Source organism: Nelumbo nucifera, chromosome 1 (assembly GCF_055504915.1).
Source record: "Nelumbo nucifera cultivar China Antique chromosome 1, China Antique-T2T, whole genome shotgun sequence".
Classification (NCBI taxonomy): Eukaryota; Viridiplantae; Streptophyta; class Magnoliopsida; order Proteales; family Nelumbonaceae; genus Nelumbo; species Nelumbo nucifera.
In genome coordinates, this window is record NC_142649.1 from 179916583 (window position 1) to 180060761 (window position 144179).

General features: G+C 36.7%; 4 protein-coding genes and 1 long non-coding RNA gene across 11 annotated transcripts; 2 read left to right on the forward strand and 3 right to left on the reverse strand.

Annotated features, from left to right (window-relative positions):
* The first annotated feature begins 20163 nt into the window (after positions 1–20163).
* Positions 20164–50386, forward strand: LOC104600309 (tubulin gamma-1 chain-like). Of its 2 annotated transcripts, XR_016080731.1 has the most exons (12): positions 20164–20675; positions 21448–21648; positions 23379–23490; positions 30333–30733; positions 37311–37364; positions 37474–37578; positions 47841–47896; positions 48178–48252; positions 48463–48507; positions 48777–48905; positions 49681–49785; positions 49866–50386. XR_016080731.1 is itself a non-coding variant. In XM_010263185.3 (11 exons), exons 1-11 carry the CDS (start codon positions 20547–20549, stop codon positions 49932–49934), a joined length of 1425 nt encoding a protein of 474 aa, XP_010261487.1. In that variant the 5' UTR covers positions 20168–20546; the 3' UTR covers positions 49935–50386. The 2 variants fall into 2 exon arrangements, 1 of the variants encoding a protein (XP_010261487.1); XM_010263185.3 differs by lacking the exon at positions 47841–47896 and having other exon boundaries at positions 20168–20675.
* Positions 50387–57073: 6687 nt separating this feature from the next.
* On the forward strand, positions 57074–58934 carry LOC104600308 (arabinogalactan protein 41-like). Its single transcript, XM_010263184.3, has 2 exons — positions 57074–57575; positions 58482–58934. Exons 1-2 carry the CDS (start codon positions 57458–57460, stop codon positions 58583–58585), a joined length of 222 nt encoding a protein of 73 aa, XP_010261486.1. The 5' UTR covers positions 57074–57457; the 3' UTR covers positions 58586–58934.
* Positions 58935–62067: 3133 nt separating this feature from the next.
* LOC104600307 (mitochondrial carrier protein MTM1-like) lies at positions 62068–80137 on the reverse strand. Of its 5 annotated transcripts, XR_016080732.1 has the most exons (12): positions 79193–80119; positions 78378–78467; positions 77525–77653; positions 71628–71687; positions 71274–71444; positions 69811–69913; positions 67839–67930; positions 66366–66515; positions 64886–64944; positions 64239–64379; positions 63998–64147; positions 62822–62957 (listed from the first exon to the last, which is right to left on the reverse strand). XR_016080732.1 is itself a non-coding variant. In XM_010263183.3 (10 exons), exons 1-10 carry the CDS (start codon positions 79436–79438, stop codon positions 62825–62827), a joined length of 1233 nt encoding a protein of 410 aa, XP_010261485.1. In that variant the 5' UTR covers positions 79439–80137; the 3' UTR covers positions 62068–62824. The 5 variants fall into 5 exon arrangements, 3 of the variants coding, with proteins under 3 accessions (XP_010261485.1, XP_088751579.1, XP_088751578.1); XR_735653.3 differs by lacking the exon at positions 64239–64379 and having other exon boundaries at positions 62830–62957; positions 79193–80116; XM_010263183.3 differs by lacking the exons at positions 63998–64147; positions 64239–64379 and having other exon boundaries at positions 62068–62957; positions 79193–80137.
* Positions 80138–86306: 6169 nt separating this feature from the next.
* On the reverse strand, positions 86307–94800 carry LOC104600306 (uncharacterized). Of its 2 annotated transcripts, XR_016080733.1 has the most exons (3): positions 94208–94598; positions 88247–88913; positions 86307–86321 (listed from the first exon to the last, which is right to left on the reverse strand). It is a non-coding gene; the product is annotated as an uncharacterized LOC104600306 (long non-coding RNA). The 2 variants fall into 2 exon arrangements; XR_735652.3 differs by lacking the exon at positions 86307–86321 and having other exon boundaries at positions 88516–88913; positions 94208–94800.
* A 16919-nt stretch (positions 94801–111719) lies between these two features.
* LOC104600305 (plastid division protein PDV1-like) lies at positions 111720–113762 on the reverse strand. The gene is made up of 2 exons (XM_010263182.3): positions 113437–113762; positions 111720–112668 (listed from the first exon to the last, which is right to left on the reverse strand). The coding sequence occupies exons 1-2, from the start codon at positions 113665–113667 to the stop codon at positions 112177–112179; spliced, it is 723 nt and encodes a 240-aa protein (XP_010261484.1). The 5' UTR covers positions 113668–113762; the 3' UTR covers positions 111720–112176.
* Positions 113763–144179: the final 30417 nt, after the last annotated feature.

Consider the following 144179-nt stretch of genomic DNA (forward strand, 5'->3'; position numbering starts at 1 on the left):
GATATTTCCTATTTAAACATTGTTGATACAAAATTATATACAAGGCTGAATGCAGAGAAAGCAAATGCATCAAAGGAAAAATATTACAATCATTCTCCAAGAATACGATATGAATCAACTACTTCTAAACCTCTATGTAACTCATCCAAACAACTTAATGGTGGATTAGGTAATAACGGTGCTATTTTGTGTTGCTAGAAGTTTAACAGTCAAGCCTCTGGTATTGTTGGGGTTAGAGTTAGACCTGTAAACTCGTGATCTTTTTCACCACAAAGGATTTATTATATGTAATTTCTACCTTTTGTGATAATGGTATCCATAAACTTAAGAATGTCTTTTCCTACTGATTTGAGGTTGTCTATGTGAATTCTAAGTTCTGTTTCAGTACTGTAACAATGGTTATATTTACGTTACTTTTTCATTAAAAAAAAAAAAAAACATGAGTACACAAGTATTTCTGGGTCACGAATAAATTTGTTGCAGATTGTTTCCTTTTCCGTGATGATTAAAGGTTTTTTTTCTTTTTGGGTTTTTCGCCATGATGAAAGGTATTTTTAGGCTAGTTAGGTATTAAGAGAGAATGGCAATAAAAAGAAAATAGAAAAAGTTTAGTGAAGTATTTTGGTAATTTAATGCTTTCCATTATCTGACTTAACAGTTAAGGGGTATTTGTTACAATATAAAAGTTCAGGGGAGTCTTTGTCGCAAATTAAAGTATAGATGGCTCTTTGTCACTGACCCTATAGTATAAGGGGGCTCTGAGAAATTTTTGCAATCTCTATAGTTGTATGTGATATTTTAGACAATTTGATATTATTCCTTAAGAATCACTACCAAACAAATTCATAACCATTTTTTTTTGAAAAATGATACCAAACAACAACAAAAATGGTGATTTTTGGAAAATAACCGATTCCAATAATCACCAATTTTTGAAAAATCAAATGTGGAATTGTTATCGATACCAAACATCACCTAAGTGGCCTAACTCTCACTCTGAAAAATTAGCTTATATATTCTAATGTTGTTTTCTGCTTCAAGTTAAAAAATTAGTTTATATATTTGATTCGAAATCAGAATCGGAATGATCCATTCCCATAGTCTGTTCGGTTCAAACATGAATAGAAATGGGAATTAAAATCAGCAGAAATGAGATCTCATTCTCAAAGGAGAGGCAGGGAATAACCATTCCAGCAGGAATGAGAATGAGATTCTAATTCTGCCCAACCAAATAATTAGAATCGAAATAACTCATTCCGATTCTGATTCCAGACCCCTATTCCCGTAAACCAAACAGGGCCTAATTTCAGTTTCCTGACTTGGATAAAATCCCAGCACACAAGCTTTCAAGTATAGGCCCCATTCTTCTAGTAAAGTATTGCTTAATTGCAAACCAAAGCTAATTTAGTTTCCTAAATCAAAATAAGAAATTTCAGCCAAGATGTCTCTGGATTTTATTGCTTGATACTGGACTTGAAACAAAGTGGATATAGATGATTTTCATGAAACGGGCAAGTGGATAGAGCTAGCAATCTTGACCCTGACCCTTTTAACCCACTCAATTCATTCATATGATCATATCCATCCATTTCAGCTGTGGGTCATATGGGTCATCAGGATCGGTTGGGTCGAAGGTACCCAATGGGTCGTGAAGGGTCAGGGTCTGCTCCGTCGTGGAAGCTTCAATAACATTGTTTCTTGCCGACTGCCGACATTGAGCACAATCTTGACCATTGGATGGAGATCTCAACCTGAAGTTGAGAAGGAGCTCCAAATCGTCTGTTATCTTGGCTTCGTCCGCCATCACACCGAGCTTCAGGAATAATACCAAACCCGATGCCGCGCCATCGTCTGTTATATTGGCTCCGTCAGTCGTCTCTCTTTCATATGTGGATGCAACGACGGCTAATGGTTGATGCAACGACGCTCGTCGCCACCAAGAGAGCACTTGCCACTTCTCTCTTCTGCCCCTGTTTCTTTTTTCTTATTTTGCTCCCTCTGTTGTTTGTTTTAGCTTGGAGTGGAACAAGATTATAGTCCACGTCGATTAAGGGTTCCATTGTGACGGGACATTTGATATCTCAAGGGCTTTTTTGCCGATGGAGACCTTTGGGAGGGGAATCCTTCGTTCCGTTGAGTTTAGCCATTACTGGCATATCCAGCACCTGTTCAAAGTTTCTGCAATTGAACATGTATACAAATATTTTATATTAAATTTTCTTTTAAATTTTTTTCTATTTCTAATCTTCTATAATTGTTCGAGTGTAGTTGCTTTTTGTTACCATTTTTCATTGAATTTCTTGTACTTTTTTGTATTTTCTAATTTTCCTGTAATTTCTTTTTTGCATCTTCATGCTTTTCTATAATATTCAGTGTTTTAATATTTTTTTGCAATTTATACATTTTCTTGTATTTTTTGTTTTTATTTGCAACTTTTTGTGTTATATATATATATATATTATAATTATATTTGCTTCATTTTTTTTGAAATTTCTGTTTTTCATTCTTTATATTTTTTTCTGAAATTCTGTATTTATTGTATTTTTTTACATTTTCTACAATTTTATATGTTTTTTACAATTTTTAGTTTTTATGTGAAATGATACGTTCATTTAAATTATTATTGTTATTTTTTTCTATAATTCCTGATGTTTTACAAGAAATATATTTATTATTTATTACTTTCATGATTTTTTATTATTATTTTATATGAAATATATTTATCCTTTGTAGTGTTTTTATGCATTTTTATATTTGTTTGAAAAAAAATTCAACTTTGCAATGTATTTTATATTTTCTTAGTTGAAGTATATATTACTGGGTTATGAAGTTGAAATAGAGAAAAAGTAAAAAGATAAAAAAAAGTTCAATTTGGGTCATGATGGGCCATATGGATGTCTCAGGGCGGATCAGGGTTAGGGTGGGTTATGACCTATTAACATCAATAAATATGGGTGGTGGCAAATGGGTTAAAGGGTCAAGGTACTCAACCCTCAAAAAATCCAATCCAATCCACTCATTTGCTATCCCTACAAGTGGAAAAAGACATTCTTTGCCCCGAGTTCACAATAGGAAGTGATCCTTTCTCTAACCCCTAAACTCTCCAGCTCAGATGGAGGGACTCAATCACTTTTACAACAGGGATAACACATCCCCTACCTTAACAGCTTAGCCACCCAACCCTGGTGGTAGTGGGATTTGATCCTAGGTCTCGATTTTTGGTTCCTACTATAACCAGCCAAAGACTTTACTAACAAGCTAAATGGTGCCTTAAATATTTAGGCCTTATGTATTTGTAATAATGCAAATTACTTGGATAAGTGCACTTAGCCATGTTCTTTTTATTTTTAAAATTCAACAAAAACTTCCCTCTTGTTGTTAATCAGATAAAAATCATTAAATCAATGCATATTTTTTTGAAATACCCATTTTACCTTTTTATAAAATGGATATTAAAATAACGACAGAGGGTCATATATAAATAGACACAAGTTCCATCATGTTGATTTGGTGGACCCATCTAACTAGGGCGGGCCAATACAAATTTCTCTTTTCTTCTTACTATGGTTGTTGGTCTCTGCAATACTCCTCCTTGTACTACTGCTAAAGGATTCCCCCCATGTTAAAGGAATTTCTTGAGATAATACTGTTGTTACTACAGAAGACTTTCTGGTTGAAAGCCAGTACTCAACTACTTTTGCCTTGCAATATTTCTGCCATTTCATTATAGAGGTCCATCTTTTTCTTTCTTGTTTCTGGTGTCACAGGCCTTCCCAATGGTTTTAAATCAAGTAAAATGAAATAAAGAAAAAAAATGAAGAATGATACCTTGATAAATGAATGAAATAAATGATTTTTGCTAGAGAATTGGAGTTTTCTTTTTGCACTTTTTCTTGGGATGACAAATAAGGGAAAAAAAGACGGATTGTGAGAATGAATTTAGATTGATGTAAGACGAAGATAATGGAAGACAACGAAGGAAATCTTTATTTTACTAAAAAGTGCTAATTTATATAAGGAAATAGGATCAAGGAAATCTTTATTTTACTACAAAGTACTAATAGGAGTGAAAATTAAAATAGAATAGAGATCCAACGGTGAAATCAGTGAATGAGAGCAGAAGTTATTTGACAGATAAATCTGCATGAGGAAAAGGAAGGGGTATGGAGAATGAATAAACGAAAAGAATTTTTCATTTATGTATGTAATCTGTCTACCGTGAAGGTCAATGTAATGGTAGAGAAGGTACCATGAAATAATCAAAGAATTAAGATAAATAATTCTGCATTAATTGAATATGATGGGAAGGAAAGCTCAAACCTCAATTCGCATGCAACATTCGTAATTCACCAAGTTCCCAAGGTACAGCATGGCACGGTCAAGAAAGCTCAAATAGAAACACTGTTATGAAGATCTGAATCACATATTAAGCAGAAATGGTTATTGATACAGATTTGTATATGAATCTGGTTGTTAATTGAAGCCAACTTCTAGTTCTAGCTACGAGCAAATACAACAAATTAACTCAGCTTTGCAAGTGAAGGAGTTCAAGGAATATCTTTTGAGTGCAGGAAGACGCAATCCAAAATGTGATGAAGCGAAATGCTTTTCGTTTCTTTTTTTTTTTTTGGTGAAAACTTATTCTAATTCAATAAAACCAAAAAAAAGATACATCTGAGAGAGGCATAATGCAAAAGAAAAAAAAAAACACAAACAAACAAACCTACTACAAGGGAAAGGAAAGAAAAACTACTACAAACGATCACTGAAAGCTAAATCCAAATTCACTACATTAGAAAGACAAAAGGGGCTTGCAAAACTAGATTCAAATTCTCCAGAGAAACCACATCTAGCCGCATTATGCACTGCTTGGTTTGCTTCCCTTGGGGGCAGAACTGAACTCTGAAATTTTTTCACAACCATTAGCATCATTTAGCAAACTTACTAAATATTCACAATCTGAATCAAAAACAATTTCTGATTTGTTCATTTTACCTGCAAAAACAATTGCCTTTAGGAGGGCTTGAACTTCTAATTTCAGGGGGGACAAAGCTTTTGATTGCCCAAAGCCCACACCCCAGCAACACCCCAAATGGTCTCTGATAATGAAGCCAAAAGAAGCCTGTCTAGATAAATCCAAAAAACCGCTATCAACATTAACTTTCATGAGGCCCTGTTCTGGTGGAGTCCATTGATAGTAAAAACCCACTTACAGCTTATTGGATCCTTCCCTTCAAGCAAATCAACCACTTTCCAAGTGTCATTCTTGTACAGGGCATTTGGAAGAGTTTTATGATCTCTGCTGCCAAAGATGATATCTCTTCGCTATTGACCTACAAATAAGTGAGATGACTACAAAGGGGTTTGGATTTTCATTTTCAAAATAAAACAAATTTCTGTCTTTCCAAATGCCCCATAAAACAAGGGCAATATCTATCAATTTTTCTAGTTGAGTCTTTCCTAAATTGAGGAAGATATGCATTAACCAATCCTTGAACATTGGAAAGTTTTGACTATAGTTTGGATTGATACCAACACTAGATCCCAACCATATGCATCTAGATTTATCACACAGGAGCAAAGCATGAGTAATTGTTTCCAGTTCTTTTCCAGATCTTTCACAAATATTAAAGTCTCCTAAACCCCTTTTTGCAAGATTTTCTTTGACTGCTAAGCCATTTACACAACATCTCCATAGGAAATGTTTAATTTTTGGTTTATTTGGAAGTCTCCACACAAGATTCCATAATTTTTTAATTTGTATGGAGTCTTCAATAACTGTTGGGCTTTCTTCTTACATTTGCTTAGCTAGGAAATATGCTAATCAGACTGAGAATTTCCCATTTTTACTACCTAGCTAGATTAATTTGTCATCCCAAGGTTTTGAGGGGATCTCAATGTCTAAAATTTTTTGGGCAAAAGCAGAAGGTATAGTAAAGTTTATCATTTCATCATTCCAGCTTCTATTAACATGGTTTATTAGATTAGACACCCTTAGGTTCTCACTATTTTGTTGCCTTGGGCCCATTAATTTAAAACCACTTGTGCTTGGAATCCAAGGATCCTCCTTAACTTTGATATTAGTTCCACTACCCACTTTCCAACAAATGCCTTTTTTTAGGACTTACTTCCCTTCTATGACACTCCTCCATCCCCATGAAGGCCGAGTTCTTAGCTTTATATGGGTGAAATGGTGGTCACAGTAATATTTTGCTTTGAAAACCCTTGCCCATAAACTTGTAGTATCAGTACAAAGTCTCCATGCCAGCTTGGAAAGCAGAGCAAGATTAAAGGCTCTGGAATCTCTGAAACCTAACCCCCCATTTGATTTGTTTTTACAAATTAGTTTTCAATTTACCCATCTTACCTTTGTTTTCTCCTCTTAATCTCCCCACCAAAAAGATTTTTGGCTTTTTGTCAAGGAATTACAGATGTTCTTTGGGAGAAGGAAGCAAGTCATGCAATAAGTTGGTATGGCAATCAGGACTAACTTCATTAGGACCTCCTTTCCTGCTTGAGAAAGCATAGATCCTCTCCAACCTTTGGCTTTATTTGATACCCTCTTCGAAAGATGTTCAAAAATTAGGTTCTTTTTCCTATTAACAAGAGGATGAGCTCCCAGATATATAGAAGGCTTTTCTACTTTTTTTAACTTTTAGCACTTTTGAAACCATCGTTTTTACCTTGGGATGCATGTATTTTCTATAGAAAACTTTAGATTTTGGGTAATTCACCTGCCCAGAGGTTCTTTCAAAGAGGGAGATGGCTTCTAGCAGAGCACTAGCTTCCTTAAAATTTGCATTAGAGAAAAAGTAACTGTCATCTGTAAAAAACAAATGAGATACTATTGGAGCTAGGTTGCATATTTTAATTCCAGAGAGTTCATTCTGGGTCACTTTTTTCTTTATTATAGATGAGAAGACTTCTAAGCACAGGAGGAAAAGATAAGGGGACAAGGGATCTCCTTGCCTTAAACCTCTTTGAGGGTAAAGTTTTCTTGATGGGGATTCATTTACTAAAAGCTGATAGGTAATTGTGGATACACACTTCATGATCCAAGAAATGAATTTATTACCAAACCCATCCTCTACATGGTTAACTTCAGAAAATCCCATTCAACTCTATCATAGGTTTTACTCATATCCAGTTTAACTACCAAGAAGCCATTTTTTGCTTTTGTATGACCCATATAATGCATTACTTCGTGAGCAATTAAGTTGTTATCAGAAATGGCTCTCACAGGGATAAAAGCACTCTGGTTTTCTGATATTATATCATTTAAAATTTGCTTCATTCTGTTTACTAAAATTTTTGCAATTATTTTGTAAACAGTATTGCACAGACTGATTGGTCTGAATTGTGAAGCGTCTTCTGGATTTTTAACTTTTGGAATTAGAGTTATGAATGTTGAATTGAGGTTTTTGTTCATTTCTCCTAAATTAAAGAAAACTTGAACATCTCTTACTACATCCTCCTTCACAGTCTCCCAAAAAGATTGAAAAACCAGGTTTGGGAATCCATCTAGTCCCAAGGCTTTCCTAGGAGACATTTGGAATAAGGCTTCCTTAATCTCCTCTTCTGAGACAACCATTTCTACGTTTTCATTGTGTATTTCATTTATTATTGTTTGGATGCCTTGCAGATAGGGGTGTCAACAGTATTCGAAATCCGATTTTGAATTCGATATTTGACATAATCGAATCAAATTCGGATAATTCGAATATATAATCGGTCGAATTCAGATATCCTATTCTTACCGAATAGTTAATCGAATTTGAATTCAGATATGACCTGATTCGATTCAATAAATATCCAAACTCGACCGATTATTTAATTCTTATATACAATATAAAATATTTTATGTAATTTATATATTTATATACTTTATATCAATAAAAAATTTATTTTTATATTTATTAATCATCTAAAATAATTAATTAATCAATTTCGAATCAAATCGAATATTCGAATATTTAATCGGATTCAAATTCGGATATTAATTTTCAATATCCATCAGATATCAAATCAAATTCGGATATCAGATTTTCTAATCAAATTCAAATTCGGATATTGCTTGACCGATTTGAATTCAATCCATTTACACCCCTACTTGTAGAGCCATCTCCATATCTGTAGGACAAGATGATGTATAAATTTTTAGGAAGTGGTTTTCCATGATATTTTGGATATTTTCTTGCCCCTCTATCCATTCTCCATTTTCATTTTTCAGTTTCAAGATTCTATTTTTTGCTCTCCTCCTAATTGTTTGATTATGGAAAAACCTTGTATTTTTAGCCCTAAACTTAAGTCAGTTAACCCTAGCTTTTTTAGCCCACATGATTTCTTCTCTTCTTAACCACTCATCTAGTTGCTTTTCAATTTGATTTACTTTTTCTTAATCATAATTAGATCCCTTTTTCTCCCTTTCCAAAGTGAGCTCCCCTCTAAGATTCTCAATGCACAACTGGACTTTCCCAAATTATTTTTTGTTCCAATTCCTCAGAGTTCTACTTAATAATTCACATTTTTTTTGGAATTATGAAATTTGATTGGTCATTGTAATTCTTAGTCCATGTTTTTTTTAATTAAATCTGCACAGTTTTTATGAGTGAGCCACATTTCTTCAAACCTGAATGGTTTCCTGGTTTTGAAAGTTATTGGGTTTGTGTCCAAACAGATTGGGAGACGGTCTGAACCATGGTTGTGAGGACAAGGATTTTTTGCATCAAGGAAATTTTCTTTCCATTGTGTATTACAAAGACCCATGTCTAGTTTTTCTTTAATATTTTCTTCTTTGTCCCTTTTATTGCTCCATGTATATTTTGGTCCAGAGCTCTGAATTTCTTCTAAATCCCAATTATACATAAAGGTCCTATTCTTCCTAATTTCACCCACTTTGATTGCTTTCCCTCCTATTTTATCATCCAAGTTAAACATCATGTTAAAAACACCAATGCAACACCAAGACCCTGTGTTCCTATCTGCTAGGTAATTTATTTTTCCAATGAACTGCAATCCTTTACTTCTCTTTGGCTCTCCATATACAAAAGTGCAGTTCCATTCTTTGTTATTATTTACTTCTATAATTTTGGTGTGAATTAGGTTCTTATCTACTACTAAAACTTGAATGCTCAGACTTTCATCCCAAAAAAGGGCTAAACCCCTAGCATCTACACCCTAGCAGTTTCAATCCTTCCAGCACTTAAAAAGGTTCCTACACACTAAGAGACTGCACTTAGTCTCACAAAAGAAGATAATTTGGGCTTTACTTTTCCTTTGGGCCTCTTTTGCTGACCGAACTGTCAAGGGGGATCCCACACCTTGGCAGTTCCAACAGAGAACCTTTATTTCCATAGAGGAGTTGTTTTGGGTCAACTCCCACAAGCCCAGCATTTTCCAAGAGACTTAAGTCAACACAATCATAGTACATTAGGTATTTTTTGAAATTTTTAAACTTCTTTTTCTTTGTCCTAAAAGTTGCATCTTCTTTCCTGTACAAGGAAAAAAAATATAGAGCCTTAGAGCTTCCATCTATATTTTCTTTACCCTCAAATTTACAGAGTTTGTAACTTTTTCCTTTTTCATGACTTTTCACCTGATTTTTAAAAATTATTCTCCGCAATGTGCTCATTCTTGGATTGTATTTTACTTCTGTGTATATACATTTATTTCTTAGTGAGCATTTAATATTTGAGCATCATTTATGTATTTTAGGTTTTTCCATTTTTGATTTTTTCCACCCCTTTTTCTTTTTTTGATGGATCCAATCACCTAGCTTGGGATTTAGCATAAAGTTTGTTGTACCAGGCAAAACATCAGTTTTCATACTGCTATCTATTGAGAGAACATCAGAGTAGGAAAGATATGAAGCAACTTTAAGAATCCGGGTTTGACATACCTATTCGCTATTCACCAACTAGCTCTAGTTTGTGGTGACTGGTGTTTTTTGCTCAATATCACACTTGAAGAAATTGAGAATCTCCCCTTCGATGTCATCCAATTCTTGTCCATCTTCTTCTTGGCCTCTCTTCCTTCGTTTGGCCTGTTCTTGCGCATCTTCTTCCTGACTAAGTGTTCTCCCCCTCTTTTCTCTATTGATTTCAGTGAGTAGGAGATCCCTTTTTTCATTAATTCTTATTTAGTGATGTGGGTTTGGGTCCAAGTCTGAGTCCAGTTTCAGGTTTGGGTTTTTGTCTAGGTTTGAGTCCAGATTCAGATCTGGATTTGGGTCCAGGGATGGCTCCAAGTTTGTGTTCGAGTTTGAGTCCGGGTTTGGGTGTATGTACATTCGGTCAGGTTGCCCACGCATACCTAGCTCTTCATCACCCCCCTTTTTCTCTCCTTGATCGGCATGGCTATCAACACCTGTAATCTCTTCAGAATTCACATTAAATTCTGAGGATGCCTCCAGCTCATCCTCTGCTATCCTCCTGTAAAAGGCAACCTTTTCTCTCCCTTGTTTTCGAAAATCTCTCTCTCGCATTCCAGATCTAGTATGACTTGCAGTGTCAAACACGACTTTCCTCTTTTGTGCGTATCAGTACTCAGCTCTGGTTGTTCTTTCCTGACTAAATAACCAGGAAAGGTAAGGCTTGTGCAGATGATGTTGGATTTGCTTCTCTTCCACGCCACCTCCTCTCTATTCAAATTTTTTTGCCGGGAAAAGCTCGTCGAAGAAAGAACAACATTGAAACTCCAGTGTGTTTTCTCCATGAAAGTCATTCCTGCTTCATTGTCATGCTCTTCAGGGAAGAGCTTCCTTCTCACCAGAGTTCTGGTAAGTTCTTTGCGTTCTACTCTCTCTGCTCTATCCTCTAGTATTTCCCTTCTTCCTTCGACCATACCTTCCACACTGGTTTCATCTGAATCTTCTCTTGGTTTCATCGTAGTTCTTCTCTCATTTCTGGACTCTTCTCTTTGGATCTGGAGCTCAGATTTGTTTCTTCCCTGTTCTTTCTTCTTTTTTCAAGATTCAAAAATCTATCATCTTCTTCTCCAAGTCTAGCTCTCATCCATGGCCTGTATCCAATCAAAGCTTTGGAGGCGTCTAAGCTTTGTTTCTTTATTTTTGCAATTAGATTTTCTATTTGTTTGCTATTATCTATAGCCTCTACGCATGCTTTTTCTAGATGCCCAAGCACTCCACATTTGTAATAGAATATTGTTAGGTTCTCATAATGAAAGGAGAATCAGCTCTCTTTCCCATCCTCTAAGGTTCCCTTTGCCCCTACTACCAGTGGTTTTATAATGTATATTCTCACTCTCACTCTCAAACCCCTATTCCATTCTTCCTTCTTTTTCTTTCTTCTATCTTCTTCATGGTTCATATCCACCACTTCCCCAGCTGTCTGCAGCAGTAGAGCTCTTGTATCTTTTGTTCTGTAACCCATTGGGATATTCAATATTCTTACTCACATGTCCATAATATTCATATTCACTTCTGAGGGAAAGATATCATCATCATATTCCTTCAAAATGAGAGGGTACTCTTTCACTACCCACGGTTCACCCCTCAACACATTCTCTTTCTATCTTTTTCTCTAGTAGAAAAGATCCAAAGTAGGTTTTCACTAGCTTGTTCTATCTGCAGCTCTCCTTTAACCCACCACCACATGTTCTTGATTTGTTCTATGACTCTTGATACATTAAGAGGCTTATTTGAGATTACCTTTGCATAGAGACCCACTCTTTTCTCAGAGTTCTTGATTAATACTCTTGGTTGCTCCTTCTTCTTTCCTACTTTAGTGATCTCCATTGACTATTCCTCTCTATTCGATCCATAGAAAAAAACAGCAAAATAAACAGCTTCTGAGAAAGATCACTTTTCTCTTGTAGAGAGTTGATCAGTAGCTCTCTATCAGAGCTCGTGTTCAGCTTGGCGAAAAATCGCACTTAGAGAGATTGAGGGTTGGATGCAAGGCCGGTGACAAAGCGAAATGCTTTTCAAGTTTTCATAAAAGCAAGAGATTTCTAGGAATCGGATAAGAGGAGAAGAAGCTGCTTCTGAAATCTTAGCGGAGTTGGATACTTAAGGCTGAGTTTGGAAGGAGTACAAATGCAAATATGTAGAGTGCAAAACCTTATATTTTGTATGTATTTATATTGTACATATTTGCATTTGTACTACTTCCAAACTGAGCCTAAGCGATGAAATTCACACACGGCTCATGGTGGTTGATGTGGCAAAATTTTGCATTTGGACCCGGAAGTCTATCAAGGGTTGGGCCTATTAAGCCAACTTGGGTGAACTTAGATTGGGATTTTGTCAACATTTAAATGAATTCAGCCCCAAAAGTCCAAACCCAAAATAATGTGAAATATTAACTTGGGCCAACCCAAGTTGCAACCATACTCCTTACCATAGAGTAGTCCTAGACGAGATATGGTTTTGCCTTGCTATCGGCTCCCACCATTTTGAAAAGAGTTATTAGAATGTTGCTAGAAATTAATGTTGTATTATGCCAAGAAAAAAATGAAATGCGGCTCCTATGAGAGTACAAAGGCGAGTGATTCAGTCCACCTAAAAAATTTGATCCCCACCGTACAGGTCAGATGAATCCTACCCGTGGATTGATGTCAAATTCATGGGCAAGATGCAGTTTATAGGGGGCGGAGGCTACTAATAGATTCGGAGGGGGTTGCAACTTCAGATTTCTAAGGTGGATTTTAATCCATTTATCCCTAAGGCTTAGTTTGGATGTGGTGTAAATACAAAATTACACTGATGTATTTAAAAAATGGCCCATCAAATAAGTGTAAAAGATGAACGGATCATGTCAAAGACAGCCCAATCCGTCACCTAGTGCAGTATCATAATCGAGTCTAGGGGTCAGGTGTAACTTTCCAGTTTTGCCCACTAATCACTAAGGTCCAGGGCAATACTAGAAATCTAGTCCAGTTCAGGGTTTTAAGTAAACCTACACTACATGTACCTCGGGTCTCACCCTGGCGGTTGAGACAGGCCACCCCAACACTTGGCGGCACATCAGTGTCAGCCTAAGCAAGATAAATCTACCTAGACTTATCCAACGGCTGTGAACATTCTAAACTAACACGAGTCTCATAAGTGTCCAGTTTAAGGGTATTACATAAAAACACACCACAATAACATGAATCAAATATGTATTTTATTCATTTATAATAAATGTCATAATGTACATCAATCTGATTGGAGCTAAGGGCATACACTGTCTAACAGTGACATGACTCACAATTGTCTGTTTCTTACTTTTAGTAGAAGATCAAGACTGTAATCAGTCTTGAATCCTAATAGGTTTTAGGTTTACAAAATAGAAGAAAAGTGAGAGAAAGAAGAGAGAATAGAAGAGGAACAGGAGAACACAAGTGGTTGAAAGGAGGAACAGATTCTAACTGATCTACCACCGCCACTTTCTTATTATTTATAGGTTATGTTTAGTACACAATGGAAATGACACATCTGCCCTTAGTACGTACATAATAAATAAAGTAAATAAAAGCTGAAATAAATAACAACTGAATTAGCAAACTGACTCAAACTGACACTACTATAACTACACATGTCCTACGAACACAGTGGGGACCACTGTAGTGGGGTCCACATCAGTGTTCTCTACACTCCCCCTCAAGTTGGGAGTAGATATCTATCATTCCCAACTTGGATAGGTTTGTCTCTAACTTCCTCCTTGGTACATCCTTGGTGAGGATATCCGCGAGCTACATATTAGATGTGATGTACGGAAGACACACTTCTTGTGATGTGACCCCTTCTCGCACAAAATGTCGATCAACTTCGATATGTTTAGTTCTGTCATACTACACTGGGTTGTGGGCTATATTAATAGCTGCTTGATTATCACAATACAACATTAAGGGCCTTTCATAGTCAATACCCAACTCTTCAAGTAGTGACCTCAGCCATAAGATTTCAGCCACTCCATTAGCCATTGACCTGTATTCCGCTTCAGCACTGGAGCGGGAAACAACACTTTGCTTCTTACTCTTCCAAGAGACAAGGTTACCTCCCACAAGGGCACAATATCCAGAGGTAGACCTTCTGTCATCAACACTTCCAGCCCAATCGGCATCTGTATAGACTTCCACCCTCATGTGATTATTGTTCTTGAGCAGTATACCTCTACCCGGGCATTTCTTCAAGTATGCTAATATTCTCTCTGCCGCAAGAAGATGAGAAGTTCTAGGGGAGTGCATGTACTGGCTAACAACACTAACTGCATAGCTGATATCTAGCTGAGTGAGGCAGAGATATAGGAGCTTTCCAACCAACCGTTGGAACATAACTTTGTCTTCAAGAGGCTCCCCGCCCTCTGCACTAGTCTTGTGATTTTGTTCAATGGGTGTATCAGCCGGCTTAACCCCCAACTTTCCAGTTTCCACCCACAGATTTAGAACATATTTTCTCTAAGAGATAAAAATCCCCTGCTTGGATCTAGCAACCTCAATACCCAAAAAGTACCGTAGTGCACCAAGATCTTTCACCTCAAACTCTTTGATGAAGGAGCTGTTTGAGGGACTCAATCTCATGATTGTCATTTCCTGTCACCACAATATCATCAACATATACTGCAAGTAGTGTCAGAAAGGACTCCACCCTCTTGATGAATAGTGTATGATCTGACTGAGCCTGTACATAACCAAACTTTCCAAGGGCTAATCTGAACCTATCAAACCAGGCTCTAGGTGACTGCTTCAAACCATACAATGCTTTGTTTAGTCGGCAAACCTTCTTACCTGTCTCAATATCATAGAATCCAGGAGGCAACTACATGTAAACCTCTTCCTGTAAGTCTCCATTCAGAAAGGCATTTTTAACATCCATCTGAAATAGGGGCCAAAAATGATTTGCTGCAAGGGATAACAGAACTCGGATGGTGGTCATCTTGGCTACTGGGGCAAAGGTCTCCAAGTAGTCTATACCATAAGTCTGAGTGAACCCCTTTGCAACCAACCGGGCTTTGTACCTTTCAATAGAGCCATCAGCATTATGCTTCACAGTGAACACCCATCTGCATCCCACCGGTTTCTTTCCTTTTGGTGGGTCAACCAGTGCCCAAGTATTATTCGTCAACAAGGCATCCATTTTGACTTGCATTGCATCTTTCCATTCTGGAACTGATAAGGCTTCTTGCACTGTTCTTGGAATAGGGACATCAGCAATGGAAGTAAGATAGGACCGGTAAGATGGAGACAGATGATCATAGGATAAGAACTGTGAGATGCTGTGAGCTGTAGAAGTGGTGCAATGTCGTTTCCCTTTGCGAATGGCAATAGGGAGATCAAGGTCATCCACAAGAGAGGAAGTGGCAATAGTGAGGGGTGTCTCAATAGGCTCTGGATCTGAAGCCGCAGAAGGAACTGGAGCTGGATGGGACTACCGATGACTAGGATCAACCTGCTTGCATCGCCTGTGATAGACTCTCAACTCCGGCTCCCTCTGACCACCCTCACCACTACAGCCTTCATCATCCAGTGGAATAGGTAAAGGAACAGCCCCACTTCCACTCTCACTGCTCTCCCCCTGAGGAGAAACCCTAGGATAATAGGGTGTCTCCTCAAAGAAGGTGACATCCATGGAGACAAACCGTTTCCCTGAAACTGGATCATAGCAGCAATAACCCTTTTGAGTTTGTGCATAACCAAGGAAAATGCATTTGGAGGCCTTAGGTTCAAACTTGGAATGATGAGACCCGAGAAGCTGAACGAAACAGGTACAACCAAAGGTTTTAAGGGGAACAATGAACAACTCTTCGTCTGGGTATAGAAGGGAAAAGGGGGTTCTCATATCAAGAACCCGGAAAGGAACTCGATTAATGAGATAAACTGCCGTGAGGATAGTATTACCCCAGAAGCGAATAGGTACATTCGAGGTAAACATAATGCTTCTAGCCACCTCCAAGATATGCCTATTCTTCCTTTCAGCAATGCCGTTCTGCTGTGGTGTATAAGGGCAAGTGCTCTGGCGAATAACTCCATGGCTAAGAAGGTAGGAGGTCAATGGCTGAGCAAAGTATTCCTTTGCATTATCAGATCTAAGGACTTTGATTTTGGTCCCAAACTGAGTGAGAACCATCTAATGGAAGTTTTGGGTCAGAGCAGGAACCTCATCCCGAGAGCGCATAAGATAGACCCAAGAAAACCGGGTATGGTCATCAACAAACAGTAGAAAATATCTGTACCCACCCATCGAAGAGATATGATACGGCCCCCAAACATCAGTATGCACAATATCAAAAGAGGAATTACTCCTTTTATTTCTTAAAGAATAAGAGGTTCTACAATGTTTGGCAAACTCATAACTCTCACACCTCAACGTTGATAACTCAACAGACTCAAATAGAGCAGGAAACAGACTTTTCAAAGACTTAAAAGACAATTGACCTAATCAGTTATGCCAAAGCATAACCGAACTCACAGACTGGGAAACAAAAGACTTCTTATCCACTGACTCCTCCCGACGAGAACTCTCTCCAAGCAGATAGATCTCGTTCGTCTCACGGCCAGTCCTAATTACCTTCCTCGTCTCCAAATCCTGTAAAACACATTGGTTAGGGAAAAAGGTTACTGAACAGTTCATGTGTTTGGTAATACTACTAACTGAAAGCAGGTTAGTATCAAATTTAGGAACATGCAAGACAGAAGATAAAGAGATAGTATCTGATAGCTTGATGCCCCCCTTGCCGGAAATGGAAACAAGAGAGCCATCAGCAATGGACACTCTATCTCGGCCAGAGGACAAGTGATAAGAAGTGAACAAAGATGGCAAGCTAGTCATATGGTCAGATGCACCTGAATCTATTACCCAGCAGTGGTCAGTATTACCTGGAGCTGAAGCATGGTAAGCTGAGGCTCGAGTACCTGAATGTGCAAATACAGATGTGGCAGGAGCTGATGGTGACTGAGATGGCTGAGCTGAACTCCCAACTTCCTTTTCCAACTGTATGAGGGCAGCCCGAACAGCAAGAAGGAAGGGGAAGAGAACAGAGAAGCCAACAAGCTACTGAACAGAAAGTGAGAGAGAAGAAAAAAAAGATAGAGAGGAGAAGAGAGAGAGAGAAAGGGAGCGGAAACAATGGTTGTGGATGGTGTTGTGAACGAAACGACGATGAACACAAGGAAACCGAGGTAAAAGTCCATTGCAACCGAGAGATTGCAGTCCTTGCCATCGGCCAAGAAACAAAGCATCGCGAGTGGCGGTGAGCAGCATATCAGACCCATAAATTGATGACTGGGTGTTGCAACAGGAGAGGCTCTTGTACGTGAGCCTCTCTGTTCTCGTTCTCGTCTGGTGTTGCAGTCCTTGCCGGGTGTTGCAACTGGCGTATCAGACCAGGTTGCAGTGAGCCTCTCTGTTCTCGTTCTCGTCTGGTGACCGGGTTGCAGTCCTTGTCGGGTGTTGCAATCTGCGTATCAGACCCAGAAACAGGTGATGGAAAAGCTGCTAGAGATCGTTGTCTCTCTGTTCTTGTCGGAGGAAGAGAGGAGAAGAGAGAGAGAGAGAGAGAGAGAAGAAGAAGAAGAAGAAGAAGAAGAAGAAGAAGAAAGGAGAAGAGAGATTGAGTGCGAGTGATGTAATAAATACATAAAAAATTTCAATGTATTTATTATATCGATTATCGATGTAATTAAAAGATAAAATGTAATTTTACACCGACTTTCGATGTAAAATGACATATTTACCAAATGTCTGCAAAATCGAACCGGGGTACAAAATTTACCCCATTTCGATTTTACACCTCTACCAAATGCAGACTAAATAAAAATTGCCTATGATCACTCCATAGTTAAAATAGAGTGCATCGTTAGAAGTGTAATTCCCCACATTTGGGTTTATTATCATGACTTTTTAAATATCAACTACCACCTTAGAGTTCACTTTTTAGGCTGAGTTTGGAAAGAGTGAAAATGCAAATATGTAGAGTGCAAAACCTTATATTTTATATGTATCTACAGTACATATTTGCATTTGTACTCTTTCTAAACCGAGCCTTAATAAAATTTATTTGACAGCCCATTTTTTTGCTTCACAGAGAATCTACATTTTTTTTTTCTGCAAATGAAAATTATGCATTGATGAGATTGTAAAATAACATGAGGGGATCCGGAATGATCCCAAATTTGAGCACATGTACAATATGTCAAGATAATAACCAAAGCATGAACTATATGATTTTCATTACGTCGAATGTGCTGAAATGAAACACCACGGAATGTCAAAAGAATGTACTACTTTACTATAATGTCAATATTTCCCTTGGCCTCACGTCAAAACGAGCATCCTAAAATTTTAATCCATTTGTTTTTCCCTTTCCATTCATTTCCCTCTCTACACGTGATTTTTTTTATAAGCTATACACATATGTGATGTTAAATTAGCCTAAATACCTCTATATTATTTTGTATGAGGTGATCCTACTTAGCCCAAATTTCGAGTCCAAACAAATATCACCACGTCAAAATGTTGTCAGGAACACCCAACTGAGAATAAACAGCACTTCTAAATGTAAAACCGTACGACAACATTTTTGACAGAATAAAATTATTAATCCTTCGAAGCCTTCTTATCCAAAATAGAGAGATAGGGCGGCAATTTGAGTGTGCTGGGCCGGATTTAAGGTTAATTCAGACCCGATTATAAAATTTGGGCTTTAAGACTTGAGACTTACGCTAAAACCAATTTACCTCAACAGAGGCTCAGCCTCAACTAAGGATCTGTTTGGTTTGTGGTTGGAGTCAGAATTAAAATTAAAATCTATTGGAATTGGAATTGAAACAGCCCATTCCCATAATTTGTTTATTCATACAAGAATTGAAATGGGAAATCAAATCAGCTGGAATGGAATTTTATTCCAAGTGAGAGGGAGGGAGTTGCTATTCCCTCAAATGGAGGAATGCTATTCCACCAGAAATGAGAATGAGATTCTGATTCTATCCAACTAAACAGTTGGAATTGGATTGACCCATTCCGATTGATTTCAGACACCGATTCCCATTAAACTAAACGGGCCCTAAAATTTGTCACATGGGTTGGGTTTAAGCTTGTGATAGGCTCGGGTTGATTTATTGGGATCTGGCAAGCCTATTGGGATTAATGTATTAAGGCTAGGGGGCCTAGTATTCCAATTCCAATTGTTTGATTGGGCGGAATTAAAATCCCATTCCCATTCTTACTGGAATGGTATTCCCCCCATTTGAGGGAATGGCCATTCCCTCTCTCTCACGAATGCAATCCCATTTCTGCTGATTCCAATTTTCATTTCCATTTTTATCTGAAAATGGGAATTGACCATTTTGATCTGATTCCAACTGCAAACCAAATGGACCCTAAAAATTATTCCAAAGTCCAACCTAAAAAACCATATGACTGCATTTGTTTTCAGAGTACATGAGAATTGGGGTAAACGATAAACTTTACATCCCGTGAATCGTGAATGGAGTTTACGTCAATTTTTGGTGTAACAATGCATGGTGGAATTTTACATCGATGGTTGATGTAAAAACTACATCAATGTAATTTTTTACACGCACAGATTATATATTTTTTCACTTTAGGCTCGGTTTGGAAGGAGTATAAATACAAATATGTACAGTACAAATACATACAAAATGTAAGATTTTACACTCTACATATCTTTATTTGTACTCCTTCCAAACTGAGCCTTAACGGTTCACTGCTGATCGATTCACTTTTCAATCGATGTACTTTTACATTTTAAAAGCTTTACACTAAAAACAAACGCAGGCACATAGGAAAATTGCCTGCCTGCATGTATGTATAGATAGACGTGTTTACATATGTATCATGTATGTATGAAATGTAATATGAGATCTGATTCAGTCTTAGGCTTAGCTCATGTGAGTCGAGCCCATGAACTCAGATCATTTACAACCCTGCAGGCCTGCATCTAGGATTCTAGATGGAAAGACTGGATTAGACGGCATTAAGGCTCATATTACTTTCCATTAGGTTTGTTCTAATGGATTCTATATTCTAGTTGACTGCTATTAGGCTTATTTTTGCGATCTGGGCTTGAATCATTTAAAGAAGAGACTGGGCAATATGTCCAGGAATAGGATCGATTCACTGAGATGTAAACTTGTAATGTTGAGTTGGGCTTGGTATCTCTAAGGCCCAGAAGTCATTATAAGGAACTTTGAGGCCTGTTTGTTTGCTGAAAAAGGATAGAATGAGAAGAAGGCAATGCCCCGAGAAAGCTTTCATCATCATCATGACTCGATTGCTAGTTACAGACTTGATTATAGCGATGGTTTAACTGCCGTTTAAGGGCGCGCAGACACAGAGCAAGTTATCAGGATTCACGACTCTTGAGATGCTTAGCTTGTTATCATGACTGGTTCGCTAATTGCTACGGGGCAATGAGCCCTCTCCTTTCACATGTGAAGGCGCCAAGCTCATAACTAGTAATTTCCTTTCTTTTCTTTTTTCCCTCTCCTTTCAAAAAGAGTCGTACCAGACACAGAGTGAGATAACAACAGGAAGAAAGAAGGAAGCAAATCCATCTTAGTAAACCCTAATTTTATGTTAAAAAATGCCCCGAGAAATCATCACTCTGCAAGTTGGACAATGCGGGAATCAGATTGGAATGGAGTTCTGGAAGCAACTCTGCCTCGAACACGGCATCAGCAAGGAAGGAAATCTTGAGGATTTCGCTACTCAGGTTGTTTGATTTCCTTTAATCTTCATTGTCTGTCTGTCTTTTATGTAATTTCGTTTATATTGTTTATTTTCAATGTAATTGCCAGGGTTAATTCTAAGATCAGCAGTTGAACACGTACTTCACCAAAAATGTGATGCTATTCAAATTGTTGTCACTAAGCTTATTGGTTTTAGTTATTTGTGCCCCACAATCTTGTGCTTGGCATGGTTTATATTAACGTGATTGCTAAGTTGAATTATTAGATTGGTTCTTGAACCTGTACTTTCTTTGAAATGCTCTATTATTGACACCATTTCTTAGTTGATCACTTCAATATTTAGGCACCCTTTGGTTGTGTGATCCCTTGACATATAAAGCGGTCATATTCATTTTTGCTGAAAGCCTTATTACAAGAAATTAAAGTGTCCTACTTTGTTATCCAGAGTAGAACATGTTTATCTTTTACATTGAAGCCTCAAAATGTTCATCCTTCATAAACAATAGGAATTGTTCAGCCTTCATTGATGACCATGTAATGCATAGTCTCGCATAAGTCATTAGTCTTTCTCACTCAAATCTAGTTGTCTACTTTTTCTCGGAAGCATTTCTTCCACTATAAAAAGTGTGATGCATTTTTCTTTACTTATTTATATTTTTTCTTCTCTATCATGTATGTCTCTCACTCTTGGACTGTTTAAGTTTTCTTTGTTTGTTTGTTTTTTTTTTTTTTTTTTTCTACAGGTGATTGGGTAAAGTTTATATTGGCTTATTTTTCCATTCTGGAATGTTTCAGGGAGGTGACAGGAAAGATGTGTTTTTCTATCAAGCTGACAATCAACACTACGTACCACGAGCTATCCTGTTGGACTTAGAACCCAGAGTAATCAATGGAATTCAAAACAGCGAATACCGGAATCTCTATAATCATGAGAACATATTTGTATCAGACCATGGAGGTGGTGCTGGAAACAATTGGGCTAGTGGGTACCACCAGGTTTTTCATTTAGTCCTTACTTTATCATTTATTTCCATTTCTGTTCTCTTTTAGTTTATTGGTAATTACTGCTGTGCTAGAAAGATTAACAGAATTTGCTTTGTCATTGACAAAATATGAGATATTATTGTTGTCATAAGTTCAAAGTGTCATTCATGGACAACATTCGAAAGAATCTGTTGATTTCTTGATAAAGAAAAATATAAACACCTTTCTTGTGAGTTTGAAGTGTAAAATGGAAAGCATCATTTTTTGTTCTATAGCTGACACTTTTAAAAGAAGTATCAAGCACAAACATTATGGAATAGAGTTTCCAAGTTACAATGAGATTATTAGTATATCAACATGGGTTACTACACATAACTGATAGGCTAGAAGATAACTGGAAAACATGAAAATTTTCAGCCTCCGCTCTTCTCTCTCCTCAGTAGGGACGATCATGGGATGGGATGGACCTGGCTGGGTTTTTACAGTACAGTAAGATCATTTTGAGCTGCCTGGGCCTGATAACCATGGATGCCAAGGCTCGGGCTGGCTGGGCATCCAGGGTTGCTCACATAAGTTAATAAAAATACATTTAAAAAAAAACTAAATTTATATTCAAAGTTACAAAAAATTATGTATAAAATTTTAATTTTTACACACAAACACACACACATATAATACATATTATATATCTTAAATTTCTGGGCTGGGCCAAGGCTGCCAAGCAATGTGGACCAGGGCAGAAATGATTATTCCTACTCCTTAGTACCAGGAAAATGGAATTATCCAAATTGCTTTAGAAACTGACCTTCTGGACAAGATAATTTGGATTTCAATGCCCTTTCAAGTTTTAACTAGGCTGTGGTTCTAATTGGTTTGAAGAACATACTGCATATCTTCCTTTGTCATTTTGAAAGTTCCCACACCATTTCTATATGCTTCAGCCTGAAAGCTTTTATCAAAGTCAACTTTACATGCATTTTCAATTTTTTTTTCTGTAGGTACTCCTTTTACTAACTACATCAAAACTTTGAGAGTCGTTACTTTAAACTCCTTGAGAATTAAAGCCTATTGTATGCCTGAGCCCTCCATTATCCAAAAAAGTACACAAAGATAAACTACTCTATAATCATTCTACAGTAATTGCTATTACATGAATTGTGCATCATAGGGGCATGTAGGGCATGTACAAACAAAATAAGGTTGGAGCTTTATCTAACCATTTTACATGCCCCAAAAGTGTTTCACTCAATAATCAATTCTTGGATGCAATTCCTCCATGTGGAAAGAAATGTTCCAGGCTCTAAATTTTAATTGTTTATAAGCTATTATTATTAATGTGCTTGAAGTTGCTATAATTTGTTCTGTTTCCTTGATTATCATGTATAACCATCGCAATTAGGCAACCCCTCTTCATTGGTTATACATTGTTGATTAAGTGCAGGATGCATTTCCAAGATTTTTTTTTGGTAGAAGGGTGCATTCCAAGATCAAGTCCATCATTCTGAACTCGCTGAATTTTTAATTTGTTACATTCATATATTCAAAGTACTGATTTCTATACAAGCTTGGGCAAATTTGGGAAATTTACAATTCCCTTCTTTCTGTTTGCTACTTTGATTATTCTTAGGTCTAGTCCCCCCTCCACTCCCTTGCGGATTGTTTGCTGTAGTGCATTTTGACATTAGGATCATAAGCTTATGATAACTGAGATGATTAACGAAAGGTAGTTGATTTCTAATCAGGGAGAGCAGGTTCAAGAGGACATAATGGACATGATTGATAGAGAAGCTGATGGAAGTGATAGTCTTGAGGGTTTTGTTCTATGCCATTCAATTGCTGGAGGAACTGGCTCAGGTTCTTCCTCTTTTTTTTTTTTTTCTGGTTCTTTTTCCAATGTTTTGAAGTCTCCTATTTTTCTTCTTTTGTATCTCTTATTTTATTTTCTTAACTCCGAATTTCTGAATTAACTTTGTACCAGTACACAGCTACCTCTGATGTACATAGTTGAATCATGTTCATTTTCTGTAATTTTCTTCTATTTTGAAGCAGTTCAAATTATGAGTTGAAATACTTCTTTATCTCTGTTGTGCAGAAATAATGATCTTCTGTACAGTTTATATCTATCTATATATATATATATCCAGAAAGTTAAAGTCTGTTATCCAATTCTCCTATAAAATTATATCATTCATGTGAGCTTGAGAGCTGTACTCAAAGTAGAGGAGAGGAGAAGAACACCATTGGTATGCTGTGAATGTCGAACTGAACTGCTCAGTCGACCATGCTATTATTTATATTTGAATGTAGTACAATGATACAAGTAATTACTGGAATGCCCCTGATTAGTGATGGGACACCCAGTTAACTTAAAACATTAAACAGGCTTAGGCCCATTAACACAGGCCCAATTACAAGATAACTTAAACTTAAGTATGGGCTAATAAGAACTCTTATCAGCCGAACACTCATACAAAGAGACTTCATTCTAACATTCTAACACTCCCCCTCAAGCTAAGCATGGATATCAATCATGTTTAGCTTGCCAAGTATGTCCCTGAACTTTGTTGCTGCCAGCCCTTTAGTCAATACATCTGCAATTTGTATCTTAGATGGAGTATAAGGCACACAGAGTTCTCTCGAGACAATTCTCTCTCTGACAAAGTGTCGATCAATTTCAAAATGTTTTGTCCTGTCATTCTGCACGGGATTGTTGGCAATGTTGATAGCAGCTTTATTATCACAATACAGCCTGAGAGGACCCTCAGCCTTAATACCAAGCTCATTAAGAAGAGTTCTGAGTCATAAGAGTTCAGCAACCTCGTGTGCCATAGCTCGGTATTCTGCTTCTGCACTTGATCTAGCCACTACATTTTGCTTCTTACTGCGCCATGTGACCAGGTTTGCTCCCAAGAATGTACAGTAATCTGAGGTTGATTTTCTGTCTCCAACAGACCCAACCCAATCTGCATCAGTGTAGGCTTCAATTTTAAGTTTGTTGTTTTTCCTGAATAGAATTCTTTTCCCTGGGCAAATCTTCAAGTACTTGAGAATTCTTTCCACTGCTCTCATATGAGGGATATTTGGTGAGTGCATGAATTGACTGACAACATGCATTGCATAGGCAATGTCTGGCCGAGTAAGGGATAAATATATCAGCTTTCCTACCAATTTTTGGTACCTCTCTTTATCACAGTATTCCTCACCCATTGATTCTTGTAGTCCATGGTTCGGTTCTATTGGAGTGTCTGCTGGCCTGCACCCCATCATGCCCATTTGCTCTAGGAGATCTAGCACATATTTCTGCTGACATATGTAGATTCCTTCTCTTGATCTAGCAACTTCAATCCCAAGAAAATATCTCAGATTTCCCAGGTCTTTGATCTTAAATTCTGAAGCTAAGAACTCCTTCAGCCTCTTCATCTCTTCCAAGTCATTTCTGGTAATCACCATATCATCCACATAAACAATGAGTTCCGTAAGTTTGTCATCCTGTCTCCTTGTAAACAATGTATGATCTGCACTGCTCTGAGTGTACCCCACTTTCTTAATGGCCATACAAAGTCTCTCGAACCATGCTCGGGGAGACTGCTTCAAACCATATAATGCTTTCCTTAGTTTACACACCCTCTTTCCAACATCATAGCCTGGTGGAGGTTCCATGAATACCTCTTCATGAAGATCACCATTTAGGAAGGCATTCTTCACATCCAGCTGATGAAGTTCCCAAGAGAAATTTGCTGCTAGTGATAGTAAAACCTTGATTGTGTTGAGCTTTGCTACTAGGGCAAAGATTTCTTTGTAGTCAATTCCTTCCTTTTGTGTAAATCCCTTTGCCACAAGTCTGGCCTTGTACCTTTCGATTGACCCATCTTCCCTGTGCTTTACCGTGAATACCCACTTGCACCCAACAATGCCTTTCCCCTCTGGCAGGTCCACTAATTCCCACATTCTTGCTTTCATTAGGGCTTTCATCTCTTCATTCATGGCTTCTTTCCACCTTGGATCAGATGCCGCCTCTGAGTACCTGGAAGGGACACATACAGAGGAAAGAGCAGATACAAAGGAGTGATAGGCAGGAGATAAGTGTGAGTAAGAAACAAAATCAGCTATGGGATGCCAGATGGTACAAGAACGAATAGGCTTATGGAGAGCAATAGGAAGATCCAAATCCGAAGTGTGTGAGTCAGAATTACCTTGGATTGCAGAGAGATTGATCTAAGTTCAACTGGTTGCAATCATGAGGTTGAGGGCCCTTCTTCCTTCTACTGTATATAAGTATCTCTTTCTCTTGCCTACTGGAACCTTCAGGAGCATCTGCTGTATTAGGAAAAGTAACTGGCACAGTGGGAGCCTTACTAGGTTGACCCGAAATGTCATAGCTAGGAGTAGTGGAAGGTGATGAAATGAGAAAAAAAAAGAAGGGAGAATGAGAATCCTCTTCCAACCCACTAGTCTCCCTCTGAAGAGGATTCTGAGAAGACTGGAAATAGGGTTGAGACTCAAAAAAGACTACATCTTTGGTGACATACTTTTTCTTGGAGACAGGATCATAACACTTGTATCCCTTTTGTGTAGGAGAGTACCCCAAAAATATTCCCTTTGTAGCCTTGGGATCCAGCTTGGTTTTCTTTGGATCCTTCACATGTATGAAGCATGTACAACCAAAAACCCGTGGGGGAAGAGGAAATTCTAGAAGAGTGGGACACAAAACAGAGAAAGGAGTCTTCATACCCAATACCTTAAATGGCATCCGATTTATCAGGTATGATGCAGTAAGTATAGCTTGAGACCAATATTGCTTGGGCACTTTGTGCTGGAATAGTAGGGCTCGAGCTGTCTCCAATAGGTGCCTGTTCTTGCGCTCAACAACCCCATTTTGCTGAGGGGTGTTAGCACAGGATGATTGGTGTAACATGCCTGCATCTTCCATGAATGAATTCAGGGATCTTTCAAAATATTCAGCCGCATTGTCTTACCGGAATTGCTTAATCTTCTTATCAAATTGTGTTTCAATCATCTTGCAAAAAGTCATAGTTATCCGTGGTACTTCATCTCGTCCTTTTAATAGATAAATCCATGTGCACCGAGAATAATGGTCAATAAAACTGATAAAGTAACGGAAGCCATCAATGGATACAATGGGTGAAGGTCCCCAAACATCAGAATGAACCAAATCAAAAGGAGCTCGAATTTCATTACTAGAAGTTGGATACACTGTTCTACATTGTTTTGACATTTGACACACATCACAAATTAAACTCTGACTTGGAATTCCCTTAAACAATTCGGGAAACAACATTGCTAAAGAAGAGAAAGACTCATGACCTAGCCTAGCATGCCACAGGTGCAGCCTAGCTATTGACTCCACACTTTTCGGACTAGTAGTAGCAGAAGCTTGTAGGGTTGAGCCGATGTCTGCATCAAAATAGTAGAGACCGCCATACTCATGACCACTCCCAATCATTCTCCTCGTCAATCTGTCCTGGAAGACACAATGAGTAGGAAAAAAAGTTATACTGCAGTTCAAATTTTTTGTAAGCTTTGAAACAAACAAAAGATTTGAGGTAAGGCTAGGAACATGTAGGACTGATTTAAGAGAGAGGTCCTTGCTTAGGTCAACCGCCCCCCTTTCCAGAGATGGTGGAGAGAGACTCGTCAGCCACTCTCATCTTATCCTGGCCAGACAACAAATGATATGAAGAGAATAAGGAGGACATATGTGTCATATGGTCAGTTGCTCCAGAATCAATCACCCAAGAGGTGGAATCAATGGAACTAGTTGCACTAAAGGCAGAGACTGTACCTGATCTGGCAAGAGAGGTGGAAGCTAAAGTATTGTTCTTCAGACGGGCTAATGCCCGACTGAGAAACTCTACCTCACTAGCCGTGAAGCCCAAAGTACTTGGTCCAGAGGAGTCAGCAGCCTGCCTTGTGGAGGAAGAGGACACTGTCGGAGTACTTTGTGAGTTGTCACTACTGTTGTTGGTGGCAAGATTCCCACTTGCTGTGTGACCCTTATGTTGTCTTTTGTCCTTTCTCAAAGCAACTGATACCATGTGAGCTTGAGAGCTGTACTCGAAGTAGAGGAGAGGAGAAGAACACCACTGGTATGCTGTGAATGTCGAACTGAACTGCTCAGTCGACCATGCTATTATTTATATTTGAATGTAGTACAATGATACAAGTAATTACTGGAATGCCCCTGATTAGTGATGGGACACCCAGTTAACTTAAAACATTAAACAGGCTTAGGCCCATTAACACAGGCCCAGTTACAGGATAACTTAAACTTAAGTATGGGCTAATAAGAACTCTTATCAACCGAACACTCATACAAAGAGACTTCATTCTAACATTCTAACATTCTAACAATTCATAATACTGTTATCTGGAAGGAAAAGAAAAGTTGTTGGCATACTTCTGCTGAACCATCAGTTCTTTATTTTTATGTACATTAAAGGTGTCTTTGTTTACATGTCTCCTGGCGTTTCTTTTTTCTTGTATTCTTTCATGGTATCTGCAGTTGTTCAGGATCCATATCTAGGAACTGTTGACTAAGAATATATCAAATTCTAGTTAACAAGATCATATTTGTTAGATTTTCTTGAGAGATGCCATTTCTAAATCGAACTATTGTTTTCTCTTTCTCATTTTAGTAAGAAAATTGTTTGTAAAGTTGCTCTTGGGCTTGAGCTCATCTTGGTAGATGGGAAGCTCATTATATCTCTTTTATCATAACATCTACCATTAGATTTATCTAATAAAATGTCCTTTTATTGTCTCAATTTATTGAAAACTGACCAAGCTAAGTGGGTGTTTAGTGTCTTTTATGGAACTACAGAAGCATTGCTGGATATGGTTTCCCAAGGCTGGGGAGCTATGTAATGTATCACCCAAGTGATATCAGGTTAGGAGCTTTCCTGGTGTTTATGTGAACGTACAGTTTGCTTAGATATGATTTTGCCAGGTGGTTGGTCATTATTGATTATTTCTGTAAGCTTATAAATTTGAATCGTGTGTAAGCCTGAGTTCTATGATTTTGCAAAGACAATGAGATATGATGTTATTAAACTTCAAAAAGGACAAAGTTAAGGCAGCAAGGAATGATTTGGTGGCTTACGATTTGGCAGAGCAAATGACCCTTGAGAGGTTAGAATGATGAAACAGGTTTCATGTAGCCAACCCCATATAGTTGAGTTATGGCATCTTAAGTTGAGTATGCTGAATGCCAAAAGTTTGCACGTGGGTCATTATCAGTATTGAATTTTAATCCACGCTGAGGTGAGACATATACTGGTTTTCTAAAAACTCCTGGAGTTGACCAAGTGACTGGATGAATGTCTTGGTGCCTGAGTAACTAGTAAGATCCATAACCTAACTTCACCTAGGCTTTGAATGCAAACATGTTTTAGTTAGTCAATGTTAAAACTAGAAACAAGTGTATTTATTTACTAATAAACAGTTTTCCACATATAGGTCATAAGAAAGACTTTAAAGGATATGTCCTAAGACATTGTCTTGGTTAAGACTTTTCTTATAACTATTCTAAAAATGATTTTGGCATCATTTGAGGAGATAATCAAATCTTTATTACTATTGCAGTGTTTGCAACGTGTTGTTGTTATTATGTTTCTTTTGGAACCCTTGTAGTATTTGGAAATATGCCTTATCACTATTTTTTCTCTCAATCTCAACTATTTACATGTTCTCTTTTGGTGTTACTCAATAATTGATAGTTATTCTCTCTCTCTCTCTCTTAAGGGCTACACAATGGGGGGGGGGGGGGGGGGGGTAGCCCATCCCCCAACCCAGGTACAGGTGGGATTTGATCCCAAGTCTCTACTACAACCAGCAGCAGACCTTACTAACCAGCTGGTTGGCACCTTGCAGATATTTATTCTCTTTCATTTAGCATCAAAGAGGGTCTTATACCATGCACTATGGACCTCTCATTCTTCCAGTATTAATCTATGCGCTGAGGTGATGACTAGTGATTTTAGTCTCTCTTGTTGATGCATTGACTAGTCAGTGCTTAGGTGCTAACTAGTCGATGAAAAAAGATATGTTCTCAATTTTAGAAATTATTGCAATCTTGTAATTAAGTTAATATATATTACAACCATGCAGGAAAAGAATGATATTGAACATTTAATTTACAGTCTTTGTTTTGCAAATGTAAAAATTTAGGCCTATCCTAAGATCCATTTAAAGGATGCGACCTTGAGTATTTGATGTCCCTTTTATTCGTGGTAACTCCATACTTGCACTCTATTGATTGAAAGAAAGCTCAAGAAAACTCCTCCACTGCCTTCTTTTCTTTTTATATCTTTTCCTATTTTATATACCATCAGCCAATCATGTTCTATCAAAAATATTTAAAGTAACATCATGACTATAGCAAAATACATTTTCTTTATTATTTTAAACAATTAGGGATATGAACAAACAAATAAAGCTTTAATTGACTAGTTGACTCTTATTTGTCCCAGCCAACTACATTATTAAGTATCAACCAACTAGTTAGTGATGCAGTTGGTCTAATTCTCAACTGATGCAGTTGGTCTAGTTCTCAACTGACCAGTCAGTTGACTAGTTGATGCTTTGACAATACTGCTTACTTCCAAAGAGAACTTATGTATTATATTTAACTGGAACTTAGGGGTTTTCAATATTTTATTTATAATTTACTTGTGCAGGAATGGGTTCATACTTGCTGGAGACTCTGAATGATCGCTACAACAAAAAACTTGTTCAGACATACAGTGTATTTCCTAATCAGATGGAAACAAGTGATGTGGTGGTCCAGCCATACAATTCACTTTTGACTCTTAAGCGGCTTACACTGAATGCAGATTGTGTTGTTGTTCTTGATAACACTGCATTAAATAGGATTGCTGTTGAACGCCTTCATCTATCAAATCCCACCTTTTCACAAACAAATTCTTTGGTTTCAACTGTAATGTCTGCAAGCACAACTACTCTACGGTATCCAGGGTACATGAACAATGACTTGGTTGGGCTTCTTGCATCATTAATTCCAACTCCTAGATGCCATTTTCTAATGACAGGATACACTCCACTCACTGTGGAGAGTCAGGTTAGACTTGATATGCACTTCCTAGCACATAAGGTTTTAGCATATTTTATTCTACTGCACTGGAAAATATTTTGGCTTTTGTTGCAGATTCATTGTTTAAACATGAAGATAGTTGTAATTGATAGTACCAATAAAAATGAAGTCCTAATTGAGTATTATTCAACTCATTAAGACAAAAGCCTGTACTTCAATTGTGTTGTGATATATGCTGAAACCTTAAGGTTGCTTTTTTTTATCCACTTTTTATTCCTATATAAAGTGAGACAATATTGTATGGGGTTTTGTCCTACCTCTTAATTTTTTATAGATACTCAAGAAAAAAAAAACTATGTGTTAGTGGGGGAGGGGGGAGGGATGAGGGAGAGGGTGGGTGTTGACAACTTACGAGGGTGGGAGAGTGGGTCTGGGTATTGACAACCATTTAGGGTATTTCAGACATTAGTCATTAGTCGCATTAAATAATTTTTAATATCTGAATTATCTGATAGGGGATGTTTAAGATTGGGTTGAAGGTAATGAAAGGTTGAAGTATTTTTCAGAAATGTGAGTAAAGCTTTAATGATTAGCCTTTGAAACAGGCCATTACTCAATGTTGGTCCCAGCTATTTGGGGTCTTGGGAGGGGTACATAGTTGTTAAGGCGACACCTAGGCAACAAGGCACCCTTTGAGGCTCGCCTCGCCTAATTGCCAAGTAGTTTTGTACTATGTATTATAAAATACTTTTTTATTCTTTATTTTTTGACATTATAATTATAAAATAGGCACTATTAAACTAAAATATTCATTTCGTGTATTTATATGCTAATTTCTTTTTATTATTTTCTTATTTTTTAGGGTTTAATCAATACAAACATTGCTAAATGCTGTATTGAACCCTCAAAGACATTAAAACCTGAACCAATAAGTAAGGAAGAACTTAAAATTTTGTCTAACAAACACATTTTCTACTACTACTACTATAAGGGTTCAGCTCCTATATTTTTTGAATTTTCTTTTCCTTCTTCTTTTCCTCCTCCTCCTCCTACTACTACTAAGTACTACTACAGTACAACAAACTTCGGTTTTTTACTAGTCTCATGGGGGATGATGTGATATAGACCATCCATTGTATTGCAAACTTCGAATTACCACCTGCACATTGTTATTTCTCATGTCAGGATTGATTATGACAATTTCCTCTGAATAATAGCTTTTTGTATCTTGATTTTTTAACAATTAAATAGGTTAGGAAAGTAGTGTATTTGCAATGTATCATGAAAAAATTGCCATATGGGTAAAGGATGAGACTGTTATGGCATGTGTATGTCTTTTAGACCTCCATAGCTTGAAGTGTTAGAGGCCATGTTTATGGGAAATGTAATACCTTTATTGAACAATCCATTTATGAACCCGCACCATATCTGGTGAAGCTTTGCAAACTCTAGCCACTCTGATGCTTCTTTTGAGCTCTACTTCTCAATCCAGCCTAAATTGTTGAGCTTCCAGGTGTGGCCTAAACAATGTGTGACCCTTGGTGTGCATGTTACACTCACATGCAATGCCTGGGAGGGGGCTGCTTAATGCAGTCTTTGATCTTATCCAATCACTCTTTAGTCCTCTACATCAGTAAAAGAGGGAAAAAAGCTGTCTTGCTTAGGTAGGACACGGTTGTACCACACCCTTTTACAAGTATGATGGGAAATGATAATGGGCTGGGCCAGGGCTTTGCACCTATGATAAGGAGCATAGCCATGGTTGTACTTTCGAGCCTACAACCTTAAATATCCATAGACCAGACCAGGATAGAAATAAATGTGAATTTCATTAATGGAGAAAAAGTAATCAGTGAGTAAAATAAGAATACAGCCAGATAAACCTTCTTGTCTCTCCCCACCCCTTGTTTAGCTAGAGTGTTAGCCAAGGAATTAGCACTTCTTTTAGCCGATTGTTGTCGCCTCACTTCCATGTCTTGTGTCAGCCATCTGGAATTCTTTCTTTCATTATTGTAACTCCACAACTTAGCCTCCTCACTCTGTAGCCAACCTGCAACAAACTTGGGTTAGTTTTCCTACTATTCAAATTCCTTGTTGTACTCCCTTGACTTGAGCATTGCCATAACTTCAGCCCTTAAAGAGTCCCCTGCACCAAGTAGGCCTGAATACAAGGCAAACTATTTTTCCCTCATTATCTCTAAGCATCCCTCTAATTCTTAAAATTCCTGAGTTTTCCAAGCTGCTTCCGTCAAAATTGAGCTTAATGAACCCTCTTTCTGGTGGAGACCATTGAGGATTTATGACAGTCATTTATAGATGAATCAACCACTTCCTTCCAATTTCTAAGGATGCCATCCATTGATACATTTGAGAAGGTTTCTAAAGACTTCAGCCAATGAGCCACTCTAATCATGGTATTTTCAATTATAGCTTCTTGACTTTTATCCTTTCCCAAGAAAATTCTTGAGTTCATTATTCAGCTTATTTCATCCCTTGTACATCTCCACATGAGCCTTCCCCTTTTCTTTGGCCAAGAAAAAGTAGTGGGAGAAAATAGACTTTGTACATCAACCGGGGGATTCTATGTACACCCAAATAAAGAGGAAAACTATTTCCAACTGTATACAATGAATGGATAGGAGATTAGTAAGTGATAGGAAGTCTCGGCATTGGCTTTACACATGACAGACCAGCGAGGGGATGAGCACCACTTAGGTCTATTCCTTTGGGGGATGAGCACAACTTCCCAACAAAAAGCTCCAACCCTTTGGGGGTTAGGCTTGCACCAAACCTCCCTGATAGGAAAATGTTGCAGAGAACTAGAAGAGGGTTGAGTTAATGTCTTAAAAAAGGGAGCACAAGAAAAGGAGCCAGAAGGAGAAAGAGAACCCAAATTTGGCCACCAGGTTTAGAGAGATCAAGGTAGACCTCTTCAAGGATTTGAAGTAAAGCAAGTATGCTATTTAGTTCAGAATCCCTTATGCCTCTCCTAAAGTCCAAATCTCAGTCAAACCCATTTCTTGAGTTAGAAGGAGCAAGGAATTTGGAAATAGGTTCATTTTTGAAGTAAGAAAGCACAAATAAGGAAGGAAATTAGTCCTTAAGAGGGGAGATCCCCAATTAAACATGTTTCCAAAATTTAATATGGTCCCTAATACCAGGATTGTACTTGACAAAAGGAAGGATTGATGGTAAAATAACATTGCCTTCCAGCTAGAAGCTCCAGTTACCCTAGCCAATTATTCCAATATCCCGTCCATTATTCAAAAGCCCATGAATGCTCACCACCACCTTTGCTCATAGCTTGTCCCTATCTCAAGGCAATCTTCACATCCACTTCTCCAACAAAGCCAAATTCTTTTTGTGAATATTCCTTATTCACAACTAGAGAGTGGGTCCTAAGTGCAGCTCTTTCAAAAGGTGCACGCCTAGGTTTGAAAAAAATGCCAAGTTATGAGCATAGGGACAAGCTATGAGCAAAGGCAGCTCGTAGGTTTAATATATTATATCTCCCTTTCACCGAAGCTCCGAGAACCCCCTATTTGGTGATGTTGTTCATTCATTCATCCTACTAAAATATCTTCTTTAAAAGCAATTAAAATTATAAAATCATTATTTTTTTGTGTGAGAACTAAGAATTTAGGACCCTAACATGGACTTGTTTGAGCTTGCCTCGAGGGGCGTGTAATGCAATTGAGGAAAAAAGAGATTGTGGGTTTTACATGCTTGAAAATGTTTTATATGTTTGATTTTATTTTTAAATTCACATTTGAATATGCTTTACATGTTATGTTTATGTATTTAAATTTAAGGTAATAGGTTTTTTAAAACATTTATTTTAAAATTTAAAGTAATATTTTTTATTAATATTATGTTTAATATTTTTTTGCATTTTTTATTTTTTTTGACATTTTTTTATTTTTTAGCATTTTTTTGTGCCTTGCTTCAAAAAGGCACGCGCCTCGCGCCTTGAGTGCAAATTGACCCCTGTGCCTTTTTTGTGCCTTGCACTTTTAAACATTGTTTCTAACCTAGCTCAAGTCATCTCCTTTATAGAACAAAATTGTAGGTAATTGGCATTCTACCTCTACTACTCTCTACTCTCTCACTAAATATCTCGAGTTTGCCCTTGATATTAACTTGCTAAGAACATCTTTTATGAGGGTAAACTGAAAGGGAGGGAGGAGGTCACCTTGTCTAATCCCTCGAATAGCAAGGAAGAAATCCACCATAGTTCTAGGTTGGAAATGATTGCCCCTAATGGTTAGCTTTCACTTGTAAAGTTTTTTTAGTAAATGTATCTAAATTCTAAAAATCAAGGAATTCATCTGAAATGTGCTAGTCCCATTAGTCTCAAGTATTGAACTGGCCTTCCTTAGATCTACCCATCATTTACATATATAGATAATTTCTTTTTGCTTTTCTCTATTGATCATTTGTAGCGGGTTTAGTGTCTTAAAAGTGAAAGGTGCAAAAAAAAGGCAGGGGCTATTTTGCACCTGAGGTGCAAGGTGAGGCATGCGCCTTTTGGAAGCAAGGTGCAAAAATGCAAAAGAAATTAAAAAAAGAAAGACAAGATAAAACAAAAAAACAAAAAAAAACAAAAAAAAGTAAAAAAATGCCAAAAAATTAAAAAATGCAAATCATTAAAATATTAAACACATTATTAATTAAACATGATATATAAATTAAAATTTAAAATAAATGCTTAAAAACCTATTATATCAAATTAAAATACATAAACATAACATGTAAAACATATTTAAAATAAAAATTTAAAAATAAAATTAAGCATAAATATAAAACATATTCAACCTTGTAAACTCTTAATCTCTTTTTTTTTCCCAATTGCATTACTTCAAATAGTTAATGTGATGTTAAACATTATGCATTCTTGATTCTACAAGCCGTCCATATACCAAGCCCCTCAAGGCAAGCCCAAACAAGTCCATATTAGGGTCTTAAATTCATAATCCCTATAAAAAGAATGCCTTTATAACTTTAAGTGTCTTTTAAAAATATTCTTTATTAGGATGAATGAATGAGCAACATTAGCAAATAGGGACTTGTTTGGGCTTGCTCGAGGGGCTTGGTCGGGGGTTTAGGGGCTCTACCCTGGCCTAGCTGCTAAACACACACACATACACAAAAAAAAAATACAAAAAAAAACAGAAAAAATACACAGATTTTCAGAAGGTACATGCCTGGGCTGAAGTGCAAGGTACACCAGACGTGTGCCTTTTGAAAATACTCCACTTGGAACCTAGGTGAGGCACATACCCTAAAATGTGCCTTAACTGTGCGCCTAGGCATGCATGCCTTTTAATAGGTGGATTGGGTAATAGGTACCTATTGGGTCTATTTATATAGACAAGAATGGGATGGGTCATAGTGGGTATGGGTTTGGTCACATCCATTAGGTTACATGTAGAGGGGTGTTAAATGGGTGGGTTGTAACTCAATCCACACTCACCCAATCAAGGTTCAAAGTATCAATACTCTCAATACACAATTTTTTGCCTATCAAGAGTTTCAGTTGAATAAAATCATAATGATTTTTTGACAATTTGACAGAAGACCTGTCCAATCATATATTTAAATTCTTTAAACCCAAATTCCTAGATACCTTATATTAAGTGTATCAAAGACCTAAAGATACTATATGTTATGCCCGCTTTGGGGCGTATTGTGTCAAATATCAATACTTTGAACCTTGCACCCAATTGCCATCCCTACTTACACAGATGCAATAGGATTATGACCTTCTTGCAGTGGACTCAAGTCATTGCCTAGGCCATTGTATAAGGTGTTTCTTTATACCCCATTGCCTAGGTAAACCCAAGACAACCACCTAATCATGACTAGGTGACACCCAACAGAGCTATTACATGTGTTCATTTATGCTTACCACGTTACCTTTTCTTTTTTTTTTTTTTTAAATTGTGTTGCTATTCTTGTAAAGCTAAAATGCAATAAGTTAAATGTACTTTATGTTCTATATGTGTGTGAAGGGGGTGTAGGAAGAACAGAACACTTAGAGACAAGGGGACTAGGATTTCAAAGAAAAAAGGACTGGAGACCAAAAGAGAGAAGTGATCTTAAAGAGGACCATGCATCATCTACAATATATTATATATAAAAATTTGTCACTTCATTACATGTGTTAGTCATCTGTTTTTTGCATAAATATGAGATTCTGGGTTAATGCCCAAATTTATTTAGTTCCTTGGTTTTCTGTCTAGGTATCACGTAAGCCAGACCTTGCTTAGGCAGCACAATGGTTATTCTTTTCATTGATGGAAGCAACTCAGTCCAATGGTTGTTTGACTGCCTTCTACCCAATTCAATGAGGCTATAGTTACCATGTTTTCTCAACATACTTGGCTTTATTTTAGTTGCTATATTGTAACTTGCAATTGCTGCACATTGCAATTGTTCTAATGGGTTCTAACAACCAATGATAAAATCATGGTGAAGTAATTGTTTGCAAGGCCAAAATAAGCATAATTTTGCAATTGAGTTCTTTGGGTATTCAATTACTCTTTTCTTGCTTCAATCAGAAGCTTTTTGCAGCATTCTGATGGACAAATTTCCATTTTTGCAGGCTAGTGTAATTCGCAAAACTACAGTATTAGATGTCATGAGAAGACTTCTGCAGGCAAGAAACCTACTAATTTGGATGTCCCCGTTATTTCCATGACTTGTTAAATAAAGAGTAAATAATTTCCAGGTCAATGGACAGGTTTCTTACTTCGTATGTTTTGCAGACTAAGAATATCATGGTTTCCTCTTATGCACGAACAAAAGAAGCAAGTAAAGCAAAGTACATATCAATATTAAATATCATTCAAGGAGAGGTGGACCCTACTCAGGTAATATTCTGTTGACATCCATCGTTTTAAGGTCTACATATAAAATTCCTTTTACAAAGAGTTATTATCTTGCAAAACCAAATTGTCTTTTATTTATAAGATGGCCAGTATTTGGATTTGTCATCCTAAATGCATTTTTCTCCTTCACTTCTTTTTCTTCTTTTCTCCTCTTGAATAGTTTTCAAACTAAACCTAGGACTGCTACAACTTTATTTCAGGTTTATCTCTTTGTATTTTCCTCCATAAACTCCTATAGAATGAATTCCAATCAAAATCAAACTATCAAAGAACTTCTATAAAAGAGCATTTTAAATCCATTTATGATAGTCCCAGTAGAGTGAGAGAGACTCTAGTTGACTTTTGAGTGGCTTGTTGGAGAAAGGGATTTGTTGGAACCCCTGGAGAGGCCTTTTGAGGTTTAGGAAATAAAGGGGGCAATTTTCTCTGTGGAAAGATCAAAAGCCCCGGGCCTAGATGGTTTCACTATGGCTTTTTATCAAGATTGTTGGGGTATTTTAGGTGATGATTTGGTGGATGTCTTCTTGGAGTTCTTTGAAAGAGGGAAAATAAATGCGAGTGCAAATGCTACTTTTATAGCCTTGGTTCCAAAGAGGGTTCCGGCAATTCATCCCAAGGACTTTAGACCGATTAACTTGATTGGGACTTTGTATAAGATCATATCTAAAGTTCTTGCCCTAAGGTTTAAGAAAGTCCTACCCTTCTTAATCTTTCCGAATCAAGGGGCTTTTGTGCAAGGGAGACAAATTATCAATCAGATCTTAATAGCCAATGAATGTGTGGATTACAAAAAAAGAAAAGGAGAGAGGGGGTCTGATCTGTAAGCTTAACCTAGAAAAGGCTTACGATTTGGTGGACTGGGAGCTTTTGCTTGAAGTGTTGAGGAACAAGGGTTTTGGAGAGAGGTGGTGTAATTGGATAAAGGATTGTATCACCTCTTGTCATTTTTTAGTCCTAGTAAATGGAGTAGCTAGGGACTTCTTCCCTGCTAAGAAAGGCCTTAGACAAGAAGACCCATTGTCACCTTTCCTCTTCACCTTAGTAGTGGATGTCTTAAGTGTCTTGATTTCCAAGGCTGATTCAAGGAACCTAATCAAAGGTTGGAGAGTTGGGAGGCAACAAGTGGTGGTCACTCACCTATAGTTTGCAGATCATATCATTCTTTTTTGTGAAGGGGAAGCAGAGGAGATGGATAATTTGAGATCAATAGTGACACACTTTGAGAGAGTCTCTAGTCTAAAAGTCAATTGGAATAAGAGTTGTGTAGAGGGAGTAAATTTACAAGAAGACAAGGTGCAATTGGTGGCTAGGTCTTTGGGCTGCAAGGTTAGTGGTTGGCCTATGCTGTATTTAGGTTTGCCCCTGGGGGGAAATCTTAGAACTGAAAGTTTTTGGTACCCAGTTTTAGAAAGGTTTACTAGGAAGCTAGCAGGGTGGAAGAGAAATTATATCTCACTAGGGGTAGAATCACTTTAATCAAGTCCACTTTGACCAACTTTCTGATGTATTTTTTGTCTACCTTCAAGTTACCTATCAAAGTTGCCACTAAGATAGAGAAGATCATGAGAGATTTTCTGTGGGAACCAAGAGACTCGGAAAAGGACCATCTAGTGAAGTGGGAAGTAGTTTCTAGGAAAAAGGACTCTGGGGTCTAGGCATTGGCAACATTAGATTAAGAAATATGGCATTGTTAGGAAAGTGGTTGTGGAGGTTTCCCCTAGAGCAGCACAGTTTGTGGCACTTGGTGGTGGAAAGTATTCACGGAATGGAAGCTAATGGATGGGATGTTGGTGTCAACCCTAGGGCTACTCACTTCTCCCCTTGGAAAGCCATTGCTAGAGTCTTTCCTTCCTTTTGCCCTTTCATCAGATTCGATCTGTGTTTAGGTAATAAAATTCTATTTTGGGGGGATCTTTGGTTTGGGAACACCCCCCTTAAGGATAGATTACCGGTAATGTGTTCTCTTTCCCTAAATAAATTCAAAGTCATTTTCTCTTTCTGTGTATCTGAGGGGACCTGAGACTTGGGTTTGAGGATTAAGGGATTCAGAATTGGCTTATGCAGATGAATTGTTCTCTATGTTGAATTCAATTTTCCTAGACCATTCTTGCCTAGACAGTAGAATTTGGACAGAATCCTCTTCAGGGGTTTTCTCTTGCTCTTCTTTTTTCAATGCCCTAATTCAGCCTTCTATTGTGCCCACCTCGTTTCCTGCTAAAGAAGTGTGGTGTACACCTGTTCCACCAAAAGTTAGGGCTTTTTGCTGGGAAGTGGCTTGTCTAAAGATCAACACTACGGATGTACTTCAAAGAAAAAGGCCAGATTGGTGCCTTTACCCACATGTTTGTTGCCTTTGCTTAAGAAATAGTGAGGACGGTGACCGTAGTTTTCAAGGCACCAAGGCGACGCTAGGCGACAAGGGGGCGCCTTGTTGCCTAGTCGCCTAGGCATTGCCTTATGTAAAACATTAGATTCTAGAATAGTTCCCTAGGTACCATAACCATATTTCCTTAATAATTATTAATAATTTTCATAAGAAAACTATTAAGTTCATGTTTAAGTATAGAAAATCAACATATTCATGAGAAAATAAAGAAGAAAAAAAAGAAAATTGAAAAAAACATAGGGTCTGAACCCTTATTTTTGTTATAGGAAAAGAAGAAAAGAAAAAGTAGAAGGTATGGAAGATATGGAAGAAAAAGAAGAAGAAGAATCTATGTTTTTGAAGTTCTACCTTATTGGTTCAGGTTTTGAATTCTTTGAGGGTTCAATATAGCATTTAACAATGTTTGTGTTGATTAAACCTAACAAATAAGAAAATAATAAAAAGAAATTAGTATATAAGCACACAAAATGAATATTTTAGTTTAATAATGTCTATTTTATAGTTGTAATCTCAAAAAATACATAATAAAAAAGTATTTTATAATCGGAAGTACAAAACTGCTTGGTGATTAGGCGAGGCGAGCCTCCAAAGGCGCCTTGTTGCCTAGGTGCCTGCCTAGGCGTCACCTTGACAACTATGATGGTGACTCGTCTTTTGATTTCTTATCCTTTTGCTTATTATTTGTGGGATTGGTTCTCTTCTCTTTTTAGTTGCAGATGGAATCTGCCCTCGTGTGTGCTGAATCTCTTTGACTCTAGCTTCTTCTGGCAACCAAAGAAAAGAGGCAGGGTAATGTGGAGAATAACAAGAGCAGCCGTCCTTTGGACAATTTGAGAAGAGAGAAATAATAGGATTTTCCAAGGACAAGAAAAATCCACAGAAGCACTTGTTGAAGTCATTACCATCAAGATTCTTCATTTGTTGAAAGTGCAGCAACTTTTCAAGGACTTCTCAGCTGGCTTAGTTAGAAATTAGAGCTCTATAACTGTATCCTCTCCCTTTTCCCCTGTAATTCAAGAGGTTTGGTCACCACCATTTCAGTTCAGGGTGAAATTAAATTTTGATGGAAGCTCCTTAGGTAATCCAGGCCCGTCGGGAGTTGGGGGTGTCTTCAGAAATGAGGAAGGAAGAGTTTTGGCCCTTTACTCGGGCCCGATTGGGGTGGGAGATTCTTTGAGGGCAGAATCTATGGCCTTACTTCATGGATTGAAATTGGCGAAACAATGGGGTATGCAGCACTTAGAAGTGGAAGGAGACTCCAAGCTGGTAATAGGGTGGGTGCAATCTAGAAACTTGGGAGTATGGTCACTTAGACAGCCTCTAAGAGAGATTATTAGCTTAGCAAGGGAACTAGGGGTGCAATTTAATTGGGTAAGAAAGTCAGCAAATGGAATGGCTGACACGTTAGCTAAGCAAGGATTTATTAGGGAGAGTTTGTTTTGGGCTTGTTTGTAAGAATTTTGTTCTGATTTTCCGCCCATCCTTTGGGTGGTGATAACTGTACTTTCTTTTCAATGTCATTAATGAAAGTTGCACTTTTCTTATTAAAAAAAAAGAACTATAAAATTAATTTGAAACTCTCTCTCAGCAACATGCTTTAGAATGACCCATTGTCTTCCAAAAGAGCTTGATAAATGGATCCAGACCTTGGTAGCATACTCCCAGTGTAGGAGATGGAAAGCTAATTCTGCTTTTGCCCTACAACAGATACAAACATTCTCTGTAATGTCCTCTTGAGATCACCTGATCAATTCTAGAGGATCTTATCTGGGTAAGCTATCTACATAAAGGGTGCCTTAGAAGCTGAGAAATCCATGAAACTTCAGCTTCCATTCTAAAACTTTATCAGCCCCAAATCTCCAGCCCTTCAAGAATCTTATTAAGTAACCCAACAACCAAGATAAAAGAAGAGGGGATTGCTTGACCCTGAAACCCCCTCCCACCCCACACATGCACACAATCACACAGTGAAGAAAACATTATGGAGTTTCATTTAATAGATACATGTGCTGTCATGCCTTAACTTCCATTCTCAATATTTATGTTTACCCCATTTTCCATTTGTCTATTTTAAGAAGCCTCCACATGGCCATAGGCATTCTCCGAGCCAATTTTGCACCATGACTTTGATCTCCTCCATTTGATAGATAATGCATGCACATACAGCTAAAAACTATCTATGCCTCTTGAAGATGATCAAGACTGCTATCAGTCTTGGACACTAAGGAATTTCAGGTTCGAACAGAAGAGAAAGTGAAGAAGAAAGAGGAGAAAGATTAGTGAGAGAGCAATAGAACACAGGTTTGAAAGGAAGGACAGATTCTGAATGATCTGCCGCCGCCACTTCAATTTAATATTTATATGTTATGCTAGTTACATGAAAGGACATATTTGCCCTTGGTGTTTACATCATAACACTTAACAATATAAAAAACTGAAAAGTAAATAACAGAACTAGAATAACAGAATAACATAACAGATAGACTAGGTATATTCTACCCTACGGACAGAGTGGCCCCACAGCTGTGGGGCCCACATCAGTTTCTCTACACTCCCCCTCAAGTTGGGAGTAAATGTTTATCATTCCCAACTTGGATAGATCCGCTTCTAGCTTCTTTCTTGATACAGCTTTAGTGAGGATATCTGCTAGTTGCATACTGGATGTGATGTAAGGGAGGCATATTTCTTGAGATGAGACCCTCTCTCGTACAAAATGTCGGTCAACTTCAATGTGTTTGGTTCTATCATGCTGCACTGGATTATGTGTTATATTAATGGCTGCTTGATTATCACAATATAGCATCAGAGGCTTCTCATACTCAATACCCAACTCCTCAAGTAGAGATCTTAGCCATAGGATTTCAGCCACTCCGTTGGCCATGGACCTGTATTTTGCTTCAGCACTAGACCGGGAGACAACACTTTGTTTCTTACTTCTCCAGGAGACAATGTTTCCTCCCACAAGGGCATATTATCCTGAGGTAGACCGTCTGTCATCAACACTCCCAGCCCAATCGGCATCTGTATAGACCTCCACCTTCATGTGGTTATTGTTCTTGAACAGTATACCCCTACCCGGGCATCTCTTCAAGTAGGCTAAAATTCTTTCTGCCGCAAGAAGATGTGTGGTTCTAGGAGAATGCATGTACTGGCTGACAACACTAACAGCATAAGTAATATCCGGCCGAGTGAGGTAGAGATATAGGAGCTTTCCTACCAACCGCTGGAACATAACTTTGTCTTCAAGCAGGTCCCCACTCTCTGCACTAATTCTGTGGTTCTGTTCAATGGGTGTATCTACAGGTTTGACACCCAGCTTTCCAGTTTCAGCCAACAGATCTAAAACATATTTCCTCTGAGAGACAAAGATCCCCTGTTTAGATCTAGCAACCTCAACGCCCAAAAACATACCGTAGTGTACCCAGATCTTTCACCTCAAACTCTTGATGAAGGAGCTGTTTGAGGGACTCAATCTCATGGTTGTCATTTCCTGTCACCACAATATCATCAACATATACTGCAAGTAGTGTTAGTGAAGACTCCACCCTCTTGATGAACAGTGTATGATCTGACTGGGCTTGTACATAACCGAACTTTCCAAGAGCTAGTCTGAATCTGTCGAACCAAGCTCTAGGTGACTGCTTCAAACCATACAATGCCTTATTGAGCCGGCAGACCTTCTTACCTATCTCTATATCATAGTATCCAGGAGGCAACTACATGTAAACCTCTTCCTGCAAGTCCCCATTCAGGAAGGCATTTTTAACATCCATTTGGTACAAAGGCCAAGTGTGGTTTGCTGCAAGAGATAATAAAACCCGAATGGTGGTCATCTTGGCTACCAGGGCAAATGTCTCCAAGTAATCTATACCATAAGTCTGAGTGAACCCTTTTGCAACTAGCCGAGCTTTGTACCTCTCAATGGAACCATCCGCATTGTGCTTCACAGTAAATACCCATTTGCATCCAACTGGTTTCTTTCCTTTGGGCAAGTCAACTAGCTCCCAGGTATTATTTTTCAACAGGGCATCCATTTCAACTTGCATTGCACTTCTCCACTCCGGGACTGATAGGGCCTCTTGTACTGTTCTTGGAATAGGGACATTGGAAATGGAACTTAGGTAGGACCTGTAGGTAGGAGATAGGCGATCATAGGATAAAAAATAGGAAATACAGTGGGTTGTAGATGTGGTACAATGTCGTTTCCCTTTACGGACTGCAATCGGAAGATCAAGGTCAGGAGGTGAAATGGCAACAATAGAAGAAGTCTCTGTGGGTCCTAGGACAGTAATGTCTGGACCTGGAGCCGTAGATGAGATTGGAGCTGGCCTGGACTGCTGATGATCGGGATCAACCTGCCTGCACCGCCTGTGATAGACCCTCAACTCCTGATCCCTCTGACCACCCTCACCATTGCAGCTCCCCCTCAACTCCTGATCCCTCTGGCCACCCTCACCATTGCAGCTCCCATCACCCAATGGAATAGGTAAAGGAACTACCCCACTCTCACTGCTCTCCCCCTGAAGACAAGGACTTAAACCCCTACTCTCACTGCTCTCCCCCTGAGGAGAAACCCGAGGATAATAGGGTGTCTCCTCAAAGAAAGTGACATCCATGGAGATGAACTTCCTCCCTGTGACAGGATCATAGCAGCAATACCCCTTTTGAGTTTGTGCATAACCAAGGAAAATGCATTTGGAGGCCTTGGGTTCAAACTTGGAGTGATGGGGTCCGAGAAGCTGAACAAAGCAGGTACAACCGAATGTTTTAAGGGGAATAGAAAACAACTCCTCATGTGGGTATAGAAGGGAAAAAGGAGATCACAAATCAAGAACCCGGGAAGGAATCCGATTAATAAGATATACCGCCGTGAGGATAGCATCACCCCAGAAGCGAATAGGGACATTGGAGGTAAACATAAGACTTCTAGCCACCTCCAAGATGTGCCTATTCTTCCTTTCTGCAACCCCATTCTGCTGAGGTGTATGAGGGCAAGAGCTCTGATGGATAACCCCATGAGTAAGAAGGTAAGATGCCAATGACTTGGCAAAGTATTCCTTTGCATTATCAGATCTAAGAACTTTAATCTTGACATCAAACTGGGTTAGGATCATTTGGTGAAAGTTTTGGGTTAGGGCGGGAACCTCATCTCGTGAACGCATAAGATAAACCCAAGAAAACCGGGTATGGTCATCAACAAATAACAAAAAATATTTGTACCCATCCATAGAAGGAATGTGATATGGCCCCCAAACATCCGTATGCACAAGATCAAAAGGACGATTACTCCTTTTATTACTCAATGAATAAGAGTTTCTACAATGTTTAGCAAATTCACAGCTTTCACATTGCAACTGGGACAAGTCAACAGACTCAAACAAAGTAGGAAACAAACTCTTTAAGGACCGAAAAGACAGATGACCCAATCGGTTATGCCAAAGCATAACCGAACTCACACTCTGGGAAACAAGTGACCTCTTACCCACTGACTCTTCCCGACGAGAGCTCTCCCCGAGCAGATAGATCCCATTCGTCTCACGGCCAGTCCCAATCACCTTCTTCGTCTCCAGGTCCTGAAAAACACACCGGTCAGGGAAGAAAGTTACTGAGCAGTTCATGTGTTTGGTAATACTACTGACTGAAAGGAGGTTAGTATCAATCTTAGGAACATGTAAGACAGAAGACAAGGAGATCGTATCTGATAACTTAATGTCCCCCTTCCCAGAAATAGGAACCAGGGAGCCATCAGCAATAGATACTTTATCCCTACCAGATGACAAATGGTAAGAGGTATACAGTGAAGGCAAGCTAGTCATGTGGTCGGATGCACCTGAATCTATTACCCAACAAGGTTCAGTAGTACCTGGAGCTGAGGCATGGTAGGCTGAAGCTAGAGTACCTGAATTTACGGTTGTAATCTGACCACCCATCTCAGAAACACTGCCATAACTGATGCCTCCAAAGCTGCCTTCTGCCTGATTTTTAAACTCCATCTCGGTCAAGTCTTAAAACAGCACTTGGACTACCAATATCACAATCAAAAACAGTATAGGCCTGATCTGTATTCACAGTGTATGTGCACAAAACTGGGATAACTCTGATCTGAAATCAACTAACAAACACAACAGTGGCTGTCCGTAGAGCTCTAACCCCTTTAAGAGAGTTCGAAAACCCCAAAAAACTCTGAAAAACAGCTTAGAAGGAGGTCTGATTTGCCTTTGCAGAATTAGGGTTTTAATCAGTCCTTAAAGTGATCAATTCAGTTGCACAATCTAATCAGTACTGTATAGATAGACTTGCAGTAGGGGTAATATGAAACCCTAGAATCTGATCAATGCTAACAATAAACTTGAGGACAGCTCTAGATAGATCACAAGATTCAATCCAGCACTAGGGCTTGCCGCAAGATCACTTTCAAACTCTAGTGCAGAAAGAAACAAGGCTGAGACAGTTCGGTGTAAAACAGTAGGGTTTTAATCACAGCAGAACAGTAGGGTTTGCTGTAAAACCCTAGTGAATCGAAGTGTAAAACAGTAGGGTTTTAATCACAGCAGAACAGTAGGGTTTGCTGTAAAACCCTAGTGAATTGAAAAGATGAAAACCTAGAGCGGTTCAGCCTTCCTCTCCAAATAGGTCCAACCTATCTTTTATTAGAAAAGTAGATGACTTACAAGAAAAGAATTGTTCGCTGCCTTCTAGGGTTACCCGAACCCTAGTCTTCTCTGATCCTTCCTGACCACCAATACTCTGCAACCATAACAAAACTTCCAACAACTTCTAGCACTTCTGGCGATCTCCAAGAATCAGTCTGCGAACTCCACCTTTTCAGCTTCTAATCCTAGGAGATTCTCATGTGGTCGGCTGGCATTAGACTCACATAAGAAACCCTAACCTGGCTCTGATACCATGAAGATGATCAAGACTGCTATCAGTCTTGGACACTAAGGAATTTCAGGTTCGAACAGAAGAGAAAGTGAAGAAGAAAGAGGAGAAAGATTAGTGAGAGAGCAGTAGAACACAGGTTTGAAAGGAAGGACAGATTCTGAATGATCTGCCGCCGCCACTTCAATTTAATATTTATATGTTATGCTAGTTACATGAAAGGACATATTTTCCCTTGGTGTTTACATCATAACACTTAACAATATAAAAAACTGAAAAGTAAATAACAGAACTAGAATAACAGAATAACATAACAGATAGACTAGGTATATTCTACCCTACGGACAGAGTGGCCCCACATCTGTGGGGCCCACATCAGTTTCTCTACACCTCTTATTGGAGAAGTCCAGCCACCAAGTCCACCTCTTCTTAAAGCTGACAAGTTAAATGCTTGATACAGGACAATTGGACCTAACAAATTTACTTGTTCTTCCTTAGCTACTGTTTTAGGTATTAAGTAGATGAAAGTTGCATTATTTATTTTCTCAACCTGTCTCTTTGACATAATTGGTGAATACTTTTGTCAAGTCCCTTTTCACCACATGCTGGGACACCTTATAAAATGTCAAAGACACATGAAGTTTAAAGTTTCTCTGAAGCAACACACTTTTTTTTTCACCTAGAGCTCTCATAGATCTATATCTATATCTATATCTATAGATATTAATATAGATATTCCTTTCTGCTTTGTATCATCTTTTATTCCTTTCTGTTTTGTACCATCTTTTATTCTCTTACTTACCATCTACTAATCTTGCCCTCGGAATTACATATCCATATAAGAACTCTGTTTTTTGTCAAAAAAAACTTGATCCATATATCTTTAGATATGAATATTTTTTTTTATTATATTACATTACACATACACTTCTATTTTATCCATGTGCCTTGTCTGACACATTGCATATTTGTCTAGGCAGTATCTTGCAAATATCAGCCTAGGGTTGAATATCCTTACAGACATCAACTAAGGTGTGTTGAAGTTGAAAATTTACTTGTGGGTGGCTTGCCTACATCTAGATTCAGACAGCTGACTAGTATCAATAGTCAGCTTTTAGAAGCACCTTTTATCTTTATCTAGAAGGATTTCCACTTTCTTCCATTGATAAATCATTCAAATGACAAAGCTTAGATGGCTTGACTGTATTTTTTGTCATTGATCATTTGGATCTGCACATCTAGTCAATTCAATTTATTAAAAATTGCTTAAATTTTCTTATGCATGATGTTAATGTATGTGTTCTTTGGATCAGGTTCATGAAAGTTTACAAAGAATACGTGAAAGAAAGCTTGTTAATTTTATTGAGTGGGGTCCTGCAAGTATTCAGGTATTTCTTCCATTGGGAAAAAGTATATACAATGCTGTGCAAATTAGTTACCCTCTTTTGAAGAACTTCCTCTGCTTGGCCTCAGGCCTTGTGCCAAGCCCTCATTAGAAATTTAACAAATACTTTAACCAGGCCAGTCCAAGTTGCATTCCCTTTGAAAATTACCATTTTAGTTATCTGTTGCTTATATTGTAACTTTCCTTGTTGCAGGTTGCATTGTCCAGAAAGTCCCCATATATTCAAACTGCTCATAGGGTAAGGTCATACTTGTATTATTTCTGTTCTGTTTCCTCTTTATTCCAACATCAGTAATTTTTTCCTATCTTCCTCCAAAACTGGGAATCATGTTTTCATTTCCATTCCATCCTACAATTTCATTTACTTGTGCACCAATCCTTTATTTATTTTGAGGGGTGGGGTTGTTTTTTATTGTGTTTATAAAAAATGCTTTAGTACTTATATGAGAGTAAAAGTTTTACTAATACCTATCCCCTTCTTTGTCGGATTATTATACCTTTTATCAGGTTAGTGGTCTTATGCTAGCAAGCCACACTAGTATAAGGCACCTCTTCAGCAAGTGTTTGACCCAGTATGAGAAATTGAGAAAGAAACAAGCCTTCCTTGACAACTATCGGAAGCTCCCCATGTTTGCAGTAAGTTAAATGCTACCAAGTGCATGTCATATTTAAGCTTTAATCTTGAGGGATATTTTTTCATAGTGTTTAATTCAGTTTCTTTTTAATTTATATCTGATATGTTTGCACAATTGATTAAAACAATACCAGGTGTTGCAACAGAACATAAATTATTATATCTTTGTTAAAAGCATAGTTTTAAATGTTATTCTACTTCAAGAGGTTCGTTCAGTGCATCTCCTACAGTCACATTTATATAAAAATAAACATTTCCACTTATAGATATATAATCATACAAAACCAGTTGGGTTAAGTAGGGAGTAGGGAGCTTCCCTGTACAACCAGCTTATTTCTGCCATGTAGAGGGATGATGTGGCTAATCTAAACCAGCCACCAGTTAGGTGACCTGGTCCTGGATTTGTCGTGTATTCAATCTCACATTCTATGTCAGTTCTATAACCTACCTTGTATTAGCAAGAGGTAAAGGACTTATTGTTGACATGTGGCAAAGGTTTTGGGGCTGAAATTTGCCCCATGAACAGAAGCTGACAAGAGGAGCATGTGGGGCCTATTTGGACTCCTGAACAACTTTGCCACGTGGAAGATTCCTTCATTGTCTAGAGAATTTCACCGAAAGACTTGAGTAGGAAACCCTCTCGGAATTATAATCATTTCAATGTAGTTTTCACATTTGATTCTGCAAATAACAAGGTGCATCGTGTATTATGGTTCCATTCCATAAAAGAAACGTAATTGTTCTTTAATTTGATTTTATCCCATCATATATGGACAGGATAACGATCTTTCTGAATTTGACGAATCTCGAGAAATAATAGAGAGCTTGGTTGATGAGTACAAAGCTTGTGAATCACCAGATTATATCAAATGGGGAGTGGAGGTGTGCTCTTATCGGTCCATGGCTTTCCGTCCTTCATCAATTTCCTATTATACTTTGCTGATAAATTGCATTCTATGCAGGACCCGGACGGGGTTTTAACTGGAGAAGGCAATGCAACAGGAAAATTGGATCCTAAACTAGAAGTGTAGCCTATTCAAGGGAACCAATGGAGCAAAATTGAATTTATTTTATGAAGAGTTCTCCACAAGTATAGTCCGATCCAATTAGTGGATGTGATTAACGTGCTTGTCATGGTTGAAATCCAGTGTGAAAATGGCATAGCTCTGGGGCTACAACATTGGTTTTGCCTTTGGAGGTATTTTGCATGTGATCATGCTCACTTGCTGCATGTTTACGACTATTTAATTTCTCCTACAGGTTTGTATAGCTCAACCAGGAACCAGCAGTAAGAGGCTGGTTTCCGGCAGTTTGGACTTTGGAGTATTATCACGCATGGACTTCAAAGTTCAAACACGAGGGAATCGACATTCCCAAAAAGTCATAGCCAGGATTTTTTACCAACAAATGAATGGAAGATACTTCGTGTTAAATATAAATTATTTTACCATGACAATTAATAAAATAAAATAAGTTGCTTTTAGTCTGTTACTATAAAAATAATAAAATTTCATTACGATTGAGAAAAAAAGCCAGGTTAGATAAATTAGTTTTTGGGAAATTCCCAATTAGTACCCTGCAAGGTTCAAAGTATGTATCAGCCCGTATTGGCCAATATGTATCATTCTGGGACCCCTTTGATTCGCCCCTATAGTGGGTGTATCGGGGTCTGACCGGTTCAGGGGGTGGAGCCCTAAACTAGCCCCCCTGAACCGGTTTCAGAAAAAAAAAATAGTATTGATTTGCTCGATACGCCCCTACCGGCGAATCGGGCGTATCGATATTTTGAACCTTGGTACCCTGTACTTTGGACCTAATTCTATTTTGGTCCTTGAACTTTAAAACGTGACAACCCAGTACCTGAACTTTCAAAACGTGCCAATCTAGTACCAGCTGTTGTTAAGTGGCATTTGAAAAGATATAAATGCCCTTCGAGTGTCATCTAATTTTCTTTATTAGCCATCTAAATGTTGACAAAAAATGAACAGTCACAAATCCTTGCCTCTTATTCAAGAGAATTGGGTTTACATCTCAGTGGACATTTTGGTGACTCTAACTTTCTTTAATAGAAAAGGCAATGATTTAGGACTGTTCATTTTTTATCAACGTTTGGATGGTTGATAAAGAAAATTAGATGACATTCAAAGAGCATTTGTGTCTTCTCAAATGCCACTTAACGGCTGGTTAATGATAAATACTAGATTAACAGGTTTATGAGGTAGTAAACTTAATTAGATGCAAAGATTTATGATGCAGAAAAAATATAGTATGGAAAGAGTTTTGGCCAATCAAAACCCATTCATAAATTTTGATAAATAACACCTAATTGTCTACCAGGTTTTTTATTCCAATTGATTGATTAGAAGTCTTTCAGATATCATATCTTTCCCATATCATAGTCGAACCCGTCAAACCTATTATTACCTTATATTTGATTGTGGTGGATTATTTTTCTAATCTAGCATTTGACATACGTATCTGGTTTAATCAAAATTTTGATTTTGACTGAGGAAAAACAAATCGTAGTTGAGCCAACCTGCGCCTTCGGACAAGTCCACTTCAACCTAGAATCACAGCCTTTGGATGTATTTTGAGCCCCACCTTAACGTTATTTCATCTAATTCAAGGTGGAGCCACATCAATACATCAAGGGCTGTGATTCACGGCTTTAGCCGAAGGCTAAGCCAACAGACGTATATTTTTCTTGTGAAGAGAACATGTGGATAGCATAGGATGTCCAACATGGACAGCCAATGTTTTTTCATTCAAAATTCAAAGAAAATTCTCTAGGAATTTCACATGTTCAGGAACTTTTTTGGTCTTTCCCTCAACATTCTGTTTCTCCCATTTCCTATCAAACCAAACATATCCAAAGGGCCACGTTTACCAGCTTCAATTCTTGATGTGAATATAAACTGATTGGCCTGGATTGACACAGCCCAAATAATATGCACCAAATGAAGGTTCAAAATATCGATATGTCCAATACACCAGTATAGGCATATCAGGCGAATCGATACATTTTTTTTTTAAAATCAGTTTAGGAGAATCGGTTTAGAGCTCCTCCACCCCTTGAACCGGTCAGACCCCTGATACATCCACTGTAGGAGTGTATCAGAGAGGTCCTAGAACAATACGACTTATTGACCGATACATGTCGATACTTTAAACTTTACACCAAACCTTGATCCAGAAGGTCTAATCTCTAGTGCCAGTATCACCTTAAATTTAATTTTCTTTAATGGGGTTTGGGAGGTGAACTGTGAAAGATAGGCATAAGGATGCATCGGATGCGCCTTTGTTCAGTCCAACTGTACAACAGCAACTCTGGTTAAGATCTTTTCTTCTTGAGCTAATACTTCCACTCCTTTGGGGACGATCTCCTTTTTCTTGGATTTACCATCCTCGTAGACCCAACAAAATTACACCACAGATCTTTTTTCTTTTTAGATGGATAAGATCTCGCTTAATTTATTCCATGTATAATTAATGAAACCAGAAATTGCTTCAGTGAGTTGTTCCTGTCAACAATGGATCCCATGACTGTGACACTGACACCAACTTACATTCAGATACAAAGGATTCGGCACCACATAGGATTATTCCAGCTCTTAATCTTCACAATCACAGCTAGACTCAGTTTTAATGTTTTCTAATCCCATCTCAACCATCATGATTTCCCAATTGAAAAACAATTTCAAAAGTTTACGGGAGTGATAAGGAAAACCTCTTCAGAAGACACATTGAATGGCGCCATGAAGCCCATCACATATTTTCTGGTCTATCTACTTCAGCTTTATTTATTTATTTATTTTGAAAGGTAAATGAATTGCTCACAAGTGGGTGCAACTTGCGAGTACCAGAAAATTGTTGGTTTGCAAATTGCAAATTGAAGCCTCAACTCTCAAGATTATTATCCAAGTGGGTGTCATATGTCCCAAAGAAATTTATACTTAAAAGCAATTTCAAGCAGACACAACGAAATCATAATCGAAAAGGCAAGTGTTATAGAAAAAAGCAAATATTCTAAGGTTTAACTTCATAATAGATTACTTGTTTAATACAAAAAAAAGGGATTTTGGACTGCACTCCCTATCAGAAATCTTTCCTAGTCTATTAGTAACCCCCCACCCCCTATAAATTACATCTTACCCGTAAATTTGGCATATCCACGGGCAAGATTCAATTCACCCCTAGGTGGAGCTAGGATTTCAATCCTAGGGGTGGACTGAATCATAAAACCCCCAAAAAAAAAGTTTGTGATTCATGGAACTATTCAAACTCCCCCACTATTTTGATAGCAAAAAAAGGGTAGAATTAAATAATGTGGTATCATTTGCCGTGAAATCAAATGAACAAAAAAAAACAGTTTCAAACAAATGAGTAATGAACCGGAAATTACAGTCTTGCTGATAGAACCACCAAATTTTGGTAGAAAAAAGTTTTTGCGTTTAAGGCTGCATTTGGTTTGGAAAGGAAAATGAATGGTTTTCTTCCAAAAACGATATTCAATAGAAAAATGAATCATTTTCCTAATTTTTATGGTCTTTCACTTCTTGAAAAATAGACATGATGAGTATTGAAAAGTATAATATAATGCAATAGGACTCAACCTCTAATTGAAAAATAACTTCTGGAAAATTAAAAGGAATATCTTTTGTGTCACCATAAAATAGCATTTTTATAATAACTTAATGAGACTACACAAGCAAGCCAGTTGAACAATTGACAATTTTTACCCACTAGTAAGTGGGTATGTGTTTTGTATGTGTTAATTTTTTGTAATGATAATAATAGTAAATAAGGTTTTCAAAATTTTCTAAATCTTTTAATATTCGTATGACAATAAGAATTAGGGGTAATCATTTTAGCCTGGCCCGCACAAGCCCGGCACAGAAACTTTGGGCTTGGGCCTGGGTCTTGTGTTCAGGCCCGGCTCGAGCCTATATCAGGCCCGCAAATTTTTAGGGCCGGGCTTGGGCTTAATACTTTAAGCCTGGCCCGGCCCGCATATATTTAAATTTAAACATTTTGTATATAATGTATACATATGTATACATGTTATTTTACATTATATTATATATTTTATATATAAATATTATAGCATGTATAATTTATATTATATGTAATATTTTATATTATATAATGTATAAAACAAGTTTATATGCATGTTATGTCATTTAATATATAGATATGTAATGTTTTATATAAAAGTGACATTGGCCCGAAATCATGCCCAAGCCCGTATAGACCTGAGCTAGGGCTTGTGTTTCACGCCTGAAACCCCGGGCCTGAGCCTAAGCTATATCCCTTATCATAAGTGTAAAGCCCGGCCTGGCCTGGCCCATGATGAATATACGATATTAGAGATGTGACCAAATGTTTTTATAATTTTTTGTGTATTTTATACTTTGTGTGTTTTCATCTTTTTTAATTGTTATTACTATTTAATTAGGGCATTGAAAATACTTAATGAGAGGGAATTGAATGAGGAGAAATGTATTAGTTCAAGTTACATTTTGTGCCCTCACAATTAGAGGGATCAAATTCAAAATTAGGGATATTCTAGTCAAGAATTGGAGTTAATGAATGTTAATGGGAGTTAATACCTTAAATACAAAACAAAATGAGAGGGATTTGAATGAGGAGAAAAGTAATTATTCAAATTACATTTCTATCTTTATAATTAGAGGGGCCAAAGTCAAAATTGGGATATTTTAGGTGATGTCTGGCATCGATGATGATTCCTCCTCGCCAATTATCCAAACAAATTTCTGGAATTGGTGATTTCTAAAAAAATCACCAAAAATTGTTATTTGATACCATCTATGCCATGTAAGCTGATTTTTAAGAAATCAGCTTTTAGTTTGTTTGATACTGATTCTCAAGGGCCAATTATTTCCGTATTAGAATTATTATTCAATGTCATGTTGGATGCCATGTCATCCTCAAAAAATTGGAATCAACTAGAAAGCAAGAAATTACCAAAAAAAAATAAGGTAATCCTTGAAAAGGGCTGATTTCAAGAATCAATTTTTAGTTGATTTCTTGAAAATCATCAAAATCGACCAACCAAACAGAAATTTCAATGCCGATTCCTCTAACGTTGATGTTGCTCCGACATAGCAGTGATTTTTAAGAAATCATCATTGATGCCAAACATCACCTTAATCAAACAAAAGTTCCACACGCATTCACACTTTATTAGTAGTATAGATAAATTTCATTATTTAGAAGGGGCAATTTTTTGTAATAATGTTTTTGCAATTTTCCCCTTATGTGGAGAAATTACTTATCTACTTGGGAGATGGATAACATCCATGAGAAAATCAATTTACCATAGGACCCATACGTACCAATATGTGAACATGGATAAATTGGTCAACTTTTTCATTGACCATCTTACCCTCCCTCTATTTACCGAAAAACAAATGAGGCCTAAGTTTGTTTTGGAACAAGGAGTCTCTTCAATAATTAGAGGGTGAAGCACAAGTAGTAGAGATGCAAATGGATCAAATCAAATTCGGATAGGGATATATCCAAAACCGGTCAAATAATATAAATACCATATCCGATCCAATCTGATGATTTGGTAAATCTTATAAAGATCAATTTGAATTTGAATCTACTAAGGATGTCAGATATCCATATTTGATTCAATCCGGTTTGATTACCCATAGGTCAATCAGATAGGAGTGATCCAAAGTCGATCCAATTTTTAACCGGATCCTATTGTTCAATCCAATCTGATTGAAAATCTAATAGGAGGATATCCAAATCTGATAAAATAGGATCAAATTCAAATTTAAATCAGATCATGATATAATCCATTTGCAACCCTAACAAGTAGTGATTAAGGCTCTGTTGAAGATTGCCTAATTACTTACAGCAAAATCTACATGGCAAGAATCATTCATTGTTTAGTTGAATTATCGTACTAATGTGGTTACAGACAGAATAAATAAATTTGGTTTTAGTCGTGACATATCGGAATTCATAGTCCACTTGTCATGTATTATGTCTTCCTTTTGTGAAAATTGATTGTAATATGAGCTCTTAAAGTAATGAAAGGGCCTCATTAGGCTTAGGAAAAAAATATATGAGGCTAAAGTAATGTATTATGTCTTCCTTTAGTTGAATTATTCAGTTGTTTAAAAATTTCTAATAGATCTTTGCAGATTTCAGGCTAAATTCAATATTTAGATAAAATGGTAGAGATTTCTTTTTAATAGATATAAATTTAAGATTTTATTTGGTTTTCATGGTTTATTAGAAAAAGGAGTGAATAAATATTATATTTTAAGATGAAGAGAGACATTTTATGTTAGTGAAATAAAACGATAATTTAAATAAATTTATTTTTCTATGTCAATGCAATGATTCATGTTATTTTTATCTTTTTTTTTTAAGAAAATGGAGGTATTTTGGAGCCGATTAGGATTTAAGAGAAAAAAAAGTGAGAAAAATAAAATAAAAGTTTATATAAATATTTTGATAATTTAATACATCCCTTGGGCCAATTGAAAGTTATCACAATGAAAGTTTAAGAAAGCAATTGTCACTCACAAAAGTCAAAAGGGATATAAGTCCCTTTATCCCCAAAAGTGAAGAGAAGTTTGAAAGGAAGCCAAACTTGAGGTTTCAGAAAACCCAGGGAGGTTTAATGGAATACAGTCGAACCCATTACCACTTTTTTTTTTTTTTTTATTCCCGAATCTCGACCCCCAATTGCCAGTTGTTGAACACGGATTGGCAGCATCGTCACTCTATGGAAAGGCTGCTCCACGCCTGCCTGCTGGCTGCTGCCTGGGACTCTGGGAGTGGGGAGTGGAGATACGAAATTACCATTTACGCTCCGTTTGGGAAGAGTGCCTGTATATGAATTATGAAACATGCATATTTGTATTTGTATTTATAAATTATAATTTACCTTTTGCATTCATCCCAAACTGAGCCTTGGACATTTGGGGGAGGGTAGGGCTACCCGTGCAGTGTAGCCCCCTTCTCTTATCCCACCAAAAAGTGAGATCAGTTAAAGAATCCCACGTGGGAGCATCTGGATCCTATAAGCTGGAAACAACTGAGAAGAAGACAGACTGGCGAGCGTTCCGAGAGTAAACAGGAGGGACGATCACATGACAGGGGTCATGGGGTGGGTGGGGGTGTGGTGTTGGGTGCTGCCTTGCTTTGCTGAGTTGCAGTGTGGGGCCCGCGCGGTCGATGACGGGGCCCACATAGAGAGAGAGAGAGGTATCTGAAAATCACACACCCATCAATCCACCTCTTCTTCAAAAGTTCAAAGAGAGAGAGAGAACATCGCGCCTCAGATCCGTTTTCTGTGATTTTTTCCTTCTTCCGTCTCCACCTCTCTCTGCGGCTCTCCGGAGCCGTTTGCAGAGATTTCAAGCGTTTTAAGTCTTCTAGGTTTATTTTTTTCTTTAAGCGAGCGAAAGAGAAGCCGTAGAGAGAGAGAGAGAGAGAGGGAGGTCAGGTTGCGATCTAGGTTTCAAAAGAACAACAGCAGAAAAAAAAAAAAAGTCGCGGGAGAAAAATAATGGCGGTTTCTAGGGTTTCTTTCGGAGTAATGGCGATCGTCGCCCTCATCTTCAGCATTGCATTCCCTGCCGTCCAGGCTCAATCCTTGGCCCCTGCTCCGGCTCCTACAAGCGACGGTAAGGTTATATTTTGTCGTTTTCTTTTATTTTTCTCGTCTCTTGAAGGTGAACGTTATAGTTTAGATCTGCTCCGTCGATCACGTCATCTTTTCCAATTTCATGTTTTTTGGCCCTTTTGCCCTGTTATGTTTATGCTGATGTCGTTGTTCCTATTGAGCGAGCGGTTCATGAGTTTGGATGCCCGCTACTTACATTACCTTCACTACTATTTTTCGATGATTATCTTACGTCCACTTCATTGATGTATTTTTAACGCGTTTCAGTTCATTGCTTTTAACGAAGTTATAGTTTTTTTTTTTTTCTCTTGTATCTAGGTTTTATAACTAAAAATGCTTGCGGACTCGTCATTTCTTTAAGATCCTCGAGTTTCTCTCTTTCTTTGGATATCCATCAATTTCATCTTTGTTTTCCCCTCTTCCTCCTCACCTTGAATCTGAACTCGGCTGCTCAATTGCTCATGAACTGGCGTATAATGCATGTAAATATAGTCAATACTACAAATGTCGAGAGCAACTCTACTACTATATGTAATTTTGATTCCCTCCCTTTGGCGGAAAAAAAATCTGAATCTGTGGTTTTGAATACCTGTTGTTTTCAAAATCTATTTAGAGTCTGTTAATTTATTTTTACTGGTTCGATTTGACAAGATAGGATATATTGTTAACCCAAAATGATATTCTGGTAAAACCTTTGTGGTAACTTTGTCTACACATAACTTAAGGGTATTGGAATTGATCTTTGTTTTACATTCAATTACTCTCATCTTTTCTCTCAACTCTACCTTGGAATTTTGATTTCTCAAATCTTTCTGCGCCAATGCCCTCTCCCTCCCCTCCGGGTTGAACTCTTAGATTGTATTAATTGCAATTGATGGCGACGGTGTGTGTTGTTATTGTGCTACAGGGACATCAATCGATCAAGGAGTTGCATACGTGCTGATGTTGGTGGCCTTAGTGCTCACGTATCTCATCCACCCATTGGACGCCTCATCTTACAACCTCTTCTGAATTGGGTTGATGATGATCAAAAGATAGGAGGATTAAGGGAATCTGCTTTGGATGAGAGAACACGGGGAAAGATACGAGATTTTGCTAGATGGTGGTGTTGTATCATAAAAATAGAAACGGTGATGAATGTCTCTAGTATGAAGTTGGTTTATCTGATGTTGACAATTATTTTTGGATTTGGGTGGTGCATTTTGTTTTGGTGGGGAGTTTAGTTGGTCTAGTTGAAAGGGTCTCTCTTCTTCCAACCTTGTTTACTTTCATTCCATCGTCAGTTTTACATATTCTTTTTCCTCTTGGGTTTTGTTCTTTTGTTGATCTCAGGCTATTTATGTTTCCCCTTGTTTCTTAACTGACGTTTGTGTGGACGATATCTGGTTCTCTTGGATAGTAACTCTACAAAATAACGCATTGCAATGCGTTTGTCACGACGGTTAAACATGTTCTATACACAAGTTGAGACATTTCTCTCTTGACAGACATGCTTCCTTCCAGAAGTTTATTATACCATTGCCTTGGGGCTGAACTGGTTGATATGTATTGGCTTTTTCATTTTTTGGGGTTTGGGTAGAAAGCTATCCATTCAAATCACATCTCCATTATTAACTGTGACAAACCATGTTCTTAAATATTAAACCAAAATAAAAAAATAAGAGAAAAAATGTTATATACTTCGACCAGTTTTATCCCACCTATATTGGGCCCTGACCACGTGAAACTCTGTTTTGCCCCACTATAATCTGTTTATGCATCTAACGGTTATTAGTTAACAATGAACTATCATTGGTTAGGACTTAGGAAATACTATTAATTGGTAATCTATTATTAAGTGTAACTATATGTTACTATTAAATTCTTAATTGTTAATTAATATATTATTAATTCTAGTAGTCTTATAGATTGTCTTGTCATATAATAATTATACCATGAATTAATTGCTATAAAATTTAGTCGCCGCCAGTTGTGCAAGTTAAGGGCAGATTAGCATTAATGGTGGTTTGCAAAAGTTCAAAAGATACGGGTCGGGTAGACCCTTGACCCTCGAAATAATTGAAAAACAAGTTGCATGAACCTGATGGACCAACCAAAAACCTATGAAACAACCAGTTTCCAGCAATGTTCAGAGGACTGAAATCACTGCAATTAAAGGTTGTTGCAAGGCACTGTTAATAGTTGCTATATCAATATTAACAGATTGCCCGAAATCAGTGACTAACAGGAAATAATTGACTGACCTAAAATTACGAATTAAAATATCGGACAAAAGATATTTTAATTGCATTGGAAAACACATAGATACACTAAATAATAATTGGATGTGCTTTAGAAACGTATGGAAATGGACAAAAGATACGAAAACACATAAATACACTAAAAAAATAATACAAATTTTATAAATACATTAATTACACTAATTTTAAAAATTAAAATAACCACAAGTATAAATACATAAAAAAGTATATTTTAATGATAAAGAAATATATTACTAATATTACAAATCTTGTTGATAATCAATCAAGAGTAGGACTCGTTATATACTTTTTACAAAATAAGACGCACAAAACCATTATTACTTTGAATTCTATAAATCCAAGACACAAAACATATGTAATTTTTATATTTTAATTACTATAACAATTTTTTTCTAATTTTACTTTTCAGCATTGACAAAAAGTCAATTAAATATTAAATTTTAAAATGTTTGATAATATCAAAATTATTATCATATGAAATTCATAATTTTTCTACATATAGTATTATCATATTTTTACTTTAATCTTAACTAAAAGTATATTAAAATTATTAAAATTTCTAAGATAATATCATATGAAATTGATAATTTTTTATTACTAAAGTAACGATTCCATTATCAACATTTTTTTTCTATAAATTTTTCTAAAATAACAAATAATTTTTATATAAATTTAAATTAGTGGATTTGATAAATTTAATTTAATATTATATTTCTGAATATTTTGTAAACAAAATTTTTTATTTTTATAAATAATAAATATGTTACTTTTTAGTCTAAATTAAAATATCATTGAATAATTTATAAAAAAAATATTAAAATTTGAAGATACATATAATATACAAATTTATGAATTTCAAGTACTAAAATAATTATTTTATTATTAATATTTTTATTTGTATAAATTTATTGAGTAAAAAACAATTTTTAATGTTATTTTTTTATTTTAAATTTTTCTTTTTAAAAATATACTATTTATTTAGGTTGCATGTTAATAATGAAATTAATAACAGTTGTTTTATTTTACTTGATATCACAAGTTGCATGATGACATAGTGCCTCAAGACGTTAGTCGCATAGTGGCACATGCATGACGTATCCTGTCGATATTTTAATCCTTGCCAAAAACTGATAAAATGACCAATTGTTGGGCTTGGGTCATCAATCGATGAGATGGTCTGAACTCTCCTTTCACCAACACAAAATGTAATAGTTGGGCTTGGGTCCAAAAATTTTAATCTAACAATCATGGTTATTGTTTTTTTGTGAAAAGATGGAAAAAATAGAAAATAATGTTGGGACTTTACCTTTAGGTGGTAGGCTAGGCTTGGATCTCATTGTGATGAGTATGAAGAAACTAAAAAAGATGAATAAGAAGAGGGGGGTGCTTAAATGATGAGCTTGGATCTCCTACCCACAAGAACCCTATTCGCACCTCATTACAATTGTACATTGAGAACACTTCTCATGTACGTATGTACCATTCATGGGGAGATGTCCATGAATATATTCTCAATGTACAGCTATTGTATCATGTGGGTGGGCATATGGGCAGGATTCTTGTGGGCAGGACATCTGAATTATTACATGATTGCATATCCAAACCCAACCATCAAAATCAAACTTAATTAGAACCACAATCCTTGATGAACCCATTTTCCTCTATATCTCCACAAAACACAAAGCAAGTCTGAAACTGCCGTTTCAGTGAAGAACTAGGATCTCTCCAAAACAGGGGAAGAGTCTCAGTTCATCACTTTTGGCAGAAGAAAGGGAAGAGAAGAGTCTCAACCGGTTAGCTTTGGTAAAAGGGAGAAAATAAGCCCATATAAAGAAAGAACCGATATTGCTCAAGTTAGTTTTGGAGCCTGGGGGAGCAGGTAGGGGAAGGGAGGAAGGAGAGAGAGCTAATGAGAGAGCAGGAAGAAAGGAGAGAGTTTTAAGGAGAATACTGGGGGAAATGGAAAAAAGGAGGGGTATATGACGTAAACAACCTTGCTTTATCACCTTCTCTCATTTTTACTTAAAATCGTTTCTTACACCTTTTACCCATGTTAATCTACCTTCTTAAAAGTTAAAACTACTCTTAGTTTCCCTTTCTAATTTTTGCTCATTCAACCAAAATTGCTTTAAAAGAAAAAGAATTTTAAATGGCAATTATAAGAACAATGAAGAATTGCAATTAAGGACTGTATATTAATGTTTACCAGATTGATAATCATAGACAAATATATCGAAAATTTTGGATTGTTTCTTATACTATAAATAAAATGCGGAAGAGGTCCTCGCGGACTACAACAATTATTAGTGGTGGAAGAAGCAGAGAAAAATATCTAACAAATCGGTCAAAATATCTTCCCGGGGGAACATATACCTGTTCAGTGTTGCAGATGGTTTACCGGAGATCAATCAAAGCAAATCTTTCGGTGATCGTGAGCCCGCAAAGGCTTCAACTACCGACCATGAGAAACAACTCGGATAGCTCGGGGCTGTAGCGTTGTGCTACTCGGAAGGGAAAGAAAAAAAAAAGAAATATAAATTCACAGAAAGGGGTTAGACATCAGTCCTTTTTTTTGTAACTAAAACAAAGGGTTGGATATCAGTCAAGAATCCGCCAATTTGTAATCAAACCACATGAAATGGCCTCAAAAGATGACGGAAAAGATATCACCGAACCGAACCACCCCAACCTCGACCGGAAAAAAGAAAAAAAATCGACTTAAATGTAACAAAATTTCAGAATTATTGACGAAACTTTTACGTGAATAGAGGCAAAATTGGGTCGACTTGGCCACGAAGAAAGAGATTACCAGCGTCAGCCATCAGCCCGAGAAATGATCCAGAGGAAGCTTTCTTCGCCTCTAACTCTACCATTTCAAAGGCAAAACTGAGGAGATTGCAAGAATTTCTTCTGTGCCAAATTCTTCTTTCCTTGACCGAAGTATGATGTATGGACTGGAATCCTAGATCTGCAAAGTTCTCCCACTTCATTATGAAGATGCACTTCTTTGAGGTAGAACATACTTCACTACTTCATAGAAGGAAACAACAATCCCGACTGATGGACCCGCACGACCAACACGTGGGCCAGCACCTGTAAAAAGTCCTTTAATTCCCCCGTCCCTATTCAGCAAAAAAAATAGTCATATCATACGCAAGGTTATAAGTCCAAAGTATATGAAACGCAAGGTGTATGGAAAAGACGATTTTAAAAGCGGATCGAGATACGTTTTAGATATGTATAAATACAGACAAAAAATCATAATACATATAAATATATTAAAAATTCAAATAAATCATAAAAAAATATATTATTAACAATACTAACAAGTTTTATATGATTGTAAATAAGTCATTTAAATATAAAAAACCATAATTTAATGTTTATATAAAATGTGGGATATCGAGATATAATTAGTAATCGTTGAAAAATGATGAAAAAACTAAAATGTGAAAAAAAAAACACAAAAAAATAAAATGTAAATTTATATACATCAATTTTCAAATAACCAATAAAATTATCTTAATATTTATTAGTATATAAAATTTAATAATCAATTTCAGCATTTATTAATAAGCACCACTAAGAAAAGAGTAAATTGACTCAAAACTAAAAAAGCATATAATTACAACAAACAAATTGGAGTGGTTTAGTGGCGAAATTATGGGCATTAAAATCTAATGACCAGGGCATTAAAACCTTGATCATAAGCAGCTCAAAGGCATCATTTAAAAAGTCCCACTTCAGCGTGTTTGTTAAACAACTCATTTGTCGATCATGGGGTTATGCATGTATTCATATGAGGTGTAAATAGAAAGGACAAGAAATGGTTCTCATCACTAAGCAGGTTTATTTAACAAATCACAACCACCATTTAACCCCATCAACAATGTCCCAAAGAGAGCACATCCTTGTGAAACAACCAATTTCCATCTTTCCATGGTTTACGGAGTTTTGAGATATGAAGAATCTCCAAACCCAAGAACAATAATAGGGAGTTCTTTGAGAAATTGCCGAAATTACATTAAGAAGCTTATGATCATTTCATGTAAAGTTGGTCTTCAGCTTAGTATCCAGGCACAGAAATTGGAAATTTTCTGATGGACATGACATCCCCAAACATGGTTTCTGAATCGAGTAGTTAATCACCGAGATGACCAACCTATTTTTGTCGAGTGGAGCTACAATATGGCTGATCCAGACAATCCATCAGATTGAGAATTCCCAGAATTGGTCATATGTTCACCCGTGTTGATATCAGTTCTGTATGGATTTTTGCCCCAACAAAATTTTCAATTTTTAATGGGAAAACCTACAATGAAGAGCTTATTTGTGAGGGCTTGACAAAATTTATTCCCCGTAAACAAAAGGAGGGTCAAAGGACAATTCAAACTATGACCCACCAGATTAACTGCAATATGGAAAATTTTCTGGGTCCTCTAGAATTCATGTGCAAATGAGCTGAGAATTCTTAATTCAATGTGGTAACTGGTAAGTTGGTTTGAAGCTCAAATATAGTATCTATAATTCCTCTCCATTTTATCCTGAAAATTTTCAGCCAGAAAGATCGGAATAACCCCTTTGTGAAAAACTTTTAAATTAAAAGGTTAAATAATATGATTTATCAAAAAGAAAAGAGTTAATATGGAAAGAAGGATTTAGCACACAGTGAGTCCATTGGATCCAGTAATCCATTATTTGATGTATGGTCTACATCAGCCATACAATTCCTCCATGTGACATAAATACAGGCTGTCTAGGAAAGCATCCCTAATTGACTCAACTAGAGAACCTACATACATATGCATGTGGGTAAAGATTCACTAGACAGGTGAATTAGGGATTAAACTATACAAACCTACCTATTTCTGCCATGTAGGGGATGTTGTGGTCAATTTAGACCATCGACCAGATAGGGGATCTACTAGACATGCAAATGTTATATCCCAATTATATCAGCATACTAGCTTATTCTGCACAGGTGGCAAGGTGTTTTGAGCCAATGCAATGGGTATATATGTTCATATGTGCATATTAAAACAAATCATACCTCCAGACCTCCACCAATGTCTTCCTAGTTGTCATCCTCAATGCCCTTGTTGGGTCCTTCTGGATATGAACAAAATACAAGTTGGTGAATTAGAACTAATCAGACAGAACATCCTAGGGTGTTGCTCATGCTATGTACAAGTGACCATCTGTTAACACATCAAGAGTATATCTATAAATGTAGATGGATATGAATTGGTTGAAGGTGTAACTAGCTTAGTCAATATGGTTAGCGGTTGAGCACCAGATCATACCAACCACTACCCACCAACAAATAAGCAATCCTTTCACAGAATCAACCCCCAAAAAAATAAAATAAAATAAAATAGAAAAACAGAAAGAAAGAAAGAAAGAAAGAAAGAAAGAAAGAAGAAAACATAGGACATTGATAGTCCCTAATTCCACAAGTGTTTTAGATTCGACTGCATGAATATCAGAAATATTAGACGTTAAGCCTATGAATTCGGAAAATACTTGGCTCCTACTCCATTGGAGGACATGTGTCCTACCGAAGGCATTTCATACAATAAATTCAAGGTTTAGGTTTAGGGATTTTAGAGTTTAAGGGTTCAGAGTTTAGATTTTAGGGTTTAGGTTTCAGGGTTCAAGTATGAAAATCAAGAGGTGGTAGGACGTATGTCCTCCAACGAGGTAGGGGCCCAGTATTCCCCTATGAATTCCTAGGGTGGCTAGTCAATCCCATGGAGTTGGGGCAAATAGGGAATACAAATACAATTCCAAGTTTCCAACCAGAATAAGATGACTGTCAAATATAAACTCCATTCTCAACCAAAAGACGTTGGGTATACAACCCTGAAATCATTACTAATCAGACTACCCATTTGTTCTTTCAGGAAAAAACTTAATGGTTTTAATGAAATATCAGAAAGCATAGATGGTATTCTAAAATTATAAATCTTAGATGTTTAATTTATCAATAGAACTCAAAAGGCTATTATCCAATGTTGGCCCCAGCCATGTAGGGTCTTGGGAGGTAGGCTGCATACGGTCTTAACATTTGGCATTTTTTTCACAAAGTAACCACTCTCAGACTCGATCCAGTGTTCTCACACTTTACAGCAATATATCATAGAGAACCATCATCTAATCTTTGTACCAACTACATGGGGCAGGCTACATCCTTATATTGGAGATATAAGGATAAGGGATATTTTGGATATTTTGGATTTTGTGTAATAAAATGGGGAGATTTTGCCAAATGTTGTTGATATTACACACCATGGTGTGTGTAATTAACCAAATCCCTTTATATAAGAGATCATGCTGATTCCAACCAAGCACCCAAAAGGCATTGTTATATATTGGTTGTGCAAATCAATGTTCAAAATATTGATACCCTTAAATAATGCAGAAGGGGTGTATATGCACATTTTTCTTTTAGTTTTAAAGGGGTGCTTGGACAAACAAAATGTATGTTACTGGGTGTGTGTCTGTGCATAGCATAAAGAGTTGTTTTGTACCTCAATTTGTCTTCGAGTTTTCACAACATCCAAGGGACACGTAGCAGCAGCAGCAAGACTACCAGCAATAAAACCAGCAGAGAAGTTTGCCCCAAAGATGCTCCCAGCATTAGCATCCTCACCAACCAAACCAAGGATTCTTCTCCTTATCTGTATAATTTAAAGAAAGAGAAAATCAAAAGAAAAGACAAACATCGTCTTAAAGGGTAGGCAAGGCACATATAGAGAAGTTAGAAAAAACAAATATAGCAATGCAAGGTTCAAAGTATCGATGCACGCATACACCGGATGGGGCATATCAGGAGTTTCAACCCCATGATCTCCCTTTTTTTATTTTTTTTTTCGAAACTTGTTCAGAAGGGTTAGTCTAAGGCTTCTCTAGAGATTGATAAAAAAAAGGGCTTCTCTAGAGGTGTAAATTGGGCTAGGCCGGGCTGGCATGGCACAACCTTGCGGGCTGCCTATGCTTTAGCAGGCCATGCCATGCCAGCCCACGGGCCTACGTGATTGTGCCTACCTCCTCTGGGATCCTTAACAGGTCAGGCCTGGCACGAGCCTAGCCGGACTCAGGTCGTGCCATGCCGCGGCTTGTGCCATCCTTGCACCAGGCAATGAAAGGCATATTTTTTTTGAAAAAAAAAACTGAAAACATAATGAAAATTTTAAAATAAATGAACAAAATAGGCAAAAAATTAAAAAAAAAAATCTTAAAAATCTTACCAACCAGCTGGTTGGCACCTTGCATTATTTTATATGAATTTTGATGTTTATAATTGTTTATATATGAAATAATAAAATGAAATTAAAAAATTACAATACAATTGGAATAAAATAGTATAAAAATTTGAAAATAAAAATTTATATATGGGTCGTGTCGGGCCATGCTGCAGACTGTCGTGTCCAGTACGACCCACTTTGTCGTGTCGTGTCGTGCCAGCCTGTACGCCTAAAAATCCAACCCGGCACGGCTCGTGTGCTACAATAACGAGTCGGGCCCGGCACGACCCGATTTACACCTCTAGGTTTCTCTACCCCCCTAAAACAAGTCAAATACCAAAACATTATATTTGGTGTATCGGTCACCGATACGATACAGGTTGATACCAATGTTTTAAAAGCACAAGGCATAATAGGTAATTTGCACCTGAGGCATAAGGCACAAGGCGAGGCGCATGCCTTTTTGAAGCAAGGCGCAAAAATACAAAAAAATAAATAAAAAATCAAAAAATATTAAACATAATATTAATAAAAAAAATATAAACTTAAATTTTAAAGTAAATGTTTTAAAATTAAACACAATAAAATATTAAACATGAAATGCATCTCGCCTGTGCTCCTAGGACCTAGGCGCATACCTAAACATTATTGGTTTTATTAGGGTATGTGCCTAGGCACACCTTTTAAATCACTGACCAACACATGATGAAATTTTGAACCTTGTAGCAGTGGAAGTGGTTGAAAGAAGGAACTCACTGGCTCAAGGGTTGACCAACAAATAGCAGAGAAGGGGACATCACGGGCAAGTTGTGCTCCAACACCTGTCCATAAGACGCGGTAGCTTTGAACTACAACAAAACGAAAGCAACAAAAACACATTAGCTCAATAGAAATGCATAGAATTCTTAATCTTAATGCTTACCACTTTCTTGTGAAACTAATTGAATATTAGTAGACATATTGGTCTACTTATGTCTCAGAAATTCTTGCATGGTGCTAGTGATTTAAAAGGCGCGCCTGAGGGCGCCTAGGCACAAAGCGAGGCGCATTTTGGGGTATGCGCCTCACCCAAGTCCTAGGCGCACCCCCTTTCAAAAGGCGCACTAGGCGTGTGCCTGATGCGCCTTGTGCCTCAACCTAGGCATGCGCCTTTTTTAAATTTTGCGCTTTTTGCCTTGGTTCCGCCCCCGGACCCCCGACCACGCCCCTCGAGGCAAACCCGAACAAGTCTATGTTAGGGCTTGAAATTCTTATTTCTCACATGAAAACCCCTATTTGCTAGTGTTGTTCATTCATTCATTCCAATAAAATATCTTCTTAAAAGGCAATTAAAGTTATAAAATCATTATTTTTCATGTAAGAAATAAGAATTTCAAACCCTAACATAGACTTGTTCGGGCTTGCCTCAAGGGGCGTGGTACAAAGGCGACTTATAAAATCAAGAATGCAATAGGATTTACATCACATTATCTACTTGAAGCAATGCAATTAAGGGGAAAAAAAGAGATTGTGGGTTTTACATGCTTGAAAATGCTTTATATATTTGCTTTTATTTTTAAATTTTCATTTGAATACGCTTTACATGTTATGTTTATGTATTTTAATTTTAGATAATTGGCTTTTTAAAACATTTATTTTAAAATTTATGTTTATATTTTTTATTAACATTATGTTTAATATTTTTTGCATTTTTTAAATTTTTTTGGCATTGTTTTGAAATTTCTGACTTTTTTTATTTCTTAGCTTTTTTTGTAGTTTTGTGCCTTTCTTAAAAAGGTGTGTGCCTCGCCTTGTGCCTTGCGCCTCAGGCGCAAATTGGCCCCCTGCGCCTTGCACTTTTAAAACACTGCATGGTGCTTAGTTCCATGTTTAATAACCCCACAAAATCTTTGTTTCAAACGGGGAAATATTTATCATTCATCAATTCAGGTTCCTTTAATAAAAATTAGGGAGTGTTTCCAATATGTGGAAGATATGGTCATCTGTCATGAGTCAAAAGTTGGTTACCAAATTCAATTCAACAATCAATACAAAAAGGATGGATATATGACAGATACTTTATATGTATGAATAAATGTTGCATGGAGATAAAAGATTGTCAGCATCTGAATTCTGAAACTAGTACAACATGTAAACTCAGCAAACCCCAAAACAGGGGATTCAGTGGCTTGGTGAGTATATGTAAACTTTCAAGTTTTATTTTTAAATTTTAATAACATTTTTGTTTTCTAAATAATGGAAATTTTGTTGCAAAATAAAACCAATTAAAATGAATAGTACCAAGTAATTAGATATTCAGAACATATGGGCAAATTTTATCATAAGAGTTCAAGATTTTTCAGGCACAATAAAAGATTCAACAGAGATAAATGTCTCCTTGCGTGTCAGAATATGTGCATACGCATTTTATGTGCATGACTGTTATTGCATGAATTCACTATCAGCTGTCCATCCAGTATATTTATTATTAATATATTGGCCATACATTCTCTCCCAGAAATTGCATTTGTACCTATACCTACAAAACTAGTTCAGTAAGACTATTTGATTACTTTTTACACTATATTCTTTATCAAAGAAAATCTAATGCCACATAACAAGTTGAATCATAATAAACCGTGCCTAATGTCCGAATGTGTGTGCGTATATATATAAAGGAGTAAGGTAATTTTATTAAAAGAAACATCATAATATACAGCAGCCACAGGGTGGGTACGGTACAACTTACAGTTATTTAGGTTACTATTTGCACTCCTGACAGGTGAAAGGACCCCAAGTAGAGTTTTCCATACTCCTGGAGGCTTTGCACCAGTTTGAGTTTCTTTAAATGCCTGAAATTAAAAAACAAATACAGAGTAAAAGAATTATAGATGTGTCAGTAAACTAAGTTGGAAGACCAGTACTCCAGAACATACAAGTGAACGAGCTCACACAGTCACTTGAAATTTCAACCCAAGGAAAAAACATTAAAAAAAAGCAGATCTCAAGAGAAGATTAAGCCTTCTTTCCAACAAAATAATTATGTCAAATACATAGAAAACTTAAAAAAAAAAGAGAGACAGATAATGGTAATAGTGGTGCTAGTTGTTTCTCATCAGCTTCATGTATTTTGCATAATGGTTATAATGGCTACCATGTCATATCCAGATTAGTTTATCAAAATGAGATAGGATTCAGATAGCAAATTAACAACTTGATTTGGTTATTTCACTTGAACAAATGGGATACTATCCTGGGGATATACTGGACCTAAATCAAAACAACCAGTTGATTAAAACAATCAAGACAACTGCATGATCTGACAACCAAAGTTTATATACAAGGATAGTGTCTGTTTTTTGTTTAGTAAGAGTCTAAATGACCCAGAGACCTTCCATATAAAGAGGGCCTCACATGTTCCTCTTGCTGAACTTTGTTCATGAGGTAAATTTTGGCTCAAAACCCCTTGCCACATGTTGAAGACAGACCTTCTATAGGGGCCTATAATAGAAGTTGGAAGTGGTGCTGAACATGTTGGAATCATCTAAGCCTAATCTTGTTCGGTTACATGAATCATGTTTCACCATTCCATTCTATTTAGTGGAACATGCAGAAACATGGATACTCAATAAAGTGTTTGACCCATAATGTGTTTAATGCTTATTTAACAAAATATCTGAAATCTGGAATCTGGAGACTACAAAAATTTGTAATCTTTTAAATTTTCAAGCCTAGGTGATGAACATGTTGCTGCTTACATACTATATTCAGATTTCAGCATGAATGCTCCAGCAAAATTATCATCATTAAATAGGGCAATACTGTAAATCCAGATTTAAATCAATAAATGATTTTCTTTGCTGATCAAAAAAAAAAGATTATCATCACTAAATATATACTTTGAATGGTTCATGTTGCTTGGTGAAAACTCCGGTGCAATGTGGGTATAGTGCTGATATGGACCAAGGGGGATGAATACATGGCTAATCCATAAGGTCCCCTATCCAGCGGATGAGATTCAGACCAGTCACTAAATTCCTCCACATGGATTAATTATATGGGATTTAGTTGTAAGCTCTCCTACTTGACCCAATTACAAAATCTCCATAGATCAGATGCATTTAACAAAAAAGCTCTGATGCACTGGCCAAGTTATGAGCTGATAATCATAACTCATAAGCATATAAAAATGTAGTTCCACAAGTTTAATACCTGCATGCGGGTTCTTGCTAATTCAATTGGATAGCAGGTAATGCAAGCCAAGGATCGTGCAACTGATCCTGCCACTAAGGGGACATATGGTGTCAAGCTAGGAGAATTCTTGGTCGTAAATTCCTCGATCCAATTACGGAAGATGTCATAGCATGGCAAATATATCCCAACCTGGTTGACAATTTAAAAATCATTGGCCACCATGAGAAGCCTTGTAAAAAAGAATTTTGGCATCCCAACAGAACTGTTCAGTAAAGATGCACTGATACAGGATCAGTCACCAACAGAAATGTTAAAAATATAGATGAAGCTTAACCAACGGCAAAGGAAAAAAGGGGAGTGGGAAGAACTTACAGTTGGCACAGCCAGTGCTAAGCCTGCATTAGTGCCTCTCCACAGCCTTGCAAATCCTTCCTGAACAAGCAAACCCCATTCAAACATCATAAAACCAATAAAAATGTGCAGTATAAACAGGCATATCCACTTAGGTGTATTCTTAAGCTCTAGGAGTATCTCTAGAAGGTAATAAAATGAGGGACAGTAGGCTATGTATAGTTTGGACATATCCATATAAGATCACCTACTGCATTAGTAAAAAGTGATCTGTTGCAAGTTGATGGATCTAGAAGAAAGCAGGCCAAAAAGGACATGGATTGAAGAAGTGACAAGTATGCAATTTACAACAACAAATAGGGCTCCCGAGAAAGTGAATTGGCAAAACAGGATGTAGCCAACCCAGTATAGTTTTGCAAGGCTTGGTTGAGTTGAGTACTGTTGTTAGAATGATTTGTTAGTTGTTTCTGCTGTTATAGTATTTTATGCTGTCAGTCTTAGTGCGCTGTCAGCTTGTTTACTGTCTTTTATTATTGTTTTTATTAGGGTGTGCTGCCAGGGGCAAGGATGTAATTTTTCCTTCTTTTATTTTTATCTCATTAATATAAATAGAGAAAGCTGGGCGCCACCAGCCTAATGTTTTGGCTCCCAAACAGACAATCTCTCTTCTCCTTCTCCCTCCCTCTTCTCTTCCTTCTTCTCCCTTTCTTCTCTTCTTCCTAGAAGAAAACATGGTATCAGAGCAAACTTCTGGGCAATAGGAGGATTTTTTCTCTCTCTGAACTACATATCCTCTCATCAGTTTTTTTTTTTTTTGATTTCTTGAACTGTGAGGTGCAAGAGCCCAATCGGAGTGGTCAGAATTCTCAAACTGACTTCTCTGGGTTCTTCCTTGATCGTAATACCAAGGAAACCCTAGTGGGTGACAGCCGATGCTGTGAAGGCTGCATTCTTGTTATGTTCACCTTCGTACAGTTGCTATATAGGAGGTTGTGTGCTCCCTCGTTACAGGTATGTGCTGCCTTTTTTTTCGGGTGTGGCTTGTGGGGCATAATGGTGATACTAATTTTTTGGGTCTGTTAGTTACTGGTAGTGATGCTTTCAGCAGGGGTGTTCCATTCTAGGAGGCAGATTGGTGTGTGTTTTGTGCCTACATGTGTGTTGCGTAGTAGAAATAGGGTAGAGACCTATTTCTGTGTACATCAGTGGTTCCTTTTGAATTGTAGAACCTGCCCAACATGGAAACTGAGGATTCAGCTTCGTCTGGGGTTACACCAACTCGTGGCACAGCTGGTATGAATGCTGAGAATATGTTTTTTCCGATGCTAATCAGCCCTTTGAATGGTTTGAACTATCTAGAGTGGGCTAAAGGTGTAAAACTATATATTACAGCTAGGGGAAAAGCTGGATAAATATATGGAAGAGTAAAAGAACCTAATGGTGGGACAGCTGAACATGACAGGTGGGATCAGGAGAACAGTATGGTGATGCCTTGGCTACTTGCAGCCATGGAACCAAGTGTAAAGAAGAATTTTATATGGGCAGAGACTGCAAATGAGATATGGGAACAAGTTAAACTACCTACTCTGAGCAAAGACACTATGCTAAGATTTATTAGTTACAGGCTGAATCCTCAACCTGTAAACAGGGTGTCCGCAGTTTGTCAGCATATTATTCAGCTCTTACTTCTGTTTGGAAGGAGTTGGATCACTATCAGACTATAGAATAGAAGAATGATGATGCCAAAGCCTATAAGAAGTTGGTATATCAGCAGCGGGTCTTTGCTTTCTTGTTGGGACTGAATCCTATGTATGGGCCTCTAAGAGTTCAGATTTTGGGAAGTCATGAATTGCCTTCTCTCCAAGAGGTGTATGCCTTGGTCCAATCTAAGGAAAGTAGACGGAGTTTAATGATTGCAAATGAGGGGGAGCAATAGATTGCATTAGCTGCAACAGGTGGTACTAATGTAGGAAAGAAAAGTGGTGATCCCAAGAAAGCTGATGACAAGGATAAGTTGTGGTGCACTCACTGTCGACGCTCAAGACATACTCGTGCTTCATGCTGGGAGAGCTCTTTGGAAAACCAAAGTGGGCTGTAAAAAAGGAAGAACAGGGTAAGGTGCAGGGCCAGAAGAAGAAATATGCAGCAAATATGGCAGCTCAAAATTCTCAATCTACTGGTAACCCTAGTGCAACATAGGAACAGTCCATGAGTTCTGACCCTAAGGAAGATATCATGAACTCATTCTGTAATCATCTGGGATTGTATGGTAGGGCTCTATATCAGATGGACAACTCAATTACTAGTACTCCCTCAAATTCATTTGCATCTACATCAAGTAATGCTACCTTCGCCTTCCATGTTTCCATTGCCACTCATTCCCCTTGGATTATTGATTCGGGGGCCTCGAACCACATGACCGATAAGCCAAATCTTTTCTAATCAATATCTCTTCCCCATGGCCTCAACCTTAATAATGTGTTACACATACCTAAACTTCCTATCAATTTGCTTTCCATTAGTAGTATCACAAAGTCTTTAAATTGTAGTATAACATTTTTTCTTGGTTCATGTATTTTTCAGGATCTAACTTCTGGGAGAACAACTGGTAGATGGTCACTATACTCTTGACAACAAGACTGGTTTCTTGGTGTCATTTTTAGTTGGGTCGTCTTCAAAGTCACATTGTTAGTTGGGTCAATCCAATAAGAGTCAAGTTATTTTGTGGCATAATCATCTAGGCCATGTGTCCTTTGAAATATTAAAGTATTTGTTTCTGTCCTTATTTAAGTCATGTTCGGTGTCAGATTTTCAATGTAAAACGTGTCAATTGAGTAAACATTGTAGAATAACTTTTCATTCAAGTAATAAAAGAGCAAGTTTCCCTTTCCATATTGTGCATTCTGATGTCTGGGGGCCTACTACTATAACTTTTGAGGGTGGATATAAATACTTCATCACCTTGATTGATGACTTTTCTTGTTATACATGGATATTTCCTATGCATACCAAAGACGAAGTCCCAAAGATTATAAGGGACTTCTAGAGGATGGTGTTCACACAACTTCATGTTGAGATTCAGATCTTTCAATCAAATAACACGAAAGGATATTTCCATGGTGAGCTTAATGAATTTTTTGCTTCCCATGGATCCCTTGACAAGAGTTCATGTGCAAGAACACCACAACAAAATGGTGTTGTTAAAAGAAAGAATAGACATCTTGAAGTAGCACGGGGGATGATGTTACATATGAATGTGCCGAAACGTTTCTGGGTAGATGTTGTTCTTGTTGTTGCATATGTAAGCAATCACATGCCCTCTAGAGTATTGAACTACAAGTCGCCCCATCAGTTGTTGTTTCCTCAATCCCCTCTGTTTTCCATCCCTATGAGGGTGTTTGGTTGTCGTGCCTTTGTTCATAATTTGTCTCCTCATGGCAAGTTGGACCCTCAATCTATTCCATGCATCTTCCTTAGGTATCCTTCCTCTCAGAAGGGGTACCGATGGTTTGATCCTGTTGTTCATAAGTACTTTATCTCTATGGATGTTTCCTTCTTCGAGTCTAAACTATTCTACCCTGCCTCTCCTCAGGGGGAGAGTAGTACAGGAGAGGAAAAACAGTTTAAGTCTCTCTTCCCTCCATTCCAAATCCAACTCCATTTCGTGTCTTCCTACGTACACGCTGTAGAGACCAACAATGTTCTAAAAATGTAGAGCTATTGGATACTAAGCAAACGACGCCATCAAACTCCCAGGAGGCAAATCCAAATGAGCCAAGCACCCTTGTCCCCGTTGATTCCCCTGTTCCCATTTCGGTTGTGGACGATCTTGACATCCTGATTGCTCACAGAAAGGGAGTTTGATCGTGAACTACAAAACACCCTATTACCCACTATGTATCTTATGATCATATTTCCCCCCCTCACCATGCATTCTTATCTGTTGTTGTCTATTGATAGTATTCCCATACCAAAAAATGTGGCAAAGGCCCTAACTTGTCCTGAATAGACAGATGCTATGAAGGAGGAGATTAATGCCCTCCATAAAAACCACACTTGGGAGTTGGTGGATCTTCCAAAAGGAAAAGACCCGGTGGGGTGTATAAGTGGGTGCTTACTGTGAAACACAAGGCTGATGGAACAATAAAAAGATGCAATGCAAGGCTAGTAGCAAAAGGGCACACAAAAGTTTAGGGTATTGTCTATGATGAGACTTTTGCCCCTGTAGCGAAGATGAATTCAATCCGGGTTTTGTTATCATTGGCTGGAAATCTTGATTGGGAATTGCATCAACTTGATGTAAAAAATGCCTTCTTAAATGGTGATCTGGAGGAGGATGTTTTTATGGTTCAGCCACTGGGCTTCTATGCCAAAGGAAGTGAGAATAAGGTGTGTAAGTTGAGAAAGTCCCTCTATGGCCTAAAACAATCTCCTAAAGCATGGTTTAGCAGGTTTCATATGGCAGTTCAGCAAGTAGGATTCAAACAATGTCAGCCTGATCACGCTCTCTTTGTTAAGAGGTGTCAAGAACAAGTTGCAATGTTGATAGTGTATGTGGAAGATATCATTATCACAAGGAACTGGAACTCCAAAAAAACCAAGGTTGAAGGAGTTCTTGGCTTCTCAATTTGAGGTGAAAGATCTAGGTCCTCTAAAGTACTTTCTTGGGATTGAGGTTGCCCGCTCAAAAATGGGTATCTTCATCTCTTAGAAGGAAGTACATTCTAGCTCTGCTACAAGATATAGGCAAGCTAGGTGCAAAATCAGTAGACACCCCTATGGATTTTAATCATAAATTGGGTGATTGTGATGGTGAACCTCTAAAAGATGTGAAACAGTTTCACAGACTAGTGGGAAGATTATTTGTCCATGACACGCCTGGACATAGCTTATCCGGTTGGTGTTCTAAGTTAGTTTATGCATTCCCCTAAGACACCACATATGGAGGCTGCAGAAAGAATTCTTAGGTACCTAAAGAAGTATCCAGGAACTGGCTTACTGTTTCATAAGCACAACCATCTGAAAGTGGAAGTTTATACAGATGTCGATTGGCAAGTGCTATAGATGACAGGAAATCTACAAGTGGGTACTGCACTTTTGTGGGAGGAAATCTAGTGACATGGAGGAGTAAAAAACAAAATGTGGTTGCAAGATCTAGTGCTCAAGCTAAGTATAGGATATGGCACATGGGGTGACTGAAGCACTTTGGATGAAGAATTTGTTAGGAGAGCTTGGGTTTATAGTTAATAGCCCCATGTCTCTTTACTGCGATAATAAGGCAGCCATAAACATTGCTACTAACCCTGTCCTCCACGACAAGACAAAACACATTGAAGTGGACAAGCACTCCCATACAAGAGAAGTTAGAAAAGGATGAAATCTGCACCCCATATATTAACTCCAAGGAGCAGATGGCCAATATTCTCACAAAAGGACTTCCATACTTGCGACATAATGAGCTATGTGACAAGTTGGGCATGATAGATATATTCAGCCCAACTTGAGGGGGAGTGTTGTTAGAATGATTTGTTAGTTGTTTGTTGTTTCTACTGTTATAGCATTTTATGTTGTCAGTCTTAGGGTGTTGTCAGCTTGTTTACTGTCTTTTATTATTGTTTTTTATTAGGGTGTGCCGCCAAGGGCAAGGATGTAGTTTTCCCTTCTTTTATTTTTATCTCATTAATATAAATAGAAAGTTGGGCACCGCCAGCCTAATGTTTTGGCTCCCGACCAGCAAGTCAATAAGGTAAACCAAAGGTAAGAGGACCAGGTCCCAGGTCAAATGGTCAAAAACCTCAATTCCCCGTTACCAAAAGAAGCCCTAAGAAGCACCAATATACATCAGTGAGTTCTTACAACTTGTATAGATTTTCCTTGTGTTCTTTGTCTTCAAAAGAAAAATGAGTATGGAAATAAACCTGTCTAATGATTTTGTAGAAGACATCAAGTGTTCCCTTGTACCGAAAACAATCAGGAGGGCAAGCCATTTCAGCACCAAAATATCCGGCACGAGTGCATGATGGAGAACATCTTAGGTCTGAAAACATCTGAACCAACATATTCCAAAGCAAAATTAATTGGCACAATCATTGCAAAGATGGAAAATAATACAAGTTCCATTTCAATAATATAAGGACCACATTGGCAAAAAAATAATGAATTAAAGAACCAAAGCAGAGGTGATGGCTCATCCTTCTGACTTGGGAACCATGTGAATCAAATGCCCATGGTTTGGGGAAAGGAGAATTCAAGAATACTTTTTTAGACTAGTTGAAGATCGAGGAAAAGAACATGGAGGTTATCTCTTGAGACCAGTGACATGACTGCTTTTAGGGTCTTGTACCTGGTTTTGAGATAGATTGCCAAGGACGATTGTTTTCAAGGACATGGATGATTATGTAGCAAATAAATTACCTAAATTGGGGATTAATTGGAAAAAGAAAGCTCAATGATTTGTCAAAAATAAGTAAATAAATAAGCAAGCTCAATGTTACCAACTACCACCATTTAGTGCATTGTTAAACAGAGAATTCCAGCATATGAAGCAATATTTAACATCTAAATCACAAAGATCAAACCATCATTTGTTAGGAATATTATTTGGTTAACAGCTATTGTGTGTATTATTACATATACATATCATTATACCAAACTCTCTCTAAATCATGAGATACCTGTTCTCTTGTTGAATTGCTGTTTACATTCTTTACAAGAATTAAGACAAATGTCAATAAAACCTGAACCTGAATGTCAAGATTGAACACAACATACCGTGTCTGGTCCAAGAGAAGCCATACAACCATTAACTTGATGTCTTGAATGTGAATAAGGAACTCCAGCGGCCTGAGCTTGTAATCTCGTCTGAAGTGTAAGGGAAGAATTAAAATATATATATTTTATCGAATTTAGATCCATTACAAGACCTAAATCTAAGAAATGTAGTCAAAGCATCTGGCAGAAAAGTCAAATTTCCAAATTGCAGAAACGAGCATCAACCATTGTTCTCAGAAACATGTATACAACAACACTAAAAATTGAATGGGAAAAAAAACAAAAAAAAAACTCTTCTAAAGAACCAATTATGGAGTACCTATGTCCTATCTGTTATATGAAAAACAAAGAAGCAAGGGCAAATTTTGTTCTATCTTTTAAAATTAAAAAAAAAAAGGAAAGAAACAAAAGAGCAAACATAAACACAATCACAAATCAGCAACATCAATCTCCAAAACAAATACAGCATAATAACAACCAATATTTCACCAAAAGAAATTTTTTTGGTCGTTATTCTAAAAACAAAAAAAAAAGTAAGAATGCAACTACAAGAACTGTATTGCTTCAAGCTACTGCATTTGAATAGAAGCGGAAAGCAGGATACGTAACGACTTATCTATCTCAAACATAGTGAAAGAAGAAAAATATCGAACCAGAAAAGAAAAAGGGAAAAGTTAAAAATAAAAAACCGAATAGAGAACTTACAATGGCGAGCAACAATCTCAAAGAAGGAAGAAAGTAACAAATGGGCATACTCTAAAATCGCAGAAATAATAAATAAAATCATCGAATACATAATAGGGAGCAATAGATACCTTGGCGACATCAAGGGGGTTAACAAGGATCGCTGATAGGAAGGCAGCACCAGCGGCAGAGAAGGCACGCTCTCCGAATCCCAAATTGGCATCGGGAAGTGTGTTAGGATTGTTGGATTGAGGTGAAGAAACTTCCCTCCTATCTTTAAACATGGCGTCAGACATCGAAGAAACGTTCCCGTCGAAATCGACTCTTGATGCCGCTGCGCTCATCCATGAAGGAAAATTATGCCTTGAGCCCCCCATCCCTTTACACCAAAAACTCGCCGCCCCAAATAATAACTTGAGAGATAGAAAATGAAAAGGAACCAGAAGAAGTTTAAAGACAGGGATCGAATGGAAAACAGACTTTAATTCACTTAGAGGAGAATAAATAAACCAAAACCCACCAGAGATTCTGATAAAAACAATGGAGAAAAGAAACAGCCCAGGAAAATATTCACAACGAATAACCAAAAAAAAAAAAAAGATCAAATAGATTAGCTCGAATTCTTCCTCGTAATACTTTTGACAAAAGAAAAGCAGAACTGAAGTTGAAATTGTCCTTATTGACTTCAGATTCGACCAAGTAGTTTAGTATGCCGAAGAGCAAAAGGAAAGGTAATTAGTAAAAATAAGGGTAGCAGTAGGAAGAGAAGACTGAAAGGAGGAGAAGAGACTCTGCTGCTCTATTCGAGCTATCGAAGAGAAAGAGAATCCCGAAACTGTTGGGCCTGTACTGTAGGAAAAATGGGAACGAGAGGGGGACTCTCCACTCTCCGTGGTCTGTGGTAATTTTTTATTAGAATATGGGGAGGTAAGTATTCTAGGGCTTTCTATTGTCCATGGAGTCATGGGAAAGGAGGGGAGCGTCAAGCGTGACACGGACACGTGGTGTTGAAATTAGAGCGCCCAAAGTCCAAACAACAGAAGAGTGGCAGGGACTCGAGCACGGTGATCAAGAGAAGTAGAGAATCTTTCTCTTCCCCTCCCGCTCTCTAATATTAATATGTGAGAGAACTGACAAGGGGAAAATGCGGAAAAATATTCTGAATTCCATTGGAGATTTATAAACCATTCTATATAAAATTAATATTAATTTCGAATTGACATTCACTCCAATTATATTTTGGGCTGGGCTTAAAGATACTGATCCTAGGCTGAATCGTTATTTTCTTAAAATGTGAAAAAGTATAAATAAACCCAAAAATTCTAACCCTGAGCTGAACGTTATTTTTCCAAATTTATGAAGATCACATCATTGATCCTTGATTGATTTATGTTTTTGTGGTATCATATTTAGTCGTAAGTCGAAACCCTCAAAAAACAATACAAATTTATGAGTGTAGTAAATCATAATTTTTTCTTTTTTTATCCGACTATCAAAATAGAATCGACTGGAACCCTAATCAAAGAAAAATGGTATTAAAAAAAATTAGAGCCAATCAATCAGTATAGTGTTCGTCAAAATTCACTAGACGTGACGTTTTGATTCATCAAAGCTCTTCTCGTGCCATATCTTTTTTTTATTATAAACTTTTATTTTTTTAATTATATTTTCTCAAATTCCATTTATACCACCATTACCCTTGCGTCCCATAGGTTGTAAGGTTGCAAGGGGCTACTCGAACGGTGCGAATACCAAATTGCTCAAGCCGAATTATGCGCCGCACAGGCCACAGCCCATCCCTCCTATGCATTGAGAACATCTCCCTGGGGGAAAATATTTCCGATGCGGTTTTAGTTTACCTCTTGTTGGCTGTTTCAGGTGGTGAATGTACTCGCGAATAAACATGTGTGCTTTGGAACTGCTACATGTTCATATGATGACGTGGACAAGTATTATATTTCCACAGACTCAGAATCGGTGAACGAGTTAAAATCAGCCCCCCACAACGTCCCGACATCATTGGGAGATATTCACAGTACACGGCAGAGATGTGCTGTGGGACGTTGTCGGGGGCAATCTTGTATGATTGGGGGGGGGGGCTGATTTGATCTCTCGGTGAGCGTTCCTACTGAATCATTATTGCTCCACAAGATAGAGTAATAGAGACGTGGGTAGAACACGTGGCGCATTGGGTAGAGGATACGTCACGGCTGAGGCCACCTTGTTTTGCGACACGGCTCTTTCTTTTGTTGAGGTTGGGGGGTCCATTCCTAATTTCCGATCTCCTCCAAGGCCCCAACGCCATATTGTATTGCTTGTAGTTGTAGAAGGGGTACAGAGTGTAACAGTCTCTAATTGCAACTTGCAAAATATAAGGAAACGTCCCTTATCCCCTGGCCACAGGTCCACAGCTACACCGATGACCGGCCGGAGCCTATGGCTGGCCGGATTTTGAATTGAATACATAAGGCGTTGACATTGTAGTGAGGATCGAGGAATGAGCTTGAGGCAAGGCTAGTGACATTTCATATTCAAGTCACTTCTTTAGCATTGGAAGGAACAAAGGAGTGACCCATATTTAATCATGTAGGCTTGCACAATATCATATTAATCCCGCTCTTACTTCTTATAAATAATAAGATTAAATTTTGATTCTACTTAAAAAATTATTGTCATACATACATATATATATATATATATATATATGTATGTATACAATAATATAAAATTTTAAATTGCATACATTTATTATACATGTATAAGATAAAAGTAATTAATTTTTTAAATTTTATTTAAACTAGTAAATATGCATATGTGTTGTACATGGCAATTTTAGATAACATTAATAATTTTAATATCCTTATTAGAATCATTTAAAAATGATAAATAATCAAAACATGATGGGGTGGTGGATTTAGATTTTATATTTCACTTTCATTGTTAATAAAAAATACTTCTCATTTATTATATTTATTTTTGTTTATTATGATAAATATATAATATTAGAGATGTGCACAAATTTTGTAGACAAATTTTTGTGTTTTCTATATTTTTTATTTCTATCTATTTTTTGAGTTTTTATTATATAATTATGACAGCGTGTGCTAGCCTATTCAACTTGAAAGAAAACAGTTTCATTTTTTAGCAACTTTAACTTTTTTGTTCAATTTACATAATTAATTCTAAAAATAATTTTTGTTTAATGGGATAAGTTTATAATATCTTAGATATGTCAAAACTTTCTATAAAATTTATGTTTTTTTTGTGTTTCTATCTATTTTTATTATATAATTATGACAACACTAGTTAACCCATTTACCCAAGCGATTGGACCATTATGGTGCAAGTTAAGTAGGTTGGGCTGAATTTAAACTTAACCCAAGCCCAACCCTATACATTAGACTTAAGGCTTCTAACCAAAGTCAAGCCTAGTCTATTCAACTTGGGCCCGACCTGCATTAAAATTTGATGCACTTGGGTTAGCCTTGGACATGGTTATGTCAATTAGTCTTAGGCATGGATTCGAGCTAAGCCGAACCAAATATTTGGTTATTTGAGCTCACTCATAGAAATGGTGTTAGGCTCGAGTTCGATTTAAGCAAGAGACTTGAGCTCAAACTCAGCTCGGTTCAAAAGCTTGCAAGTTTGAGCTCAGCTCAGCTCAAGCTCGACCGCAAGCCAAGCTTTTTCTAAAAAAATAAGAATTATGCATATAAAAATATATTTTTTTATTTTACATACAAAAAAATTAAGAATTATAAAAATTATTTATTATTATACATACAAAAAATAAGAATTATAAAAATTATTTACTATTATACATAAAAATAAAAACATTATATATAATAAAAATTATTTATTATTTATATGTATATGTATATGTATGTATATATAATAAAAATTATTTATTTATACTAGGCTCGATTAGGTTCGCAAGCCTCACAAGCTGAACTTCTCTAAGCTTAAGCTTGGATCGATTAGCAAATGAGTCTATATATCTAGCTCAAAGCTCGGTTTAAACTAAGTCGAGCTGAGCTTGAATAGTTTGTGAAAAACTTGACTCATGGCCACCCCAAATTAGTCCCATGACAAAACTTGAGATAAAATGTATTTGTATAATTGCATGTACATGCATGAATGCAAATATATGCTATATACGTATTTATGATTGTATGTGAATAATTAAGCATGACCTTAGTTACCCAAGGGCCAGGCTTAGGCCCAACCAGGGAAAAAAATAAAAATTTTGAGCCTAGGCTAAGGCCCAAGTCGATGACCAAAAATCAAAGCTAGCATGTCTCAAATTAAGGTTAATTTGAGCTCGAGTTAAGCCCACCTAATTTGCCTCCCTAAGGACCATTGACTATCAATTAGATTCTTTTTTATGTTAGTTTACTTTTTAATTATATTTCTATCATTAATAAAAATAACTCTCATCTATCAAACTTATATTTGTTTCATATGTTGAATACATAATATTAGAAATGCACAAACTGTTTTTTTTTACAAAATTTGTATGTTTTTAACAAATTTTTTCTCCATCATTTTTAAAAATTTTACTATTTATTTATGATATCATGGGTTGATCCATTTTACCTAAAAGGTTGAACCATTGACCCATCACTTGAATTGGAAAATGGTTTTGTTTTTTGGTCAATTTTAAATCTTGAATTTCATTCTCATCGAATAAAAAATACTTTTATTTAACATGCTTATTGTTGCTTGATATAATAAATAAATAATATTAGAGATGTGCCTAATTTGTTCACAGTTTTTTATAATTTTTGTAATATTTATATTTATTATTAAATTTTTATCATTTAACTATGAGAACATTGGTTAACCCATTTGATTTGGATGGTTGAACTATTTACTTGCCACTTGGATAAAAGGGTGGTTTATTTAATTATTTTTTGTGTTGATTTTGAACATGGGTTTTAAATTATTGAAAATATTGGAGATAGATTTGATTTGTAGAATTTATTGACGAGGAACTAAAATACTTCAAATAAATTATGTAAATAGAGAGAATGATAATTAATGCCTTAATGAAAGGGAATGTAATGAAATGGAAATTAATAGTACTTTAAATTATATATTTTGCTCATACAATTAAAGAGGGACTAATTTCATAAATAGGGGTGTTTTAGTCAAGAAAAATATACATAGCTCATTTATTTAATGTGCTTTAAATATGAGATTTAATAAAAATAAATAGGAGTTAATGTCTTAAATATAAGACTTAATGATGAAGAATATATTGAATTTAATAAAAGTAGCGGTTCAAATTATGATTTTTGCCCTTATATTGTTGGAGACCAAACTCAAAAAAAAAAAAAGCGTATTTTAGTCAAAAAGTTCCTAAATCTTGACCTCATTCACACTTTTAATAGTAGCATATAGATATATAGATTTTTATCATTCCAAGCACAATAAGTTGGATAAAAATTAATTAAATCTGGATACTCCAACATATTGGATTCAGGTCAGAATTAGATCCAACTGTTTAATAATTAGATCGGATGCAAATGGAGCTCGATCCTTTTAGAATCTAGTCCAATTACTGGCTTACTCAACAAGGTGTAGATTGTGCAGTGTAGAAAGTAGAAACACCTAACTATTTAAAGGTTTATAATATACTTTTCATCTTCTACTTGTCCTCTAAAGATCATATCTGCAAAATATATTTAACTATCTTGTTATGTTGATTTCTGGTGGATAGTTTTAGTCAGATACAAGGTGTTCATAAAAAACTGGAAATTTGAACTGAACTTGGAAAACCAAATTGAAAAATCTAATTAACTGAATTGATCATTCTGTATGTTTCAAAAACAAGGGTATTGGTTTGGTTTTGGCTAACCTAAAAAACATAGGTACTAGCTATTACATTCGTACATCTGAAACATCTCCCCAGTCCCCACGAATGACAGGGCAGACGAACCAAATTGAAAAATCTAATTAACTGAATTGATCATTTGGTATTTTTCAAAAACAAGGGTACTGGTTTGGTTTTGGTTAACCTAAAAACAAAGGTACTAGCTATCTTACATGGGAAACATCTCCCCATGAATGACAGGGAGATGTTCCCAATGCACAACTGCAATGACCTATTGGAATAGTGTTGGGAGCATTTGCATTTGGTAGTTGGCCTTAATCCTACACGCAAATGTGTATAATGAAAATGATGCTTTGTTAATCCAGATCTCCTACCCACAGGACACTATAGCTGTACATCAGGAACATCTCCTCATGAACAATAATATATTAACATGCAAATATGGGATAAGTTCTCAATATGTGCCTATAATGATAGTATTTGGTATCTCTTGCTAAGAGTCAACTTCATTGTAATGATACCATGGAACAAAGACAGATGTTGTTGCTACAGTCCTCTACATTATGCATTGCAACACCATATTCTTTTTTATACTTGAAAAGTTATAGGGTAAATTGCTAAAACTTTCCCTGAAGCTTTCGACCATTGCTGAAACCTCCCCTGAAGTTTGGTAATTGCAATCACTTACCCTGAACTTTTTGACACAATTGCAAATAGATCCACTCTGTGCAAGAGGCACAAAAATGTTCAAAATAACCAATTAACCATGCTTACTTTTGCCAAAATGATTATTTTCCAAATTATTTCTTCATATCAATCCCTGCCCCAAGCCCATCTAATCTATTTTGGACATTTTGGAGCCTCTTATTAAAGGATTTTAACAAAAGGGGTCTAATTACAACCGTGTAGAAAGTTCAGAGAAGGTAATTGCAATTACCAAATTTCAGAGATTTCAGCAATTTACCCAAAGTTAAAAACACTATTCTTTTTTGATACTTGTAAAAATCTTTTAAGACTCTTTCTGTGGTAATATCAGAAAAAGCCCCATCAACAACAATTATTAAAATAAAATGGAAATATACATCATAATGTTGATCATCAATACGTCATTGGAATGCCTCAAATTATTACCGTTAACTTGAGGAGCAAGGAAAATGAATCCATTTAGAAAGAAAGAAAAAAGTAGTCATTGTTCTGAATCCATTTAGAATAACGCAATTTTTGTTGTTTTTTTAAGAACAAAGCTACAGTCATTGTTCTGTATTTTCACCTCATGAACAAATTTATTTATTCGTGGCCCTAATTTTTCTCACGAGATGGAAAATGCCATTGAGGACAGCCCAACTTCCTTGACTAGCTTGTAACAGCCCACGTTAGAGTGGCTGCTGCTTCTAGAAATTCGGCCAAATTCAAAAAATGCAAACCTGGAAAAAGGTATGTGGTTTGGTTTTAAGAACGAGTACATAAAGGAAGATTTGGACAACTAAGCACAGTGCAGAAAAATGGTCTTCTGGACATATATAGATATATACTTGTGTATTTTAGAAGAAAATTTTGGCATTCTTCATGTGCAAGTATGTATATTTTATACAATATATTAAATATTATTGATTGAGTTTCTGAGTTCCCGTATTTTTGACAAATAACTATTTGCTTACTGAACACTTCATTAAATATAAATATGCAACTCTAATATAAAAATAGACGTTAAAATCAGCCTTGTCCAAACTATTTGGGATCAACTACATGAATCTCGTTTAGTCATCCCAACTATAGGTTCTGGCGCAAACTATTTCAATCTACCTAAACAAGTGCTATAGTTGGTTTTCTGTGTCCATGACCAAACTATTTCAATCTACTTTTGTCTCATTTTATCATTTATTCCTAAATTCCTTCCCATGGTTTCGGTTCTTGGATATATTGTTTATAAACTGTTCAATACTCTGATCCATACAACATAACTAACCTTACAAATATTTTATAGAATTTTCCTTTTATCTGAAATGATATTTGCCTATCACATAAGGCTCCTAATGCACTCCTCCATTCTATCCACCATTCTCTAAAAACACACATTTTTAGACATCCTGTTGTTAACCGCTGATAAATACTAATATATTTTATTTTAGCCATGTATATTAATATTTATCAACATTCTAATTATCACAATATAGGAGAAATTTTCTTAGAAAATATATCTGCATCCAAGGACGTATGAGAATCCTATTTCACATGGTTGGGTCACTTGGTGGTGCCCAATCTAGGATCTTAGTTTCATGGGAGAACTCTTCTTCATCACCCCATAGTCAATACAGATATGTACAATACAAATACATATTTCATACTGAGGCTCAGTATGAAAAGAGTACTTATAAAATAATACAAAATACAAGACTGCACTGTATGTATTTGTATTTGTACTCTTTTCAAACTGACTGCATTTGGTTGTAGTGCAAATAAATTTGCACAGATGCAAACCTATGATGGTATAATATAAGTGATTTGGGTACAGATTCTGATTTATTTTTGTTTCAAAATTTACCTTTATTTTATTTTATTACATTACTAATGAAGTAAAATAAGACCTGAAGCAGAACAAAGTAAAACCCATAATAAATTTAACCTATAATTTGCATTCCCATGCAATTGTATTAGTGCAAATAAAATTGTACCGCAACCAAACACAGCCTGAGGAAAAAAGGATGAGAGGGCATAGTAGAGTTGTGGTTTGCCACCCCTTACCTAGCATCTTAAATGCTCCATAGGGCAATTATAATATCCCTTCACGAACCAAAGGATGGATCGAGTGGATATGCCACTTAAGGGGCAAGGATAATCATGTAAGGGTTACCAGTGAATCAGTTATAAAAATCCCTACACCAAGGAGATAACAGACAAGAAATGCAACATTGGGAGTATGCAGGCTAGTCTATTACTTGGTCACATCAGGCCTTGTTCCTTCTACCTGGGCTATACATGACAGAACTGAATGGATATAAGGATCTAGAAGCACCGTGTGATAGTCTATATTTTGGTTAACAAAAGCAAAAGAGGGGGGGGACCCATGATCCCTCTACCAGGCCAAAAAATGGGGACAATAACCATAGAGAGCAAGAAATGAGGACAAAATCTATTCCCTGAAATCTAATCCAGTGAAGACTGAAAGGTGAGATGAGGGAGCCAAGTTCGTTCTGGAATCTAATCCACTAAGGACTGAAAGGTGAGGAAAATTTAAGACCTGCCGAAGGAATCAAACCAAGATACAGAGGATAGCATTGCAAATTAAATACTGGAGGATTCAGTTTTCATACAAAACAGAAAGATTGATCTATTGTTTAGCAAGCATTACCTCAGTCTAAAAGGAAAATCCAATGTTTGAATAAGGATTTTACCCATTGAGTTCAAGAACTTGCTTGCAAAGGAGGACCTGAGAAAACTAGAATTGAAGGTTATGGTAGAAGATGTAACTGTTGTTGAATTAATCGCGTAGGAGGATCCTGTTATAACCTTGATTCAGCCTACCATAACATGCATTTGTTGTAACTAAAAGTACACTCGGTATAGAATGGTTAAAAAGAAATTAAACAAAAAAAACTATGTTAAAAAAGGATCTGCATCTTTGTAACATCAAGAGAGAAAACTTGAAGTAAATTGCTCACATAGTAACATTTATCTGTTTTTCCCTTCCCTTTTTAAGGGTTTCCTAGCTAGCCCCCCTGTCATACATAAATGACAGGATCAAGTTCAACTTAGTCAACCTCAGTAAATGAAAGTCTTTTAACTGAACCATTTTGTAACAGATTTAGTCCAACTTGACCAATGTTTCCTATTAAAAAAAAAGAAGAAGAAGAAGAAGAGGGGAACTAAAGCTCTTGCCATTGAATTTGAAATTGGCCTACAGATGTATCAAGTCAGAAAATCCCCTGTATGTTTCTTCAAACCTGTTAATGCTTTTCCTTGCTCTTTGAATCTACGTCTGGTTGATTCTGTCTGGCTAAGGAGAACAACTTCACTTTCTACAAAGGATATCAAAAGGAAGAAAAGAATGAAAAAAACAACTCCCACAAGATTAACATTATAGAAAAAGGAACAGCAGATGCAGCTATAAGCAAGAATACAATAATGACAGGCCAGTAAGCAAATTGCAGTTGCATAATTTTTTTTGAATTCTTTTGAAGGGCTACACAATGGGGGTAGCCCATCCCCCAACCCAGGTGCATGCGGGATTTGATCCCAAGTCTCCGCTACAACCAGCAGGAGACCTTACCAACTGACAACTGACCCCATTTGAATATAACAATATGATGCAGCCCATTTGGGCCAAACACAACTGACCCCACATTTTTTTTTGTAACGGTCCACCTCAATGGCCCTGTTAGGAAAATCCGAAAAAAGTATAACGGAAAAAGAATCTTCTATAGATGTTTTCTTGCTCTTCAGGTTAGGGTTTTGCCCAGAAGGCAAATGGGCAAATCCACCTACCACTACAGAAGAAATGAAAGTCTGTCAAATTTGCTTTGCAACTTGTTTGCTTGGAGAAGACTCACACTTCTTCCCCTCAAATGGTAAGATTCCATCTCTCCTCTCCTCTAGGTCGGAGACACTCTAAGCAGAGGATTGGAATAGCAGCAAAACACTCTAATTATCCTTTCTAATTCATCTATTCTCTTTATTCTCCTTATTCTCTTCTTTGTTTTCTTTCCTTTTTTGTGCAAAACACCAATGAGCTTCTTTTGATCTCTTGCAAGTTCAGCAGCTTAAGCAAGATCACTTCAGAGTTCATGTCCATGTAAACCCTCACCTTAGGTTTTGTGCCAGCACCACGGAATCTCATGTTGCTAAAGTAAGCAGCAGTGCAGCACATTCTGTTGGACATTGGGCTCAAACAGTGATAGGGGTCAAAACAAGGTCCGAAGTCTAATTACCCACTAGTAAGGTCTCTTTTCTCAACTAACAGATAATGATTCTAAATGATAAGACCTGTTTCTATATTTTAGCCCGTGTGGTTAAAGAGTTCAGGTTACTGTATCTTTGCAGCTATAGATGTTATGTGAGACTAATGGGATTAAAAGACCATTTCAAGTTTGCATAATGCTGTCCCTATATTCTAATGCTATCAAAATTCTTATAATGAAACATGGAATTGGATTGAGATAGAAGAATTTAACAATGAAGCATAATAGTTTGTTGAAAATTGGGAGCACTGGAACTGAAAGAAAAGTAGGAACAGCAGTTTGTGATGAAACTTGTTGCAGTTTGGAACTCTTATGAACTGAATGGCTGGTCTTGTATTGCAATTGAATTTCAACCTTTCTTACTCCATAACAGATAAAAAGCAATTATGAGTTGTAACCAAAAAGAAAGTCACAGCTTCCTATGAATGGTGGGAAGAATGTTAAGTTTCACTACCATCAATTTAACCCAAACTAATAAAGTTAACTACAGTACCCTATACTAGTGAGAAGAATGTAACTTCCACCTTCATCAACAAGAATATTAACTCATAGTGATGCAAACAGAACAAAAGTAGCAGCTTCAGAAAACACATGAATAGTATGGCTGTCTCAAAGCTTTAAATTTATTGTACAATACAGATTACGAATACAAATTAGCCAAGTTCTTTGCCACCACAAATAACCTGTTCTTCTTGTATGGCATCTTAAATATTTAAAGTCAATTTAATTTTTTAAAAATTATGTTAATGGAAATCAATTTCTTAACTCTCCACAACCACCTTAAATTATAATTTTTCTTTCCTGACAAGTAACTGATGCACCTTAAATGACAGTCAAGGTAGTGGTTTTAACATTAACGTGCAGTTTCATTGGGACTAGAGTAAGGCACATGCATCAAGGAGCAAGGCTTTATCCTTGCAACCACTCTTTTTCTAATAAAAAACTATAAAGATGTACATGGATTTTTCTATTTTTTTCTAAAATAAGGGTATTTTATAGTAATCCTAATTGGATTTCAACTTTAAAAAGAATAAGTTAAAAAGAATGTAATGAACCCATGCTTCATTTTTCGAATTTTCTTTTATTACTTTCAAAAGAAAAGGAAAAATCTCTCAAACAGACCAAATTCATAGTGAAGATGATCAATAAGAAAATACCAAGAGTTTCTACCCAATAAATTTGGTCAATACGCCAAGAATTTCTAGTTTTGGTTCCTTGCCTGTAACAATGCTATGGATAACAACAATATTTTAACTTTTACACCCCCCCCCCCAAAAAAAAAAGAAAAAAATGTATATAAAACATCCATACATCAGTTCTTGCATAAATCCTTTCATCAGTGATCATGTGCTTCACACTTCAGAGTTCCCTCATGGACAATTAAATATTTGCCTCATAACCATGTTTAAGTGGTAAGCTAAAGATGAAACTAAGCAAACATTCAGAAACCTGATCTTTACCATACACCCATGTGTTGTCAAGCTCAAAGCCCCATAAATATGCTACTGCATGGTTAATTTAGGTTATATAACAGAAGAAATCCCCACTTGAAACAAAATGAAGAAAAGGTAGGTAAATTTTCTCAATAAAAACAATATTTTATTAATAGAGGAAATCGCCAAGAACAACTACAAAGCGGAACCAAAGCTATACAAGAACAAAGTCACGGTACAATGGCCACCCATAACTACGACGTCAGCAGCGTCAACAACAGGCCTCAATTTCCACTGGAACAAGACGCTAAAGCTCGGAAGAGAATGTAAGAGAAGGCTCAATAACGTCATTATGACTATCCCATCTGATTCCAAAATTTTGAACAAAATGCAGACCTTAAAGCATAGACAGACGCTCAAGATGCATATTTTGGACAATGAAACCATTAAACTATTGCGACACAACAAATATGAAGTGCAAACAGATCACTCGGTTAAATCCCCCCTCCCCCCCAATCTAAGTGCAGCTATTAATAAGATCAGCCGGTTGGTCAACAAAGAAACAAACAACAAGAAACTCATAGAATCTCATATAACACAAGAAACTCATATAACACAAGAAATCCCCACTTGAAACAAAATGAAGAAAAGGTAGGTAAATTTTCTCAATAAAAACAATATTTTATTAATAGAGGAAATCGCCAAGAACAACTACAAAGCGGAACCAATGCTATACAAGAACAAAGTCACGGTACAATTAGACCTGTTCATGGGCTGGGTGGCCCAACGGGCTGGCCCAGCCCGGCCCGGCCCCCAGACGGGCTTGAATAGGCTTTTTGGCCCGCGGGCTTAACCTCGAGCCAAAAAGCCCGGCGCATAAAATTCGAGCTGGGCTCGGGCTTTGCCAAAATAGCCCGGCCCGAGTCCGACCCGGCCCGACCTATAGTTAAACCTAAGTAAAAACCCTATGTGATGTCCATTTGAATAAATTTTTTGATTTAAGAAGGTTGTTGATTCACTTGTAGGCCCATTGTTCATTTAAATGGGGGAAAAAACATCTGAATTAAAATAGATAATGTTCATTTGAATCGGGAAAAATTCGAATTTCTTTTATTAGGTCGGGCTTTGGGCTTTTTATCAGGGCCGGGCTCGGGCCCAAGTTGTAGGCCCATTGGTTGGGCCGGGCTCGGGCCTAACATTTTTCTGTTAATAAAGAGTAAAAGCCCGGCTCGAGCCCGACCCGGCCCATGAACAAGTCTAGGTACAATGGCCACCCATAACTACGATGTCAGCAACGTCAACGACAGGCCTCATTTTCCACTGGAACAAGACGCTAAAGCTCGGAAGAGAATGTAAGAGAAGGCCCAATGACGTCATTGTGACTATCCCATCTGATTCCAAAATTTTGAACAAAATACAGACCTTAAAGCATAAACAGACGCTCAAGATGCAAATTTTGGACAATGAAGCCATTAAACTATTGCGACACAACAATATGAAGTGCAAACAGATCACTCAATTAAATCCCCCCACCCATCTAAAAGCAGCTGTTAATAAGATCAGCCGGTTGGTCAACAAAGAAACAAACAACATAAAAAACAACAAGAAACTCATAGAATCTCATATAACACAAGAAATCCCCACTTGAAACAAAATGAAGAAAAGGTAGGTAAATTTTCTCAATAAAAACAATATTTTATTAATAGAGGAAATCACCAAGAACAACTACAAAGTGGAACCAAAGCTATACAAGAACAAAGTCACGGTACAATGGCCACCCATAACTACGATGTCAGCAGCGTCAACGACAGGCCTCATTTTCCACTGGAACAAGACGCTAAAGCTCGGAAGAGAATGTAAGAGAAGGCTCAATAACGTCATTATGACTATCCCATCTGATTCCAAAATTTTGAACAAAATGCAGACCTTAAAGCATAAACAGACGCTCAAGATGCAAATTTTGGACAATGAAGCCATTAAACTATTGCGACACAACAATATGAAGTGGGAACAGATCACTCAGTTAAATCCCCCCCCCAATCCAAGTGCAGCTGTTAATAAGATCAGCCGGTTGGTCAACAAAGAAACAAACAACATAAAAAACAACAAGAAACTCATAGAATCTCATATAACACAAGAAACTCAGATAACACAAGAAATCCCCACTTGAAACAAAATGAAGAAATTAGGTAAATTTTCTCAATAAAAACAATATTTTATTAATAGAGGAAATCGCCAAGAACAACTACAAAGCGGAACTAAAGCTATACAAGAACAAAGTCACGGTACAATGGCCACCCATAACTACGATGTCAGCAGCGTCAACGACAGGCCTCAATTTCCACTGGAACAAGACGCTAAAGCTCGGAAGAGAATGTAAGAGAAGGCTCAATAACGTCATTATGACTATCCAATCTGATTCCAAAATTTTGAACAAAATGCAGACCTTAAAGCATAAACAGATGCTCAAGATGCAAATTTTGGACAATGAAGCCATTAAACTATTGCGACACAACAATATGAAGTGCAAACAGATCACTCAGTTAAATCCCCCCCCCCCCAATCCAAGTGCAGCTGTTAATAAGATCAGCCGGTTGGTCAACAAAGAAACAAACAACATAAAAAACAACAAGAAACTCATAGAATCTGGTCTAAAATAGCAAACATTTGATAATATCACCGGATTAGAGAAAAGGACCTCCATACATTTGATATCAATTGGCAGGATCTACATGCACAAGAATTAGTTTAAACGTTACCTTCTACCGAAAAAAGTTTAAACATTAAAAGATCACAACAAAAGATACAGCGGACCTTGTTGAGCACGCAATCCTAAATCCTAAAGCTTATTAACAACGAAAACGACAATCTCCAATCGTTGGAAACCAAGTTTTTAATGCTATTACTGTTAGAGAAGCAGACCTTATTGAGCACGCAATCTCGCAAGGAATTCATGAGTCGGACACATTTTTCTTGATCATAAGGAGACTCAGTGACGCAGTTGAGAAGAGCCAAAGCCTCCTGCGAACAAACGGGCTGAGGTTGATCCATTGCTTCCTACGCTTTTGAGTTTCGACTTTCGAGCAGTTATTCTTGATTTAGGGTTTCGGAGATCAGAAAAACAAAAGGCCTCAAAAGTCCATCTTAAATGAAGCTCCTAATTTAGGGTTTGTTTCTTCCCTTTCGTCAAAGAAGATTTTTCTATGACAAGCTGAACGAAACTGCGGGCAAGGCTTACAGCTCTTCAATAGTTTCTCTCTGCCTTCTGGTTCTGGCTTCTGCCCACAGTTTGTTTTCTTCCATAATCGGTTCGGACAACAAGCCGGAAAAGGACCGGTTCAGTTCTGTGAGCTGTTCTATTCGATGACAAGCCGGTGAGAAGTGAGATGGCCCATGGCCGAGGCCCGTAACCCGGTAACAGTAGGGCCATAACTCTAACTCATAAGTCATAAGTAGGGTTGTACTACTCCCGAGGGATCCGGATCTCTTTTTTGATACTTTACACCCGCATCCGATCCAAGCCCAAGATTTAATTCAAATCCGTTAAATGAATTAAAATTAAAAATATAATTGGACTGTAATCCATATCCAACACAATTGTTAAACGTTCCAAAATTCTTCGAAGTCTGAGACTGATCCGACATCCAATTTGATTATTTCGGATTTGATTTCTTTGAATATGTATCTGTTTTGATAATTGAATCAATCTTATCTTATATCTATATAAATATATTAAGCTGAAATGTGTACATGAGAAGAGGCTTTAAGATAAGAGAAATGGAATTTAACAGTACCTTTTTTTTCTAGAAATTATAAGAATGTTATTCTATCAAGTCTTTCTTTTGCTTTTTTTGTTTCAAATTACAAGAATGCCACTCTCTTTTATTAACTCTCTCTCTCTTACTTTTTCTTTCAAATTACAAGAATACCACTCTCTCCTACCAATTCTCTCTCTCTCTCTCTCTCTCTCTCTCTCTCTCTCTCTCACACACACACACACACACACTCTCACATAAATTACAAGAATGTCATCTCTCTCTCTCTCTCTCATAAATTACAAGAATGTCATCTCTCTCACCTCAGCTCGACATCTCGGCTGCTAGGGGACCGAGCCGAGCTCGAACTTCTGTGCTTAAGCTCAAGTCTCTAATTCAAATCGAGCTCAAGTTAGACAACACATTGACCATCGAGGGAGACATCGGCTTGGCACCTTGGTCACTGAGGGAGATCTCGGCTCAACACCTCGACAAACTGTGGGAGACCTCAACTTGGCACCTTGTTAACTAAGGGAGACCTTAGCTCGACACCTCGCCTACTAGGTAAACCTTAGCTCGACACTTCAACAGCTAAGGGAGACCTTGATTTGGCACCTTGGCAATTGAGGAGGACCTCGGCTCAAAACCCCGATTGCTTGAGAGACTTGCAATCAAAGGTAGCCGAGCTTGAACTTTTGAGCTTTTGACTCGAGCCGATCTCAAGTCTCTAATTCTAATTGAGCTCAAACCTGATAATTTATGAGCGAGCCCCTAACAGTTAATGAGGGAAATGGAATTTAATAGTATATTTTGCCTTTTTTCTTAGAAATTACAAGAATGCCATTCTCTACCAACTCTATCTTTTTCTTTTTTTTTCTTTCAAATTACAAGAATACCACTCTCACCTACCATCTCTCTCCCTCTCTCTCTCGCTTGTTTTTTTTTTTCTTCCAAATTACAAGAAAGCCACTCTCTCTCCTACCAACTCTCTCTCTCTCTCTCTTTCCTACAAATTGAAAGAGTGCCATCTCTCTCCTTATAAATTACAAGAATGCCACTCTTTCTTCAATTGAGGGAGACCTCAGCTCGGCACCTTGTCAACTAAGGGAGACCTTAGCTCGACACCTCGCCTGCTTAGGAAACCTCAGCTCGATAGTTGAGGGGGACCTCGGTTTGGCACTTCGGCAATTGAGGGAGACGTCAGTTTGGCACCTCAGTTGCTTGAGAGATTTGCAATCAAATGTAGTCGAGCTCGAACTTCCAAGCTTTTGACTCAAGCCAAGTTCGAGCTCGAGCTCAAGTCTCTAATTCAAATCAAAATCGAGCCTGATAGTTTATGAGCGAGCCCCACCATGAGAAGCCAAGAAATGGAATCTAACAGTAAATTTTGCTATTTTCCTTTTAAATTACAAGAATGCCACTCTCTACCAACTCTCTTTCACTCTCTTTTGCTTTTTTTTTTCTTTCAAATTACAAGAATGTCACTCTCTCCCACCAATTCTCTCTCTCTCTCTTACTTTTTTCTTTCAAATTACAAGAATGCCACTCTCTTCTACCAACTCTCTTTCTCTCTTTTTCTTACAAATTACAAGAATGCCATCTCTCTCTCTCTCTCTCCTTATAAATTACAAGAATGCCACTTTCTCTCCAACTGAGGGAGACCTTAGCTCGGCATCTTGGCTGCTAGGGGACCTACAACCAAAGGTAGTAGAGCTCGAACTTTTGAGATCAAGCTAAAGTCTCTAATTCAAATCGTTTGAGCTAGACGACATCTTGACCACTAAGGGAGACCTCGGCTCGGCACCTTAGTCACTAAGGGAGATCTCGGCTCAACACCTCGGCAACTGAGGGAGACCTCAGCTCGACACCTTGTCAACTAAGGGAGGCCTTAGCTCGACACCTCGCCTGCTAGGGAAACCTCAGCTCGACACTTCAACAGTTGAGAGAGACCTTGGTTTGCCACCTCGGCAATTTAGGGAGACCACGGCTCAAAACCTCGACTCAGCACCTCGGCTGCTTGAATGACCTACAATCAAAGGTAGCCGAGTTCGAACTTCTGAGATTTTGACTTGAACTGAGCTCGAGCTCAAGCTCAAGTCTCTAATTCGAATTGAGCTCGAGCTTGATGGTTTATGAGTGAACCCCTACAACGCAGGGCCCCTTCTACTAGTATATCTATTAAAAGTATAGGGGTGTTCTCCCCTTTCGCTAAATGGCAGCTCTTTAATACATACATACATACATACATACATACATACATACATACATACATACATACATACATACATACATACATACATACATACATACATACATACATACATACATACATACATACATACATACATACATACATACATACATACATATGTATATATATATGCCATCAGTTTCGAGTCGACGGTTCGACCGTCCGGTTTGAAAGAATGGTCCATTCTGATAACAAAAATTACAAGCAAAAAATTATAGAACCATTCTAGCCACTAGTTTTCGAGTTAACGGTTTGATCGTCTATTTCGAACGAATGATCTGTTCTGACAACAAAAATTATAGGAAAAAATTGAGTGTGTGAGGTCCATTAAGCAGTATCATACGTGTTATGTCATTCAAGTGTGTGACTCATATGACCCGAAAATTGAACAGTTTTGGCCACTGGTTTTCAAGTCGACGATTAGACCATCTGATTCAAATGGACAGACGGCCCGTTTTGACAACAAAATAAAAAAAATAGCCAAAAACCATTAAATGGGTCAACGGTTCGTCTGCTCGGGTCAAGGGTCGTTGACCAATTCAATGGTTTTTGGCCAGGGACTGGGATTGGGGTAAAACGGAACCGGTTGCCTAGACGGTTCCCAATTAAAAAAAAAGGTAGTTCGATCATCAGGTTCGAATGAATGGCCCATTTTGACAACAAAAATTACAAGCAAAAAATTAAGTGTGTGAGGTCCATTAAGCAGTATCGTACGTGTTATGTCATTCGAGTGTGTGACTCATACGACCCGAAAATGAAACTATTCTGGCCAGCGGTTTTTGGGTCGACGGTTTGACCGTCCGGTTCGAACGAACAACCCATTTTGACAACAAAAATTAAAAAAAAAATAAAAAATGGCAAAAACCATTGAATGGGTCAAAGGGTCAATGGTTCGACTGCTTGGGTCAATGGGTCATTGACCAATTCAACGGTTTTTGGCCAGGGACCGGAATTGGGATAAAATGGAACTAGTTGCCTAGATGGTTCCCAATTAAAAAAACCGTCAAAAACCATTGAATGGGTCAACAGTTCGACCGCCCGGTTCAATGGGTCGTTCGATTCAATGATTTTTAGCCAAGGACCAAAATTGGGGTAAAACAGAACTGGTTGCCTGGATGGTTCCCAGGCCGAAATGTACGTCCGTTTGGGTCAATGGCAGTTCGAAAATCATGGTTATTTGTGCTTTTCGATTTTTACTATTCAAAGGTTTCTTATACTGTTGGCTTTATTTGAGTATGTGCGGTATGTTCCCTTTTTTTCATTTTCTTCTTTTTTTTTTTTGTGTTTGGTCTTCTTCTTCAAGATCCTCCAAAACGGTCTAGGGTTTACCACAATTTTATTTATTCCTTTTTGTTTTTTCTTTGGGTGTTTTTTTAATTTTCTTATAAGATGATCTACCTTTTCTCTTTCTTTGATTGCATGTATGTTTAGCTCCGTCTCAAAGTGGAACTTTGGACTCGATTTTCTGATTTTTTTCCTTGGTTTTTCCAGTTTGGTGCATTTACTACCAATTTTTTTTTTGTGTGTGTGTTTAAGGTCACTTTAGATTTATCTTTCAAGGTTCTGGAATTCCTTGCAATGTCCACCCTTCCCATGACTATGACTACAAAGTTATTTTGTTTAATTATTGGCATCTAGAAAAAATGACCTGGAAATGGAACTGTTCTGGCCACCGGTTTCCAGGTCGATGATTTGGCCGTCCGGTTTGAATGGATGGCCCGTTTTGATAACAAAAGTAAAAAAATAAAAAATGGCCAAAAACTGTTGTAACGGGTTGACCACCTAGGTCAACGGGTCATTGACTAATTCAATGATTTTTGGCCAGGGGTCGGGTTTGGGGTAAAACAGAACCGGTTGCCTGGACGGTTCTCGGGCCGAACGGTCCTATTGTTCGTGTCAACTAGGAGTTCTCGATGTAAAACAAAGGACAACTATGAAGTAGAACTTAGAATTGTCACTATATGACCGTATTCTTTTATATGAGATACTTTGCTGAAATAATATTTAAAAAATGAGCACATGATTATCTCTTTTAAGTCTTTATATAAGTTTCAAGACTTGGGTACTTATAATTTCAAGTTTCTTATTAAAAAACCATTGTCTTTTTTGATGTAGCAAATAGCAATATTGCAATTCCAACCCCTCTGAAACAGGGCCCTCCCCTAGTATATAGATTTAACCCCATCTCAGTCTAATAAAATTCTGTTTTACATATGTAATATTCTTTTTTTTTTTGGTTATGGACCTTATGGTGTTTATGTTGCGATTTAAATGGTAATTACTAATTAGATTTACGTATGGCTATCAATTGGACCGGATTTGGTTCAATCTGATCCTGTCCAATATAAATTCATTACAAATGGACAAGATCCAATTCAATCCGATGAATTTGGATTATGTTGGACTGCTTTAGTTCAACATCTAGACTGTCCAATCTTATCAAATTGTTTTTAATTTGGATTTGTTCCAATCGAAATCTGATCCATTGATGCATGTATTCTTATCTTTTATCAATGGATCAGATGTTGTGCAATCTGACCCAATTCAATATAAATTCATTACAGATGAACCAGGTCCAATCCAATCCAATAAATACTTTGGACCATTAAGTATAGATTGATCCAATTCAATATGTCTTGTTAGTCCTTCTAATTTGTCCAAATTGATTTTGATTTAGATGAGGCCAACTCCAAACTGATTGATTAACAACCTTACTCATGGTCAATTATCAGCTCATAGCCTAGTGAGATTAGCTTTTGCCAAAGTTTGAATAAATCCGGCCTAAAGCCTGAATTCAAAACAATGTTAAGCCAAGCCCAAAGCTTAAGCTTGTTCCCTGAACAAATCTAATGGCAATGACCCCCGAATATTTTTGTTAAAGCTATCATTTATATAGCTAATAAGTGGAGATTGGGTAAAAAATGTAGTAATGTGGGTCTTCCCCCCACCAGATAGTTTGAATATGGATATGGATACATATACATTTTGGAAATGCATAAATACAAACAAAAGATATAGAAACACATGGATACACTAAAAAATGCATAAAAACTTTGTAAATACATCAATTGCACTAACTTTAAAGTCAAAATAACCACAAATAAAGTATAAATATATAAAAATGTATATTTTAATGATAAATATATGAAGAAATATATTAAGATTAATATAACAAAATACATAAATATCATACAATTTTGTTGATAATCCATCAATCAAGAGTCCAAGACACAAAACATATGCAATTATTATATTTTAATTACTATATCAATTATTTTCTATTTTACTATTTTTACTTTTCAACATTAACAAAAGAGTCAATTAAATATTTAATTTTGAAATGTTTGATATGCAATATATATTATTATAAAATGTAAATTAAAATACTAGTAGATAATCTATAAAAATATATAATCTTAATTGAAAATATATCAAAATTATTAAAACCTCTAAGGTACATATCATAAGCAAATTCATAATTTTTTATTACTAAAATAATGATTCCATTATTAAAATTCTTATTTCTATATTTTTTTTTGAAATAAGAAATCATTTTTGATATAAATGTAAATTAGTGAATTTGATAAATTCAATTTAATATTATATTCTCGAATATTTTTGTAAACAATTTTTTTTTTATTTTTGTAAATAATAAATATGTTATTTATTAGTGTAGGTTAACATATCAATGAATAATTTATAAAAATATATTAACACTTTAAAATACATATCAGGTACAAATTTAAGAAATTTAAGTACTAAAATAATTATTCAATGATTAATATTTTTATTTGTATAAATTTATTTAGAGTAAAAAACAATTATTGATATAATTTTGATAGATTGTTTATTATATTAATGTTTATAAAATACTATTTTTTAATATTAATTTTTTAATTTTAAGTTGAAATTCTTAAAGATTAACATATAGTATGTGTTTAGATTGCATGCTAATAATGAAGTTAATAAAATTTATTTTATTTCACATGATATCACAAGTTACATGGTGGCATAGCAGTTCAAGAGATGCGCACAAATATCAGTGTGTATAGGCATGTATCGGCCGATATAGTGTGATACTGAGCGACACTAATATATATCATGTCAATATGCATAAGACATGTATTGTACCAGTTGTAGTGTATCACATATTGGTTCCTTTCAATACCGATATGATACGCCCCATATTAGACATACCATATCGATATTTTAATCCTTGGGGTTGAGATTCGATTGGCTTACTTATTTACCTCATTTTGCTAAAATATTTATTATTTCTTAAGACTGGTATGCCGGTGAGGACACGTTCAACCATATGGTCCCTTTTGTTTTTGAAAGCAAAAACAATGCTACATTAAAAAAGACACAAGTTTGCTAATGTTATAGTTGATTTTGTTTTCAAAAACACAATCAACCATGTTATCAAACATTCCCTAAAATTTGCCTTAAAACTTAGGGTAAATTGCTGAAATCTCTCTTGAAGTTTTTTGTTGTTGTTGAAACCTTTCTTGAAGTTTGATAGTTGCAATCACCTCCCCTGAACCTTGTAACATAATTGCAAGTAGGTCCCCTTTGTTAAAATCTTCTAAAAAGATGTATGAAAATGTCTAAAATACCCATGCGGTGACTTTTCACCAAAATGTTTATTTTTCAAATTTTCTCTTCATATGAATCACTAGCCCAAACCCTTCTAATCCCTTTTCTAAAATTGATTTATTTTCAAATTTTCCCTTCATATCAATCACTCAAAGGTAGAGATGCAACTTTAAATTCCATTTTTCTTCTAGTTGTTATTGTTTTCTTTTTGTAGAAACCACACTCAATAATAATTGCATGGGTATTTCAAACATTCCTATGCCTCTTGCTAATTGATTCTAACAAAGTGGGGGTCTACTTGCAACTGTGTCAAAAAGTTTAAGGAAGGTGATTGCAATTACCAAATTTATGGGGCGATTTTATCAACAGTCAAAAACTTTAGGGGAGGCTTCAACAATTTACCCTAAAACCTAAAATTATTAATACATATATAAACACATGTATTCATGATTGCATAATTGCTTATATTCATGCATTTTTGGAAAATACTTGTCTTAAATGCAATAGGATCCCTTGGAAGCAAAAACTCTACATACACTAGGAAAGACATGATATAGAAAAACTTATGTTCAATCAACTGGTACAATAAAAGAGGTGACCAATCCATTGGTATTGATCATAATTCACGGGGGGCTCTGATTGGTCAAAGCTCTTTCTGAATCTTTTCTTCTGATATCATAGATTTAATGTACATTTTAACTTCAATTCTTAGCATGTTTGAGAGAGAGGTTTTGCTTGTGACCCTATCAACCAACAATTTGGATGGTGACTGGAGATGGTTGAAAAATAGGAAAAAATATTCTCTTAATCCTAAAAAATGAGATCTATTTCACTCCATCTTGGCTCTTTTTCAAGATGAATGTTCAAACCACCTCATTTAACATTAAAAAATTTTCAACAAAACAAAAGGCGTGGCTGAGTCATCCACCCTGAATTTTTTACTCAAAAATAGACAACAAAAAAGGTTGCCACAGATTTAACTAAAATCTCAACTAATAACTACTCTTTCACCAGTTCAAAATGCAAAAAGTTTCTCCTTTCTCCGATAAGATAGCAAATCCACAAGAAGTAACCAAAATTTGGCAATAAGGCAATTAAGATGTTGATGTTAATCATGGTTTACATAATGTGGGGTGGCAGCACTACTCTCTCTCTATATATAGATTGAAGAGTATCAAGGCAATTGTCCCCTTCTTCTACTATGTGATAAAGGAAACCCCATCTTAATTTGCTCTCCTTTGACAATGAGGACCCACCCCTAGAGCAGGGAAAAGAATATTAAATAGAAAAAATGGCAAAAACCCAAATTTACTTGTTTCTTTTCGCAGTAATGGGGTGTATCCTAATGAGCCCATCATCAAGTACATTTATTCACGTTGTTGGAGGAAGCTTTGGATGGGGAATTCCAGACAACACAACTTTTTATCAAGATTGGGCCAAACCAAGAACCTTCGGCGTTGGCGACAAACTGGGTAAGTTTTTTCACAACTCTCTCTCTTCATCATTCTTCTTCGTCATCTACTATACTCTGTTTTTTGGTTGCACTTACAATGAAGAAAAAATTAGCAATTTTCATAGAAAATGAGATTCAATGGCAAAGCAAACCTGAACAGTCCAGTTGAGAAATATAGACATGATTTAGACATACAATTAACCCTTGTATTGAAGGTAGAGTTGCAGTTTTCTTGTACAGGACAGGTGTGCACGATGTGTTAGAGGTGAGTCAAAAAGATTTTAAAGCCTGCACTCAAAACAATGTGACTGCAATGCATTTCGCCGGACCAACGATCTTGGAACTCACTGAACCAGGGGATCACTATTACTACTGTGGTGTTGGGGCTCACTGTGAGGCTGGCCAAAAGCTCAAAATCACCGTTTGCAATAAACTGGGATCGTCTGGGCACCATTCCCACAATTAATTAGTTTGTTTTCCATACTCTTTTTTCATTGTATTGTATCCCGGTTTGTATACAACTAAATGGAGCCTTGGTCGATTTAGCGGAGCCTTCTTGTTAATCACATTCTTGACTCGATCTTTGATTAAATTCATCAATATATAGCTTCTTGAAAATCCTGGCATTTTGTTGCTTTCATTTGAACTCTCGACCTAACTAGCCATCATGACATTACTTAAAACTATTTTAACCTCAAAACAAGGATTAAGGTACTGGTATTAGACAGTTTAGATACAGACATGTATATGGATACTCTTTGGAAATGCATGGATATGGACGAAAGATATGAAAATACATGAATACACTAGGAAAATAATACAAATTTCATAAATACATCAATTACACAAACTTTCAAAGTCAAAATAGCCACAAATCAAATATAAATTCATAAAAATGTATATTTTAATGATAAAGAAATATATTTTAATATATCAAGATACATAAATATCATACAATTTTGTTGATAATCTATCAATCAAGAGTTCAACACTCATATTATATAGTTTTTACAAAATAAAACATGGACAAAACCATTGTTATGTTAAATTCTGTAAATCTAAAACACAAAACATATGCAATTATTATATTTTAATTACTATAGCAATTATTTTCTATTTTTACTTTTCAACATTGACAAAAAATTCAATTAAATATTAAATTTTAAAATACTTGATAATATCAAAATTATTATCATATGAAATTCATAATTTTTCTACATATATTATTATCATCACATTTTTACTTTAATCTTAACTGAAAATATATCAAAATTATTAAAATTTCTAAGATACATATCATATGAAATTGATAGTTTTTAATTACTAAAGTAACAATTCCATTATTACCATTTTTATTTCTATAATATTTCTGAAATAACATATCAGTTTTTATATAAATTTAAATTAATGAATTTGATAAATTCAATTTAATATTATATTCTTGAATATTTTGTAAACGTTTTTTTATAAATACTAAAAACTGTTACTTTTTAGTTTAAATTAAAATATCAACGAATAATTTATAAAAAATATATTAAAATTTTGATATACATATAATGTACAAATTTATGATTTTTAAGTACTAAAATAATTATTCTATTATTAATATTTTTATTTGTATAAATTTATTGAGAATAAAAAACAATTTTTGATATAAATGTAAATTTGATAGATTGTTTATTCTATTAATGTTTATAAAATACTATTTTTTAATGTTATTTTTTATTTTAACTTTTTCTTTTCGAACATAAATATATATTATTTATTTAGGTTGCTTGTTAATAATAAAGTTAATAACAATCATTTTATTTTATTTGATATTACAAGTTGCATGATAGCGTTGTGGCTTAAGACGTTAGTCACATAGTGGTGCAAGGATTAGGACTTAAGTTCGAATCTTAGCAAACATGTTTTTTAAATAAGAGAGGCATGCATATCTCTTATTAGGACTTTGTACCCCATTCAAGGGTATAGATGTTAGTCTTGGATAAATCTAAATTTAGGATTCCTAGATTACTGAACCAAAACCATATTCAACTCAGGCCATGTTTGGGAGTGTTTATTCAAAATAAGTGCTTATTTGGGCCATTAAGCACTTATTAGTATTTGGGAAATAACCCCAAAATAAGTGCTTATTTTAAAAATAAGGACTTATTTTTTAAGCCCAAATTTTCAGCTTTTTTTAAGTGCTTATACAATAAGCACTTATTCAAATTTTTTTCTTCCAAAATTATCCCTAGTTGAATTTTAAAATACCACTTATAAAATTATCCCTAATTGAATTTTATAAAAGTACTTTTATGAAAACACTTTTATAAAAGTACTTTTATGAAAGCACTTTTACAAAAGTACTTTTATAAAAGCATTTTACAAAAACACTTTTATAAAATTACTTTTACGAAAGCACTTTTGTGAAATCACTCTTATGAAAGCACTTTATAAAAGTACTTTTACGAAAGCACTTTTAAGAAAGTACTTTTATGAAAGCACTTTTATAAAAACACTTATGAAAGTACTTTTATGAAAGCACTTTTGCTTTCATAAAAGTACTTTCACAAAAGTACTTTTGTAAGGGTACTTTCTTAAAAGTACTTTTATAAAAGTATTTTCATAAAGGTGCTTTCACAAAAATGTTTTTATAAAAGTAATTTAACAAAAGTGCTTTCAAAGGGTATATTGTGAAAATTTGAAAAAAATGAAGGACAAAATAGTCACAAATGCTTGTTTAAGTGCTTATTAGAGAAAAGGACTATCAAACGCCCAATATAATATAAGTGATTATTTTAAAAAATAAGCACTTGAAAAAATTAGGTGCCAAATGCATATAAGTGCTTATTCGAATAAACACTTGTTTTTAAACACTTATTCAATAAGCACTTATTTTTAACTTAATCACTCCCTAACATGGCCTCAATTTAAAACAGGGTTACAATCCTTGCATTCAAAACTAATACACTTGTTTACGTTTTTTACATGTCATAAAAGTTAAATTCAAATATTGTATATATAGAGCTTCCCAAATACTAATATCAACTCCTAAGCTTTAAGATATAAAAGAAATCTCTATAATACAAATTTGTATTGATCAATCCAACAGGCTACGACTGTACCAAACACCCACCCAAAGGCGATGATTCATCAGCTTGAGTCTCGCGCTAAAAGCCTAAAAGCATGTAAAAGAAAGACTGAAAAGATAGCTCGCGCAACCAAGTTGCTGTAGAAGTAGGTGGTGCCCCAAAGTTTGCTCCAAATCCTTTTCGTCATTTCTTCTTTCCAATTCTAGAAGAAGAGGGGAGCTTAAGAAATTGCCAGATACTGCTCTTCATTTTTTTTTCTCGCTTCCTCATGAAATGGAAAATGAAGACCGATCTAGGAGATCGAAGCTGTTCTATGGAAGATTTAGGACCTGCACGGAAAGCTCAACGATGCCATTCACATGATATCCATATCCTATTTTGTCATTTCCATCAAAACCCTAAAGAAATCCGATGAAGCTTCGTAATGATGGGGAGAGACGATTGGAATGGGTTCGTATCCCTGAAATATTTCCAAATCGACGAGGTAGCAATTGCAAAAATGAAGGGCTTTAACATGGTTAAAACTGCACTCGAGAACGTAGAGAACCAGCTTGGGTTCTTCAATATAAGTTTCTAGAATTTCTGCTTCTTATAGCCAATCTGAAAGTGAGGAAACAATGGACTAATATTAGACCTGGCAAAAAGTTGACCCAACCCGTGAACCCAATCCGACCCAACCCGAAAAAACTGGGTTGGATTTGGTCATGGATCAATTCGTTGACCCGATTGTCAAGTCTAATTGGAATTATTTATGTATTGTTAGAAGTTTCCACTCTTTAATTTTTTCTATTTAGTCTTTACTTTTTATTGTTTACTCTTTAAATTGTTAAATGTTCAAGTTTTTATTTTATATTTAGAATTTCAAGGTTAATTCTTTTAATTTTGATATTTTATGTAATTTTTCTTTATTTTTTATATTTCAATTATTTTTTGGGATGACCCGAATTGACCCATGGGTCAACCCTAACCCGAATATTTAGGGTTAGGGTCTAGCACTTGACAACCCAACCCAAAATCAACCTGAAATTCCTTGACCCAACCCGAACCCGATTGCTAGGTCAAACTAATGCATTCCTTTGTTGGTGAAGTATTAGAATTTTAAGGAAAAGAGTTGGCAAACTTTGAGAATAGTTGGCTTCCTACTATATCTAATTTGAGAGAAAGTAGAGTTCATTACTAACATCTAACCTAATACAATTGACCAAGTAAAGGCACTGAGATAGCTTTTTCTACAAACCTACTTACAAGTCTGAAATTCAAATAGTAGATATCTTCCCATGGAATAAGTTTGCATATACCCTCTACCGGACATAACCTTACATACTTTTAAGGTGGCAGCCGAAGCTACAGGAATACCAACGATGGTGCTTTATTATCAGGTTCTTTGAGCTAATTGAACTTGATTGTCCATTTCCCGGTGAGTCTATAACATGATAAATGGTCAGTGGTGAAGATAGAGAAGACTGTATTTCTGTAGAACTCGCATGAATCTCATTGTGGGTCACACCCTTGGACTTCTTTTCGGCCAAAACTCAATAGATGGACAAGATCAAGACTCTTTTTCTCTGATAAGAGGGAGAGTGCTTTCTTTTCAGAAGCTCTTTTGTTCCTTCCCTTACAAAGAGGTGAAGATCCCACAGGATAGCAAAATCATGCTTCAAAAAACATTCCCCTAAATTCCTACTCATGATATCTTATTAGGAATTAGATGAATGTATCCCTCCAAACTTAGATATGTTGAAAATAATTACACATTTTGGGTGGAAGAAAGTTAGAGTGGAAAAAGTAATTTATTCTCAACTCCACGGACATATGCATGCATAAAGAGAAATTTTTGTAGCTGCATATATTTTCTTTTTAAAGCATCAAGTGCATTTGCCTTCTTTGGCAGTCAACTGTGTAGGACAAGATACAAAATGTTGAAATGAAAATATGATGCACTGGGACAAAGCAAAATCAGATCCCAAATAGAACCATATAGGATAAAATAACTTAGAATTCAGTACTTAGGTGGCATTTGATAAATCTAAAATTTCAGATTTGAAAAGTTAAAAAGATATTTTGTCTGAAATCTAAAAAGAAGCATATGTGTTTTTCATACTTTTTAGAGGCTCTGAATCTATAAGTTCGTTTGTGTCGGATCAATCCTTTATCATATGAAATTCACTGATTTTACTATTTTACCCTTAAAACATACTATTTGGAAATGTTGAGTTTAATTTGCATTATCTCATAAAAAATAATTTTCAACTTCAAAATAATATTGAAACAATACAAATAAAAAATAATAAATTAAACTATTAAAATTAAAAAAAAATAATTAATGACTATAAAAACATTAAAATAATTAATAATTTACACAAGTAAAAATTAAAATAATTTTTAAAAATTAAAATAATTTTTAAAAATTAATGAAATAATTAAAAATTACTAGTTAATAAAAATAATTCATAATTAATAAATAACACAAGTAAAATTAATAAACATAATTAATGTTTAGTAAAAATATTAAAATGATTAATAATTAGTAAAAATAGTCTATTATTATTATTACTCACCGAACTATTGCCGTTGCAAGTTGCAGCAACGATGGCGGTGGCAGGAAGATAGGAGAGAAAGAGAGCCGCTGCTGAGAGTTGTAGCGACGGTGGTATGAAGAGAAGAGAGAGAGAGAGATGTTGAATGGGGTAGGGGTATTTTTGACTTTAGGCCACGTCTGAAACATGTCTGAGTGCATTAAGTGATGGGCCTGAGTCTTAAAATTTCAGATATGAAAAAACATTTCAGATCACATTTCTAATGCAACATCAAATAAAGGTGGTGTTTGAAAAGCAACATTTTCATATTCAGTGGTCTGAAAAGTGCTATCAAACGCCACTTTAGGCTTCTTTAAGAGTCAATACCTACATAGTTTATTAGGAATTTGCACCTAATACCATAAAGGACTCAATGTTAGAGAATAAAAACCTATTCAAGGACCTCACCTAACAGCTTAAATTTGTAGGTTGAACAGTTCCTTGAGATGGTATTAGAGCATGTTTGACCAAGTGGTCTAGTGTTTGATCCTTGTCTTGTCCATTTATGGTTAATTAAATTCAAGCACAAGGTATGGGTGGGCCTTTGCTTGTCCACACTTCAAGCCCGATGGGCTTTTGCATGAGGGGGCATGTTAGAGAATAAAAACCTATTCAAAGACCTCACCTAACAGCTTAAGTTTTTAGGTTGAATGGTTCTTTGAGATTATAATTTCAAAATTGTTTGGAGTCTGCATAAAAAAGAAGAAGCAAAACCAATGTAAAATGTATTTTATTCACTAATTCTCTAACGAAAGTTTTTGCCTTATTTATAGACTCATAATGTAGAATATTTACTTAGGGGAAATTCCCGATTAATACCTTGTACTTTGGGCCTAGTGCCACTTTGGTCCCCAAACTTTAAAACACGGCAATCCAATATCTACCGTTAATCAGCCATTAAATGTTATTTGAGAAGACACAAATGCCCTTCGAGTGTCATCTAATTTTCTTTATTAACCATCCAATAGTTGACAAAAAATGAACAGTCCCAGATCCTTTTCTCTTCTATTCAAGAAAGTTGGGGTCACGTCTTAGTGGGCATTTTGGTGACCCCAACTTTCTTGAATAGAAGAGGCAAGGATTTGGGACTGTTCATTTTTTGTCAAAGCTTAGATGGTTGATAAAGAAAATTAATGATACTCGAAGGACATTTGTGTCTTTTAAAATAACACCTAACGACAGGTAGATTGACATGTTTTGAAAGTTTGGGTACTAAATTGTCGCATTTTAAAGTTCAAGAACCAAAGTGGCAGTAGGCCCAAAGTACAGGGTATCCCATTTACTTATTACAACTTAGAAGAGAGTATTGACTTATAAAATTAAAAGAGAAAAAATGTTTTTAAGATCTTACAAAGACTTCTTAAGATATGTAATTGTTTCTTAAGGTTTCCTAACTTTGACAATAAAGAGAGTTTTCACCAATATGAATGATTTTGTTTTGTTAAAAAAAAACTTTGGATGTGGATTGTGGAATTTATTTTCATTTTACAAGACAAAATCATTCATATGAGAAAACATCCCTAAAAACTATGTAGATGATGACGAAAAACAACATAAACAGATCCATAGAATGTCTTTTTGAGGACTGCTTTTTATATACAAGAAGCCTGTGGGGCCCTATCACTGGTCTTGATGGCTTGTCAGGTGGCCAAAGCCCAAAGCATTAAGCTTGTTTTAGATGGGTCTGTTGAAACCTGATAGCTGGAACATTTAAACCTCCTAAGATCTCCAAATATTATATATATTTATGGTACAACCCCTTGCTGACCCAAATAGTTGGGATTGAGGGTGAGTTGAGTATTTATGTTGACTGTACAACCACAGTAGTAGGCAGAAAAAGATGTTGCAATTTCATGGTTGGAACTTGGAATAAGGCTGCATTGTTGTTGCAATGAGACTGGCTGGTTACCATGGCAAGAAGTATAAAGTCGTTGAAGAAGTTCTTGCATTTGTTAACATTGTAGAAGTTCATGACGTGGATCACTTTGTTTCCCCAGAAAATCTGTTTGAGTAACCAAGGGAGCCAATCTGGTGAGGATTTAGAGGGCTCTGAAGGGAAGAAATCAAATATTCTGATCCAAGCTCTGATAACTAGTTTTACCTTTGCAAAGAAGTTTCTCAAATTGAAGCGCATAAGTGGAGTTAGGGAATGCTTCTTTGGTTGCAGTTGTCATGCTTACTTTCAGGTTGCCTTTGGGATCACTTTTATTGCAGTAGTCCCACACCTGCAGGGGGATTCCTTTTGTTGGAAGAGGAAATATAGTAATATTTCACTGTTAATTAGAAGGAAATTCTCCCAATGGTGGTCATGTGAAGCATTTGGATGTGTTGTTGGCCAGGGGCATAGGTGATCGATCATATTTGACAAAGCTGTATGCAAATCCGTGCTGTGTAGTTTTGATATGTCATGGGACAAATCCTCAAATTTCTATGTAATTTCTCTACCACAAATTAACAAGATATTGGCATAGGGTTTACACTTACATGATATATATGCAGTTCTTTTGTTTTGTTTTGCCCCTCTCTGATTACGTTTTTTGGATGTTTTCTGTCATAATTCCCCAGGTTTTCACATTCATTTGGTTGTACAGGATGGATGAATTGCCTCTGTAAATATCCACCATGGTTTGAAACTTTCATGCTTATATTGCTTACCAAAAAAAATATCATGCTCAGAACATGCTATGTTGCAAGAGGAAAAGTAGCTTTGACCATAGCCTAAGTGATAAGCATGAAAAGATGCACAATCTGTTCTCATTAGATAGTTAAGAGTAAAAACCACAGAACCTTGTAACTTGTATTCTAATAAACTAGAAATCTTAGGACGCATTTTTCTCGCCAAAACTGTGAAAAGAAATATAAGAAAAAACAGGCCCAAATTTTACATACAAATTGCCTTTAACACCGATACAGTCTAAATGCAACCACCCAACATCCATGAATATCTTAAGGTCAATACAGGCAGTGGCCAACAGGGAAGTATCTCAAATCCTTCTCAGTTTCTTTGAAAGATTGCATCGAACATATACTTCGAGAATTTCTTCAAACCAAGACTAATATGATATGTCACTTTCAAAAACCATCTCGACCAAAGTGCTGATACTAAATGTGGTTGAGAAAGGAATAAGCCAGCTCCACCTGTAAAGAATTTAACTGTTTATGATCAAACTGAGCTGATAAACTTCAACCCCTCCCGTGGAAAACATCCAGGGGCCTGTTGGAGATTTCTTGGTAGGAAACCCATTTCTTCATTTCTGCAGAATCCGCAATGAAATAGTCCCTCTTCTTCCAAGAACAACTGACCTGTTGCCTGGTTTGATGTAAACGGGTTATCCAGAGGATGGTAGTTGTGAGAAAAAGGAATCTTACTCCAAATCTGGCAGCCTTCTTCCACTTCCATGGGTTTAATAAAATATGAACCCAAGAGATAAAGTAACTGGCAATCCCTGATCTTGTTTCGCATCTTTCAACGGTAGGTTTGCCTTTTCTAGTAGAGGAGGTAATCGTATTCCAATGGAAGGTGCTGTTTTCATCTCCAAAAAGTGCAAGCATTTCTTGGATTACATCCAGTGGTTTTCCCGGGTGCTCTGTTGCTCTTTTGATGAGGGACAGTCTGCTTTCTTCCAATCTTGTAAAAGCAACACGTCGATCTTCTTTCTGTCGTGATTGCAATCTCTGTTGTATAGTACCCAGTAATTAGTTGACAATGTTATGAAACCAAAAGCATAATTCAAGCTTCTTATATGGTCAATCATGATCCAACAACCATGTGTTTGTCTATCACCATTTTATCCTATAGCTTATGAATTCAAGCCCTTAGTTTTCACATTTATTATGCTTTTTCTGTAGCTGTAGAGTGTTAGAATTTCTAGTCAGAAACCCATTTCTCCAAGTTTTTTTTTTCTTTTTCTTTTTCTTTTTCACGAGTCTCTGAATCTCTATTTTTTCAACTTGTCGATTCAGACGCCTAGCCAAAAAAAGGGGTTGAATCAGACTATCTAAGACAGCCTCAGATTCCGATTCTCGTGCCTGGATTCTATTATTTCTATAGAATCCCACAAATTTTTGGACCGACTCCGGAGGCAACAAGAGCAGGACACAAACAGAAACATGGAAAGACCCCCTAAGAGACCAATTTCAGAGACTCGGTATCTCTGTTATGCACCAAGTGAGACAAAGTACAAAGAACTCCTCTGTCTGGATTTCATACCCTTCCACTCAAACGAAAAACAATGATCAAATTCAAAACAAGAAACAAACATTTGCATTGGAAAAATAACAATTTGCCGGAAATTGGCGAAAGAAACGAGAAAGTTGATTCATAGGAAGAATCCCAACATAAGATGAATCGGATAGAGCGTCTGAAAGAAGACAATAGAGCCAAACATCAAGGTTGACAAAGGCGAAAAAGCAATACTGAAGAGGAACAGGAGGGTATGTTACCTGTAAGAACATGAGCATGTTCTCGACCACCTTCAGTGCATCTCTGGTGGCAATCAATTTCTGCTTCACAACCACTGGGGCTTCTGCAACTGCAAGACCACCATAGTAACCATGTTGTGAACAGAAACCTCGCAGACTGGTACAACTGTTCTCGATTTCATCGGTGATTCTATCATGTAAAGTCCACGCTCTCTCAATGAGAGTCTGCAGATTTTCATGTAATTCCATCATGGATGGAAGGAAGGAAGGAAGCAATAAACACAAGCACTAATCAAAGCCCATCTTAAAATAAGTGTACCATAATTTTGAAATACTGTTAATTTTCCCCTTTTCTGGTATGGTGAATGGTGATGCCTTTTCAGCTTTACTTTTATTATTATTATTTATTAGTTTATTACCACTGGTTGTGAGTTTTTTGTTTTTTCAGTTGTAAGATATTTGAAGCCATTGGATTGGAATGCATTACCGGTCTCTCTCAGCCTTCACGCTTTTGTGAGCTGTATATTGCTTTGCTCTTTGCTCCCCCTCATTTTTTTGTGGGTTTGTTTTAATGAGAAGTTTTGTTGGATACTGCAAAGTAGTTCTTCAGTTCTCTCTCTCTCTCCTGCTGCATAGTACACGTGGCATGTAACAATTGGTTCACATTGGTGCCATGTGGACGCAATGAGAACGCATCAGAGATTCAGAAACATAAAAAAAACTTTTTCTATTTTATTCAATAAAAGAAAAATATGGAATATGAGATGTTCTCCATGTGTAGCTGCAATGTAATGTGGTTAGACGTGGGCAGAGTTTCCGTGGGCAGGAGATCCAGAGTCCAATAGATATGGACACTAGTTAGTAATTACTCTTTGTGTTCAACCTCTGCTCCACGAGTTCAGATCTGCACCCCACGAAATAGATATGGGCACTAGTTAGTAATTACTCTTTGTGTTCAACATCATCGAGTCTCATACACGGTGGGATGCCCTGTGGGGCATTATGAGGCGCAGATGTGAACTCCTGCCCCACTACCTGTGATTTGCGAAATAGCTTTTTAGACATCTGGTCGTCTTTCTATTGATTGTCGAGGAACCCAAAATGTTAAAATATGTTTTTTTCTTTTATTTTAGATTTTATGATCACTTTATTTAATTAATAATTGTTCTTTTGGGATTTTGAAAATCATGATCCTACATTCCTACGAAGCCATAGGTAAGTCATAAAGAGAGAATATAAATAAAAAAAAATCTTTTATTTTTGTTATCAAGTGATAAAATGATTAAGAAACACAGAATGGGATAGGTATGATACAGTGTATTATGGTGATTTTCATCCTTTTTAATGTGTCATTGATCGTGGATCAGGCCAAGTTGGGCTTAGCACTTGTGAGTAGGGTGTCAATGGACAAGTTTTGGATTGGACCAGTCCAGACTTAATGGTCTAAAGTATTATTGGATTGGATTGGAGCAGGTTCGTCTATAATAAATTTATGTTGGATTGGATTGGATTGAACCAATATCTGGTTCATTGATAGAAGATAAGAATATAGGTTGCGTTTGGTTACAATGCAAATACAAATATGTACATTACATATTTACTCATTTTTCGATTCATTAATGCAAACACAGTTCACATTTGAAATCGTTTTTGCATTCATTTTGTTTGCTCGAAGTCGGTGCAAAAGTGTGGGCCCATCATTAAATGCTCCAATTATCTTTATACTCCAATGCATTAATTTTGTTCAAAAAGTTAATTATCAAAAGAACACAAAATTGTATAAAAAAATAGGTACAGTAATTCTCTCTTCTCAGAGTACAAAAGTGTCAGAAAATATATTTTTGCTCTACTAATCATTACTTTTTTATGTTTCAAACAAACACTCGCAAATGTGAACCTGAGTACATAAATACCCCGATTCGACGTCACGTCGCAAACAAACGGAACCATAGGTGTAAATGGACCAAGTTTAGATTAAAACTAATCTAAATTAAAATAAATTTGAATAGATTAGATGGTCCAGACATTGAATTGGATCGATCAAAAATTGTCCAAGATATTCATTGGATTGGATTGGACCCTGTCCATTTGTAATGGACTCACAGGACTGGATTGGATAGGATCAAATCCAGTCCAGTTGACACCCCTGGTTGGACTTCCAGGTTTATAAATTTAAATAATGGGGGAAGGTCTAATGCTGGAAAGGTATGATTACTGGAAGAGCTTTGACCACTCAACCTATGAATTTTGATGAATAGCAGCTGATTGATCATCACTTTTCTGATACTGATTATTATACTTTTCAGGCTTCATAGATTTTATTTTTATCCAGGCTGGGCTTGAAGTATTTTGGGCCCAGATAAATTACTTATACCACCCGTAGGTTTACCTACTATACTCCCTCCCCTTAGGGGTTTGTTAATTGAACACACACACAAGTAGGGTTTTGTTAACGAAAAAAAACTAAATAAAAATAAGTATTTTATCAAAGTGTTTCCAGCGATAAAAGTATTAAAATTTACTTTCAAAATATAGATTTTAAAATTGACAAAAATACCCTCGTTTTTAAACATTAAATACAGTTTTATCAACTCACTTTTATTTTATTTTTTTCCTACATTTGTTTTCAACTTCCTATTCTTTCCTCAACTGGGAAAAAAATTAGGTCTTTTAGAGGAATTTTCACAATGACACTTATCATTACAAAGTGAAACACATAACTCACTCAAACCCAAACTAAAGTGGGGTGGTAAGTGAATAAATAAACCCGTGGGGAGGTATATAAATAATTTTCTTCATTTATTTCCAGCAAAAGGAACAAAATGTAAACTGTTGAATCACATGATGAGTGAGGTTTGTTAGTGTTAGGACTGCGGGGAACGCAAAAGCCTGCCAGCAGAGTTAAACCAGGTTGGGATTCAGTAGACAATCACAAATGGAGACGATAAGTAAGCTTGGGTGGGCTAGCTCTTATGACAAGGATCATTGGAAAAGCTCAAACCAAACAATCTGTACAATTGGCGGGGCCAGAGAATTCAGGCTCGGGCCTGATCGAAATTGTAAGTCCATTTGCCTACATTGCAGATTTGCAATGGAGAGGCTTGTTGTCTATCCTCAAAAGGGTTGACACTTGACACAAATGCAAGCGCAAGGCAAGGATAGGTTTTTAATGCTTGGAGTTGGAGACCTTCAATTTTTATGTCCATGGGCTAGATGTAAGTTTTAGTTGTGGGTTTGGGCCTCTCTTGTTAAAGTTGGAACAAACCAAACCAATAAAGGACATTTGCAACCTCACGAAGCTGATTCACCACTAAAATATGGTAGCATGTTTTGCCTTCAACCAAAAGCGGTGTGAAAATGAAAGTGGAATCGTGTTCTGTCAATTGTCAATTAGCACGTCAATAAAAAAAAAAATAGCAAACATCATGTTTTCTTACAAGTTTATGGTTTACTAATATTTACTATCAAGATTTCAATCAATTATCTTAAAGATGTTACATAATCTATTTAATTTATTGATTACGTTTATTTATCATTAAGACTCTAACAATATGATAGATACCAGTTGTGATAAATCATTTTATCACTATACATATTCTAAAACAAAATTTGCCACATCAGCAGGCCTTTGCTTTCTCCTTTATCCTAATGGAACATTCCTAGCAAGCTCGCATTGTCTGTCCTCGGGGACAGAAAAAACCAATAGCAGTCTGCCACATCATTTAAAAAATCACTTTAATTTTGAAGTGAGGGAAACAGATTGGTGTGGCAGATTGCTATTGGTTTGGGACAAAAAAATTTCGAATTCATTCCTAGCATCTCCAATTTGTCTCAAATTGCCACCTTAGAAGGCCCCTCTCCCTTTCTTCTCTCATTTCCATTAATTTATTTATTAAAGTAGGAAATTATTAATAAAAATTTCTTAATTACATGAACTAAAACTATAAAAGTTTATATATAATTAAAATAAAATAATAAAATAATAAAATAATAATAAAAATAACATAACTATATTAAGGCAACATCTGGACCGGATTTGATAAATATCCAGTTCATGGTTTTTAAAAAACGACCCAGAGACCGAACTGGTCAGGGGTCCCGTTACTGGGTCGAAGTTCAAACTGACCGTTTGGCCCGTTCTGACAAAAAAAATAAAAAAAATGGTCAAAACCGTTCGAACGGTTAATCACTTGGGTTAGCGGTTTGCTGACCAAAATCAACGGTTTTGGGCAAATTCCTAATTTTGAAGAAAACCAAAATCGATCACCTAACCAGTTCCCAGTTTTTTCAGTCCGATTTTAAAAACTATGATCCAATCCATTGACAACCCTATTTGGAAGCATCCAGTTTTACCATTATTCTTTTGTTTACTGGGTTAGTGCTAGATTTGAGTGCATTTGAATTTGATCTACTCATTTAAACTCGGTGATTTTATAGCTGAACAGAGAAGGATTGTTACTTTGACTGAAGCAGGAATATGGTTCTCAGTCCTTTTAGTTTCATTAGTTTTACTTTTTACTTCCCCTATTAAATTTTCGTTCATTTCAGTACATGGTTGGTTGTAATTCAAAGCAGAGCACGCAAAAATTTCTTTTTCAGCAGTTTAATTTATTTAGAGTTCTTTATCTATGGATATCATACCATTGTCAAGAATCATGGTTTGACTTGACTTCAGGTAATTAATTAATGATATGTTAATCTTGAGGGAAGTCGTTGGTGTTCATTTGATATTTTTGTAAAACTCTATTATAGGGTGCATATGAGAAAGCATGGTTTTGAAAATCAGCCAGGCAATCGATTCTATTTTATCATAAAATCACTTTAGGCTAAAAATCGTTGATTTGGTCAGTGATTCATTAATTTAGGTAGTCAAATTGTTAACCTGTTGAATCAGAACAGACTGTTCATTCAAATCAGATGGTCAAACTATTCAACCCAAGAACCGATCTCAAAAACGGTTTCATGTCCAATCCAGTTTTTAAAATCTTAGACTCCATGTATTATTTTATATCTATTTGTATTGTATTTGCTCTCCTTCTTCCAAGCTGAGCCTCATGAGAAAGCCAAAAAGCAGGAGCAATCATTTCAAATAGAAAGTCTTGTGGCATGCGTTCCAACGGGAATAATGCTTAGAGGTTTCCAAGGAAAAAAAGGAACATTTATGACATTTTATATATTTCTGGATGATCCTATTTCAGGAACAATTCATTTATGCTTTTTCATGTTGGAAAATCCATCCGTTTCCAGGATGTTGATACATCGTGAGATGTTGGTGACCCGAATGCTGAATGCCCTCAACAAAGCCTAAAACAGAGAAGGAGACAATAGTTTCTCCTTACGCTGTGTTTGGTTGTAATATAAATAAATTTGTACTGATGTAAAATTATGACAGTGCAAATTTATTTTTGTTTTAAATTTTATCTTATTTTATTTGATTGCAATACAAATGAAGTAAATTAAGATATGGAGCAGAATAAAGTAAAATCCAAAATAAAATTAAATAAGAATTTGCATGTTTTACATTTGCACTCCCATACATTTGTACTAGTGCAAATAAATTTGCACTGCAACCAAACACAACCTCATCCACGAAATTCACAACCAACCCTAAGTGCCCACCACCACTTAGTAATGGAAATGCCCTACCCCTTGATTCTACCACACTGGGAGATCAACTCCCACTGGATCGAATAAACATACTCAACCAACCCCTAACCATGATATCGACAACCGACTTGGTACTGATATAGAACCCACTAATCCATACATGATGCTAGTTGTGGCTATCCGACTCAAAGGGAGACGGAATGGAGTATAGAGTGGATGGAGTCATTACTAAATTTTTAGGGAAATAGGAATTTAGAAAAATTCAAAATTTTTCAAGAAAAACAATTGTTTTTTTAGTGACTTATTACTGAATGAGAATGAAATTCTTAGGGTCTGGGGACCAAGGTACAATGTATGCGCCTGGTTAACTAGATAAATGCTATATGAGTTTATTAATATTCTGAGAAAAAAATGAGAATTGACAAATTCTAGGGTTAAATGTGGATCTAATGCAATTGGCAGAAATATGCAAAACTGCTATCTATGACATTAAACACTTACCTAGTTAGGTGACAATGACTGGGGTATGAAGTGTTCCATGCATGAAGGAAAAAAAAAATGATATAAAAGGAAACTAAATGAAAAGACACACTAGATCATGGAAATAAGATGGCAGCTGAATGAATAAATGGTGTACATGTAATTAGATAACTGAATGAAAAAAAGAGAAAAAACAAAAATGGTAATTAGATGACCGAATGAAGAAATGGTGCACAAGCTAACATTCTAATGAGACTACAATTTGAAAATATGAAATAATGATGAATTAGACTTTGTAAAATTGAATGAATATAAGCAAAGTTAATAAATGATGAACTTAAACTGCAATCACTATGTAACTAAAATTTTGCATAAGGGTTATGCAACGCAAATAATCACTACAAAAAAAATTGATTTTTAGCGGCATTTGAAAATGCCGTTAAAGATAGATAAAAACTCCACTAAAGGCTATTGCGGCGTTTATAAATTACACCGTGGATATCTGAGTTGGTAAAAGTTTTAGTGACGTTTATCTTATTTTTAGTGGCACTTAAATAAATGCCAATAAAACTTACTTTCAGTGGCGTTTATCCAAATTTTTGTGGCACTTATATAAACGTCCATAAAAACCATTTTTAGTGACATTTTATTCATCCTTTAGTGACAGTTTAATAATGGCATTTATTGGCACATTTAGTGGCAATTCGTAATGCTGCCACTAAATAGCAACCGCTATAGTGGCAATTATAAGTGCCACTATAAGGGTACCATAAAAGCAACATTATTAAATGTCATAAAATATTTATCTGTATAGTGGCATTTATAATTGCCACTAAAAAGTCTTAATCATTCTATTCATTTAGGATTTAGTGGCATTTACAAGTGCCATTAAATGTCTAAACATATTCATACATGCATGCTAAAAAATAATAAAAATGAAGCAACAAAAAAGATGTTGCTTATTATATAATGGTACTGTATCAATAAATATTAATTTCATCATGCCCTTTAAATCAAATGCATATTATATATTCAATTAGAAAACTCAAATAATTATAATATTTAACCAAATAAACCATTTTCATATAAAACAAATTTATCATAAAATGTTTATATATACAGCTGTCACTTTCAAATCATAGATTCATAATGGATAGTCCAAAAACCAACAAAAAATCATTTCACTCTATGATGTCCAAAATCTTCATCAAAATCCAAAGTATACATCTTCAATACCCTCCATGTTAACAATAAAAAACAAATATTATTAATAAAAACTAGATATAATATTATATCTTTGGATCTAATAATAGATGACTTAGAGATAGATAGATAAATAGAGAGATCTTACATAACAGATATTAAAAACTAAAAACCAAATACAGGCTAAGACATCGTCAATCACAGTAAAAACTAAAAGGGTTTGGCTATGATATCTAAAAAATTTCTGACCAGTCAATTGAAATCATAAATATGGTATCCAATCATGTGTTATTAATCAAAATTCATGGATGGACTTTGATTGGCCAAAACTCTTCTTATACCATATCTTTTTAACAATCTAAAAAGCAAAACATTACAGACAATATTACTTATTCATAAATTGGCTAGAGAATTTCTTTTATAAAAAAGTGAATGATAGATGATGTATGCTGACATGAAAAGGGGTTGGTACTGAATGGGTATTTACATAAAAATGATAAAAAACAAAATGCAAGAACCTGGGTGTATGAGTTTGATAAAACGAATGCATGATAAAAACTAATGCAAAAAAAAAAAAAAGTATGATCAACTAAAAGGCCAATGGACAAAGAAAACTAATTGACCTAAGAATGTAAATACTAGATATGTCAACTAGATGAATGTTATGAGTTTATTAATATTCTGAGAAAAAATGAGAGTTGACAAATTCTAGGGTCAAATGTGGTTCTAATGCAATTGGCAGAAATATGCAAAACATTAAACATTTACCTAGTTAGGTGACAATGACTGGAGTATGAAGTGTTCCATGCATGAAGGAAATAAAAAATGATAAAGAAGGAAACTAAATGAAAAGACAAACTAGATCATGGAAATAAGATGGCAGCTGAATGAATAAATGGTGTACATGTAATTAGATAACTGAATGAAAAAATAAAGAGAAAACAAAAATGGTAATTAGATGACCGAATGAAGAAATCATGGTTTTTAAAAATGAATCGGTGATCGAATCGGTCAGGGGTTCGGTTACCAGTTCGAACAGTTCAACCGTTTGACCCGAATGGCTGACCTGTTCTGACAAAAAAATAAAGAAAATTGAAAAATGGTCAAAACCATTCGAATGATTAACCGGCCGGTTCAGTGGTTTACTGACCAAAATCAATGGTTTTGGGGAAAATGTAGTTTTGGAAGAAAACGGAACAATCAAGTGACTGATACCCAATTTTTCCGGTCCGACCATCCAGTCCAGTCCGATTTTAAAAACAGTGGAAGAAATGGTGCACATGCTAACGTTTTAATGAAACTACAATTTGAAAATATGAAACGATGATGAATTAGACTTTGTAAAAATGAATGAATATGAGCAAAGTTAATAAATGATGAACTTAAACTGCAATCACTATGTAACTAACATTTTGCAGAAGGTTATGCAATGCAAATAATGAAGACTGGTAATGCAAGGTTCGAGTTCGGTTGGCTGTAAAGCCAATCCTACTTGACTACTTCATATAATGATGTTTATAATGGAAAGAAAATAAATTAAGTAAATGAAAGCATATACTATTCATAATAAAAAGTAAATTAGAACTACAAGCTAGGCATGAAACATATAACATAAACTTATTTCAAGAATATTGTTGTAAAATGCAAACTTAAGTAATCTTTGTTTAGCATTTATTGAAATGATGAGAATTCCTACAAAAACTAAAAAAAAAGGATAATAATTAAGTGGAATCAAGTGGAGGACTTGGAATTTTTTGATCAAGTATCGAACCATGTAGGAAGAGTTGATGCGGTTATCTTCTGTAATGCTGAATTATTCAATCGATCTTTTGCATCAATCACACATCCATCTGGCCTGATTGACTTCTTCTAATGCTTTTCTCAATCATACGAGAACATTTTGAATGGTTGTAAATAAACACTGCTGAAAGCTTAATGTGTTTCTGCAGTAACTGACGAATCGAGTAGATTTCAGTCATGTCCTCTAGGTTCTAGGATTGATTTTGGGAGGCTGCTGGTTTTTCTCAGCTTTTGGGTGAAGTGGAAAGGGAGTTGTAGTCGTGGGAAGAAATTCTAGGTACCTAAGAATAAGATGAGTGGGAAAGGTTATGAAGATCTATGAATGAAGACAAAGCTGTTATGGAATATAAGATATAGAAGGTTCGGGGGAGTCCTTGAACGTGATAGAGGTGTTCTCATGAGATTGGACGTGGGTTAGAGAAGGTGAGATCTGCTTGGGACGTGAAGGGAGGGCATTGTTTAAGGTAATAGGTGCATAGTTCCCTTCTTAAGTTAGAGTGTGTGTCCTTTGTATGAGAAGGGGTGAGTATTTATAGAGTTTTGGGGAGGATTTTAGAAGGGAATGGAAGGCTGGAATTTGAGATTGGGGAAATCAATGGATGAAATTTAAAATATTTTTGGAGGGAGATTGATTGAGGGAAGGTGTTGTCCAGATAGCTTTGGAAAAAATCCTCTTAATCAATTAAGACAATAAGTGGAAAATTTCACTAATTTGTCTAAATTGAACATTTTAAATTTAGGTGATTGGTTTCATTAGCCGGAGGTTTCTTAATTGGTTAAAATTTAAATTTTAAGATGGTTCTAGAGGCTCAGAGAAAGATCTAGTCGTGTGGGTCCTAAGGTTCAAAGTTGTAATGAAGAAGATTTCAAACGGAGGGTTTGAATCGAGTATAGTTTCGGGTCTCAAGATGAAGGGGTTAATGGTGTCGGACTTGGACAATCTTGGTGTCGTTGGACTTGTAATTTCAATATCTATGCATCTACTGGGTTGAATTTTTGATTTCCAATTTGATATGATTCAGGATAAAAAAAAAATGATCACGATCAGACGATCAGAATTGGTTTTGACTTCGGGTCTTAAGATTAAAGGGTAAACAGTATCCGATTTAGATGATCTTGGTGTCATCGGATTTTGATTTTTGGTCTCTATGTACTTATGGTGTTGGATTTCTGATTTGACTTGAGATAAGGTTTACAATCTAAATGATCCTGATCAGACAATCAGAATCGATTTCCACTTCAGGTCTTAAGATGAAGGGACAAACGATGTTCGATTTGGATGATTTGGGTGCCATCAGATTTGATTTTTTTTGGATCTATATACTTATGGTGTTGGATCCTACAGGTCCAAACTTTTATAAAAAATCCAAAAATACCCCATATTGACTGAGAGGCTAACTAAAACATACTTGAAGCTCAAAATTTTACAGAATGACCGAAGACGAAAAAATGGGGTGTCTACGTTAATAATACCAATACCCAATAATGTCATACGAGCACCACAAATCCTAGCCACCCCTAAATCCACCTCCATTATCACCAGAACTAAATCAAACATCCAACTCCAACCAATTGCTCATTCAACCCAGAAAAGCTTCCAACTTGGAGTAAAAAAGGATTCAAACCAACAACCCAAACTGAATCGCCATGCAAAGAATACAAAGTTTCTAGCTAGGCTTAAGTCCATTAACCCCCTCCATCCACTAGACACAAAACAACTTGTTTCTTCTCCACCCATTACCTAACACAACATTGCTCAACCTAACCCTCAACAGTGGTCTCAACATCCAACCATTCACAATAACCGGGAAATACAACCTCCTACTTAACCCCACATCAACAAGTTTGACGTGGGGACACTATGGTCCCAATAGATGCCACCATGCAACAAGGGTCAAGTGATTAATTCAACTCAAGAAGATACCTCACTTTGTTGGAATGCCCGTGGGGCTGGAAACATTGCATTTCTAAATACTCTGAAGGATATCATTCACATGCATAAGGCCCCTGTGGCCATCATTCTAGAAACCCCTACACAACGTCAAAGTTCGACTAGAGCCATCTCCACTCTAGGTTATTCATGCAATCCTTCATCTTCAACCTTCCCAACCTCCATGTCTTCTATTAACAGTATATGAACTTGACCCGGTTTTAATCCTCAACTATGGATGGAGCTTCAATCTTCAACCTAAAAGCTCAGCTAGTGGACCTTCCTTGTATTAATTCAGACCACTGTCCGCTTCTACTCGATACTGAAGGTATGATTCCTCCCACTTGTAAACCATTTCGATGAACATATTTGGCTTCAACATCCAGGTTTTACTTTTCTCTATGAGATATTTGCTACTCACAATTTAAACCCATAATTTATCTTTTTCGTTAAGAATTTTCCAACCTAATTTGGCAAGGCAAGTCTCATTCATCTAAGCTAGATTCTTCAGGTCCAGCCCACTCCACCGTTTAGAAGTGTAGACTCTGTCCTAGTTGATGAGATATAAGGGTTTCCTATCTTTACTGTTAGCCCGTAAAAAGTCTCTTTGCTTCTTATCAAGATCCTAAATGACTCCCCTTGGGACCTTAAATGATTTCATAATATATCGTGGAATCATGTTATAGGAATCCTTAATAAGAGTGATTCTACGAGTAAGGGAGAGACAATTCCTTTTTCATCCTACTAGTTTACTCTCCATTTTTTCACTGAAAAATTTGAAGGTGTCGTTATATTTTTGCTAAATATAGGAGCACCTAAGTAGTTTTTGTTCTTTGCCTGTAAAGGGATTTTGAGAATTTTTGCCATGATTTTCCTACTTCTTGGGTGGATGTTCTTTGAAAAGAGTAAGGTTGACTTGGAAAAATTGGGGGCATCTATGGATGATGCCCCCAATTTTCGTTGGTATATAAGGTTTTCGACGGTTGGCCTTTAGGATACAATGGCTCTCAACCTTGGCATTGTGTGCACTTAAAACCCAAAGTAGTGAACCAGTGTATTACGTATGCCTAACATGATTCATCAATGCAAAGAAAACAATGTTGGGGAGAGTTAAAATTCAAAGAACAGTAAGAGGTGGAGTGAGACTGATCTCATACAGAAAAACCAGTTAGTTACCTTAGCAATTAAGAAAGTTTAGTGCCAAAACAAAAATGTCCCAAACTAACATTAGGAGTTCTAGCTCCCACGATTAGGAGAGTGCGATAGTTACCAAGAAACATTTAGGAATAGGACACTTAATTAAAACGTTAAAACACCTTAGAAAAGAAAAAAGAAAATAAATAAACAAAAATAGGAATTGGGGCCCTAGACCCATGTGCAAGGCACAACACAATATGGCAGGTGCATACATGTGTTAACCCATCCCGACTTGGCTCAGTGCATACATGTGTGGTGGTTTAAGTGCATTCTCTCCATAAGCCCCACAAGACATAAATCAAGTGCACAAGGCAAAAGATAAATCTAAGAGGAGTGCTCCTAGTTCATGTGGGTCTAAAGTCACTCCACTAGGAAAACAAAACAAAATAGAAAACAAAAGACAAGAACATTAATATGAATCATACAAAACCAAAGAAAAATGTACCTAGACTATTATTTTTTATGTTTCTAGTTCAGTTGTTGCCACTTCATCTCTCTCTTTTGCTTCAAGATTTGCTTTGGATGCTAAAGCTATGGATGTTTTAAATGGAGTTAGGATGGCAAAGTTCTGTGGTTTATCACAAATTGTAATTGAATCTAACTACAAGCAAATTGTTGATCTCCATTTGAGAGCATCGTTCCCTATTCTTGTGTGTATTTGGTTTTTGTGGTTGAATATCTTGTCCAATTTAAAGTCTTTTGAGTCAGTTCATTGGCATTTTGTTAGTAGGTCTGTTAATTGCTTGGCCCATTCTTTGATTACCCATGCTTGGTCGATTAGAGGAGAATATACCTTTTTGGTAGCAGTTTCTAATCTTTTGTATCCAAACTGAAAGTTTTAAAACAATGCATAACTTTAATTCCAGTTTTATTTTCTATATATCAACAATAAAATGATGGTTGGGTTCTGATGGTGTGCGATTTGGTCACTCCTAGCTGGAAGTGGCTATGCTCCTATCTAGCGTCGGATGAAAGATACATGCGAGGAAGAAGATGAAGGAACCCGGGGGGCTCACCCGGTGGGAACACTCTGATGGTTAAGTTAGTAATCAGATTGAAAGCTGAGAGAGAGAGAGAGAGAGAGAGAGAGTTGCAGAGAAATCAAAGAGCTAGAGTGATGATCACACAATACCTTTGCCCCTGGGGGTCGGGGTCCTTATATACTAGTGTCCTGACATGTCAGGTGCAACCACCTCCCAATCTCTGTTGCGGCGATCTGCTGTCAAATAACGGCTTGGAGTGGCTGGCCGTTATTTGTCAGAGCTGAGCTGGCGGGCAAAGGTGATCGCTACAGAGTACGGTCCTGGTAGACAAGAAACAACCTCCAGGGTTGGCAGGTACGATGCCGCCAGGCGAGAGACGTGGGTGCAGTCTCTAGGTTTGGCAAGTACGGTTGTCAGACAGAAAACCCCATGCGATATGCCGAGCTGCTGGTGATGCGCCGAGGTGGTTCTACCCGAGGTAGGTCTCCGAGGTAGCCTACTTAGTTTTGGATAGGAGCGAGCTTATTCTAGTTAGGGAGCTGACGAGCTTACCCCAAAGTGACTTCAGTTCGGGGTTCTCCCTACTTGGGAGAATCTTAGCTCGGGGTGCTCCCTACTTGGGAGAGTCTTAGCTCGGGGCAACGGAGTATTATCTTGTAGCGAGCTGCCATTCATGGTGAGCTGTTAGGCTGGGTTATACTGAGCTCGTTACACTGAGTTGTAGTGAGCTCGTTATGCTGAGTTGGAGCGAGCTCGGTATCCTGAGTTGTCACTTATGTCGAGTCACGTCCACGTGTCCCCTTATTATGAGGTTGGGCCAAATCACCCTCCATCAATTGCCCTCCACTCCCCGGGCCAGGGGTCCTGACCTGGTGTGGGGAGTTCACAGCGTGACGGGTGGATTTGGCTCAAGGTTTAGGCCGTCCAGTCAGGCAGTTTGTCAGTCGGACCAGTTCGGCTGCTCGGCTCAACCAAGCATAACCCAGGTTGCGTGCGGTTTACGCGCGGACGTCACGCGATCTATAGACTCCGTGGACACCAAAAAATGCGCTAAACTGATTTCGACCTCGAGGGTCGTACAACCGGTTTTCTCAGGAACCGTCAAATCTTCTTGATCTCGATCGTTGATCCCCTGACCTTGCGGCTATAAATATGGGGGGACCCGTGTCATTTTCTCCGCCATAAGTTCACTAGCAGTCGCCTTGAGGTCGCGGTTAAAGTCCTCAGCTCGGATTTTTCTAGTTCGTTAGTCTTTCGGTTCGGTCTCTCTTCTTGGTGAGTCTCCCTAGCTTCTCTTTTCAGTTCGTAGTTATGCCTCAGTTTAGTTTTGATAGTCTTTTAGATGAGCCCGAGGAAGGTACCTCGGCTCAGGACGGTCTTTCCGAGGTGCAATCCTCTTACGAGGCGCGGGAGGCCTTAGATAACCCGGCATCCACCTCTTCTTGAGGTCGGGTGCCGGACAAGTTTGGTCCCCCAACCATGATCGTAGACAGGCTTCAGTCTTTGATTCACCGGTACAACCTCTCGAGGGAGATCACCTATAAGCTTCCCGCAGGCAACTTCCCTTGGGAACATGATTATGATGAGATCGTGATTTTCGGAGAACTGCTCGCGGCCAGACTCCGTCTTCCTCTACACCCCCTAATCATAGAAGTTTTGAAGCACTTCGATGTCACCATAGACTGACTTCAGCCGAACTCCATCCGGAATGTGGTCGGGACAATTTCTCTTTGCTTTGACTACTTCCTGCCCCTTGACCTCGACAATTTCTCCTTTATCTTATCCATAAAGAAGAATGCTTCTTGCGTCCTTCCTGAGCATAGGCGGACCTATTACCTGTCCCCTCGCCTTGGCTACAAATTGTTACATGACCTTCCTAGTAAAATCCCAGCCTGGAAGCAGGATTATTTCGTAGTCCGCAATCCCGCGGGGTGGCCCTTCCCAACTCATTGGAGGGCGGCCGTTCAGGTGGAGGTCGGCCTCAACTACAAGGATTACATCGCTGAGGATAAGCTCATACAGGCCGTTCTGAGTTCTGGTAGGTCGCCTTCGTTTAGAGTTAGTATTTTACCTCAGTAGCTGGTATTTCTTCTTGGTAGCATCGCTAATGTCGAGCTTTATTGTAGGCCCGATGCAACAACTCACCGCGGACAAGCTCTTCAGAAAAATGAAGGGGAGGAAGAAGCGGGTTGCTAAAAGAGCTCACGTCGAATCTCCGCGGTCCCCTACTCCCGAGCCCGCACAACCTCCAAGCGCTCCTCAAGTGATCGACCTGGCCGAGGAGCCAGAGAGGAGCCCTCATGCACCCAAGGTGCCCTTGGAGCCCGCTCCTTCTACAGCTGCAATTTCTTCGAGTAGCGAAGGGGCAGTTTGAAGTATTTTGACTCCGAAATACGGCCTCCACAAAAGCAAGGAGGCGGTATATGCTGATGAAATCAAGAGCTAGTCCGTGCTACCGATCGCTCAGCTCGGGGCTCGGGCCGCTACTCATTGCATGGTGGTAAGTCTTGTTCTGCCTTAATTTCTGGTTTTGTAGCCTTGTCGGTACTAACTAGTGCTCTTGGCAGGTGAACTCCGCCGTGCATGCCCTGACTCTCCAGTCCGAGAGGCGCTTGAAGCGGGCCCTAGATGCCGAGAGCTCGTCTCGTGAGGCTCACACTGAACTGAAGTTAGCTCGCGGTCAGATCCATCGGGTAGAGAGAAACATGATAGCTGAGAAAGAGTATATCCAGGTGTTGATGTCGAAGAAGGAAGACATGTTGTGCCGGGTGGAGAGCCTCAAGGCCGATGTCAAGGAGCGAACCGAGATCCTCGTTAAGGCTATGGACGAGGCCAAGGTGAAGGCCGTTGAGGACTACAAGAGCTCAGAAGAGTTCGATGGGGCACTGGTGGAGGCCTACCGCAAAGGCTTCAAGCTCAGCAGGTGGCTGATCAAAAGCGAGTTCCTGTAGCTCGACGTAAGCGCCATCACTACTTCGCGAATCACATGAGAGGTAGCCCTCCAAGCCGCTGAAGACCCGGACTCCGAGGAGGAGGGTGATGATGACATTGGAGAGGCCAATGCCATCGATCAGGCTGGTACTTCCGCGGAGGCTTCGGGTAAGAGTGACGAGTCCCCGAAGTAGTTCGAGTGGTCTTTTGTATTTTGAGCTTGCAAGCTCGGCATTTTTTGTTCCTTTTCTGCCCTTGTAACGAACTACAAAATTAATGAAATACTCTTTTTTGCAAGTTGTCGAGCAATTACCTCCTTTTTTTATCATAATTATGTAATTTTCTCCGAATTGTTGAGTCATCGAGCTAGGTGACCGAGGTAGGGGTTTCTTAGTTGTTACCCCGAACTGCCACCCCGTGCTTAGGAGTAATTTTCCAAAGTGATCGACATTGTAGGGTATATGCCCGACCTGTCTACACACAGGCTACATGTCGTAACAACCATTACAGGTAGTCATACCCGAGCTGGGTGTGCCTCAGCACTTCGCCTATGCCAAAGAGGCAACTAGGTCTTTGATGATGCCGAGGTCCTTTGTTAGTTCGGTATTTAGCCCTTAGGCTAAGGGAGTGACTTAATAGTCCACTCTCCTCTGGAGTTCGCCCATGCCGAGGATGCGACTGGGTCTTATAATGTCGAGGTTTAGCTCGACACTTTGGCCCTTAGGCTGGAGGAGTGACTTGTGGTCCACTCACTTCTGGATTTTGCCCATGCCAAGGAGGCGACTGAGTCTTGTAGTGTCGAGGTTTAGCTAGGCACTTTGGCCCTTAGGCTCGAGGAGCGACTTGTGGTCCACTCACTTCTGGAGTTCGCCCATGCCAAGGAGGCGACTGGGTCTTATATAGTGCTGAGGTTCTTTTATTAGCTCGGCACTTTGGCCCTTAGGCTCGAGGAGTGACTTGTGGTCCACTCTGCTCGGTAATTACAGGTAATATTGCCTTAGGTTGACAATATTCCATGCTCGAGGTACCTGCTTCCCTTGGGTTTCGAGCTCAAATGTTCCTTCCCCAAGTACCCGCTTTACTCGGTAGGGGCCTTCCCAATTTGGCCCGAGCTTACGAACATCGGGCTCAAGTACCATGACTTTACGAAGAACGAGGTCTCCGACCCGGAGGTTCTGCTTCTTGACCCTGGCGTTGTATTACCGAGCTACTCTCTGCTGGTAGGTCGTGGTCCTAATGTATGCGAGGTACCATACCTCATCAAGTAGGTCGAGGTTGGTGCGTAGTTCATCCTTGTTTGCTTCGTCATCGTATGCTTCTAGGCATAGCGTAGGGACCTCGATCTCGGCTGGGATCACTACCTCCGTGCCATAAGTGAGGTTGAAAGGGGTCTTGCCCGTTGCGGTCTTCATCGTGGTTCGATAAGCCCATAGTACACCGGGCAGCTCATCTACCCATAGTCCCTTAACTCGGGCTAGACGTGCCTTCAGTCCACGGAGAATGGCTCTGTTTGTGACCTTCGCTTGACCGTTCGCTTGAGGATGTGCTGCCGAGGTGAAATTTTGTTGTATCCCCATGTCTTTGCACTAGTTCTGGAACTTAATGTCCTCGAATTGTTTGCCGTTATCAGAGATGAGCACTCGGGGTAGTCTAAAATGGAAAATTATATTCCTCCAGAAGAAATTCTGCACACTTCGCGTCGTGATTGTTGCGAGAGGTTCGGCCTCCACCCACTTAGTGAAATAATTAACTACTACCACTAAGAACCTCCTCTGTCATGTCCCTGGTGGAAATGGTCCGAGTATATCGATCCCCCACTGTGCAAAGGGCCATGGGATGGTAAGGTACTTTAGGTCGGCAGCGGGCTGGTGGTGGATGTCGGCGTGCTTCTGACACTTGTCACACCTTCTCACAAACCCAATCGCATCTGCCTTCATCGTTGGCCAATAATATCCCTATCGTAGCACCTTCTGGGCAAGAGCCCTGCCCCCCATGTGTCTGCCACTCAAACCCTCATGAGTGTCGCGGAGCACGAGCTCGGCTTTGGAAGGTCGTAAGCAGCGCAGATAAGGGAGCATGTAGGATCTTCGGTACAGTCATCCGTCTATCATGACGTATTTGGCCGCCTGACGCTCTACCCTTCTGGCAACATTACGATTTGCAGGGAGGGTCCCTTGTAGCAGTTAGCTCGCGAGTGGATCAACCCAGCTCGGCTCTTCTTGTACGACAGAAGCGACCTCCTCTGCCCCCCCCCCCTTGAGAATGCTAGGCCGAGGTAGGTTCTCTATGTACACGGTTCTCATGGTGTTATTGCTTGTGCTAGCTAATCGGGACAGGGCATCGGCCTTAGTGTTCTCAGATCTCAGGATTTGCTTGATGAAGTAGGACTGGAAGTTGAGTAGAGCCTCTCTGACTTGGTTGACCACGAGCTGGGATTCGTTGTAGATAACGATGTGCTTTGCTTTTACTTCATTCGCTAGGGCCAGCCCGGCTATCAACGTCTCGTACTCCGCTTCATTGTTGGATGCAGCGAACTCGAAGCTTAGCGCATACTCCAATTTCACACCACTTGGCTTGAACAGAATGATTCCAGCCCCGCTACCCTGCTGATTTGACAAACCATCCACACGGAGGATCTAGGGCTCCTCATCCCAGGTCGGGTTTGGTCTGACCAGGAGAGAGGCCGCGCTGGTTAAAGCTTCCTCGTTGTGCTTTGGCTCGTCCGACCTAGGGACTTCGGTGCTGAAAGTGCATTCTGCGACAAAGTCGGCTAAGGCTTGGGCCTTGATAGCAGTTCACGACTTGTACTGGATATCGTACTCGCTAAGTTCGATGGCCCACTTTGTCAACCTACCAGAGACCTCGGGCTTGAGCAAGACTTGCCTCAGAGGCTTATTGGTGAGGACGACGATCGTATGAGCTTGGAAGTACGGTCGAAGTCTCCGAGCTACAACAACTAGTGCGTATATCAACTTTACGATCTCTGGATACCTCGTCTATGTTTCTGACAACACTTTGCTAACATAATAGATGGGTCATTGGACCTGACCTACTTCTTTTATCAGTACCGAGCTGACTACCTCGTCACTCGCGGAGAGGTACAACTCCAAAATATCTCCCTCCTCGGGTCGGGTTAACACTAGGATGCTAGCGAGGTACCTTTTGAGCTCGTCAAAAGTGAGCTGGCACTCTTCGGTCAATTCGAAGACCTTGCTTCTTTTAATTGCCTTGAACAAAGGCATACAATGATCTGTCGATTTAGACATAAAGCGGCTCAGAGCGACTTTGTGGCCGTTCAACCTCTGAACCTCCTTCAATTTTTGGGGTGGTCTCATATCTAAGATGGCCTTAATTTTATCAGGGTTGGCCTCAATGCCACGTCGGTTGATGATGTAACCTAAGAATTTACCCGAGGTGACACCGAAAACACACTTGTTCGGTTTTAATTTCATTTTTAATTTGCGCAAAATTTCAAAAATAGATTGCAGATCTTTTATTATATCATTCAAAAACTGGGTTTTGACGACCATGTCGTCTACATAGCACTCTACTTTTTTGCCGATCAATGGCTCGAACAATCGGTTTACAAGACTTTTAAAAGTAGCCCCGGCGTTTTTCAGCCCAAAGGGCATGACCTTGTAGCAGTACAGGCCTAGTTCGGTTATGAAGGCCATTTTTTCCTCATCGGCAGGGTCCATTCTGATCTGATTGTAGCCCGAGTAAGCATCCATGATGCTAAACAACTCATGCCCTGAGGTCGCGTCCACCAAACGGTCTATCTTGGAAAGTGGGAAGCAGTCCTTCGGGCAAGCTCAATTCAGGTTGGTATAATCAATACACATGCGCCATTTATCGTTGGCCTTTTTTACAAGAACGGGTTGGCTACTCAGCTCAGGTAATGGACCTCCCTAATGAAATTGGTTGCGAGGAGCTTCCCAACCTCCTCGTCGACTGCTCTCCAACACTCTGAGGCTAGGTTGCGTTTCTTTTGTCTAACGGGCATAACTACAGGATCAGTGTTCAGTTTGTGAGGAATGACTTCGGGGTCTATGCCGGGCATCTCTCCCGCGGACCATGCAAAAATATCTAAATTTTTAAGTAGAAAGCTTACTAGCTGAGATCGTAGAGGCTCCTCAATTGAAGCGCCGATCTGGAGAGTCCGAGCTGGACCGTCTGTCGAAGTAGGTACAACGATCTTCTCTCCTATGGGCATAGCTCACTCTTCATGCTTCTTCGTAGGTCGCTCCAACTTGAGGTCGTCGGCCATCTTGGCTTTCCTTTTCAGGGCGGTGACGTAGCATTTGCGGGACTCGTGCTGGTCGCCCCGCACTACCCTACTCCAAAGTCCGTTGGGAACTTCATAGCCAAGTAATAGGTGGACACCACAGCGCGTAAAGCGTGGGTGATTGGCCGACCTATTATGGCATTGTACGGGGAGGGAGTCGCGACCACTAAAAAAGTGTGGTCGAATCTCACAATACTAGGCCATGTGCCAATCTCCACAGGTACTGTAACTCTCCCTAGGGGCCTGACTTCCTCTCCGCTGAACCCCACCAAGGGAGTGTTCGCGGGCTTAAGATCTCTTTCCCGAAGCTGAAGTTTGTCAAACGCGGCCTTGAAGAGTATATCCGCCGAACTGTTGGAGTTGACGAGGATGCGCCTTACCTCGAAATCATTGATTCTCATCTTTACGACGAGCACGTCGTTGTGGGGGTACTAGACTCCGCGTGCGTCATCTTCGGTGAAGAAGATCGGTTCCTCTACCCTTGGCCGCGGGGGATTCCGCTCTTCTCTTTCGACCTCACGAGCTGAGGTCCTTGCTGCGGCTGAGGTGTAGCTCGCGACGATCATTTGGATTGTTCCCCGAACTGGCCTCTCTTCAGGTGGTTGCCTCTGCGGCTGCTCATTTTGCCTGTTGCTGGACTCGGGAGCGTCTCTACCTTGCTCCCCCTACTGTCCTGTTTTATTATCACTTTGTACAAATTTTCTCAAATACCCGCAACGGATGAGTTCTTCTATCTCATTGCGGAGGTTTTTACAATTTTTGGTGCTATGACCGTGATCTCTATGAAAATGACAATATAGATTTTTATTTCTAGTATTTGGGTCTCCTCTCATCCGAGGTGGCCACTTCACATAAGACGCGTCCTTGATTGCCATGAGGATTTCTGCTCGCTTCGCGTTCAAGGGCGTATAGTTCGTCCTTTTAGATGGAGGAGCTCGGAAAGACTGGTCTGGCTTTCCTCCCCGAGTTGGTTCTTTCCTCCTCATTATTGTCCCTGTTCGTTGAGGTCTCACATTCTCTTTTCCTCTTCTCCAGTGGGTTCTTGTTCTTCTGGTTCATCTCCTCCTCTGTTCCGATGAACTAGTCCGCGAGCTTGAGGAATTTGGTTATGTCCTTGGACTTGTTGGCAACCACATGCCACTTGAACTCTTTGTGCGTTATGCCTCTTTTGGCTGTTGTGAGCCTCACTGTTGGGTCTAGATCAGGTATCTGTAGACATGCATCATTGAACCTCTTGATGTAGTTGCGGATAGATTCCCCCTCCCTCTGGACTATGCTGATAAGGCTTTCTTGGGACCTCAGACACCTCTTGCTGGTGATGAAGTGTGAGGTGAAGATCTGCACGAACTGCACCCAACTCTTGATTGTCCTGGGCGTGAGGTTTTTATACCATGTGCGAGCTACTGCCTTAAACGTGGTAGAGAAAGCTACACACATGCAAGACTCACCTGGCCCGGCTAAGTGCATCTATGACTGAAAAGAATCTACATGATCATTCGGATCGAATGATCCATCATACTTGTCCAGGGGAGGTACCTCCATAATCATCGTTCCAGATTGACATCAAAGTCGTGGTAGTGGATCGGACTTATTCTAACTACGCATGAGTCCATGAATATTTTGAATTTTTTTTTGAAAATTTATTTTGGGATAAATAGTATGCACTCCATCTTAGAATTCTGAGTTCTATGCAGATCTACAACAATTCAAAATTTCAAATACCTTCACCCTAAATATTAATACTTGTCAATGTATTAGCATCAATTCCAAGATGGCACCTATCCTAACTGTACGGTGGAGCTAAGAATTTTGGAGGTGGACTAAATAGTAAAAATCCCAATTTATTTAGATTCGGTTTGGAAGGAATATAAATACAAATATGTAAGTGCAAAACCTTATATTTTGTTTCATTTTTGTATGCATTTGCACTATGCATATTTGTATTTGTACTTTTTAGGCTCAGTTTGGAAAGTGTAGAAATGCAAAGATGCACAATTCAAATACATACAAAATAACATAAAATACAAGGTTTTGCACTCTACATATTTGCATTTATACTCCTTCCAAACTGAGCCTTAATCAGATCACTTCATCCAATATATCTTTACACATTTTTATAATCCCAAATTACTCTTAATTATTATATTAGTTTATGAGACCATTTTGCCCATTTAACATACTTTTTCTTCTAAAATTTTAATTGTCATATGGTTCTTTCAATTTTCTTTCAACAGTTCATCTTGAGAATGCCTTGAGAATGATTGATTCATCAACACCTTGAAAATGGTTTGTACTTTAAATGGTTGTTTGAATCATTTTTATATCTATTGTTCTCAACCCATACAATTTTCAATGGGCAATTTAGTAATTGAATTTTTACAATCGACCCTGTAGGTACATGATGGTCACCAAGACCATCAGAGCACAAAAGGTGTTAAGCCCATAGCACAACTGTGATAAGCACAAGTTCATCAGAACACATGCGTCGCTAATAATGCACATGACAGGATGCCTCATAGGCTTAAAGAGGACATGTGAGATAAATAGTAACGTCATTTGCACCATGTTGGTTTAAAAAGGGTCGCGAAATGAAGTAGCACACGTGTATTATGAGAATCCTCAGAAAAAATGAAAGCTCGTCCTTGTGATATCTTATAAGACACATGGCGAAACCCTAGCAGTGTTCCCTGACAAATAACACCGATTCCAAGATTCTCTTCCCTAATGGGAATCAAACACTTTTGTCTCCTTCATTTTGGAACCTCGGGATCTATCCTTATAAATAGGGGCCTAACTCACAATAAGAGGATTCTTCTATCACTTCATTCGCCCTAGCCTTTAGCCTATCACCTGTTCCTGACCTTCATTTGTCCTTCAAAGAGACCCTTGAGCGTAGCCTTAACTCCTTACTCACAGACCCCATTTACTGAGGAGCAGATCCCAATTCACAAATTCAGAGTTAGGTGTGTAAGGCTACCTAAGCTAATGTTTTGTAAATTGGACTAGATCAACCAATATAACTTATTTCAACAGGACCTGAATAGATATTTAAGTCATTGAAAAATGAAAAGAAAAAAATTCTTTACAGGATTAATTTTGTATTTTTGGTACAGCTTTGCAAGTTGTTGCAAGTTGTTGCAAGTTGTCCTTGTACACCAGGAGTAGGGTTCATTCTCCTTCAATGTCTAACTCTGTTTACAAAACACTAGTACTATTTTTTATTATTTATAAGGTAAACTAGCGGGGATCCGTATGATGCACCGGTTTTGTTAATCAAGAATGAAACAATCAAAACTTATAAACAGATTAAAAGAATCAAAGTAATGGTCTGATCAATTTGACAAAAACACAAAAATAAACTGTAATAAGAATGGCTAAAACAAAGTCAATTGCATAATTTATAGAAATAATCATAAATAATATAATTCATAGAAAAGAAAATTAATGTAGTTCATTAATTATTGATTATTGTTATAATTAAAGTATTGATTATTATTACCAATTACTTAAAGTATTTGTGTTTAATAATAATCAAAACAACACCGTTTACCGCAACTATTTAATTATTACTTTTATGATTAATTATTATTATTATAATTATAGGAGTCGGGCATCGCATGGGTCCACCTGATCCGTATTGTACACGGGTCCAATGGATCTGTACTACGCACGGGTTAGGTTTGTGACGCCCCGTCTGTTCGCATTCGGATTGTCGAAAACGGATCATCATCTTTGCCCGAACAACCAAAACGGGTCCTGCGGACAACCAATGAATTATGAACCAATGGCTGTACAGGTAAGTCCCTCGTGCTGCCCGTCACAAACTCTCCGCACCTTCTCGACTTCATCAAATAATATGACACTGTAAGGTCTCCGCCTCACAACCTCAGTGAGCTGCCCAGTGCCCGCCTTCCTCATGTCCAACATACCTGAAAATCCCCACTTAAACGTGAGGAACAAAAACTCCTTTCCTGGAAAATAGGCGTAATATTAATAATTTAGAAAAAAAAAAAACTTATTCAAGAAGAGCGCCAATCAATTTGGCAACAGAATGTTGCTTCATGTATAGAAACCCAGATTCATAAACCACTTGTCTCAGAGCAAATCTATCCCCCACAACGTCCCACAGCACATTCAAGCCGTGTATTGGAAACATCTCTTGATGATGATACCAGAAATAATGATGTTATCATCTGGAGATATTCACAATACATGGTGAGGATGTGTTGTGGGACGTTGTAGGGGGCAGATTTGAACTCGGTTTCAATAACCAGGCATAAGCCAAGAGGATAAAAAGTAACAATGAGAGCTGAGACTGAGAATCCTCTCTCCGTCATTTTATTGGCTGCTTTAATTAGAATATGAAATAAAGAAGAGAGAGAGAGAGTGTTAATATTGAGTTGTTGTGAAGTGTTAAAAGCTTTGAAGGTGATTCGTTGCTTAGTTAATCTATTCAATTTTAAAATTGGAAAATTCAAAAAGAAAATAGAAAAATATATGTATTTTTGAGAAAACAACCAGAAAAAAAAAGATAAATGCTATGAAGAAACCAGGAAGTAGGAAAGTACATGCTTTGCACATTATATCTATACTACTTTAAAAAGCACAAATAACCATAAAAATATTTCTGGAATTTTCTCAAGATAAAAATTATCCTTCCATATTTAAATTTATTGATAAAACAAGAGGGCAAATAGAGTAATTGGTTATTGATATTAAATGAGTTGAAAAAGGTACTATTAAGATATTCAATGCCTTGAATTCTCTCTCATTAAATCCAACAATTAAGTTATTAACTTGCATTTACCTTCATTGAATCATATATTTAAAGCATTTTTTTTCTTATAGTCATTAAATTCTATTAATTAAACTGATACATAATAAGTTAATAATTTCAATAACATAAAAACTTATACTTTTAAAATATACTTACAAAAATAGTGTTTTCATCTAAGTGGTGGTAAGAAATTAAACAATTTTGAGTCAAATGGGTCAATCCATGTTTCCACAATTAAGTAATAAAATTAATATATATATATATATATATATAAATTAAAAAAATTGGGAGCACTTTTTTCATAATATATTCAACATATTAAACACTAATAAGTATGATAAATAAGAAATGTTTTAATTAAGGATGGAAATGGAATATAAAATTTAAAACCAATTGGAAATAAAACTATTTTTCATATTCTCTCTCATTAAATCTCATATTTAAGGTATATTCTCTCATTAAATCATATATTTAAGATTTCATCAATAAATTCTACTAATAAATTCACAATATTAATTTTAATAGCATTAAAATAAATATTTTGAAAAGTAATTTGAAAACAAAAAAATTTTCTTCCCTCTTGGTGGTGGATAAGCAATTTAACCATTTGGGTTAATGGGTTAACTAATAATGCCATAATTAAATAATAAATTAAAAATAAATAAAATATCAAAATACAAAAAAAGAAAAAAGAATTGGGTATATCTCTAATATTATATATTCATTATACTAAACAAAAATAATTATTATATGTAAGAAATAATTTTATTAATGATGAAAATGGAATGTCAAATCTAAAATCAACCCAGAAATGAAATGATGTCATAATCAAATAAGAAAAGATTTAGAAATAAAAAATACATAGAATCACGAAAATAAAGAAAAAATAGAAAAAAAATTTGGGGCACTTTTTTGTTGTTATATATTTATAAAAAAATAAAAATATTGGGTACATTTCTAATATTATACATTCATTATATTGAAAAAAAAATAAGTATTATACATAAGAAATAATTTTATCAATGATGGAAATGTAATACAAAATTTAGTGTTGACCAAGAAATCAAACTTTTTTTTCTTTTTAGGTGGTAGGTTAGTGCTTTGGGTCAAATGAATTAATCGATGATACGATAATTAAATAATAAATCTTTAAAAATAAAAAAGTGCAAGTAATCAAAAGAATAGATAAAAAATTATATCTTAATTATGTCAAATAGAAATTAAGTGTGATAAGTAAAAATTATTTATATAACTTAGATGAAATATATAATTTACAATTGATTCGAAAGCAAAGCTATTTTCTTATCTAAATAGTGGGTCAATGATTCAACTTTTCAAAGATACTCATGATGTCATACTTGAATAAAAAATGTTAAAAAAAAGATAAAACACAAAATGAAAAAGTATAGAATTTTGTTAAAAACTTTTGGGAACATTTCTAATGTTCTATATTCATCATATTAAATAAAAAAAATTGTTAAAATAAGAATTCATGTCGCCACAATTAAATAGTAAATTTAAAAAATAGATAAAATGAAAAGAATATTGAAATTAAAGAAAAAAATTGGGAACATTTTTAACATCATATATTTGACATATTAAACAGTAATAAGTATTATAAATAAGAAATGTCTTTATCAATATTGGAAATGGAATGTAAAATTTAAAACTATTTGGAAATAAAACTATTTTCCTGTATATCCTCTCATTAAATCCTATATTTAAGATTTACTTTTTATCATTAAATTCTACTAATTAAATCCACAAAATTAATTTTAATAGTATAAAAATAAATTCTTCCCTTCCGGTGGTGGGTAAGCAATTCAACCATTTGGGGTCAAATGAGTTAATAAATAATGCCACAATTAAATAATAAAAAAACTAAAATAAGTAAAATATATAATACAAAAAATAATAAGAATTTGACATATCTCCAATATTGTATATTCGTTATACTAAACAAAAATAAGTATAAATGTAATAAGTATTTTTATTAATGATGAAAATGGAAAGCCAAATTTACAATCAACCTAAAAATGAAATGATGTCATAGTCAAATAATAAATTTTTTAAAAATAAAAATACAAAGAATTACAAAAAAAATAGAGAAAATTTTGGGCACATATCTAATGTTATATTTTGATAAAAAATAAAATATTGTATGCATCTCTAATATTATGCATTCAGTATATTGAACTATAATAAGTAGTCTTTCGTAAAATAACAAAAATAAGTATTAAACGTAAGAGATACTTTTATCAATGATGGAAATGTAATACAAAATTTGATGTAATCCTAGAAATAAAACATTTTCTTTTTTGGATAGTGGGTTGGTGGTTTGGGTCAAAATAATCAATCGATGATATGATAGTTAAATAATAAATCTTTAAGAACATAAAATAAGTACAAGTAGTCAAAAGAATATATAAAAAATTATATATTAATTATGTTAAACACAAATTAAGTGTGATAAGTAAAAATTATTTATATAATATAGATGAAATATATAATTTGAAACTGATCCGAAAACAAACTATTTTCTTATCTAGATGGTGGGTCAATGGTCCAACCTTTTAAGTAAAATCATGATGTGATAATTGAATAATAAATATTTAAAAAATATAAAACACAAAAAATGAAAAAGTACAAAATTTTGTTAAAAACATTTAAGAAATGGAATAAAAATAATTGTTAAATAAAATAATTTTATTCATCATATTAAACAAAATAATTGTTAAAATATTTTTTTATTTATGACAAATTCAATAGAAAATATAATAATAATAATAATAATGCACACACACATTTAGAGGTGTAAGTGGGTCGTGTCGGGCCGGCACATCACGGCCCGCACAAAGTGCAGGCCGTGTTGCCCTCCCTAGTGAATAGTTTGGGGGTCGGCCTGACACAGCCCACGGGCCATGGGCCGGACCAAAGTTATTTTTGCCTATTTATTTAAAAAATAAAGAAAAACTAAAACTTTTAACTTTATATGAATTTTGTTGTATGCAATTTTTTATACATACATTAATTAAATAAATTAGTATAATAAAAAGTAAAACAATTGTTTATTTTTTTAATATATTATATATAAATATATAAAATATATAAATATTATATATATAGTATATATGGGTCGTGCTGTGCCGGCTTGGCCCGCGAAGCTAAAACTCTTGGCCCAGCACAACACGGACCATTGTGCTGGGCTTGGCACGACCCGATTGACACCTCTACACACATTACTACAAGCATTTAAATTTATTTTTAATCATATTGTAAAATTCAAGTAATTAATATGAAGAAATCTACATATATATAAAGAGAGAGAGAGAGAGAGATTACTCAAAACCTTCCCTGAACTTTGCTAATTGTAATCACCTCCCCTGAAAATTTTGACACAGTTGCAACTAAACTCCCTCTGATAAAATCCTCTAAGAAGAGGGATGAAAACATCCAAAATACCCATGTAGTTACTAATGAGGCTGGTTTATATAGAAAAAATAATACAAACTTAATAAACAAAAAAAAAAGAGTTTAAAGTTGCAGTACATTTTGCCTTTGAGCGATTGATATGAAGGAAAAATTTGGAAAATAAATATATTGGTCAAATTAAATGCATGAATATTTTGCATATTTTCTACCTCTTGTTAGAGAATTCTAAGAGAGGAGAATTTATTTATAACGTGTCAAAAAGTTCAAGAATGGTGATTGTAATTAACAAACTTTAAGGCTGCATTTGGGAACAATGCATGCAAGTGTGAATGCAAATATGTAGAGTGAAAAACGGTTCATATAAATTGCAAAGTTGGGTTAGTTTTGCACTGATAATTTTACTTTTTTACCAAACAGACTTTTAGCTGTAATGGATGCAAACATAAATTTCAATAAAACATATGTTTTTTTTTATCAAAAGCCCAATTAAATGCAAATTTACTTATTTCTTACTGATGTACTTTTACCTCTTATTTTTAATGTAAATATACATCTGTGTGTCATTTGTCAATGGATAAATGTTATGTGGTCAAACACAGGCAAAAGTGAACCAGAGTACAAATTTACCCTAAATTAGGATTTACACTCCATTTACATCATTTCCAGAGCAGCCTAAGAAAAATTCGAACAACAATACAAAACTTCAGGGAGGTTTTCAGAAATATACCCTTGTTTATATTTAGGATTGATGCCTTGGCAATCTAACCAAACAAAGACCCAATGGAGAAAGATAGAATTAATGTGTTTATATTGCACGATATTTGTTTGTGATACGATAATAAAAGATGGAACCTGTATTGGATTGCGGGTTCGGGTTAAACCCCAACCCGAGCAACCCAGTCTGAGTTGTCTATTAATAATTTAAACAAGGTAGGTAACATTCCATTGTCTTTACAAAGGGCGTATTATGACGTGAAACTAATTTAATTTTTCTGATAGAATATTAAAACTAATTTAATTAAGATCAAGGTTTAAACCGTCGTTGATCCAAACAGTTGGATTATTTGGTCCAAAGCTAGTTAGGTAGGACGGACAATCTTGACCCTAGCCTACACTATTCACCCAATCTACCCATTTTAAAATCCACTCATACCCACCTATTTGAACAACAGGTCAATGCGGGTCAAGTGATTCGTTAAGGTCTAGGGGAAAAGGGTTAGGGTGGATTGAGTCGCGGGTACGCATTGGATTGTCAGGGTGGGTTTCTTATGGCTCGAAATATTAGAGAGGTTATTCAGGATTAGAACGTTTTCTCTCTTCTCTCTACAACTACAACATTCTTTGCCTATCTCTCTCTCCCAAATGGGCCTTAGGGTTTGGTACAAGGATTTAGGGTTCATAGCCAAGCTTTGATTCAGATGGAAATTGATTGATAAAAAATTGAAAATTCATTTGATTTACAAGAGGGATTGACGATCTATGGTCTTCAAATTGAGTTTTGAATAGAAGGGAGTGGGTGGCAGATCAGGTTCTCTGCCTCCACATCCATATGAAAGCCTATTTCCACCGTTTCTTCAAATCTGAAATCTTGGATGAATAAAATCTGGTTTTGGTCTTTGAGAATGGGAAAGATGAGGTTTGGGGCTTTGTTGGTTGTAGCACCACCGCAAACAGTGACAAGGATAAATTCAAATGCCATTGTTGATGGAAGCTGAGTTGAAGTAGAACGAATTTTGTTTATAACACACAAATGACGAAGCTCGTCCACACGATTTATATTTTTTATTTTTTTTAAATATTATTTTTGTAAAAACAATTTTGGGTTGAAACTTTGAAATATATAATTATTTTGAATTTTTATCAATTTATTTATTTTATTCAATTTCTATTTTCTTGGTTGAAATATAATTTTTTAAAATTTTATTATTTTCCATGTTTTTCTGAAAATTTTATTGATTTGTATTTTTTTTTTTACTTTTTTTCTACAATCTTTGTATTCTTAATACTTTTACTTTGTCTGGATAACATATCTTTAATTTCTTAATCTTTGCATTAGGTTAGAGGGTCATATGGGTGGGTTGTGACCCACTAAGACCCATAAATATGGGTGGCAAATGGGTGAATTGGTATTTAATCCTC

Coding starts and splice junctions, on each gene's coding strand:
- LOC104600309 (XM_010263185.3), top strand. CDS start 20,547: ATGCCCCGAGAAATCATCACTCTGCAAGTTGGACAATGCGGGAATCAG. Junction 20,676..21,447: donor TTGAGGATTTCGCTACTCAG/GTTGTTTGATTT, acceptor GGAATGTTTCAG/GGAGGTGACAGGAAAGATGT. Junction 23,491..30,332: donor TGCTGGAGGAACTGGCTCAG/GTTCTTCCTCTT, acceptor TTACTTGTGCAG/GAATGGGTTCATACTTGCTG.
- LOC104600308 (XM_010263184.3), top strand. CDS start 57,458: ATGGCGGTTTCTAGGGTTTCTTTCGGAGTAATGGCGATCGTCGCCCTC. Junction 57,576..58,481: donor TCCGGCTCCTACAAGCGACG/GTAAGGTTATAT, acceptor ATTGTGCTACAG/GGACATCAATCGATCAAGGA.
- LOC104600307 (XM_010263183.3), bottom strand. CDS start 79,438: ATGGGGGGCTCAAGGCATAATTTTCCTTCATGGATGAGCGCAGCGGCA. Junction 71,445..71,627: donor TAGCACTGGCTGTGCCAACT/GTAAGTTCTTCC, acceptor ATTGTCAACCAG/GTTGGGATATATTTGCCATG. Junction 67,931..69,810: donor AAATAGTAACCTAAATAACT/GTAAGTTGTACC, acceptor GTTTTGTTGTAG/TTCAAAGCTACCGCGTCTTA.
- LOC104600305 (XM_010263182.3), bottom strand. CDS start 113,667: ATGATGGAATTACATGAAAATCTGCAGACTCTCATTGAGAGAGCGTGG. Junction 112,669..113,436: donor ACATGCTCATGTTCTTACAG/GTAACATACCCT, acceptor ACTATACAACAG/AGATTGCAATCACGACAGAA.